This window comes from Phaethon aethereus (genome assembly GCF_964289735.1).
Source record: "Phaethon aethereus genome assembly, chromosome: 1".
Taxonomy (NCBI): Eukaryota; Metazoa; Chordata; class Aves; order Phaethontiformes; family Phaethontidae; genus Phaethon; species Phaethon aethereus.
In genome coordinates, this window is record NC_138575.1 from 139009115 (window position 1) to 139153293 (window position 144179).

The window sequence follows — 144179 nt, forward strand, 5'->3', positions numbered from 1 at the left end:
GTTCTTCCTTGAGAACTTCTAATGTCTTTATCTAGGTGGAGGCAATGAATATGAATTTAAGTAGTATTTATGATCCCCTTTACTCAACTGCAAGGAAAGAATTCATAGGACAACTTTCTGGAAAGCAAATGCAATCGTTTAAGCCATCCTAAGATCTTCCCTGAAAACTTGCAGTAGCTTAAGGGCCTCAGTGTTTCCAAGATGCACTAAATTATGTGTCAGCATGTGTGAACACATATGGCTAGAAGGAATGTGCTGAACTATTTCTGGCTATTTCTGTTGCTGTATCACCTACAATAAAGGTCAGGGAGTACCATGTCACTGGTCATGGCATGGCATTACACAAGTGAAATTCCCAGCTGGGCAAACGTGAGAGATTTCCAGCTCTACTGTGCAAACCAAGCCCTATGAAAAACGGTGGGTTTTGTTATTTACTATTTGGGTAAAATTATCTTACCGTCCATTGCAGAGTAGCATCCATCATCTAGGAAGCTCTTAGCTTGAAATGAGAGAGCAAAATTTGTGTGGTATATAGAAATTTGTCCCCTTTGGCAAGGTTTTGAGGCTGCTCCAGTCGTCATTTCCCATGCAGCCAGTATCCAGACCAAGATGTGAACCCGCATCATCAATATTTGTTGTTGTATAGTTATGATATATCCCAGAATAAATACCAATTTCTCAAATGAAGAGTGTGAATTTAGTTGAAGAGGTTTTTGGAACAGATCTTCAGCCATAAATTTGTTAGAAGGTCACTGCTGGTACCAGTAGACCTATGCTGATTCACATGTGCTAAAGATTAAACAATTCTTTCCTGTCATTCCCCTGAAGCATTTAGAGGAAATATTAAATCTTGTATCTAAAGAATGTAAAGATACAAGAGTTGCAAGGATATAAAAAATAAAGGTCAAAAAGCATTCCAAATATATACTAGTATAGATTTATGCACACATGTGTAATACTGTATCTAATACTATACATAATATTAAATCAGCTACTTATTGATTACTTTGGGACACAATTTTCTTTTCTTGCCTGTTAGCTTTTAAGGCTCAGTTATTGTTTTAGTTCTCGTGAGAAGGAATATGTGATGTTGTTCCAAAGACAGACCTTAATTCTGTGAGATGTTCTTGCCTCACTGAATAACGTACAGGATTTGTCTCTTTGAAAATATATTCTCCTACTAGCCTACGTTTCAACCAGAGAGAGATATTGTCCTGGCTTTGTATCACTGCAAACAGCATAGCAGATATGCTTTTGCTGTATTAATATTCTTTAAATGTTGCAAACAACTATTTCAACATCATGGAAACACTACATGTAACTTCTAGATAAGGCAGCTAATCATTCTTCTGTCAGTGACAATATACGAATAGGATGAACTAGTCATTTTCTTTTATGCTGAGTATTTGGTTTTGTGTATCAGGAGCTGTTGAACAGCACTGTCCCATGAATATTTATTTATTTGCACTGCTTTGGTAAAAAAACAGTGGGAAAACAAGTATTTGCTTGCTTCAGGGTGTGTGCAGCTTGCTTGCTTTAGCATCACAGAAGTTTTCATTAAACATTTCATTAAACATTTCTAAAAAAAAAAATTTCCAAGTTTTGATTATTAGTTCCTTTTACACTACTTATGCAAATTACACTACTTACATGAATATCTCACTAGCTGTCCTGCTGGCAATCGTTAACATCACGAATATTCATAATAAAAGCTGTGTTGGACTTGGGACAAACTGGGCTATGAAGCAGTCCATTGGTTTAATCACATTTGAAATGTTCATTGAATGTGATGTGAAGCGATCACATTCACTTGTTGGAGGAGAAGTTTTTCCCAAGAAAATTGTATATCCTAGAACAAGATAGAAAATGGCAAAAAGAATAGTATTTTCTTTTTTCTTTCTCCCCCCCCGCCCCGAGCTAATGGAAGAAATTGCAAGTGATTTTTTTTTATTGCCCATAGCAGATTTTATGAAAAGAACCTAAATTTAAAATTTTTATTTTATAATGCACTTAACAGAAAAATACTACCACTTTGAAAACTACAGCTGTGTATTATGATAGTAGCCTGCTTAAGCACTTGTAGTTTATTCAGGAATAGTGCGTGTGTGGACTGTAATTCTTCTTGTACTATAAACCTAACATTCGTATATGTATGCACACACATATGCATGCATACATGCGTAACACACTACCTTTCATACTTGCATGTTTGTATTCCATACAAAATTTCATGTCATATTCATATAATGGCAGTTTAATAAATTTGATTTCCTAACTGAAAAAGTTGGCAAGTGTTTTCTACAAATATACTTAATCTTCAAGAGTTTGATGTTCTATGTAGCCTGTGGTCTTGTGTCCATTTATGAATATTCCTATATATGGAGGACTAGGGCTGAGAGAGCCTTGCTGTAGTGGGCATTCAGTAGTAGCCTTAACACAACAAATTGTTAGAAAATATTATTAAGGAAAAATGCTGCTGGAACCTGCTTGGGAGTATTTTGGCCATAGTTCACCAAAATGTGACAAACTGTGATTTTGCCAGAGAGATAACACATCAAGGAATTTTGGAACATGGCACAAGTCCAGCTGTCCAGCTGTCCAGTGCTATTTGTTACTAAGATGCTTAAAATTTGCAGAATGACCTACAGCTCTGTTTCCTCCTTCAGTGTCACTGAGTTCTCTATAATTTAAAAATTCACTGAAACAGCTTTAATTCATACTGTAAGCTCCACCTTTACTAGCGTGGGAAGCAAAGCTCTGTAGGACATCCTTACCTATCACTTTTTCACTGCTGGTAGACTGTCTTGTAACCTTCCCTGAAGGTTGTAGCAGGAGCTGGAATAGAAAAGGAGCAGGAGGCAACACGTGGCATACTAAAACATTGCCTGCTAACTTTATTCTAATAGCTCGTGATTTATTCTGCGTGGGGAGAATTCTGTAGTGTTTTACTGACAAAAAGTGACCTCGGTATACTGGAATTTTTGATACATTCATTTTTTAAGTGTAGTTTTATAATTTAGGCATTTTTCCTCAGGCATTATGTTAACATTTCAGAAATACCATGTTCTGGCTTGAAGGTACTGAGTTAAGGTGAAGAATGTTCTTTGGCAATATGATGCTATAATTCCTTTGTTAATACAACAAATGTAAATAATTACCAATACTGTTTATCATCTAGTTAGCATCAATGAAAAACAGGCTGCCCAGGGAGGTGGTGGAGTCACCATCTCTGGAAGTGTTCAAAAAATGAATGGATGTGGCGCTTCAGGACATGGTTTAGGGGACATGGTGGCGCTGGATTAATGGTTGGACTTGATGATCTTGAAGGTCCTTTCCAACCTTAGTGATTCTGTGATTCTGTGATTCTGCGAAATGTAAAGACCATGTCAGATCACCACTTACCTCTCTGCTGAGTATCACCAGTTAGGCTGAAATGTCCCATCCAGATCCAACTTAAAAGAATGCTGTTAGACTTCTTGAAGTCTTATTACTATAGCATCACCAGGTCCTATGGTATTACTGCTGGATGTTTGTCTTTTTCCCAAGAGGGTTAGCAGGGTAATGGTTTTGGACATTAATTGCAATTTTCTGCTTCTTGTTTGGCTGCAGAAAGAGTGCTAACCTATATACAGGAGCCATATAGGGGTATTTGCTGTGAGAACAGCTCCACATAGCAATGTGGATCGTCTTTCCAGCAGCACGTGATTTATTCAGAATATAGAAATCTGTTGCTTCCTGTGAGGAAGTGCTTACAGTTCTGGTTCATGGAAACCTCCCCCCACCAACGCTTTTTGGTATTTTTATCCTGCTGCTTCTATATTCTGCTTTTTGTACTTCAGGCGTAGGGATCACCTATAACACTGGTACTCCCAGCAATGAGAAATCTGGAGTCAGCCTTCAGTCATCCGTTGGCTGATTTCAGGGCCACCAAATCACCAAATTTTCCTACAAATAGTAATGTTTCAGAGAGTGATGAACTGCCTATTTTAAGTCCTCCTCAGGAAATGTGTTTTTGGGCTTTGATTACTAAGGTCTCATTGAGATCAGTGGTAACAGTTTTCAGGACTTTGGTAGTATCTCTGATCCATAATTTTTCAAGTATGAAACAAATGGAAGGTATAATACAGCATTTTTGCAACATAGCATTGCACCCAGTTATGAAACAGCTTGACAGTTTTTTTTTAATCTGTTCAGCTCTACTGGTACTTAACATACCGAAATTTATCTAGTTCAGCTTTAGTTTTAATTTCTCTCAGGTCTCTTTACCTCTGAAAAATGTTGGGTGCACTTCTGTGACACTGAGGGCATTAACGACACCTGCAAAATATGTTGTGCTTGGAATAAGAGATACAGAGATGCTAATTCCACTAGGGTTACTGGAAGTCTTGCTGTGAACTACACTGAGATCGGGATTTCATTTGCTGCACTGCTTACCACATATCACGTAACTAATCATTATGTGCTGGGGAAATGTCAGTTCCAAAGTTACTTAAGTATATTTTTTATTTTTAAATAACACTTTTCTTTTGATGATCACTTTTACTTTGATCTGTTGTTAAAACGACCTCTTCTGGGTAGAAGAATAATACTTCTCATTTCAATGACATTTTGCTAATAGTATAATTTTCTGCCAGTAATTCCATCTTTTTGCAAATATGAAATTATGTACTCGAAATTCCTTCTTTCCTTTCTGTGTCTGGAGTCTGTCTGTGTGTCTTTCAATTTATGGGCCACGTTGAATATGGAATACAACCATGTACATATATAAACCATGCATATTGAGTTTCTACCTAATCTCATTTACTGTAGCTATGGATTCTCTACCATTCTCAAGAAAAAAAAAAATTGGATATGAAACTTTCAGGCAAGGGCCAGTGAGTTTGAAAGATGTTGTAGATGGATCAGCAGCACACTCTGTACTTCAGGCACCAACCTTAAAGTAAAAGCAGAATTATAGTCAATTAAAGAGTAATCACTGGGATGCCCAGAAAATGCAGCCCCTTTTCAGTGCCTCTTAAACGATTCATCATTCAGTCCCAGATGCAGTGTGTTTTGACTTATTGACAACTGAAAAAGAAAACGGGGAAATGTCACTTTTTTTGGTTTCTATCAGTGTGCTCAGCTTTGATTACCTTGGAAAATAGGCTCTCATTCCAAGACATTTACAGTCTAAGATCAGATTTTGGCACCTTTGCTCTTACTGAATAGCATTAGCCAGGGCTAAGCTGCTGTTCATTCAAGTCAGATAGATCAGAATTAGTCATCACTCGAGACAGTGATATTCATGTAGAGCCGCCAGTGATTCAAATATCTTTGCATGAGGCAGTGATGCAAATGTTTTTCTGCTGGTTTTATCTGTTTATCTGTAGATCGCTTTTATATGAGTACCATAAAAAAACCTTTGGTTAAAAAAAAAATAAAGTGCTTTAAGAAGGAAACTGAATGGATTAAACTTTTTGGCACACAAAGGAGCAGGAGAGGGGTTTTGTACAGAAAGGATAGCACGGGAGAGAGCTCCGTATCCCAAACACGGTCCTAAGGAACAAATCCGAAACCTTGGCAGGTTGTCACTGGGCTGCCGATAGACGAGCAATGATTAGTTTGCCTTCTTAAAACATTGCCTCCTGCCAACCCCAAATCCTCTGCTCCCATTTCCAGCGCAGCATTCAGCCTGCAGAAGTGGATGATGAGGTACACAGTTGTGGTGTGGAAGGGATTCAAACAATGTGAATGAGATTTTGATCTTCTGGGACTTCTGTGATACAGAGAGTGAAGAGGAGGAAAGACAAACTGTTCTTCGTTTGCAGAAGAGGCTTTCATCTTTTCTGTGCTGTGTGGCTATGGCTGAGGAGAGAGGAGGGGAGTTGTCTTCCTGCTTATATCGAATTGCCAGGCCTTTAATTTTGACCAGATGTACCACACAATTATGGCAGCTGATGGATAGTTATAAACGAATTAGTCTTTGGCAAACAGAACTTTATTTCAAGTAAGATCAGCATCACAGAAGATATAGGAAAGCAAATTTTGTGATGGGGTCAGTGCATTTTTTAAATGCTTGGATTTCTTGGCAGAATAAAAGGACGCATTAGTGCAAAGAGGCAAAGTATCCTAATTTCTAAGCATACCTCTGGAACAGACGCCTTGCTGCTCTTCCCACAGAGCAAGCGGGACTAAAGACCGATGAGCAGTCTGAACCTTGCCTCTGTTTGCTGAACTTTCCTTTTTGCTGCAGTTCATACTGGGGTTATAGGTAGCATTCCTGTTGCTGCCACCGCTCTCCCCACACTAATTGTCATGAAGTCCAAGAAGGTTCAAGCACTCTTGGTTCCCAAGGCTGCTAATGAGCCCTGAGCTCTCCTCACCCTTAATGAACCAAGGTTTGTTTGCGGGGGATTCTTGTCCACCCCTCCCTTTCCCTGGTCAGGGGAGGAGGCGGGAGTTCACACAGCCGAACAATGACTTTACAGTGTAAAGACGATGCAGCTGTGCCATCTGAAGCCGTCCTCAGTTATGGGCAACAAAGCTTAAAGAGATTGTACTGTGAAGAGGTACAGCTCTGTGAGTGTGAAGCATAGCTTTTGCTTCCGCTTCGCTGACCCGTCGGCTTGCGGCAGCGGCAGCCCCTGACGGGAGCTTAGGCAGGGAGAGCTGCGCGGGGCGACCCTTTCAAAACCGCTCTCCGTAACGCCGAGCACGGGAGAGGAAACAAAACGAGGTTTCAGTTGATCTCTGGCGGGGGTGTACTGCTGCCTTCTCCAGAAAATCCCATGCCCTCCATTTAAAAGTCATTGATTCCTAATCCACTTCAAATGATTAACGAGGCCGCTACGGCAAGTGGTAGTGTGTAAGTTTTAGCAGTAGAGAGTACTCGCACAAAAGCGCGCGCGCGCGCACACAAACCCCTAAGCAAATCACACACCGCACTATCTTAGTTCTTAGAGGATCTTACTGTACCATAGGTTAGGATCACCAGAAATTTGGGCTAAACTACTGTTTGTCATTTACTTCATCCGCCTTCCTTTAGGCATTTCTGTTATGACACTGTGTGATCCCCTAGCTATATTTATCTTACTACAAACATGTATGTGATGTATTTTGGGGCATATGTGTACAGGTACATATGCATGACAGTACAGGTATATATAAACACAGTTGCATATGTTCTTGAAATGCATGGGAAGAGTATATTAGTATATGATATATATACCATATATATTATACGTAAAATATGTATATCACATATATAATGTATATAATATGTAAAATACATATATGATATATGTATCATATGTATAAAATACATAAAAATATCACGTGCTTTCCTAGAAACATTATTCCTTGTATATATTCAAGTAGATATACACAGGCAAACACAGACATTTACTCAAAATGCTGTGTTATTGCTATAGTAGCAAGTGAAAAATCCAATCTGAGAAAATAACTCTGTTAATTGTAATAGCAATGAGAGATTTGAGGTTGTGAGTTACGATACTCCAGACTAATCCTTGCACAATGCTATACAAAAGTGAGGCTTTTAAAAAAAGTTTTACTACTTGATTAGTGAAACCAAAAGCAGCATCTGCAGAAAAAAAAATCTAATTTTGCTGTAATAGGCTGTTTGAAGGTCATCATTTTGGGTTTTAATAATGCACAGAAACATCTGCTGTTTTCCTTGATCGCATGAGAGAGAAAGGGAAAGATAAAGAAATTAAAAAGGAGCTTTTGTTTTGCATTCTTAAGTGATCAGGGAGAGGGGGAGAAATAAAAAGCAGCCCAATTTTAAATACCTTGATGTGTGCATGTGCAGGTTCAAAACTTTAGATTGCTCTCCCACCCGGCGTGGTGGGTTGACAGCCCCGGGAGCAGTGGCGAAAGTTGACAACCCCCCACGGCTGACCCCTCATGTTCTCTCTCGCCTAATCGAATTTTACGTGTGTTTCCAGATAGCTGATCAGCTTCCCTGGATTTCGCTGACGCCACAGGAAAGCTTTGCCTGAAGATGGAAACACTGGAGTCGGAACTGACCTGCCCTATCTGTCTGGAGCTGTTTGAAGATCCGCTGCTGCTGCCTTGCGCTCACAGCCTCTGCTTCAACTGCGCGCACCGCATCCTGGTCTCCCACTGCGCCACCAACGAGCCGGTGGAGTCTATCACCGCCTTCCAGTGCCCGACCTGCCGCTATGTCATCACCCTCAGCCAGCGTGGTCTAGACGGGCTCAAGCGCAACGTCACCCTGCAGAACATCATCGACAGGTTTCAGAAAGCCTCGGTCAGCGGGCCCAATTCTCCCAGCGAGACCCGCCGGGAGCGGGCGTTCGATAGCAACAGCATGTCGTCCTGCGAGAAGGTCCTCTGCCAGTTCTGCGACCAGGACCCTGCCCAGGAGGCGGTGAAAACCTGTGTTACCTGCGAGGTGTCCTACTGCGAGGAGTGCCTGAAAGCCACTCACCCCAACAAGAAGCCGTTCACCGGCCACCGGCTCATAGAGCCCATCCCGGACTCTCACATCAGGGGATTAATGTGCTTGGAGCACGAGGACGAGAAAGTTAACATGTACTGCGTGACCGACGACCAGTTAATCTGTGCCTTGTGTAAGCTAGTTGGGCGACACCGTGACCATCAGGTGGCGGCTTTAAGCGAGCGCTACGACAAGCTAAAGGTTAGTGCTACCTATCGGCCTTTCCAGCCACGCAGCGTGCGGTTGGGAAGGAAAGCGCCCTTCGGTTGCGTGCTGAATTCTTCCTTTGGGCAGGGGTTCGGAAAAGTTAGGTGCGCGGTCTCTAATCGGACGAGATACACGTACGGTTCTATATATGCATTTGCTCATCACTGTTGAAAAGGTGTCAGATTTTGCTTAAAGAAAGATTCCTCAGTTACGCTTTGATTTCTCTATAGCTATCAGAAGGAATACGCGGCATATACTACTGTTTAGGTGAATCTTCTTATCTACCTACAGCTTTATTTATGGCAGCTGACAAGGTTTACTGCTCACTGCACAGACACAGGCACTGATTGAAATGTCAGGCATTCTTCGCCTACGCTCTGCTGTTGATTATTTTTCATTTCGTTGCTTTCATTGTGAAAAGGCCTTTGCATCGTGGCTAACAGGCGATGCATTTATCCGTGCCGGCTTCAGGGATGCCAGCTGCCTGTCCAGCCAAGGAAACCGAACGCCGGCTCCGCTTTTCCCGTGCAGCCTCCCACCCGGGCTCGCAGGCGGCGCAGCCCTGGAAAGAAAACCAAAATTGTTTCTGAGTCTCCTGTGGCATCCCCACGTTTGGGTCAGCTCCCAGCACATCTCCTGCCAGGGAGCCGGGCGGCTGCGGCAGCCCCCCGGCCCCGCGCAGGACGCGCTGGGTGGACTGGCGGCGGGCAGCCCGGGCGCAGGCTGCTCCGGCAGCTCTCCCGGCTCCCGGCAGAGATGCAGCTCCCGCTGGGCAGCGAGGCCACGGCGAGCGGCCTCCCGCCCATCCGGGTGTACACTCCTCTCGTGCCGATTTTGGCGCTAGTGCAGAGCAAAGACAAGAATTAAGGACCCCACACTTCCCTCCACCCACTCCCTCCGGGCGGTCTGTGTGTGGCTGCCTGTGGCTGGGGCCGGGGGGGAGGTATTTTTTTTAAAGATGGGCTGCAATCGAGAACCCACAAGTTACGGAGGGCAAAGCTTATCTGTCAGCCTTCTCAGTTGGAATTTTGGAGGTGGAAAAAGAAGCTGAATTAATAGGTTTAACTGGAAGGGTTTTCTTAAATACCCTGAAACCTTCAGGCAACAGTATGTGGCTGCACACATGCCTGTGGTAACTTTATGTGAGTGCAGGTGAAATCTGCATACACATGCTGTGTGGGTTTTCTGCCTCTAAGCATGTGCAAACATGCCGATCATATTCTGTGATTATTTTAACATAACGAAAGACACTTCTTTACCTGGACCTCATAGCTTCCTTTCGTCTCTCGAAGACTTTTTTATTTACTAAGGAGGAGTTGTTACTCCTGCTTTCGGGTTTTTTTTTCTAAACTGGTTTGTTATTTTAATAGGTGGGAGTTTAGTCATTGACAAAATGGGACATGGATTATAAATGTGAATAGAAGGTGCCTGGATTTACAGTACTTTTCAACAGTCCAATGCTTTTATATCCTTAACAGGTGCTAGTATTTAGTAAGCTAACAGTGATTTAACAATTGTATTGTTTATCAACTTTATATGAGTAGGAATGCACTACTTACTTAACATTAAATGCCCTCAGAATTAAATATTAGAGAAGTATATTTTTGAGGATGTCAATAAATGTTAAACATTTCTTAGTGTTTGTCTACTTAGATATGGCAAGTCTTGAAAGGAGACTTTAAAATACATGCATCTTCTCCTGAGATCTTTGACTTTGTATTGTAGATAGGAAAAAAAAAAGTAGGGTATTTTTGCATGATCTCTGGCTTTTCTGTGCCAAGATGCCTAAGGAAACTCTGAATGGGTATCTCAGGCAAGCAACATTGACGTCAGAAGTTACACAATTTGGCTAACTTGGCAGAAGCCTAATAAAAGTACTTTCTGCCAGCCGCCTTGAAGAGTAATTCAAGTACTAATTTAGTGGTTAGCATAGGCCTGGGTCGAATAACTCTTTCCTTATAATGGCAGCTCCTATCATTTTTTATGATATCTGTACAATTTTTTTTTTGAGATGTGGAATGTTTGTACCCAAACTACCTAAAAGTACTTTATACAGATAATTATTAACCTACATAAAATCTGGCTCCTATCCCCTTTGGCATGAAGGCAGCCTATTTCACTTTGCTGATGCCAGCGATGCATCAGTTATGCCAGCGGTTATGACATGTTTATACTCGGAGCCCGGGAACAGTAGGCCAGGTGGTTTCCATTCAGATCCAGCATCCATTCTCTGTTCATAAGAAGGTAACCTGAAAACTATGTCTTTCCTTTCCTCACTGCCTCTTCAATCCCAGAAATTTGGGCTGTTTTATATATCAAACTCCAAGAATGAGAGTTTCAGTTCCATAGACTGGCATTTATCCCTCAGGAGCAAACGCTGTTCACACCAGCATTTGGTCACTGAGAGGCAAGAATTTCAGGTCCATTTTCACATTCAGGTGTCCTCCTTCATAAATGGCGGTATGACCTCTTGAGTCATTCATTGGTCATGCTGCTAACGTAATTCTTAGGTACGGGCTTGCAGATGGTCTTTGTTAACTTACAGATAATACACATGCACCATGGGCAAATTCAGTGTTCAAGAGGATCAGAAAATGCTCGTCTGAAAAAATGGGTTGTTGCTTGCTATATTGCTGCTGTGGATTTTTAATATACATGGGGTTTGATAGATAGGCTACCCAAATATTTAAAAAAATTCATAAAGAATGAGCATGCAGTAGCCAACAGTATAGTGGATTCATTTTAAAAAAGCGTGGATAGTTGTGTCTTTAAAGAAGAAAAGCAAAACCGCTTCAAGTGACACTTTCTTTATTGTGGTTTTCTTTTTAAATCAACACATTGTTGATGCTAACAACAGTAACTGGTGTTGCTCTGGGTGTCAAGCTATGCTAATTACTTGCATTCTCTTCCAGCAGTGTTACTAATTATATGAACAATATCTCTCCCTTCATTAAGCACAGGACAAAAGATGCCGTTACAATCTAGCTCCTTTTGTGGCAACAATGAAACCCCTTAATTAGGAGTTCTGTACACTTGTCCAACAGAGGCACCTATGCTGGAGTGTGTTACACAGTCAATGTAATAGCAATCGTGGACATCTGAAAATGAGAAAGTGTTTTCCTTTGGCAACTACGGCTCCAACCCTGAGAAGTGCTTTTCTTTCTCAACTTCTACTGGGGTAGAGAGGGTTGAAGGTACTTGTGTTCTTCCAGGAGCGGTCCTTTCTTGTTCAGTTACGCGACCACATGGTATACGTTGGCGCTTATAGTTGTTTTAGTGTTTATAGCTGTGGTGTTGGGTTTTTTTTAAGTAGCTCGTAGACAGATGCGTATTAAAAATCAAGAACCAATAAACCATGACCAAAACAGAGAACAGAAACTATCCAGAATTTATGAGGTGGTGGTCAAAACTGTGGTATAAATTAGAAAGAATTTTTAGCTACATAAACAATGAGAACTTTAAAAATAGAAGGTGCAAATTCTTATATGTAGCCCACCATATTACGTCAAAGGAAATATTTATGGCTAATGACTTTTGATATTGATGCTTTGCTTTTTGACTGGTTGCAATGGAAAAGACAATTGAAAAGTACCTTCGTGTTTTTCAGAGAAAATTCATAAAACTACCATTGTTCTAAAGATGTACTTATAATCAAGAAAGTGGTAAGAAAAATTAAAAGATAAGATTTATTTTGAACAAGAATGAATATTTTGGGGAGAAATTACAAGATATAGATGGAAAGATATTGCTCATTTAATATTCGTGAAGAGCCATGAAGAGATGTAACAAAAGAGGAAGATAGATGGTAAACCATATTTTTAAATAGTGTAAAGCCAGCATAACCCCACTGAAAGAAATGTTTTTACTCACCTTCATATTGCCTGCTAATTTGGCCATGGATGCATATATTCTTGCAACAAAGTAATTTCGGCACAATTTTTGTAATGCTTGTCAAGAAAGATCTTTTGTTGACTTGAACTGCTGTAGGTTAGCTGTGGTTCTCCATGTTTTTGTTTGAACCTTATTAGTGCTGACGTGTATTGGGCATGTTTACGAAGGCAGGGCAGTCCTCTGAATGGCGCTCAGCTATTCCAGGAACAAAAGGGAGCTGCTTGTTTGTGTGGTTTTCACCTAGGCTTAGTGGCAGAATTGATACACCTCCATCTTTCCTACACTGTTGATTCAGGATGCAAGGATTCGGTTTTCTACGGTGTGTCAATTCAACTATTCATAAATATTTTTTTGGTCGGGAGCAGCCATAAACTGTTTCCACATAGGGAGAACTGCATTCAACTTTTATAAACCTACTTTGACTGTGTTAAAGGTAGGAGACTTCGTCAAGTCCACAGCTTCTGCAAATAGAGCGTAAAAATATGTCTGCGTCCCTGCTATGTGTATTATGAATTAAAAAACTTCTCATATGCAAATGTCTTCACAGACATACTGGCAAAATATGTGTTGAAGCTTTCAAACTATTTTTATTTGGCATTATTTTGTAGTTGCAGCTTGATCATTAATTGGTATACCATAAGAAGCCAGCACTTACCTACTTACAAATCTATTCTCATACGGTGGGGTTGACAATGCGGGAACATTGGTTACTGGACTTACATATAAATATATCGTGCACATATATGTAAATATGTGTCTATATACATTTTATTAATTTTATGTGTATATTTATAGGGTATGTGTTAGTATATGAAGGCAATACTACACGTGTTTGTATGTATGCGTATGTAGACTTGTTTGTCTAGCATAGAAATACAAGAAATTTCTAGTAATGTCTAAGTTCATGAATATCTAGAATCTTCAGTTTGAATAAATACATGTGTGCCTATATTTTAAGTAGATATGTACAGTTTTATATAGAATCCTAGAATCATGATTCATGAACTTAGACATTAGTAGAAATTACATGTATTTCTATATATGTGTAGGTCAGTAAAAATATATTTGATCACATATATATAAACTATACATTAATTGTTTTACTTGGTATCCATTTTTAATATTACATGCATATATTTTTTTAGTAGCTGAATATTTTCACATCTAAACTTATAGTTTCCCTGTGTACCCTTGACTTTACTAGCTTGCTATTTAATGGAAGATATCTAGCTTAAAAAATCCAACTGATATGTAAAGACATAGTATGTCAGTGTTACAGTGATATGTGTTATTAAACATTTAGATAAGTGGCACTTCCCCTTACATTGTACTTCATAGATTCAGTGTGTAGAAAGTTACTTTCTATAGTGCCAGTTATGCAGGTTTAACGTATAGTTAAAACACTATCCAGCCTGACAAAGTGTGGAACTTGAGGACTTTCCTTATAATTAGATTATTTTTAGATTAGATGCAGCTTGATATTATTATTAGATTAGATACTGCTTGACACATATATGTGTATTAATTTTTAATGAAATTAAAATTATGAATGGTCATATCTATTAGTACAGAATATTATCTGATATTACTTAACCCAGAAATAGATTAAAAAAAGTAACTAACTGTCTGTACTTCACTATTTGCAAAGATCAAAAAATATTAACTTGTTGCATGGAAGAGGATCAATGTAGGAATGAATTATTTTACTACAAAAGTTTTCCAGCTACGCTTATTTTATTACATTACTATATAGACATTAAGGCAGACATAGAACATTCTCTCTTTAGTCTAGTGTTATCTCAAGTGGCTATGTTTCCTCCATCTGATATTTCCTTGGTGGAGTTTAGAAGGGTAATAGAAAATGTCAATACAGTAATAAGAACATTAGTCCTTTGCAGGGGGGTGGTGTGGTTGGTTTTTTGGTAAATTTTAGACTGTTTTAACATAGTTTGAAGTTCCTTGTGTTTATGACTGTGGATAATGAACTATGACTTTACAATAGTTACAAGTACTATGAGACTGGTTTTGTTTTATCTACCTAATATCCTTTAAATAATATGTCATATTTTTTTAAAACAACTTTCACAAATTTAACAATTGGCAAGTCTTTCAAAAATAGTATTTATTTCCTTCAATACTATTTATTTCCTTCATTTTTTTGTGAAAGTGATGGTGTTGAAGGCATAATCTATTCAGGAAGAACAAGAGAATTAAATAAAATTGTAAATAGTACTGCATTATTATCTTTGTTCTCATGATTCTGGTTTCCAGGGAAGCCAAACTAGGCATTAAGTAAAATCTATTTTCATTCTTTTCCATGGATCTGGTCCAAACTGTTCAGATAATGGACTTGAAGTCCATGTTCTAGCTCTGAATTTGCTTATTGTAATGACCTCTTGACTGACCCTTCATTGCTTATATGTTTTTAGATAACATGATGCTTGAAAGTTGGTGGTGGAATATAACGCACAACAGATACTTCCTCAGAAAAAGAATTTGCATTTAAACAAATGATAAAGCAATAAAAAGTAAAGCAATAAAGCAAATGAAGCAAATAAATGAGGTTAAAGGCAAATAACTAGCTGTTTTAGAACACCGGGCACAGGTTGACTCATTGTTTAGGAAAAGTAGTGTCTGCCTACCAGTGTAACAAAGATAGGGTTGGTAACAGGAAAGGTTACAAACAAGTGACCTTTCAAAAGCAGAACACTTGTGGGTTTTAGCATAACAGTACATTTTCTTACAAAAGATCAAAAGAATGACTAAGCTAATTCTTTCAGTGTTTTACCGGGGAATGATAAAACTAATTGGGAGAATATGGCTAAAAACACTTACCGTGGACAGTAGGCTACAACTCACACTCTTCGGTGGCATTGAGAGGTGTGTGGAAGGGTATGAATTTGTATGTCTATATGTTAGGTATGTGTATTCTGAACTTATTTTAAGGTAACCTTATTTTAATGCACATGTTTTTAAAAAATGTGACAGCAAATACATTTTCAAAGATGAAAGTGGTTAATAGCATGCTTTAAATAGGAAAAAACCCACCCCAAAACCTGGATGTAAATATCTCCCAAATAAGCACTACAGAACACTCAATATTCAGATTTCTCTCAAGCTTTAATTTAATATGTTAAAATTCTCCATGAAGAGAAATCCAAATTACTTTAACTCTGCCCTGTAATGACACACAATTATAGGAGCATGATTAAAGCATTTTAGTTCTTCATCTTACATTGAACAATTTTCATGACCTATTATATTTTTTTTCATATTGTCTGATCTTAGAACACAAATCCAGCAATGATCCCAGTACACTACTTTCCATTTCAGGCTTTACAAGTGTACATCAATTATTATTTTCTTTGGCCCTCTTTTCTCAGCAAAATGTACACTTCCTAGCAAAATGATAACACTTGTATGTATCCTCAGCACTGTAAAACTATACATAACAGTATGTTATGTATAACATATTGGCTCATAACAATCAAAAACAGGGCCTACTTTGGGAAGCCTGAAGAGTCCATGGAGAGGGAATCTCCTCCAGAAGGTCATGGACTGGAAAGTTGTGTTGTGTTGCTAAAGCACACTTTGGACTCAAAGCCTGATAAGTGTGATAAGATTGTGTGTTCCCTCTTTCTCCCATCTATATTTACCTCTCCCCAAATCCACCCCCTTATCTTCCCTTGGCATCCCTTGAGCCTCCACGCAAGAAGCCTTTTCCTTTGCTGGGAAGGACACTGTTGCCCCTGAGAGCGAGCACCCAGACCCAGGATGTGGGACGAGGTGATTCCTGCCCTTCACAACTTTCACGTCTCGTTTATAATGTGCTCTCGCAAATGAGACAGAGCCTACTCTGTTTTCCAGTTATCTAAAGTCAGTGGAAACTGAAGGAGGAGCAAAGAAAATGGAAAATTAGATGATTTTATCATAGTGTGACTATACTGAGTTATTCCCAGACCTTCTGTAAATTCTTTCTTAAGCAATTCTTACCCTTTTACAGTATAAATGCCTAATTGAAAATGCATTGTCTCCATCAGTAGAATACTTAAAACATGTTGGGTAGCTAATAAATAATATATTGCTGACTTTCTTGATAACGTGCCTTGACGGTGCCAGCAAGATTGCTTTTTATGATAGCCTTTTCTTTTTTAATTTCTGCAGGCTGAAGTGGAAGTATCACTTGTTTTCCAAATTTCTGCTTTGTGTGGGCTGTTGGCTCTGCCTGTGCAATATCCCAGTTTATGACTGTGGAAGGGGAGCATGTGCAGGGTTGTTTTAATGCTTCAGATAAAGGCACTCAAGGGACTGGAGCTCTGAGCTGCCTCTGTACCTTACAGGTCCCCTCGGTTAGAGCTCACCAACTTGATTTCAGCTGTCCCCCATTGCCAAGACGTGAGACTTTGTTGTAGCAGCCATTGCACCGCAAAATGTAGAAAATTCTGTGCTGCCTGCTAGGTCCTGTGTGTTTGTACACATACTTTGTCCCCTCTGAAAGAGCTCTGTGAGATTCTGAGTGCTGAAAATTGGAAAGGGAAGAAAAAGGGACAAGCACTGAGTCCACAGTCAGAAGTATAGTTCTGTGGAAATATTTCCCCATCCATCCTGAGTATGACAATATTGCACTTCCAGAACTTTTCGGCTATTTGCGTGTTTGTATTGAATGCATGTTTCAAGTTGCATCGATTTGTCTTTGAAAGCAACGGGTTTGGTGTGGGTTGTTTTTTTTGTTTTGGTTTGGTTTTTTTCCCATGCTCACATTTGCATTTTCAGAGAAATTAAAATCTCCTGCCAAAATGTAATCTGTCTACTCTTTTGAAAATTTGCAATTTCAACTTCCTTACAGTATGTTGGCCAGAATAGCATAAAGTAGTTGTATGATCCTTTAATTATATATTACAGTATAAGAGGGATCAAATTCAACACAGAGGAGAGATGTAACTGGAGTGCCCATGGCTAGGTTTTTCCTTTTGCAATTTATCTGTTCAATTAGGTATGATATTGAGAATGATCTTCTAAACTACAACAGAGCCCTTATCCATAACCTTTTAGTGGCCCATAGAACACTGGCTGTAGAAACCAAATGCTGAAAATTTGAAAAAACAAGGATAGTAGAGTAATATAGAATATGCAACTCCATATCTATATGGAAGTTGAGTATTTTTTAAGGGGGGAAAAAAGAAAAGGAAACCTCTGTGGGCATTTGTGACTTTGGAACAGACAGTATTCCACTGTACTATCATCTCTGCCAAGCATGTCTGTAAAGTACAGAAATGGTTTTACTTAATTTTACTATGGTAATTCCCAAAGACTCAATTAAAAAAAAAGTCCTGTAATATAAGATCTTGTACAAGTACAGTACATTGTACTTGTACAATTCCCAGCTTCAAGGAATATTCTTTCAACTGTGCTTAGAGGAAAACATGAAAGCAAGAATGACAGGTACGTAGAAATTTTACATGGTCACAGTAATATTCAGGCGAGCTGATGGCATCATGTAATGCGTAAGATTAAATAAGAAAAAAGTTCAAAATTAATGGAAGGTTAATTAAATTAATATTAGCTGGTTCGACTAGTCAGCAGAGGCAATAGTATTTGATTTCTTACAATTATTCTGGTTTGAAATACAATAGCCTCGCTCCCCTTGTCACTACGCTGAAAGGCCTGGATTCTTGTGCCTTTTGTTTAGGCGGAGAGGTCCCAGTGCAACTGCTGGCTCTGTATGTCCTGTCTTACGTGCCAGTCTAATAGAAAATCAATTCTGATGTCCAAAATTGATGTTAGTACACTGTTACAACAGTACTCTCTACTGACTGAAATTTTACACTCCCTAATTTGAAAAAAGAAATGAAACATGGGAGATTCCAATATATGAAAGAATCTCTATTACGTGAGATAGAGATTCTCTTCTATCTCTTGTTTCAGCTTTTATTTCTTAATGAAATTATGGTTTTGATATCACATTCTTTTTCCAAAGAGTAGTCTAAATAAAATGAGAATAAAAACCTGTTATAAGGAGAAGAGATCTTTCATGTAACATATGCAATAGCTCATATAAATGACAATAAATAGTCATAAAATGTATACTCTTTTCTTAAAAAGCTAAAAAGTACAAGGCTCACCAGTTGTGATAAATCATTATTAATACCAGGACAGGTAAAGATGGGAGCAGCAATCTGTTGTTAGGCTGAGTAAAGAGGTGAGAGAGAGAGGAGGACAGAGTTCTTGGGTCCCGAGGCTGATATCAGGGTGGGATTATTAATATACCTCTTGTTCAGGGGTAGGCCTAAAATCATAAGCCACCCCAGCATTTTTTTCTGTATTGTTTCCTGTCATTCCACCTGTAATACACACACATTTGGAAATATGGACTTTAAAAACATTAAAGTTCTATTTTTGTCTCAGAAGAAAAACACTAACCTGTCCAGCTACAAGTAAGCTGGAACACCTTTCATGGCAGATAGTACTGGAAGATTTCTTAGCACGCTCGGAGTATCAGAGCTAAAGGAAGCAATGTCTAATCAGGTCTAGGAAATCTTTTAAGATTTGAAGCAGATAAAGCAAAAAAAATTTAAAAGTACTTCCCAGATCAAAATAACCTGATTTTTCTCTTTTCTTTAAAAGTACAAACACATACGCAAACACAACTTAAGGCTTGCCATAAACAAAACATAAGACTTGCCAAAGTCTCCTGTTTTCTCTATGCAGATTTCATGCTACCTATGAATAAAAATGTCAGTTCAAGCTTGTAATATCTTTGAATGTCAGAGAAGTTTTCCTTATCTAAGTCTAGCTGAGTGATAGGTAAAATTAGTTAAAGGTAAAAAAAAAAAAAAAAAAGACATCCTCCTTCATTAACTATCAGAGAAACAAAAACATCTCGTGACAAAGTAAAAGAGAAGAACCGGAGCTGCTGTACTGGTTATACAGATCAATGTTCTTTTGGTAAGCATCCAGTGCTTTACTCCAAGACCGGCTGGCAGCTGCTGTAGGTTCCTGTGTTCCAGTAGCCTCCCCACTGAAATTCAGCTCCGTGCTTCTGGAGACGTACTGGCTGTTTTGAAATGTGAGGCTGTGCACCCGAGTTTTGTTATTTGCTATCATACAGTCAACCTTTAAAAGAGATTAAAGACAGGCAGCTGTTCACAACATATTTGTCTCATGGTAGAAGCATTAAGCAGAGTTGTGAGGCTGTAGCTAAGACAGTGTGTGCAAACTTTATCTCCAGATTGTCAGCAGCATATGGAGAATATAACTCATTCAAACTGAATTTGAGCATATCTATCTTAATAATAAGTTACTAAAGAGAGGAACACATACTGATCACTGTGTGGATGGTGCTTTATCTGAGTAGGTATTTAAATGTTTTATGTGAGGCCCAAAGACTCTAAACACATGCATACAAGAAATGCTTTGAAGGAATAATTGAGGGAACTGTTAAAATAATACAAATAATATAATAATAACCGACTTCATCGGTTCTAAAAAAATTAAAATTTGCCAAGCCAAAAATAGATGTGTCCAATGCCTTTCCCAATATATCAAACCTGGCTATATTATGTAAACTATAAAAGTGGAAAAAAATATGCGCAGATGTGCAAGAGAATGTCAGAGGTGAATGCTTGGGAGAGAGAGACCCTGTGTTTTTCCAGTAGTCATGACCTCCTGGTCACTAATGGTCTTCCTTCTTCCCCTGGGTAGATGGCTGCTGGGGCAGTGGGTCACTCCAGGATGGACCTACCAAGGCCAGGGCTCTCCCATTGCACGGGGTGTTCCTCAGCTTGGCAGGAGCGAGCTGCATTTGCGCTTCTCTAAGTGTTTGCTGTTGGAAGGCTAGTACTGAGGGTTAAATTCATCTGCACATTGAAAACGCTGCCATGTGAGGGAGCTCCTGCCTTGAGGCCCTTCTTCATCCCAAGGGGTGATAGGTGCCCACTTACCAAAAGGACCCACTCGAGATGCCTGGTGAGGTTATGCAAACTTTGGGTGAATTTATATGATGATGTCATCTTTTTCTTTCATGTGCCTTAAGTATGAGCAGGCGTTGTTCTCTCCCTTGTATTTGATTACAACTTTCAACTTAAAAAACATGCTGCAGCTCGGCGGGGAAGAAGCGTTATATTAGACATACAACAATGTTTTCACCCTCTTTTGAGCATTTCTTACCATCACTCTTGAGGGAAAAGTGACGTTTCCACTCAGATCCACCAATTAGAGCAGCAACCATGAAGCCTTTTTGTGGCTTTTACGTTGTCTTTCCCTCTGCTGAATTAGCTTTCTTTTCAGACTTGGTAGACATGTGCCCCAGCTGTCCTGAAATTCTGATACACTGAAATTCTTATGCAGGCAGGATGCTGTGAATTACTGTAGTTCTTCTTGGGTAAGAATATTATCAGACATTTTTTTACCCCTGTAATTTACTTGATTACTTCCAGCTTTGTCCATATTTATAGAAATTGAAAACCTTTGTCTGAACATAGAGTGAATTACTCTAAGTAATACCACCTCTTTAGATTAATTAGTTTAGATTCTTGTCATGTCTTTTGTTAAAAGAGGCTGGGTAAAGGAGAAAGGGAAGACTAGAAAAGTGATAAACTAATAAAACATTTTTTGAACACCTGAAACCATTTAAATGAAGCCTGAATTCTGGGTAGTTTTAAATCAGTTTGCATGTTCTCACTTGAAAGCAGTGTAATTTTTCTGCCAACCAAATTACTACTATACTTTAGGAAAAATCAAACAACCAAACAAACAGACCTAAGCAAACAAAACTGATCTGGAGTTCTGTTCTTAAATCTCTTGATGCTGAATTTCAGCACTGTTAAAGTCAGTGAAGCCTTTAGATTTTAATGTGTACAATATTAAAATAATTTTGAATAGATTAGGAGACTATTTTAGTCTAATTGTTGCCTCTGTTGTGTGCAGAGTTGAGTGTTTGCAGTATAGGGGTACAAGTAAATTGTTGGGTTACAGGTAAAGGATTGCCACAAGTTACCAATTCAGATGTGGGAGAGCTGTGTTAATGGTTGGATTTGTTGATCTTGAAAGTCTTTTTCAACTTCAATGATTCTGTGTGATTCTGTAATGACTCTGCTTATGAAATGTAAATGTCACTCCAAGGAAGAAAACAACAGAAGAGTGAAGGGGAGGACGCTTGGGTTTTACATTTTTTTTCTGACATATTCTAAGCATGGTCGGAACCCCAGTTCACCCTGAAGTTCAAGGCAGGAGTGCCTCATTGAATAACTCCTGCCTGCAGAATGGGCTCTGAATCTGCTGTCACGTGTTTTCCTTGGAGGAGCTTGTTTCCTTCCTGAGGAGGTCTGCAAGGTCAGGCAAATATCCGATCTGGGAAGCTGCCTGTCTCAGGGCTGCTCTCTCTGAGTCATTATTTCTACAGAAAAATTCACAGGGAAAGTCTGTCAGAAACCCTGGAGTGCAGCTAAGTGCTTCAGCAATGGGAAGCCATTTTAAACTGGGCATGCCAGGTAGAAAATTGTTTTGGAGCTTTGGGGTTTTGTTCTCTTACATAGAACATATGTAATTTCAGTAAGAACTTGGTAGTGTGAGCATAAGGCCTCCTGTCCAGTCTTAAAAATCTGGCCCTTTTACTACTTTTGCTTTATATTATGTTTACAGTATAGATCAAATTCTGGCCTCAGGCATACCAGCAGAATCCCACATTGCTTCAGTAAATATTATAGTTTTTTTAAAATTATTCTTCCTTACTAATTATTCATTTATTAGGTAGTTACTATTGACTATTTGGGGTTATTCTTATTAAAGTTGTTAGGACAGAGGGTATGTTAGGGGATCACTGAACTGATTTTAACAAGCCAGCTGCTGCCAAAAAATGGTTCACCCTGTTATGTCATTCTCGCTCCCTTTCCTGCACGCTACTGCTGCCCCCGCTGAAGCAGCTCCGGCACTTGTGCGACCCGTCGGTGAGCTGATTCCCTGCCTTTCCTCCCGGCAGCGAGCGGCCCCGGCGATGCGGTGGTGCGGGCGTGTGCGAGGCGTGTGGCCAGCAGGAGTAGGGAAGTGATCGTGCCCCTGTACTCGGCACTGGTGAGGCCGCACCTTGAATCCTGTGTTCAGTTTTGGGCCCCTCACTACAAGAAGGATGCTGAGGTGCTGGAGCGTGTCCAGAGAAGGGCAACGAAGCTGGTGAGGGGTCTGGAGCACAAGTCTTCTGAGGAGTGGCTGAGGGAACTGGGGCTGTTCAGTCTGGAGAAGAGGAGGCTGAGGGGAGACCTCAGTGCTCTCTACAACTACCTGAAAGGGGGTTGTGGCGAGGTGGGGGTCGGTCTCTTCTCCCAAGTAACTAGTGATAGGACGAGAGGAAATGGCCTCAAGATGCACCAGGGGAGGTTTAGACTGGATATTAGGAAAAATGTCTTTAGTGAGAGAGTGGTCAAACATTGGAAGAGGCTGCCCAGGGAGGTGGTGGAGTCACCATCACTGGAAGTGTTAAAAAAACATGTGGACGTGGCACTTCAGGATACAGTTTGTGGGCATGGTTGCACTGGATTAATGGTTGGACTTGATGATCTTAAATGCCTTTTCCAACCTTAATGCTTCTGTGACTCTGTGATTCTGAGGTGGGACCACTGAGTCTGCTCCATTTTTTCTCTCTTTATGCATCCAGCCATCCTCACTGACCACACAGGTGTACTCTAGGAAGACTGCTGCGCTAGATGTTTATAGCGGATGCACACGTCAGGTGCCTAAAAATACAATTTCCCAGCAGCCAAATCAATTTAGTCACTGGTTTCTGTGGGTCCACCATTTTCCCCCTCCTCTAGTGGTGCATCCCTACCTCCTCCTCAGGATCTGTGTCTTGCCTCTCTGATCCCACCCTGAGCTACACCAGCTTTCAAGGTCAGGAAAAAAAAAAGCTCTACATAGCAAGTGAATAATTTTCTGGATGTCTAGCAAGTTGAAATGACTCAGTGATGGGTCAGACTTACTTCGGTTCTGGCACAAAGTGAAGATGGGGAACTTACAGAGTAGGACAGGGAAGAAAGTAATTGAACGGACTTCAAATATTATCCTAAGCAAGGAGGAACAATTCCACCTATAGCCCTTAACTGTGTATGAAAAGGGGATATAGTAACTTTTCTATGTCCAGCTCTGTTAGGGGTTGTTCTCTTTATCAGCACAAATGGCTGTTAAGATGTACAGATGTGACTCTTGAACATTGAGTTAACCTTTCAGAATTTGAGCAAAGCTGAAAAAAGAAAGCTTTCTTTTTCCTTGTGCCATTAAGTAGCCAAAATGTTTTGCCAGTAAAAACACCTGTATTGATAAACAAAGCAAAATAAACTACAGAGGCACAAAAGCGGTGCTATAACTATGCCTGTACAAAGACTTTTGTCTTTGTACAAAAATTTCCTGCAGAAGTTACGCCCCTCACTTGATGTTAACACTCTGGCAAAAGCTTCTAATGTAGCCTCTAACGTAGCTTCTAATGTGAAGCTGTGGCTTTTATGGGGAATAGTTGTAGGAGAACAAATTTGATCTTTGGAGGTTTCTACCCCACTGCTGTGAATTTTTCCCTATGATTAGGCTTTGTCACCCCCTAGTATGTGCCTAGAACTTACTGTAAGTCCTCAGACAGTTAAAAAAAATTGAACAAATATTTCACAAATCTGGCTTAAAGTTTGAGCTTCGAAGCAGTCACAGAAGTAATTTGTTTTAGATTTCCTTGAGAACCCTTACTAAATTTCTAATAGGGATATAATATTTTCTGTTTTGGGAAAAGTTCATCCATGAAAAACATGGACAAAACAGAGGATTTGTTATTTATGTATTTGTTTTGATTTATACACGTGACTTTTGAAAGAGTCCTGGAATATTCTTTAAAATATAGTGGAATAGATCTGTATGGTAATACTGTTTTAACCACAAACCAGCAGGTCTTCAATAACTGAGCTGAAACAGGTGTAGATATAGCTGATTTTTAAGAACTCCTGTCAGAGCCTTCCCACTTTCTCACAGACTGCACAATCACATGGGCTTTGGAGTCATGCTCACTAAAACAGGGCTATTCTAAACTAAATAAAGAGCAAATTCCAAAACACATCAGAGCTAATTTGCCATTGTTTTCACCAGAAACCATAATGTATCCTCATCAAATGAATGCAGCTGCTATGGTGCTGTATCCAAAATAATGTAATTAAATTGCTGCTTAGGGAATTTTAGAATATAAATTTGGCAGAGACTCGTTACTGGCAATTTGACAGCAAAGCATTTATAATCTTATCCAGAGAGGTGATCCTGTGTTCTGTCGTTCTAAGAACAGAGAGGAGAAACAGAACCAGGATGACAAATGGCCAGACCGAAATCTGAAACAAGAAACCGCAAGAACTTAAGGCTAATCCAAGCCATGCTGGAAAGACTATTGGGAAGGCAAGGGGAGGAGAGGAGGAGAAACCTTAGATGGGTTACATCAGAAAAATTCTCCACTGTGCTCCATGGTGACAAGGTCAATGAGGAAAGAGGGTCCACCAAAGGGAGCATGTGGGAGCCACAGCTTTGCCACCGTCAGGGCAGGAAGAGTCACAACCCCAGAGCAGGCAAGGGTAGCCCTGGGGCATCATGCCCAGAGTTGACTTGTCCTCCCTGCCTGCTCCGCTACAAAAAGACCCACCCCCCCGATGCTGTCAGCAGGCGTGTGGACACTTGATCATAACTTAGATGACCTCCATCTGGGGGAGAGCAGTGACTTTGGGCAGCTTGTCCTCTTGCGTAATGAATTCTTCAGGAGCTGTCGGGGCCCAGGCTGGCACATGGAGATACAACACACAACTCAAACATCTATAAAAACTTCGGTGATGAATGTTTTTTATTTCTAATTTGTGTTAAAAGTGTCCCCAAATTAATTTCTAATTTCAGGAGAAAGGAATTTGCATGTGGGCCAAATCTGAGCCTTCAAATGTTGATGTTTAATAAGCCTTAGTATGCCCATTCTAACTAAACATATATGAAATATTGCAGATTAAAGCACACTTTAGTTTAACAGCTATGTTTCTGTTCCTTTATATGCTAAGCAAAGCTCCTGGGATTGTGTTTCCAATAAGAATATTCAGTATTATGGCTTCATAATTGGATATCCATGAATATTTAACATTACATGTTCCCAAAGGAGTTACCTAACACTTCAGCTCAGGAACAGATGATTGGATGAAACCAACAAAGTCCTTCACATCTCCAAATAAAGTCCTTCACATTATCTTCTCTTTTTGAAAAAGTTTTTTATTCCTTAGTGCATAGCAGTTACTGGCAAAGTTGCAGAAGCAGCAACTGCCAGCAGTGCCAGCAGAACTAATTGAAAAGGACAGGGGAGAAAGGAAAATTTCAGGCTTTTGATGAAAAGCAAAAAAAATAATTTGCTAAAGAAAAGAATGTGTAGAGATCAAATGTTGAGATTAGAGACTAACATGTTCAACAGTAAAGTTCACAGAGTACCTTTGATGTGGGAAGAACAAAAACCGAGCAAACGGTTCAGAGGTATGTGGGAATCCCTATTATGTGTGTGTGTATATATGTCTACTTAGAGCTAAATTTTATTTTGAGGTTTGATATTCTTTCTACCCTAAGGTTTAAAACAAGAAGACAAAATGAGCCTGCTGTATCCTTCTGTTGCTCAGCATTGGCCAGTAAACATTCTTTTCGATGGAAATAAAAAATAGTTACTAAAGCTAACATTTGGCCTCAAGGTAAATGTTCCAGCAACATAAATCTACTCTAGCAACAGACTGATGTCTCCTGAATTTGAACTGCCAGAAGATGAAGTGAAAAGAGAAATAGGCAGGGTGGGATTTGTAGGTCAGTCACGGATTTCATGTGATTCATTTGTTTATGTAGCTTTGCAAACCCAAAGCTCTCTGAGATTTAGAAAAACAAATATTCGTGTCTTCTCAGAGGTTTGCCAAAAGACAGAGTGCTGGCAATCTTAGCGAGAGGCTGAAATCATTTGTTGCCATGTTGTTTCAGCTCACAATAAGCTTTATAGTTATCCTGGATTTCATACATAATGCCTTCAGCATTGCTGAAGGCAATCGGGTGCCTCTATCGCATGCGATGCCCCCAAAAAATGTTGTAGCTGTTGCTCAACAACTCCACTGTGATTTTTTTAGCATTACTGGATGATGACTTTGGTTTTGGCCTGTCTGGTCAGGTTAATTGGCTGATTTAAAGTTCTGCAAAATCACTAAGAAAATGATGGCATTGTCGTGAGCTTATTGGAAGGATCAGACTGGCCTTATCCTGCAATTTAATCAATAGAGTAGGGTAACATTTTTAGTAATTGAAAATTCATCACAAATGGGGTTTTGATCCTAAAGCTGTTTCAACTTTTGAGTAGAACTGCAGAATCGGTTTGAAGTGAGAAAAGTAACCTGGAGATAAATTCTAGTCATGTCACCCCTCTTTTACCCACTGACTTGGGGATTATGGAATTTGATTTTTATCTCAACATGAGAGTCTTGGAAACTGTACCTCTCTCTGCAAAAGGACAGTGAGGAGAAAATCCGAGGGAATTTGGAGTGCGATCTCCTCTCTCTCTTCACTGCCCTTTGTGTCTCTCACTTGTGAGGGTAGAAAGCAGTTCTTCCTCTGACCCTTTCCTCAGTAAACCTCGGTACCATAGTTTGTCCTTGGTGCCATGCATGGTGTCCTTTGTGACCAGCCAGCCGGGGGTGCTGGGCTCTGCCATGCCTGGGGTCCACGGCCTGCTCTCTCAGCTGCTTTGGCCCACGGGGTCCCCTGCAGCACGTGGCCTCGACATGCTCACCCCTGCTGAAACAGCTGTAACAGCAGAGTTGGCGTTGGCTGCTTTCTTGTCCTAGAGCCTGGGTCTTCATCCTCTCTTTGAAAAAGTTGGAACTCCAGGTCAAGTTTATTCTTCTCCCAGTCCAGGGTGGGGACAGGACCAAAGAGACATAGCCTTTTGCTTTCAGTATTTCAGTTTGGCTGCTGACCCAAAAAATCAATTACCGTCACAGCCCTACGTCGTGCAGAGTAAGGTAATATTCAGTATAACAGTGGTTATGTCTGGCCTATGTGGACCCAAGACACCTGCGGAGGCTACTTTCCATGTGCTGCCTTATTTACCCCTTTATACTCCTTTACATTCTCCAAAGGAATCCTGTTTTCTGTGCAGGTTTATTTAAAATAGAGATGCAGTACATTAAGAGAATACCGCCTTTTTTTTTTTTTTTGGCACAATAGTTCTACAGGCTGCTCTTAGATGAAGTTCAGCTAATTTATATACTAACAATAGTGAGCTGATATTTCCTCTGATGCAGAGACTTGGCAGAGAGGACCAGAAGGAAGTGTTTCAATCCAATATATAAGAGAACGGCAAAAGGGAAAAAAGAGACTTCCTCTTTATTATGTGAGGAGAATAATATATTACAAATAATTTCCACCTATTAAAATGCCCTTTTGTTCTTACAGCCTGGTTTGGGATATGTGGTCAGTCCAGTTTTGATCGTTGTAATGTCTTTGCAACATCCCATCTTTGCTCCTTCATATCTATAGCTTGCCTTTGCATGTGTTGCATCTGATGCCAGCTGCTTACATTCAAAGATCATCAACCACGACACTCATCACCAAGGAGCAGTAGTCCAAGTCTGGGCTATTCTATTTGGCCCAGCTGTTACAGCTGGATTTTTGTGGTCCTCAAATCCAGTCATTTCTGGATACCTTCATCTTTAATCAACTGACCAGCTGTAATTTAGTGAGAGGACTAGTGGGCCAAGTTCTCTGAACAGGGATATTTGAAACAGCTTTCTGTAGTTTTGCAAAACCCAAGGTTAAATCCCAGGTTGAGAAGCTTCCCACAGAGTTCAAAGAAAAAGTTTTGTGCTGTGCTATCACCTTTTTTGGTGTTTGCATGGGTTATCCCTCTGATTACTAAATGGTATGTTTTTGCATTACAAATGAATGATAACTGGAGGAGAAAGAAGGAAAGATTCTACACCGTTGTTCTTCACACACCACCAGCAAGACAGCAACGTTTCATTCGTGCATCTAAGGGGAGGTTGTCTTTGCTGGAGCACGTGGCTTCTGCGTCCTGTTTCAATCTACTGGCGTTAAGGAACTGTCTAGTAGCTACGTGTAAGCGCTGTTTCAGCCTCAGAGCGCTGGGGGCCTCGTGTTCTTTGCGAACCACAGAGTGCAGAAGAGCCGAATTGCTCAAAGGCTTTTCCATGGGAGGCATGCCAGGAAGCCTGATGTGTGTCTGACGGGGAAACCCTGGGGCAGCGTGCAGTTTAACAGAAGGAACTAGGAGAGATGCTGCCAAGTCCTGTGGAACTCAACACCAGGTTTTCCAATGTGGCAGAGAAGGAAAGATTTCTGATGCCAAGGTTTTCAAAACGATCAAGAAATGGCAGTAAGTTCTGTGATGGCTTGGGAGAGGGCTGATTTCCAACCACTGATTTTTGATAGCTTTAGACCATAGTCAAGGTCAAGTGACAAATGCCAAGAGTGCTGCTCTCTTCTGCACTTTCACATTGGTTGCAGATAAAATCCAGAAGCCTGGAGGTTTGTTTAACAGCCTATGGAGTGCAGTCCTGGGAATTAAAGTTATACAAATAATAAGCGGTATGGAAAAAGCTGTGTTTCTGACTTGGTCAAATTTTTGGTTGATTTCTCTTCGTTAAAACATTCTGCTATCATAACGAACCTCTCCTTCTGAGAAACACAGCTTTTGTGTGTCAACTCTGCATCAGATCAGAAGGATGTTTCCCATTAGCCTTGTTCATTCTGCTCAAGTGGACTTCATGCGAGAGATGGGATCAGGAAACCTACTGTGGTTCCCCGATTCTGGCTAACTGAAGTTCAGCAGTATCCATTATTATGGTATAGTTTTCTTATTCTTATCCCTGGCAAGTTTGTAATAAAAAGCTTCCATACACCCAGATTTTCTCAGGTGCAAATTTTGTGCAAATTTTAAAGGCTGTAAAAGAGTGCCCAGAACTTCCAGATGGTAACTCTAATGGATCACACGCTTCTAGTTTGGCTGCTCTTCATCTGGAATCCTAAATGACTTTGGGATTTCCAGCTATAGCCACCCAGGCATGTGCATGCTGCTCTTTACCCGTGCACAGGAGTTCTGATGTTGTCAGGGCGTCCCATCCTTCCTGAACACGCACTATATTATATATTCACTTTCAACTGTGTAATAAGCCTTCAGTAGGTCCCTGGGAAGGGTCACACACTGCCCAGATGGCCTTTGCAGCCTCAGAAATTCCATATGTCATTAATACCTCAGATTTATTGAATATACAGCAGATGTTCACAGACTTTTGATCAGGAAATCTCGCCTCGCAATGTGTAACCCAAGATCCTGCCTCCCTGGATGATCCACATGGTGGTAGATATAGGTAGGAAAAAACCCACCACTGGCTATCTAACTACAAAGAGGTTTTTGCATAGTGAGAAGGGTCCATTTTACTTTTGCTGACCCAGTTAACACTGTGTGTTGATGCTTCACTAGAAAAACTGGCCCTGCTGGGGAAATATCTCTAGTGAGTAATTAAAGTTTATATAAATGCCCTGCAAGCATATTGACTATATTAGCCTTGAAGGTAGAAGAATTACTGCGCGGTGCAAGGAAATCTGTCACCAGGATGTCGTGCATTTTGTCTTTATTTCATTCTTTATTTCTCTGTTCCATTATTCTTTATTTTCTTTATTTCATTCCTGAACCAGTAGCCTACAAAGTTCTGGTGAAAATAGTTAGAAAATATGTCCTGTCTTTCTGCTATTGATTCCAATTCATGCCACACTATTTCAATAGGGATTTGAATTTCTGCAGAAATTGTCACAAACAAGTGACTTGTTAATGTATCCATTTGTTTTATTTCTGGTCACTTAAGAGACACAAAGTTAGTGTCTAAAGAGCAAAAATCAATGTCCTTTGAAGACTCTTTTTTTTCCTTCTGAAACAGTATTCTTTCCTCCTGAATTAAGATAATGGTACTCAACTACTTTGATTTTTGAAGTATATAATTACATATCTTTTGAGTATCCTAACGCATTTTTTGCTTTCAAACTGCATGTAAAAAAGGAATAATTTATCTGTCTCTGAAATTCATGTTTCCAATATGTTTTAAGACGTTTCTGAGGCAGATATTTGGTGGGCCCACTATGTATTGACTTCTGATTCTGGAGAACATCAGCATTCATGGTCTTGTTGTAGTTGTTGATCTCTGAACTTTATAACTTGTTATTTGACTGAAGGACTGCTTATTTTGATGATGTATAAATTAATTGGTTAAAATTCTTGTTTTTATGTAATTTAATAATTACAAATATAAAGGCAGATGTATTTTACTCAGTTAATTTGTAAAAAAATTGTAAAAGAGAAAAGGAGAGGAAAGAATGAAAATTAGCATAGAAAATATGTAAGAAAAGAAAAGGTAAATAAAAGCTATGTAAATGCCCCAGTCCTGTACGTGGAAATCTTGCTGGTGGTTTAAATGGGAGCAGGAACTTGCTCTTTAGAATAACTGCTTACAAGGTATGGGACTGTCGTTATGTAAAGTGATTTTGTGTATTTGCTATATTTTTTTCATATCATGGAAAACACCCAAGAGCTAAAGACCCCCAGGCTAGCATTTAATGTCTGAAACAAGTTTAGTAAACCTCTTATTTTTATTGGCAACCTGCAGTCTGTTGCAGCTCTCAATCTGCTGTCAAAAAAAGGGGTCTTTAGTGAGGTAAAACACGAGCTTTTCATGTTTGGGGACTTGGCAGAAGGTGAACACTGGAGTCTCAGTTTGGCATCTGATGTACAATAGATGATTTCACAAAGCACCTTTGCAATTTGGCAACCTTGTTTGCAAGAGACCTCAGGATTAAATGAGCCTATAGTGAATTAGTTAACATTAGAAACCTGCCTCTGTAGGTCAAATCTGAAGTTAGTTCACCAAAAATACTGCAGTTTCTTCTTTCTGTGCTGTTCTGAGCCTCAGAGTACAGCAGGAGACGTCTAGCTCAACTCAGTATCTACTTCACCTTTTAGGTATTGATGTAAAATGTATTTACAGCTCTGAAATACACCGAAGAACTCAGGGAATGTAGATGTGACACTCAATGAGAGACTTCTAAAATTTTTTTCACCTGAAAAAATGTATCTAGTATAACCAAATTAAATCTTACTGTAAATACTGTGGATTATGTTTAGGGAATTAGAACTAATATTACCCCAGTTCTTTCTACTCTGATTGCAACTTATTACAAGGTACTATCCAGCTTTTATCACCCATTTTTAGGAGTGTGCTTCACTTTCTGTACCCTATTCTTTTGAAAGCTGGTATTAGCATCGTTTCGTGATGGCAGCACCGATTCAGTTGGCACCAGCAGAAAAGGCCCTAGATGACTTTGGAGGCAGCTGCACAAGTACCGCAGGGAATCCATGGATATACCCATAAAAAATTTACTGGGATTAATTTGAGTGTTTTGTCTGCATCTTGAGTAGTGAAGTCTCAAGTGAGGTCCATGGAGTCAAACTGTGTATAAACCATTTAAAAGCACTGCAGCAAAACCCAGGTGCTCTGACTGAGTGCTTAATCGAGCAATTAAATGCCCAAGTACTATGAACTTTGCATCGTGAATTAGGTATCTGACTGCTATTTATTGATTAATTCCTCTACAAGCCCTAATGATGTCATTGTACAGTATTTTTCTCACATATCTTTTGTCTCATTCCGTGCAAAATATGCCTGGGAACATTTAAAATACTAGATTTTACTAAAGTACATTTTTTAATGTTTGGTTTAGAGAAAAAAATATACATACACGCTATTTCAGATTAGTATTTGCGCTTTGCTGTTTGATTTAAATTTTACAAGGCAGAGATCATGTCTCCTCTGGTTTTGTAAAGATCCATGGGTACTTTTACCATATATAGGTGACAGAAGGTCTAATTTTAAGATTAGCTCTTCATAAGTAAGGTTCTACAGGAGGCCATGAAACATGTGTTATTAAATCCAGGTGTGTAATTGCCTGCAGGATCAGGGTCTTACATGTGATTTTTTTAGTTCAGGCATGTTTGATGCAAATGTTGCATTAGTGCAGTTCTACTTTACTTAATTATCCTTGTCATCTGACTGAGGTATAAGGAGGTCAATTGACTTTCACAAGGTTCATGGGGTTCCTTGACTCAATTCCTCAGCAGCCAAACTGAGTGACCTCCTTATTTAACACTCATGTCTTCTGCAAATCATAGAAGACCTCTGCTTTGAGACTCTTAGAGATGGATGTTTGCTAGAAGTATTTGTTTGATAGGTTCATAATTATTTCACATATAAATTTATACTGCATGAATGCAGAAACCTTCATGATTATAGTTAACTCAAGACATCATGAAAAAATGTCTCTGCTTTCAAATAAAGTCAACTTTTCTAAATACATGCATTGGATGAATTGTGGCTTTTATCTGTTGGCCTAGGCTAGGGATAATGGGAAACTGTTTATTCTACCCTTATGGGTAACCTGCTCCTTCAGTGTGTAGGTCCCATGGGATAACTGTGACGGGACCTTTGCCTGGAACAGGTCTCAGCATTCCAATACAATACATGCTGCTTGCAAATAAAAATTATCCTGCATTTTGTGGTATCATTTGGAATGGAACTTTTAAAGCCTGCACATGTTATCTCAAAGCTTTTAAGAAGGGAGAGGCATGAACAGTAAAAAACAATATAGTGTTATCAGCCCCATGTAATGGAAATATATGGTACCTGGCGATCTGTTGCTATCTCCAGTTGTACTACTTGCAAGAGTAAGGGTCAGTCATATGAGGGCTTATGGGAGAATGTCCAGGGCTGCCATTTCAAAGCACTAAGCAGAATTGCTAAATAATAGTATTTTCCAGGAATGCCTCCAACCAGCGTTTTTTTACCACAGTACAAGAAACAACAAACTGAAAGCATCCCTTTCTTTTTGGCGTATTTTCCACCACATGACAAAGCTACATAGAAAAAAAGAACACACTCTTTTAAATGTAGGGCTGCATAAAGCAGGACAGATTCACTTGAAAATTATAAATAAATAAAAAATAGAATCTATCCTCTACATTTCTTGGTATCCTAGGTTTAAAAAAAAAAAATATTGAGTCTTAAAAATTGACTGGGCCAGGATCCATTTAAAACATTACAGCTAGCAATATTGTGTCTTGTAAGCCATCATTGCAAAGTAGGAGTATATCATGTCCCAAATGCAGGTATAGCTATGATCTCTTGATTTTTGTCTGGACTTTTTAGCCTCAATTCTTTAACTAAACTTTTGAGTTAATGTACTAGAGGAACTTAGGCAGGGTGGGAGAAAAATATTGTGGCACTTCAAAGAAAACCACAGTGTGAAGTGGAAGCAACGTGACACTGCAGAACACCACAAATGTTCTTTCATCACTTCTGTTGTGCTCTCCCTTCTTGAAGCACTTCAAAACCATATCTACTTCCACACTTTCTGTGAATGTACCTTTAGTTTAAAGCGAGAATAGAAAGCATTGTTTGTCTCACCCACCCATGGTCATTGCCAAGCCTTGAGATGGAACCTAGGTTTTTTCCTTCTGTCAATAGTCAAGTACAAGCATTGTGCTCATACTCTAACTAGTGAAAAATGCTGCTTCAAATAACTGAAAAAAATTTTCTCAATTCCTGTCTAGGTTTCAGATTTGGATTATGTATTTTATTCCAAGTGTTTCAATGTTTATTTCAAACAAGGAAACTGACCAAACGTTTTATTTTAATTATACAGATAGAAGTGTCTTAAAAGTCTGACAAAGCATTTTGTCCTGGTGGAACAAATAGAGCAACCTGAAACTTCACAATGAATGCTGCAGTGAAACTTCCAATAGAAAATCTCAGTATAGGGTAGAGGCAGATCAGATCAGGTTTATCTTTGACCAAGAGCCAAAAGTATCAGGAAAATAATGATAGTAATTTTGGATTCTTTTATTTTCATAGGGAACATGAGATAAGCATTGGAAACAGTTGTTATTTATGTCAACAGGGGAATTCATTATTAAATTACTTTTCTCTGTTTAAAACAAAGCTAAGACTGAATGAAATAAAATTGTATACTCTCTTCCCATCTTTACTCTTAATATTTAATAAATTATCTTATCTTCTATCGTCTGCTGTCTAATATTCTATTCTATTCTTCAGTCTGCAGAAAAGAAACTTTAAATTAAATATAGTCTAGTGCCTGGGCACAGAGCCACTTTTAATGCTGTAATTCACTACAACAGTTTTTGATCTTTTAAGGACAAGTAACTGAATCTCCTGTCACTTATACACATTATTAGGTCACAAAGATTCAATTTCCATTGTGGTGTAAACTTTCAAATAGACTCATTCGTAGTTGTTTTTTTTCCCTTAATTAAGACATTCCAATCTGTGTTGCAAAGAAAAGAGTTAGTCCAAAGGAAGACCCTACCTATCTTTACAGAACTGTTATTACAGAGACCTATAGATAGCAGGGTGATAGGATTATGTATGGGATTGGGAGCAGGGACAATTAGGAATTTGGGAATGACCTTTCTATTGCTGTTTTTTGTAAATGCTGATATATATAGTTGTTTTTTTTTTTTCTCCAGGAATGATCCATTTTTAATAAAAATTCTGTGGAGAGAGCCAGAAATTGTTTGAGGGAAAGAGAAAAGGAGAACCATCTCAGAATAATCTTTGTATTCTTCAGGAATGATTAGGGAGAACTCTCTGTTGGAAGTTCATAACTATTTCTATAAGTGAACATATATCTAAGAGGGGACTTTGAGAAAGAGGATGATAGGAACTGCATGCTCCAGTCACAGGTAGGCTGCGAATTGACATTTAAGCCAACTTGTTCAAATCAATACAGGATACTGAAGTTCAAGTATATGTTCAGTGTAAGATATCTACAATATTTAACTATTTATAAACATTGAAATCACAGCAGGAACACAGACCTCACACACTAGTGTACTCGTACATGATGAGAAAATTGCTCTACAGTTCAGGAAAGAAAACATAGCTTTTTTTATGTGTCGCTATGTTGAGAGAGTCATCTTGGGGCCAAAACGAAATGTAGAGGCTTAAAGCCTACTTCTTTGCTTATCTCATGAAGTTTCTGACCATCATTATTACAAAGCTCTACAGTCTTCATTTTTTGCTAGAATATGTTCAGCCAGCTGTGGTTTTCCTCATACATGTTTCCCTCCCTGTGCTCCCACACTTTCTTTTGTTCCTTAAACCACATGGACTTCCTTTCTCAATAGCTGCAACTGTTTCCTTGTCCCCATCTGTCTACTGCTCTCTTTAAAACTTTCCCTCAGAGTATATGCATTAATTTTCAAGATCTTTAAAGATATTTGTGGGGCTTGACATATTTCTCTGAGGGTCATATCTCAGCATCCTGTACACTCAGGCAGTACTTCTTATCAGCATGTTTGATTTTAGTTTATTGCAGTTGAGATCAGTCAGGAACAAGCTCTGAAGGGAAAGGAGCTGGGGAGAAACAAACGTGGCTTGAAACAAAAATAAAAATTGCTGGTATGTGGAGAAAATCAGCTAGTCACATGGGTTGAATAACACACATTCACAGAAGTTATTTAATTTTGTCAATATATTTTGATCACTGACAAACATGTGCATGCATACGTGTGTGTGTCCATATATACACACATACGCAGGTATATATTTTTATATATGTATGTGTGTGTCTGTATGTATGCATTTGTCTAAAAGAATGGTTTCAGACAGGCTGAAGTTTCTCATGTCGTCAGCCTTTCATTTTCTGATACAGCTGCTCACATGCTCATGTTCTTGCTTGCCCTTATGCTGAATATTCCCCATACAGGCTCCTACACTTGCCTCCAGCTTCGCTTCACTCCTCCTCGTTGTCCAAGCTACTACTGCCAAAGCTGCACGTCCCAGCTATTGCTTGCACCGTCTTACTTTGCCATCACTTCAGTATCCTCCTGTTTTGATGTCCTGAGTTGCAACTTCCCATGGTTCCTTTGAACAACCTCTATAGTGGAACTTCTGCTGCATCTCCTACATCTTCCCTGTTCTCCTCATTGCCTCAGTGCTGCCATTTCCCAAACACACATCCATTTTTCACATTTAGTCCCCTTACCTAGAACAAAGCTCAGTGATTCAAGCAAGGCAAGGTCACTTCAGGCTCCATGATGACACTTCCAAAGCAGTGAAATCTGTATCTTTGCTTGTTCAGAATGTCATATGTCAAGGCATTAAAAAATAATGTTAATAAAAGGTGATATTAATTTTTCATTTTTAAAAAATGCTAATAACTTTGCTTGTAATGTTTAACTACTTCTGTGTGGGGACTAAATTTTTGTCTTACATTTTTACAGTATAGCAGAGTAGAGTTCTGATATCTGACAGGACTCTGCAGCAGGAGACAGAAAAAAGAACACAGTATGTCACTTCAATTGCTTATAAATTGATTTCTTTTTTGCGGGTATTTCAAAACTACTGACTGATTCACTTTTAACCTTGGATCCACTATATAACAGTATAGTAAGTATTAAAAACTGCAGGGAAAAATTTTAAATAATAGTTTTATGATTTTTTAAATTATAAATATTTGGGATAGTTGTCTAATAATAAATTATTGTTTTTAAAGCATACTCTGTAATAATTATATAGAAAGTTGGTAAATTAGTTTAATTTTGACTAACTATCACTCATCAGTAACCAATTAGTCATTTGTGGCTTATGGATGATTATCATTATGTAAGTTTTAGCCTAAATTCTCTAACATTTAAACAAGGCAATCTTTGAGTAAGTGTCCCTGGAGGGAATATTTCAGTGCTCTGCTCTGCCTTTAATTACTATAAATTTCTTTTAACTTCAAAACTATTCACTAGTGACATTTTATTTACAGATAAATGTCTCATGCACTAAAGAAGGAAAGGGTTTCTAACAGGCTCAAAATTCAATGTTTTGTCCTTTCCTCTCTGTTGATAATTAGTATATTAACTGATTGTCTGAATATTGATTTATGTCATGTGCTTATTTTTTTGTAATTTGAAGGCTCACATCGGTCTTTGCATGTGGCGTAGAAGTGGAGTAGTTCAGATGGAATCCTAGTGCTGAGTAACTGTCTGCATAATTACAAAGGAGCTTAAGGGTGAGCACATACTTATGCAGCCTGATGAATTCCAGCCTAAGTCCTCTGAACCATTCCAGGAGTGGAGAAAAACGCTCCTTACATCCCCCCTCAGCAGATGTAGAAATGGGGCACTATCACTGCAAATGGCAAATTCTACCTACTTAGATATGCTGGATTAGCTGAGTGCTTGACATTATTCTTTGGAAGGAATTAGCTATAGAACAGCTTTTCAGGATAGACCAGTTCTTGGGAACCTTCTTAAAAAGTGCCAAGAGGAAGTGTGCCAGCCTATAGATCTAACTGCATTATTTTGATAATTTAGACACTTTTCCCAAATTTGACAGGCAAGTATATTTGTGTATATTGCAAACATGAATACATAATAATACAACAAATGAACTAAAAATGCAAAACTGTATTCACTGTAATGCTTGGCTATAAACTTTTCCAGGCCGTGGACTATGCTTTTATTTGTACTGCTACAGCTAGTGATAATGCAGTAGTATATTGCACTATTACAATATAGCATAACATGTAATAATGTATAGTATATAGTATCATATGTATTTTGGTATCATATGTATTTTAGTATCATACGTAGTTTTAGTATCCTGTCATATACATGATGATATATAGTGGCACCCTGCAGTATTGCTGGTGATACAGCCGGTATTATTGTAGCACTTTCCAGCTGAGGTTGATACTATGCTTTCTCTTTTGAGAGTGGTGGATGGTCACAAATTTAGCCAAGAATTTATTCTTTACTTTTACCTCTCCTGTGGCCAGAGGTTAGCTCCTTTCCTGGTGTGCATAACCCAGCCCCAGCCCAGGTAGGAGACTCTGAAAAGGTGGCAAGTATATTACAAAGTAGGTTGCATGGGCAACAGGATTAACAAAGCTACAAGTAGAGCGGCCTGTGCCTCGATAACCCCTCCAAATAAGCCCAGTTTCCTCACGTGCTCCGTGGATTCAGTTTTTCCTCCTTGCAATACTTTCTTGAAAACCCACGAGTGTCCTCAGTACCTCTTCCCTTCCTTAGGCTACCACCTGGGCAAGCAGCAGTGCAGCATGAGCGATACTTCCAGGGTAGGTGTATACTCCAGCTCACACCGTTGTCTTCCTCATCAGTGGGGTCATTAACTGAGCCCTCACTCCACTACTCAGCAGTCAATTTTAATGAACTTTGTAGGACTTCAACATATCCAAGACTTCTGTGTCTGTTTTTTTGAAGCTAGCCATTCAGTTTGTAAGCTACCGTAGATGTGGCAGACAGCTGCATGGAGGTTATAACAGGCAGTCAGGTCGAAGTCAGAGAAAGTGATGAATTTAAATGAAACTGTGTTGGAAATAAAACAATTTCTATCCTTAATATATTATCTCTCCCTGGAATGTTAAAAAGCTATTTTTTCACCCCCTGCTCTTCCGTTCTTCACCAGCACAACTCTACACAGTTAGTTGGACCGAGTTGCAGGGAGTGGCTGTTGTATTTTTCTGTACCTATGAGTGAACCCTGAGTGCTTTTAGAGATACCTGTTCTGCGGTTACTCATCATTCTACAGTTGTAATTTGTTCATCTAGAAAGATAAGCAAACTATAACAGCATGCAAATAAAATATTTCTGACTAGCTGAAATCTGACTGACCCTTTGTTTGTAGAGCTAGCAGTAAGATGCTTCTTTCTTTGGCAAAGCATATAGATGCTACAATGGGAGATGTAAATCAAGCTTATGCAAGATTTGCAAGAGTTATTCGAGAGTTAGGGTGCCCAAAAGGTAAAGCTTCATGGGAGCCGAATTTTTCTATGTTAAAAACCATGCCTTGTGAATGTGTCCTTCAAATCCAAGGCATCTGGATTAAGAATTCAGTAACATTTCTAAGTAAAAGTAGCTTAATTTTCAGAGGGGCTGTAAAACTTTCAACAGTCATAAGCCTGAAGAAAACAGTGCAGGCTCTAGAAACTTCCGAGGAAAATGTCACTTACAGAAGTTTTGTGAGCAGTTTCAGCTAATATGAGGCATCATCAATAGGAGGGATGGTCCTGCTTCACCACTTTCTTCAAGATAACTTTTTGTCCACTGCCTCACTGGTGCTGGCTGTTAGAACCATACATCCTTTGGGAAGGATTTGTTTTCAGCAAGATTAGTATTTCGATGCACGTGACCATATGCTCCCACGTGCTGTAGGGCTTATGAAAGGGTAAGAGCAGGAATGCCCCTTTCAGCAATGCACGTTCTTAAGTTATTGAAATAACTTTTGAAAATAAGCCACTAGATATAAAAAAAAAAAAAAGTAAGGCAAATAAAACTAAGAGTTTTTGTCTGACTATGTGAGGGAGTCTTTTCTGGAGCTTCAGAACCAGTCTCCGAGTCACATACCACACTATGCGAATGAATTTGCTATCTAATTCTTCTCTTTAAAATTGCATCTACCAGAGATAAAAGATACAAGGATGCCATAAACTCTGTCTGTGTCAATTAATCTTTTCTCACCAAGGAACTAACCCTACCCTGGAGTCCAGAGCTTGCTGAGAATTCAGGAGCTGTGACAGTATCTCTCTGTAGTGCCACGATAGGCCAGGTAAGAAAACCTGCATTCACAATTCAGTTTCCTGAACACAAGCATATGCACATCCAGTAATGAGTATGTTTTCAGTGGTCATGTGAAAGAAATGATGTCGGGTAATGGAAATAAATGAGGGCATTGGTTTTTGTACTTTAAAGTCGAGCAAGTCTTTTGGCCACATACGTAAATTTAAAATCGATCTTAGAAGGCAAGTAAGACACGTTCATAGCAGAGATCATCATGCCAGTTCAAAATAAGTAAATAGACATCATTAAATTATCACATTTTATGAGTAAGTAATTTAATTTGCAATTTGCAGCTGGAGTTGACTGGCTGTTTTGGAAGTTGAATAACGTTTGATCAAGGAGGCATGATCACACCCCTCAGCTTATGCTTTTCGGAGAACCGGCACCAGTTAGACAGTTACTGAGTTCCTTCCCTTTCCCTTCTATCATCGCATGCAGTATCAGGTGCTGACTTTACATTATTCTTTAGGAAATTCTTCCCTCCTTTTAATATCACAACATCACTGAAAAGTAGTGATCTATATAACTATATTTTGCAGTACTGAGAGGGACTTACTGAGTCAGGATTACTTTTCAGTGAAGCGAGGAGGTGCTGGCGTTGGTGTGAAGACCACCTGGCAATTTCTGACCCTCCAGCACCTTGCTCTGCCCGCTCTGTCACAGCTCGTCACTCCTCGCTGAGAGTGGCAACTGTCTGTGAAGCAGTGCTGCAAACCGGATCTCTTACACTGGTTTAAAGTATATTCTCATTCCCACCTCCTTTCTTTCAGAGGTTTATTTTTAAGCCAGGCCCCGTGCAGCCGCACAGAGGGGTGCCCGCAGGGGTAGGGCAGTGGGGAGCGCAGGTCCGTACTTCTTAAACTGGCCACGTCGTCACAGCCAGTAAGTGACAACACCACGCTAGAGAGTACAGGACTCTTCAAGTTCAGCGGTCTCGTCGCGCTTGTGTCTAACCGGTCCCAATCGGTTGGCTGTCCCACGCTGAGAATTAACTTGTGCAGGCTGCCAGAACCTCTGTAGCGGCTGCTCCCACCCCTCGAAAACCAGCAAGTGGCAGTACATGGAGGGTGGCTGCGGAAGGCCCCTGGGAACTGCCCTGAGGCCAGTTTTGCATTGCCTCATCAAAGAGTTAGGCCAGTATTACTTTTTTTTTCTTTTATAGATGAAGGAACTGAAATACCCAGTGATGTGAAGTGGCAAAGGCCAGAGAATAAACATCACTCCTGGGAACAGAAGTCAAGAAAAAACGTATGTGAAAAACTTGCTCTGTGGGTTTTTTTTTTCCTACGAGCCTGTGCTCTAAATAATGCGGCTCTCATGACAATATTTTTCTTTCTTCTTTGCTGGACGTGACCAGTCAGGAATGCTTTTTCCTTAATACAAATAAGAAAGTAGCATAGTAAACCTGTTACTTTTAAAAGCATGCTTACTGTGCACTGGACCTATATGCCATTTCCAGAATCTCTTAAAGAAATGGTCAATCTTGTTTTGCTTAAGTATTTTTTTCGCAAGAGAACTGGGATTTGCTAGGCTATTTCTGTGTAGGTTAAGTCAGACATATTAATTTTATTTTCAAAAGTAGTTTTTCTTCCAGGCAGTGACTTATTCCTTGAACAAATAGCAATATCTAGCAGTGTAAGAGAAATGGCTAGCACTGAATAAAAGTACTGGGGGAGAAATTTCACCTTTGGCATATGGCAAGTGTTGGAGGAATACTAAAATATCTCTAAACCAGCTAGCAGAGTCAGGCTGGGGCTTTCCTGAGTGGTCTTAACTTGTGTCTGGATGTAAGGAATACAGACAGGTTTGGTTATGGCAGTATTAGTCCCTAACAATGTCTTTTTCCATTGTGTAATATTTTCACCGGGTTTGGCCTCAGTGCAAGGTACAGGGAGACAGGCTTTGGATATAGAAACACAGGTGACTGAAGAGAATGAGGTTTTACCTGATATTTTCAAAAATTCAGAATGGGCCTTGCATTTAGGAGTTTAAATCCCTTTGAAATTAATGTGTTAGATAAGAACAACGTTTTTCAGATCTGTATTCTAGACGCCTGCTTCTCTAGGCATTTATGAATATCGCACAAAGAACATATTAGCAATTGCAGCCAACATACCTTTGAAAAACATAAGTCAACACATTGAGCCTGCTAGAACACTTCTTTACCTGGTTGCAATCCAAACCAGGGCCCCAGAACTGAATGTACACGCAGGTCGGAAATCAGTGCAGTTCAGTGCTGTACACACTGAAGACCTCAACCCTGCTGTAGACGCGTTGCAGGGCCAGCTGGGCTGTAATGGCATCCTTGACTGAGTTGTACCTGGTAATAAAGATTGAACTGAATCTCAGTGAGCCCCAAACATTCATAATTAACATTTTAGCATGCTTTTGAAGCACTTTGATAGGCAAGACTTTCACTTCTTTTTTGGCGAGACAAAGTGTTGCCAGGTGGCTGGACACAAGTTTTGAATGCCGGTGGTTGTAGGACCGTACGGCATACGGGGGTGCAAGGGCAGGGTGGCTCATTCAGGGCCGTGCAGGCAATAGGGCTAATCTGGGGACAAATCCCTGCAATGTAGCATGTGGCTTAGTTGTCAGGGCAGAGCAAGGTCTCTCCCACTGTGACCCCAGGTGCCTGAGAGCCCTGATCCCAAGAGATTGCTACAGCCTAGCTCACCTTAAACAGGTTTGATGTGTATCCACTGAGTAGCACACTAAAAAATGCCTCCTGTACTTTTCTGATCTCTTTTCCCATTCTTATGACAAAATTATGCCACCGCTTTGCTAAACCCTACACTTCAGATCTGTCATTATATTTGTACTTGACGGTTCTATATTAGCCTTAAAACTCAGTGCTCTTCATGTTTTTGACATAAGCTTTTAAATGTCTCCTGTAGAACCTTAGGCTTGTAAGTCAGATTAAGTAGCACAGCCTCAAAAATATGATATCTGTGGGAGACTTTTCATGATAGATATAATAAGGTACCTTACCTGTTTTTCAAAGTAAATATCGGCAGCACAGTTAGCAGGAACACATTCTCAGGTGACATCAATAACTTTGTCAGAGTCAGAATTTACATCAATCAGGGATCTTCTCCTTAAAAGCAGATGCTTAAAATTCTAGACACTTTCCAGAGCAACAAATTGCTGCAGGTCAAAACTGTCACACATTTTGTGAGAAAACATATTTTGTGAAGTAATTGTAATATGGGAAATGAAACCACTTTAATTTCTTCTGTGATTGGCAATGTCAAAAAAAGAAAAAAAAAAAAGAACTACAAACTCCACAGAGTCTTCTATTTGGAGAACTTTTATTAATAAGAACATTTAAGCACTCAACCCTACTAAAGCTGATGACAAGTTGCATTGTATTATACATTATACTTGGTAGCATGTAGATCACCCTGCTAACTTGCAGAGAGTGAAGAGCTGATCCTTACAGTGAAATATCCTTAACAAAAATGGAAACCAATCAATCATATTAACATTGCAGCCTTTTATTAATTAAAAAATGGATTAAGAGAAAAAGTGCTTTATTTCATTTTTCTTTTCCAAAAAAGATGGGATGAAATCCTACCTAAATCAAATCAATGGCAGAATTCATAGAAACAGTAATAACAGGTTGGTAATTTAGAATAGTGTAAAGGATTCTTTGATATTTCCCTTTTCCAGTGTCTACAAAAGAGCAGCATTTCCAGAGACAACCATTGGACTGTTTATGTGTTTTACTTCTCACTTTCTGCATGTAAGCAGAATTCTCAAGGTTGCAAAAAAGAATTAAACAATTAAAAACCGAATGATGCCTCTATTGGTCTCATTCATGTAATTCTGTTGTAATACATGATTGCATTTTTGCTGGCAGATGTAATTATTTTGCTAAATGGGAAAGTATAGCTGAATATCATAGTTATCATTTGAGAATTAGAAGAATACTATCTGAAGCTGACTTTTTCCTCTCAGTTTGAGTCTGCACAAAGGCCATTATTAAGCATGCAAAATTATCCACCTAGAGGGAGACTAATTTCTAATTCCCATCTTCTTTACATAGACCCAGTCTTCCCCTTTCCTGACACCTAGCCTCAACCTCCTTGCCTGCTCAGATCCTTTTCCAGTTGTATATGTTCAGCATCCATGCCCCAAGAGTACCATCTCCCTGGCTCTACATCTGTATTTGCTCTGATTTGGTTGCCAGACTGCTTGGATCTCTATGGTTGTTCATCTGTTTTTGGTAAGCTTCCTTCCCACAGACTGGGAGTTCTGCTCAGGGCTCTACCCTCCCTGGTCTCTTGCCCCAGTGGCTCTGCCCTTCAAGTCTTTATTTTCCCATTCCCACTTGTTTCCCCACCACAGTAATTTCCATATGCAGATTCTCATCTAGCTCATGCTGATCTAATGGAAAGTGTCCCTGCCCATGGCAGGGGGGTTGAACTAGATGACCTTTAATGGTCCCTTCCAGCCCAAATTATTCTATGATTCTATGACCTTCCCTTGCTCTACTTCTTCCTCCCCTCACCTTATCTTTCAACCATCTCTGCCTCTTTTTCATTCCTGGCATTGACATTTCCAGTATCTACCATGTTATTTCACCCTCTCACTTCCAGTCTCTTTTGTCTTCCAGTTCACCCGACTCCCCGTCTCAGCATCCTTTTCCAAAGACACTCTTTGCTCTCTCTGCTTTTCCAGCTACCCATCCCCATTTCTTCCCAGCACCTCCTTCTAATCTAGCCTAATCAGGAGCAATTTTTATCCATTGCTAGTCTACCAGATCCCATTGGATCTTTGTTGAACTCTAATCAAACTATGGCACTTGCTTAATTTCAATTTTCAATTGAAGTTCTCTACATTAATTCGTGGGTCCTCATGGGAGGGGAACCAAGGGTACAAGAGAGACAAACTCTCTGCTTTTAGATCTGGAAATTGACCCAGCCTTGGGTCATCAGGTGGGAGAAGTCATTACAAGGATATTATAATTTCGTTTTAGTAGCCCTTGGCTGTACCGTGATGGTACATGTACCTTCTGGTCAGCTGGGAGTCTGTAGCTCAGCTAACTTTGACAATCTTCAGAGCTTTTAGTTGCAAAACTGTGATGCACTTTTTTTTCAGATCTTGCCTAAATTTGGAAGGACTGGCAGCAAAAGGCAAAAAGGCATATACCTGGCACAGAAACCTCTCCTGCCAAATTTAAGTCCATCTTTCAAAGCACTGAAGCAGCAGAACAAGACTTTTTATCATTGATGGCAGCATATTTCCCCTAGCCTGCTTTCTGAAATTAACTGGTGGTTTTATCTCGCATTTTCATAAAAATAAAAATTAAATAAAATCAAACCAAGGAAACACTGTAACTGGACAATTTAATCTGGAATAACTAAACTTTGACATTTCTGTATGTGAAATCAGGATCTAATAATGGGAAATATCAAATGTGCATAATCATATGTGAAACTACAATCCCTGCTGATAAAAGTAACAGCTTTAAAAAGTCTGAAATATGTTCTAAATATTTGAGGATAAATTATGAACTAAGCTACATCTCTGAAATAATCTGATTCTTACATCCAACTAATGGCTGAATTTAGCTATTTGTGTATAGCAAAACTTCTACTTTTTAAAACTTACTACAGGCATACAATATAAATTCTCACCTTTCTGAGGCCAGATGTGACCACATTAATTGCAGACTCTGACCTCATGCAAGAGATACTGCAACATTTTGCATACTAATTCTTTTATTTCACCTAAAACTCAGAGTTGAACAAGAAAATAGCCGTTAGTGACCTAAATCCAGCTATCAATATGCATGTATTCAGGGGGAGCTTTTTCCTGGGTTGTATTCAAGAGAAGAGGTTGACCCTAATGGCCGCAATGACATGACGGTATCTTAATGGGAACACACCACTAGCAAAACATTCCAATTAACAGGGGAGGTACTGAGCTGAAATAAATGGTTTTAAGTGATGATCAGCCTGGTGTGAAATTATAAACTCCATTGTTAGTATCAAAATGACTAATTACAGCTTTGATGCAGAATAGCACTCAAATTTTTAAATCCGTGGGACTAAAGTGAAAATGCTTTCAGCCTTTTGCAAGACCTGCTGGGAAAAATGAAGTGTGGGCAATATTTAACTTGCATTTTTTATTTAATTGGTGCATTATTTCAATACAAAGTATTATATAGCATTTCTTTCCTCTTTCTCCAGTCTGTTTTTAATTGAGCTTCCAGAGGATGTCCTAATTAGGAGACCCATACTGTATACCCTCAAAAGAATTAAGGATTTCACTTCAACTAAGTGGCATTTTTGACTGTGGCAAAAAAAATGTAATTTAATGGGAGAGAGAAAAACAGGGCAGCCGGGCTATTCAGGAAAAACTGAGAAACAGGCACAAGTTTTATATAAGGATTTGTAATTCACTTAGGTGGTGCTCTTTTCTTTACACTTTTCTAACACTGTATAGTACTAAATTCTCTTAATTTAACTTGTGCTTCTGTGTCAGACAATCCACACACATTTTAAGGCTTTTTCTTCCTTCTACCCTACAACTTTCATGTTGAGCAAGCAAATGTTAAAAGCAGTTAAAAGCAGGCTTGAATCTGTTCTCTCCATTGATGGGTTTTAAAATTAAAACTCTTTGAAACTTTCATACCCATGAGAGCAGCCAGGAGCACTAAACCATAACTGTCTGGTGCCGCATGTTGGCAGACGAAGTCTTGAAAAAAGGGTGGCAATTTTTCCACCCTTGCTTACAGTGCCCAACCAATGCTGGATGGAGGATAATAAATCAGATTTTTCTTTTTAGTAGAGTATATGAAATAGTAAAGGCTGAAGAAGTTTTATTTATCACCTCTCACAACAGCCTGAAAACTGAAAACATCCCTTAATAAATCACAGTTTCTTTCTTTGTGGCAGATTCCAGGTGAAGTAGAAAAGGTGTGATGTTTCTGTAATTGTATACTACCCAGAATGTTCACGGAAACTTGATATCCTGCAGAAGATAAGAATTCAAAGAATAGATTCAATGAAGCTAAGGAAACAAGCTATGTAGACGTTTTATTCACTCATGGTTTACAACATACTTTAAATAGTGTAATCAAACGTACAAAAAAAGTTGGCACATATGTGCTATAATGATGAGCATATTAGGCATATCTGATAAAGCTCACAAGCTTATCGAAATCCTAAAAGCTGATTTTCCTGAAATCTGTCTCCTTGAATATCTGAAACAAAATCTTAAATTCATAGATATTTATTAGTTCCTTGTATTTTTATAAAAAGCACATTAGCTTACTTCATATTTGGATATGATATTTCTTGTAGCTCTGGAGGAACATAAAATAGCGTATAAGAAAGCTTCTAAATAAATATACTTCATTAAGTTCTTCATATAAATATTATTCAAGGCTCAACTATCTATCTTAAAAGATCTTCAGATTTTCACAATTTTAGTAAAATTTATGATTTATGAAAATAAGCATCTTAATTACAGATTTACAGAATAATTTCATTTGGAAAAGACCTCTGGAGGTTATCTAGTCCAGCCCCCTACACAATGAGGGCAGGTTGCTTAAGGACTTACTATTTTGAATATCTTTGAGGATGGAACACCATAGCCTCTTTGGACAACCTCTTCCAGCATTTGAACATCTTCAGGGAGAACAACAGCTACCTTCGACGTGGTAAGACATGGTCAACTTGTTGTCCATCAGGACCTGTGGGACCTTTTCTGTAAGCATCAGGGTGAATATCTGTTTTACCAAATACAGTCTTTCCTTAAAGAAAATCTTTACGGTGATTTCCTTTTCTTTCATTCACATTTGACTTTAGTGTTAGCTGTTCAGCCCTGAGCCTCAAAAGCGTTTTTGATGTACATATTTCATTTGTACCTAAGACATCTCTGAAGGTGCCGGTAGAGAACTCTGCAAAATGAAACAAACCAGTCTTCTATTTACTTTGAAAAGCACCCAGCAGCCAATGTCATACCGCAGTGCACGTTGAGTAGTGGGAATTTACAGCCTTAAATATCAGGACAAATCCAGCAGGAACTACTGAAATCTCCTTTTTCAGACATAAAGTTTCAAAATCATATTCAACAGCAAGACAATAATTTTTCATAAAATGTTTCTGAGGTGCTAGTTTTGTAAGTCTTAACTGGGAATGTTTATCCAGTAAGTTTTCCGTTCAATCATGTGTCAATGGACTGTGATAAAGGCAATGTAGCTCTGTTATGTCAAACCTAGGCAATCATTGAGTCATTGCTTTTGTTGTCATCGGCAATCATGTACATGTTGTTTGGGCAGTAGTTTGATATCAAATATACAGATACTACTATGACTACAAAATAACAATTAATCAGTATCTTGAGCACCCAGGTTACTTGTTGGTACAAGCATATGTTACCAGCACATGGTATCTGTGATGGGAGGGACCTTCTTCTTAACCTAACTGGCTTCTGATGAATCTCATTCAAAGCCCACTGACTCAGTAGAAAAACTAGTATAGCCTTCAATGGAATTGGATTAAAGGCATTTGATCTTAAGGAAATTGAATAATCTGTAAAATAAGGATGATAATGTTTCTCTCTTGTAAAAGTAATTGAAATTCATAGAGAGAAAGTACAAAGTATGCACTATTACTGTTTTATCTCTACTAAGAAAACTGGTTTTATCAATTTTTATTTAGTTACTTAAATGAGTAATTTAAGGCATTTTAAGGCCTCACATATTTGGTCTTTCATTTGTTTCTCTCAATTGAAACAAGGTGGTTACTATGGAAACAAACATATTGCACTATTTGAGTTGCTGTTAGCTTTGGGAACAAATACATTATTACAAAAACAAAAAAACCCTGAGATATTGAACTACAAAGTAGAATAAAACCCTTATTAATTAACAAATCCTGGGTAAACGCTAGTTTTGTACTGTGTGTGGAATAGAAACTACTCTGGCAGAAACAAATGAAAAAAATGAAAGTTAAGGGAGCTGTCATTTCAATCTTGAATAATACTATCTAGGATATGCAATATTCCAGATGTAATTCCCATATCCTGCATGAACAATTACAACAAAGTGAAAGGCTTATTGATGCCAATGTGCTTTTCCTGCCACAGGGTAACTGCAAGTGTATACACTTCTAGAAACAATGGAGCAATTGGGAAAACAGAGCCTCTCTTGGCACCAGTTTTGCAGGCAATATGTGGCATAGTCCTCCTGGCACCCCCTCAGCTATTTGCACAGTCATTTTCCTGGCCATCTCACAGACTTGCATGTTCACGCACGGAGCAAACAGGCGCGCGTGCAGAGAAAGCAGGAATCAAAGCCCCCCAGTCTGGGAGAGCCTGACGTCCTGAGGGTTGGCACGTGCTGCCAGGCTTTGCTTTCCAAACTCCTGGTGATACGGAAAAGAGTGGACCAGGCCAGCAGGAAGTGGATAGATATCAATTCTCCTCTCCCATACATAACTCACTTTTGACTGTTAGTGACCCTATAATGTCCAAAATCAGCAAAGAACTGCATAACTGAAATCAGCTCAAATGGGGCAAATCCGCTCAAAATACAGGCATGAAGCCCAGTGAGCTAGGATAAGAGCCCAGGATAACCTGCAAGTTGATTTCACTATAGCATTTGCTAAAACACACCCATACGTGTGTGCACACACGTGCATGTAAAGCCACACTTGAAAGAATGCTTCAATTATAGATACAGCTCTTTGACTAATACACCTACTTAATAAATCATCAATCACAGAACAGCCCAGGTTGGAAGGCACCTCAAAAGACGATCTGGTCCAAACTTTCATGGGAAAGGGAGCCTTGATGAGGTTATCTAGACTGTCTGTCCAACTGCATCTTGAAATTTCCAATGATGAGGACTCTACCATGTCCCTGGGGAGGTTGTTACAGTGAATGATTGTAAAATTGCACTGTAAAAATATTCTTACACCAAGATGAAACATCTCCCAGTGCAACTTGCATTCATAGCCCCTTGTCTTCTTCCTGTGGCACCTTGTGAAGAGAGAGCCTGTCCCCTCTTCGTAGCTGCTCTTTAAGCACAGGAATACTGTGATGAGGTCCTCCCTGAGCCTTCTCTTCTCCAGGGAGTAAAAACCTAACTCCTTCAGTCAAAGCTAACTCCTTCAGTCAAGGAAAAGAAGAAAGGAAATTAAAGAGCTGTATTTTCATAGGGTGTTTTAAAAACTGAGTGTACCACATCAGGCTCAGCCTTCAATCAGTGTCGTATGACTTCAAAATGCTATTGTTACTCATGCACAGAAACACCAGAGGACATTCTGCATTCTCCTTCTACACTGTCTGCACATTGCATAACTTATTTTTTCCATGTTACAGAGCATATATGAGTACCTATGTAAATGCATGCTTGTTTTTGTCTCTCTTATACAGCTAAAGGGAAGGTGTTTCTCACAAAGTCAGTAGACCTGACTCTCAGAAACAATGGATGTTAAAAATACAAACCTGAACAAAAGTACAAACCTTAAAAATACATGAAGTCATGTACTGGGTGAATCATGTCCAAGTCTTTTCTCCAAAGAAAACTTTGTCTGAGATCAAAATCAAAATTAGTTACTTAAAGGCCCCCAATAAATACTTCCATAGGCTTTACAGTTTCTATATCGTCCCAAAGTGCCATGAAAAATGTACTTGTATAATCAGCATTGGCTCATGTTTTCAGTGGAAAAAGTTTGCCAGCCTTGATAACAGGGAAAACTTCAAAGGCTGTGATAAATCAAATGAATAATTTGTCCGGAGGAAGTCTGTATAAATTGGTCATGCTATCTAAATGTGTCAGATGAAATGTTAAGATCTCCCTCTCTTTCTCCAGGAATAATTGGATTTGCACATCTCTCTAAATTGCTAGTCTTTTCACCAAAATGTAGGCATGTGTATTTTTCACTGCCTGAATTCCTGTCACGATAAATGATTACAGAAAAGTGGCCAAAGCTATATGGGAGGGTTCAGGCAGGCTGATTCTACATTTTCCTAGTGTTAGCCCACCTGATGTGAAGATGATCAGTAGGCCATGTAAGACTAGCTCAGTTCTGCATCCCTAATTTAGATATGCTGGAGTGGCTAAGATGAAAGAGTCTAAGATTCTTTGTAAATCATTCAAAGGTAAGTTAGAAGGTTTCATTTCTCACACATGAGTTCCTCTAGAGGACCATCATTTCTTCATGTGGTATTCTGGAAGAAGAAGAGGCAACAGGAAAATAGCACTTTAAAATTATCTTGATTTTCCTTAACTTTCTAAGGTTTTAAAGAAGGCTTGGGTTATACCTATTACTTGCTGTTCTTATAGAAAAGGCACTGTGGATTCAGATATTTTATCCTCTGTTATTCATAAGTATTTTGTTCTTAGTTGGACATTTATGAAATTCTAGGAATACTATGAAATTCTAGAAATTCTTATGAAATTCTAGGTACTTAAAAATTACTTTGGTTTTCTATGCATTAAATGCTCACTTTTCTGATGCCCGATTTATCAAATTTACTAATGCAAATTTGTATGTTTAATGTTAAGGCCAAAGACAAAGTATCTTGTCCTTATTTTATCACTAAAATGTTAAGTCTCTTCCTGTTAGAACATGAGGATCTCTTATTATTTGTTCCAGTTCTCCTATGAAGAGAACACAGATCATTCTGCCTTTTAGGTGCAAATCTGAAATGGCAAGAAAACAGAGAAAGTTCCAACTCAGAAGCTGCAGTACAAAATAATGTGTTAGAAATTGAAACAGTGATAGATAAGCCTGTGCCTGCGCAGAGTCAATTTGAAATCTTACGGGTGCATATATTTGGGCTTATATTTACACTTTTTTTGTAAAAACATCCTTTGATTTCCTATGATGTGATCTAGCACCTTGTCAAACTACAGCAGAATTTTTATTTTTTAATGGTATGTTTTAAACGTCTTGAGAGACCAGAGTTCTGTGGTTCTACTAGGGACATATTGTCACAATCCACTGATTCTTACCAACCGAAGTTTTACCTCACATATGCTTTCAAACTGTTCATAAACTGAAGCAAAAAATGGAAAATAATATCTGGAATATAATGATGGGTCCTCAAGTACTGACAAAGTAGAACTGGCTTGAGTTACATTTATGGTTTGGCATGCTACAAGAGATTTATTATCATAGGAACGTAGTAAAAACAAACTACAAAAGTACTTACAAACATGTTTTCTTGAGCTAAAATTCACTACTTTGGAGTATCCTCATGCAATTGTTCATATTAGTATGAACAATTCATTATTTCATAATAATTGATTAGTTCATATTAGTAAAATGAAGTACATCTGTGATTATCTGCAATGCTGAAATACGTGAAATACGCAAGTCTGCTGTGGCCTCCACATGGGACGTTTGCTTTTGGTTTGTTGGTTTTTCTAACCATTCCATATACATTGTCAAGGACTGTTAAATTATAATCTGTCATTGAATTATTAGCCCCTCAAATGGTAGTTGAGTTAACATTGAATTGATTATTGTATTTTAATCTGTGTGAACATGGTCTCCAATAGCGACTGAAAAATAATATCTTAGCAGAGGAAGGCAAGTAATTATTTCTTTGGGTGCTCCCCTGCTTGTAGCATGTGTCCCTGTCCTGGTTTCAGCTGGGATAGTGTTAATTTTCTTCACAGAAGCTCATGTGAGTCTATGTTTTAGATTTGGGATGAGAAAATATTGATAATGTGCTGATGTTTTTAGTTGTTGCTGAGCAGTCAAGGACTGTTGAGCTTCCCGTGCTCTGGCCTGCCAGCGAGCAGGCTGGGGGTGCCCGGGGAGCTGGGAGGGGGCACAGCCAGGACAGCTGGCCCAGGCTGGCCAAAGGGATAGTCCATACCATACAATGCCATGCTCGGTATATAAACTGGGGGAGTTGGCCGGGGAGGGGCCACAGCTCAGGAACTAACTGGGCATCAGTCAGCGGGTGGTGAGCAACTGTGCTGTGCATCACTTGTTTTGTATATTCTTTTATAATTATTATTATAATTATTATTATTATTTTTTTTATTTTCCTTGTCCTGTTAAACTGTCTTTATCTCAGCCCATGAGTTTTACCCTTTTCCTTTCCTGATTCTCTTCCCCATCCCGCTGAGGGGTGCGAGGGTGGTTGTTTTGGCTGGGTTAAACCACAACAGTCCTTCTTGGCACCCAACATGGGCACCATGGGTTGAGATAATGACAAAACTGACTGAGGTTGTTAGAACAAATTTGTTATAAAAATTCATTATATTAGTTTGATAGTCACTGGTCATGGTGTTTATTCATTTGCTCTCAAAGTTCTTGTGCTTGTTCTCAGAGATGTGTTCTGTGACTCCTTATTTGCTGTATGTATTTCCCGTTGTGCTGTTTATCATCTCTGGGAACTGGGTCAAGCTTATCGTTGTGCTGTACTTTGTAACAGTGGCTTATGACATGATAAAATGGCTAGTCGTGACAGTAATCTGGTATCTGTACTCAGCATGACCATCATCTCTGTACTTCGGGAGCTATCTCTTAGAAAATATTAATAATTACACTTTTTACCTTTTCTCCTGGGAGAGCCAATCTATGGCAGAGACACCTTCCTTCACCTTCCCCTTCTCCTCCATGCTAGTTACAACAGCTCTTGAGAATTTCGAATATCCTTGGCATCTTCAAACCAGCATGCTCCTATTACTAGTTCTCCTGAATGTGTTTCAGGTCTTGTTCGAAGTTAAACAATTATTTAAAAATACCATCCCCACAACCTCATGCTCACCCCCTGAGCATTTTCTTGAGCATCCAAGTTACTTCCAGACCTTCCACGCAGAAACTCTTGGCATCATACACTGCCAGCAAAGCAAGAGCCAGCAACTGGGTTCAGCTCCGGTTCATAAAATCTAGCAGGAGGTGAGGGGTGCATTGTAGCAGCAGCTGAGCAGTTCACAGCATGACCAAAGAAAAAGGGGCAAAATATGTACATGTTTTGGGGGTAAGAGTGATGAGGGAGGTCAGGATGTCTGGGAATGGAGCTGGATCCACTGCTGAGGTAAAGGGAAGAAAAGCTTTTAGTGTTGTACATTGAATGAGAGAGGATGATACTTCTGCCTGCTGACTATTTCCTTGGTATGCTTTTCTTTCATTTATCGGTTACAAACACAAGGCAAAAATGAAGTGGTATTTTAGTTGTGGTTGTTCCTCCAGTGCATCCGTACTTCAATTATACTCAGATACGAACCTGGTTTTCCAACCAAAAGCTTCTGTTTTTTTGTTGTTGGGTTTTTTTTGGTCTTTTTTGGGTTGGTTTTTTTTGTTGTTGGTTGGTGAATTTGAAATTTGGACTTGATGCCTGATGAAGTAGTGGCAATGAGGGTTAGGCAGGTCAGAACAGAAACTTCACCTGAGTATGACAGAAATAGGAAAAAAAATCTGATTCTAAATCATGATCTATACCTTGCAATTTATACTCATTGTTTAGTTTGAACTCATCTCACCACCATCGCATTGTTTTAACAAGTCCCTAACTATGTAATTGTGCTAAGATTATTTAACATTATTATCAGGTTTTATCCATACCAACTTGTAAAGTCAAAGATTTAAATATAGTAACAACTCTGTAGCTGAAATCTGAGTCAAGGATTATTATTTTCCTAACTCCTAAATTCAAGACCTGGTGCTTGATCAAAAGCTTTGTACCGATAAATTATAATATCAGGTTAAAAAGTATTTTAGATGAATGTTTAAGCCTTCTTTTCAAAAAAGTACTTAATCCTGTGTCTAAACTTTAAAACCGTGAGTAACTCAAGTTCACTATGCCAAACTTCTTTCGGGGCATTTACTCAAGATAGTAGAGGGTTTTAGTTTACTGAATAGGAAATAGAGCAAATGAAGAGAAGAAAACACAGAGAGATTTACAATTCTGTCTAGACCAAGCTCTAACTGTGGGCAGCAAGGCAATGAGCATGTGCCAGAATGAACATTAAACTGGATGGATGCCAACTTTTTTATTGCGAGTAACCTCTTGCAGCTGGAGCCTATTCACTGGAAGGAAAAGGCAGAGCCACCAATGACTTCAGTGTTGCAAAACCAAAGCACTCCAGAGTGAAAGAATTAGCTCATGGTGTACTTCTTGGCAAAATCCTAGAGAGTTTATAAACACCCCCCTTCCCCCCAAAAAAACGTAAAACATAATTGTAAGTGGTGCTTTGTTTAGTATGAATGACCCCAGGTCAGAGTTGGGTCTTTCTGGTTGACTGGTTGGTTGACACTTGCCTCGTGCATCATGCGGTTGGTCAGCGTTTTGATCAGCGTTTTCCAAAAGAGGTGCTGTGCTCACGCGGGCTTACCGATGGTGCCTATATGGCTCCTAATATGCCACCAGAGGAACAGCTGGGAATATATTGTGTTCACAGATGCACCTGTTTCCTCTCTACAGAGGAACTGTGCAGAAAGTCTCTCCCTTTTCTTGCATAAATTCCTGGTGGTGGTCTGTTTAGCCCAACTGCTAGTTGCTGCACCAGTAGCAGACGAAGCCAGTGTGTGTCCTGGGTGACCCTGTCCCTCCAGCTGGGCCAGGAGATGGACTCTCAGCTTCATTCTCTGGATGGATAATTAATATCCTGCCCAAGGACGGCAATCTATAGATGTCCTTCAAAGTGCTGTTTCCTGTACTGAGAAACTCAAATGCAGCTACCTCAAATGGCAGCAGAAAGGGCTGAAATAGATTTGTAACATCTCTGCCGGTCTGCTACCTAACACAGACTAAATCACCATGTTGACCTTCTCTAGTCCTCACCTATTTAGCCATCCTTTCTAACCTGCCAGTTTTGCATAATACTGATTTGCTCTTTATGCATACCTGGTCAGATAAGATGGAATTTTTCAATCGCAAACTGCAGTAATATGTACTGACTGATTAAAAACATATTTTTTTCCATAACACAACTTCTTAAATAAAATAAAATCTTTCAGAAATGTTGAGGCAGACATCTTTAGAAGCCAAGACTTGAACAATGTTGCATAAGTTGTGGTTCTTTAGATGAGCTTTTTGTTTTCTCTTCTTATAAATGTCTGTCATTAGTTATGTGCAAAACCTCAGTTTTCGGAATTACTACTCCCCAGATCTTTCTTGGATTAGGTTAGGCATCTCAGGAGGAGGAGCTCTTGTTGAACTCCTGGTTTCAAGTACATTCCATGTCCTGGGAAGTTGGAAGTGGATGCAGCCAGGATGTTGCAACACAGCTGTGCAACAGTTCAAGTTCTCCCCTTCATTGCACTGGATTTGCCCATGGGGAAAAGAATGAGCTTGTGAACCCTCTCGCTCTCCTCAATAAGTCTTTAATGACATGCTTTAAATGCAGGGTGCCTGGTACTTGTTGGGTTCTTTTAACACTTCAGCTTCCAGTTTGACTACAGCATTAACACCCTCCCCCCCCCCCCAAATCAAATATATTTGGGCTTCAAATATAGCTATAGTTTTGCAAACCTTGATTAACTCACATATCATCCCAAGACTGGTTTTGGTTTTTAATTTAGTCAAATGCTTTATCTAGTCTTTCTTGATCCTTGATTCTTGATCATTATTCTGGTCCTTATTTGATTAATGATTCATTAGAAATAGGGATGAGCCAACCCTCCAGATCCCAGCCAAGCCAACATTTGGATATCTTATAATAGTTCAATTGAAATGGGAATGTCTAAAAAAATTGCTTGTCCTAGATAGTCAATTTTGTCACTGTGTAAACTGTGGCAAAGTTTTTATAGCATGTTTGAATGCCCTCAGAAAAATACTTTCTCAGTTTACAAGAAAATTGCGTTTTCTTTCAGTTTTTGGTATGTCCATTTCACATTATACTATTGAATATAACTAAGCAGTATCAATTCCATTGGTCTGTGTTCTTGGTAGTCATGGTCCCTATTACGGGCAGAACAGTTTTTAAGTGTATATATATAGTTTCTTTCCCAAACATACTACTACACATCAAAGGAAAACTTTTGCTATAGTGTACTATATATGGCTCTCATCTTGTCCTTTTTCCTCAGAAGCCCCAGCTGTGAAATGTCTGTTATGCTCTGAGGAATGGAGGAGAAGCAGTGAGGGCAGACTGAAGAGCATGGCAGCAAAGCAACTCACAACGTTGATTAGTGTAGTTGAATCAAACGGCGGAGCTGTGGCTGCAAGTGGCAAGCACCCACGGTATATTTGAGGGCATGGCTTTGCAGAGAAGTGAGGGTGCAGTTGTAGGTTTTCCCCAGAATATTGTCCTATCAGTTAATAAAGATTTTATGCGGTCAAATCTGAATCAAGAATCCTTTAATTTTCACAATGTCTCCTTTTAAATAAGGGTTAATAAAAAAATAAGCAACATTCCTATGAAATATGGAAATAGACCTAACTTAGTTAATATCACTTAAGCCATAGTGGCTTCAAATGCAGCTATTTTTATTGTACTTTTTACAAAAATAATCCCGGACAATTAATTAACAGTGCAGTATCTCATGGGTCTTTCCTTGTTATATACTGTGATCACTTGAGGTAAAAGTCTTGGTTCCCGGGAGTGTATAAACATTGTAGCTGTTATTTCTTTTCAGAAAGAAATGCGGACGGCACTTGTCAGGCTCTGCACGCTTGAGACTTGAGGTCAATCATTCCTATTAACTGCAAATGTTACCATCGCCTGGCTGGAGAAATGCAGGGTCGAGCATATGTATCCCACGGAAGAGTAGTCATCTGTTTCAGGACAAGTACATAGAGTAAAAATTAGCTTAAGTTTTTCCATGTGCACCTGGCATGTCCATTTAAATAAAGAACACCAAAGGAAACATTAAACTCGCATACACCCAAAACCTGGCTCAAAACCATGCTTGGTATTCTGGCACTTCTGGAATTGATTGGCAACTTTTTTAATAGGTTAGACACAAGTCCTGGAGGCAACAGGCCTAGTTCATAGAGTATGTCACCGCGACAAGGTGGAAACGTAACTGGAACACATGCAAGCATAACTTCTTTTGAGTTAGGAGGAGAAGCAGTTGCCGTGGAGGTGTGGTTGCATGGACTTTGTTAGTGATAGGGTGTATATTTATGATCTTCAGCCAGCCTGCGTGGACTTCAGCCTACAGACTGATCTGCCACGTCAACACCGCTCTGGTTGCCCTGCCAGCTTGAGTAAGTTAGGATACGATCACACTTCTGCTTTGTGGTGTTTTATTCCTCATCTCTGTTTTACTGCAGTGTAACTGTGCGGCTTTGGGTTACACGCTTTAACAACCAAATCTGAAAATATATAACCTCTCTTTCATTTTGACCATGCCTCACCCTGGTGACTTCTACACCAGGTGAGTTGCACAGGAAATGCAAACTGCTGTCACTGGTTGCTGCTGAAGGGCTTTGATCATGATGGTTTTGGTATAAACCCCGAGCAAGGCTATTGTTACAAAGTACTGTCCCGCAGTGTGTGTCTTAGGACGTGCTGCAGCTTCAGTGGATCAGTTCTCAAAACCCTCCAGTAAGCAGTGAGTGGAAAATACAAATGCATAGTTATATTTAACAATGGCGGGAAAAAGAATATTTTTAAGGAGAAAAAGACAGTGGCTTTACTTCAAATGGAATTTAAAATCTCATTGTAGCTGATAGCTATATGTTTTATCTTGTGGCCCTTTGAGTAGACATTTTTTATGGACCAGGAAAATGCCTCTGAGAAGAAGATCTCTGGGATGTTGTTGTTTTCTCTGCTGTGTTGTAAGGCAGGAGCACACAAGTCAGCATTTTTCTTCTTAAGAAGCTTACAATAATTTATTTTGACAGCATTTTCAACCCATATAGTAGCTTAGAACTATCTGTTTGTGCTACCTTCCTATTTTAGACAAGCGATGCTTTGCGTGAGACTGTTAATTTGGCGAAGGGCATGGGTTCACATTTGGTTTTCATAGACCGATAGATTTAAAAGCCAGAAGAGACCATCTAGTCTGACCTCCCACTTCAATCAGGGCTCAAGCCTCGTGCAATCGTTACTGCAACAAGATCATGACTTCAGCGTGAGCTAGACAGCAGCTTAAAGAAGGCATCCAGTCCTGTGTTGCCTTCCTCTAATTTTTAGCATTAATTTTTCCAACTTCAGACCCTAGTCCCTGGATCATATCATTTTATAGGCATGCAGAGTCAAAATGAAACATCATCCTCAACTGTCCTTTTCAATTACATGTCTGTGATTCCATCTACTTGGAGTTATCCCAAGATTATAGGAATATTTATGTTGTATAGTTGTCAGACCATGCTGAATGGAAAGTAAGCATTCTTTTCACTTTATACTGGATATTGTAAAAACAGTTGCAAAGCACACATGGAATGTCAAGTTCTTGGGCTAGGTCTGCATTGGTAAGTCAGGAAGCATTCAGCCTGGCTTTTGGTTTATGTGAGCAGTTTGCATTCACTGAGTTGACATGCATGAAGCCCGTTCACAGAGCAAATGCATGCCAACTATTGTCCTTTTAAAAACCAACCCCTGCGTTTCTAAGATCAGTTTTTAACAGACAGGTAATGACAAAAATTGGCAAGTGACCAAAAAAGATAAGGAAAGGCAGGTGGAAGTGTTTAAGAAATTACGATTTATCTAGAACACTTCCAAAAATACAGTTGCAATTTTGTTCACCTAAGAGAACAGCAGTAGAAGATTAGGTGGGAGGAAGTAAGGTATTTTGAATAAGCTTATTCTGCCACTCATTTTCACATGTACTCATCATACTGCGGGAGCACACTTTCTCCAGACTTAAAACCTGGCTACAATTCACTATTGCAGGAATTTTGGTCTACAGCACTGGATCAATTTTTCAAGATAGCCAGTGCTTCAAATTTGGCGTTGAAGTTTTACACAACCAGCGAAGTTTCAGATGTGGATGTGAAATGAGTTTGTGATACTTTGGAAAGTCTGAGCAAGTTAAAGTACTTCTGAAATTTAAAGTCTTTCAGGCCCTTTCTGGCTACCCCTATACAGAGTAAAGAAAGAATGCGAGGCTTGAAGTCCGTTTCTGGTACGTACTGTCATGTGGTAACCAAAGCGGTGCTACGGTCCGTACAGCAATGGAATAGGGGAAAGAACTAGAGGAAGATACTGCCAAGAGAAAATCCAGATAAACATACAGCAAGAATTGATCGAGTTTTATGACCTTTAAAACTTTCAAATCAGGCCAGTTTTAAGAGCTGCCATTCAGTATTTGCCCTGGTGAAGCTTTAAAGATTGACATTAATTTCAGAAAGCAGCTGCCAGGTTTTTGCTATTTATTAAGGCATTAATATAAACTGATGTTCTTCAACAGAAATTTATCAAAATTCTTATACTTCTTGACTTAAAAAGACCCCAATCTCTTGCATACCTAACTGCAAGGAAACTAAATTCCAGACTTTCCAGCCGGATAATGACACAGTTCAAGGAGCTACGGCACAGGAACGCCTTAACTCTAATTTTTGTGAGGCAGCTCACTTGATTAGTAATTATCCTCCATTTTGACAACTGGGAAATGCAGAGGACATCAAGAGACCTATGTGAAACCATAATAATGTATATAGATTTATGTTTATATTTACCTGATAGCGAGCTTTTTCTAAAATTTTGTTCTTTATCCAGGATTTGAAAATACCCTGGATATAATAATCTGTATATAATTTATAGGTAAATAAATTTCTGTTTCAGAGAAAAATACTTACTCTTCATGTATTAATGGCCTCAGCTGAAGACACTTTCAGGTTATTTAAAATCACTGCGGTGTTCCATAACAGCTTTAAGAACATTTTTTCTTCATAGTATGTGTAGGTCCTGACAGCATTTATCATGTCCAGTAGTACATTTGAAATTAGGCAATCTCAATCCACAATATACATTTTTCATTTTAAATCTTTTGGTATAAAATATTAGAACATGCACAAATTAATATAAGGTCAATAAGGAGGCACATAAATATCATTTCAAGAGTATTTACACATTTGGTCCGCCTTAACAAACTGTTTTTTAAAGACAAAGGTTATCTGATACTGTAACTATATATGGTATTTTGACTTTGCATCTGAGTCGCAGCTCTACAAAGGCACATCTAACAGCACAGCAAACATGCCTTTGCAATTAAATGATTGTTCACAGTAGAGCTTAGGGAAATAAAAGATACGGCTCAAACCGTTCAGTAAAGAATGCCCGTTCTTGTTACTCTTTGTTTTAATGGGCTATAAAATAAATGCAGTGTAGAAGGTATTTTTACAGCCAGAGCTTGTGATACACGATACGCATGGCTGTGCTGGGAAGAAAATGCCGAAATTACGTACTTTCAAACACCCATCACGCTTCTCGGAAGGGTTATACGCGTAAAGCCATCAAAACCCTGTGCTGTCTTTAAGGGAACAGGACTGACTGCTACTCTGGCATTTACGGCATCAGCCCGGGTAAATGCCGACGTACGTACGGTTCAGCAATGAAATACCGCCAGCTTCACGCGTTCGTAGCCGTATGCAACAAGGAGTAAGGAGACGGTGCGGCTGCCGAAAGGGAGGGCAAGGAGCAAAGCGTTTTAAACCAGCGTGAAATAGGCAGGGAGTAACAGCACCGGGAATCACATACGCATGCGAAATGCGTGCCGGGAGGTGGTGAGGGCGGGGGGAGTGGGTGAGGGAAGTCAGGTGAGGTAATGGTAGCTGAAGGGACTTGAGAGACTGGACAGATACATCAGGGGGAAAAGTAGTAGTGTGAAGAAAAGAATGCCGTCGATAAAAGACGAGGATGGAATTAATGAGACCTCTGCAAGAGACAGTGCAGCCCTTGTTGGGAGGGAAGCACGGGGCCCAGTTCTGGTCCTCTTGTCTGGTACTTCCTAGGTACTGGGGACCGCTCGGAGGACGAAGTGCAATTAAAAGGCAGGGACTGCCAGCCTGGCAGGAATACCAAGCAAGAGACTAGTCTCAGGCACTTAAATAGGTGAATAGCTATGAGGAACAACTTGTCATACCAGCAGTCCCCAGGATTTTCAAAATTAAATGTAAGCCCGTGAAGTTACTGAAATTAATGAGTGTTTACAATCAGGGCTCCTTTTAATGGCTTGCTTCTTTTTTTCCTTCCTCTTTGTGTACTCAAGTTATATTTGCGGGGTTTTGTTATCTCTGTGGAAACTTTGTATTTTATGGGAGGAAAAAAAAAAAAAAAAAAGACATTTTCATGCCCATGTGCTTCCAGGAGATGGAATTTCACGTAAAACAGCAGCTATCATGGAATGCACAGTCCAAAGCGAGGAGCTGGTAGCTGCAAGTTCCACGGTTCACGGCAGGGTCCTGGTCCCAGGGCAGCCAGACCGGGGAGCGAGTGGGTCACAGCCACGCAGACCTCCTTGGATATCCTTCCTGTGGGAGAAGGGAGGCTGAAACATTTGTTTCATAGATCTCAGTCCACCTCACCTGCAGTTGCACACCGGCCAGGATGCGGCCTCCGACCTGGAAGCTGGAAAGCACGCCGAGCTCCCACTGTTGCAGATAGTTATTGCAGCCATAACCAGTTGATAAACACAGGCACAAGCCACAAGCTCTCTCTTAAGAACAATTAGTGAGGGCACGGTCTGTGAGTAGATATTTCATTCTTATGTGTACAAAGGATGTTTTTCTTTAGAATTATTTGTTCAAAGTGTAATTCTACTGAACTAGGGAATTAAATCAATTAGATCAACGCCCTCAGCACTGCGGATGCCAAGAAGAAAGTGCTGACCCGTCGACTGGGTCCTTACAAGTACATGCCCAGAGAGACCTCAGTTAGCAGCAGGCTTTTAAATTCAGATGTTAGACTGAGAGCAGGAAATAAGGAATCAAAAAGTGTTCTCAGCCAAAATAAACCACTTTTGGTGAAATGTTTTTAGCCCCCCTCCTGTTCTCCTTACTCCTCCCCATCCCCTGACCAAAACTAATTGCTTAATCTGGTTTTTAGTAGGTCCTTATAAATCTGTTTTCTAGAACTTGCTCTTATCAAGAACTTTTCTGCTTTTTTGTCTTGCAATACTTGATGCATAAACAAAACGTCTAACGGTGCACACCAAAATGAAAGTCTTATGTTCATAACCTGTCTAATCACAAAATTCAGATCCTGAAAATATATCCATTTTTCAACTGTTCACTTAAACATTAAATTCATCAAAATGCTAATATGTTCTTTCTTTCTGACAGCAAAATTTGGAGAGTAACCTCACCAACCTTATTAAGAGGAATACTGAACTGGAAACACTTTTGGCGAAACTCATTCAGACCTGTCAACATGTAGAAGTGAGTACTGTCCTTCATTTGAAATACTTGTAAGCTTAATTACATTCACTTCATTCAGGAACAAAAGCTTAAACAAAAGAAAAGAAAAAAAAGAAACAAAAAGCAAATGCAGAACTAAATTAAAATTGTGGTAAACTGATTTGGAGCTTTTGAACTGATAAATGGTATTCTGAATACAGATGACCTCCTTTGCATTACTTTCATCCCCTTTTAAGTTATGATATGTTTGCATGGCCCCTACCACTGCTATACTTGAGCACATCACTCACTATATGTAACATGCTTATGTCTTTGCATCCTTTGTGAGGTAGAATAATATTTACAGGTGGAAAACTAAGGCAAAGAAATAGTAACGCCCACATCCACAATAATAATTAGGTTTCTATTGGCTGCCAATTGTGTTTTTCCGTCAGAATTAAGTATCTAAATACATATGTGAACTCAAAAGTCATACATGAAATATATTTCTCTTCAGAAGAAGAAAGATGCTTACAGGCGTTTGAGTTGCCTTAGTTGCATATTACTCTTTGAGTATCACAGAAAATTTTGAGCAGGGAGGTACCTGAATCCATATTTCCCCAAAATCTGAGGGATTTTTTAGATGGCCTCATGAGGGCTTCTGCTCTACATGCAAATTAAAAAAATCAGACCAATTCAGCCGTGGGAGCTAAGACAGGAAGAGACCAGAGTCCAAAGTGGACTCTTTTTTAGCAAAACTTTTCTTTTTACTTTTTGCCACTCCCTAAGACTTTTTCAGTTCCTTATAGTACATTCAGGTCAACAAAGAAAAAATGACTATGAACAAAAAGCTTTCATATCATAAAAGACTTGCAAAAGACAACATGAGTTAATGCTCTCTGACAGTAAATATTACACAAATATCCCCATGGCATCAAAACTTTATCAGCAGTGCTTTCCCTGTTGTCAGTCTCAGCCATGAGTCCCAGCTGACACATCAGATGGTAGAAAACGTTTTCGCCCCTCCTCCGGGTAAATTGCGGCTGTGAAACACTCGGAGACTAGGAAAGGCTCAGCATCGTGAGGTGCACATGCTTGTTGGCAGATATACTGGATTGATTGAGAGACACCAAGTTCATCAATTGCAGTGTTATCAGTGTTTGTAAGTTAGAAACTCAGTTTGAGACGACATGGGGAAGTTAATGGGGGAGGAATCAGGGGAGCTGGCACAACATAAATCCTGCTGATTTAGAGCGCAACAAGCTTCAGTCCTCAATCACAGAGAACAGGTATTTTCAGTTGAACAGCTGATTACTAGTCCGATTAGCAGCTAAAATTTATTTTCCCTGTGAAAAATGGTTGGGGTTTGGTTTGCATTAAAGTGCTGTCTATTGACGGGCTTCTGCATAGGAGCCTTTCCCTTCTGACTGCATTGCAATCCCTGCAGCAGCCTCGTTTATTCAGCGAAGGGCACGCTGTATGTTCCTAGCAGGCAGGCAACATTAAATAATAACAGTGTGCAGAAAAGGTATTCCACTTGGAGTGTGGTCCTGTACACATGTGAAAGGAAGCCAGGTTTCTTCACCTTTGTTAGCCGGGGAATAGCCCTGGGGAATTTGAGTGAGGAAGGTGGCCTTATCCCAGAGCTTCTGAAACACAGATATGATTTAGGAGAAAGTTAGCTGTGACATACGCTGCCGTAACGCAGCCGTCTGCTGGCTCTGCAGAAAGGCACTCTCTTTTTAGAGAAGCCTCTTTTTCTTCCGTATAAAGTCCCATGGAAGTTCTCCATAGGGCTTCTTGTTTTCTGTCTTTTTCAGACTAAAGTTCAGCCAACCTAATTAAGCCCAAGAGCAACTTTCATTTGTGAATAGATTCAAAGTGACATCTTGAAAATTCGGCATCTGCTTAAGTGCCTTGTTGACTGTGGCAATGGCACACGCTGCAGGAAAAAGGAAAGAAAGAAAAAAAACCCGAACAAAACAAAAGCGAAACCAAAAAAACCACCCCAAAACAAAACATAAAACCCCCAAACTGTTCTTCCAAAGGGATCATCTCATCCGTTTTTCCGTTGGCTCCACCTCTGTGGAGCCTCGCTGACTGCACGGGGCTCAGCAAAACCACGACGGCCTGTCCACACACCAGGCTTGAGGTGAGCGGTTCGAGCCCGTTAGGTCGGCAGCAGTAACGTCGGGCAGAACGACCGCAGGAGGCAATGAGAGACAGACCCAAGGCACGTTTTCTTCCTCTCTGTGTGAAACTCGGAGCAAAACCCTTGAAGCAGATGGGCCCAGGACAGCATAAGGCCTCTTCTTCATCAGTGGCCTATGTCCAACATGGGCTAGATCTGGAAAATTTAAAATCATCCCTCCATCTCCTTGGATTGATGATGATGATGATGATGCAAATGAAAAATTCTGCATATGTTACCGATTCTAAGGTTTAATATTACAAAAAATCCAACTTGTTCAACTGGTAACAGATGCGCTACTGTCCCTGGAGTCCTGTTTTAGAAAATTTCTCTGTAGACATAAAGCAATAGCAGCAAAGTTGTTAATGAATTCCTACCACGTTTTATTCAACAAATTAGTCTAATTAGCATTTAAATTAGCTAAATATTAAGAAATGAGCTTCAAACAAAACCCTGGACCTAGGCCACACTGGAAATTGGGCAAGTGGGGATGTGGAAGTAAACTTTAAAGCTATCTCTGTTTCTCAGAAATCTGTGACAACTTCAGATACGATGTGAATATCTCCAACAATAGAGCAGCTGAGGCTTAGATAGGTTTTTGAAAAGTCGGTATGCTCTCTTTGTACTTCTTCACAACAGAAATTCACCCCAAGCCAGAAACCCGAAGGAAGCAAACAGTATATTGGTTGTAACATTAATGTTACAAATTCAAAATTACAAAATATTGAGAAAAGAAAAGCTGAAGTTTCCAATGACTGTATTACTGTTGCCGTATGAACTCACTCAAAGGTTAAAACAGGTAGTCAATTTTATAGGAAATGTTCTCTTTCTCATTTTTTGATACAATATATTACAGATTATGATGTATAATATATTGTATACAATTTGTAAGCACATAAAAATATAGGTGGTGCACCGTGAAAACTGCTGTTACATACCTAGATCTTCCTTAACTAATTTTAAATCACTTTAATAATGTTATTTTAATGCTGATTTAAATTTTGGGGTGTTTAAAACCAGTTGGAAAGAAAGGAAAGAAAAGAAACTTTGGGTTTCACACATAATTTGAATTTTGAAAGATAAGGAAGGAAGGGAAATTATTATTCCTTTTGTTAAAGTAACCAAGCTTTTATTGAGGTGTATATAAACTTCAAAAAAAGTTAGGCTGAAACCAGGACAGCTAATTAACATTTATTCGTAGAAATTAACATTTTTAAAGCCCTTGTCCTGTTGGAAACCGAAAAATTCAGTATTACATGAAAAACGAAAAATGAATGTCTCTTTTTTGGGCTTTTGATATGGATCAGAAGCTGATGTTTCCGAAAGTGAACAACAAACAGGTTCTGTGTCTTTTGAATAAATGAACCCTCAGCAGCCAAACCAAGCGCTGTCACAGAGCCACTGGTTCTCCAACCAAGCGAGCGGTTCGTGGCTTCCCAGCACCCAGCTTCGCTGCAGATGAATCGTCTCCCCGCACGTCCTTCCCATCAGGCGACGGTGACTTCATCGACAGCAAAGGGCAAATCCCAGTCTCTCTGTGTTTTAAAGCTAATGTTTATTCCCTTATGAAAGAGAGTTGTTTTCACTTTTCGCTCGCATGAGCAGGCCTGGGCTGGTCGGGGATGTTCGCTCTCGGGAAGCTGGACGCCTTCCAGCCACTGGGGAGGGAGGATCTGGGGCTGCCTTTCATCACAGCAACGGAGGCATAAATCTTGCCTATTTTTAGACGGGATTTATCAATTTGTGTCACGATTTATCTTGATGGGGAATCTGATCTTGAGAGACTCGAGAAGTCCACTTCCAGCCTTGCATTCCCGTGGGTGGTTCTGGGCATATCAGCAGGAAAACTTTTGTGAATAAATCAAGCCAAACTTGTATTCTTTGCTGCTTTAAGTACAGCAGAGATATTATTAAGCATGTTATAGTATCTGAATTACTGACTTCGTGCCTCATATGAAAGTATAATCTGTGCTAATAAGTTTATGGTAATGCTTAATTTTAAAAATCCCATTTTCTCAATAGGAACCTGAAAAGTGACAACTTCAGACCCTGAAGTGTGAAGTCACTTTCACACCCTGAAAAGTGAAACCTTCAGACTGTGATGCTCTTTTCTGTCTGAAATCTGTTTTGTTAGGAGCACCCTGGCACACCGGTTTTACTCATCTTCCAGACACATCCCTAACATGTTTTTTGTTTTACACTCATTTTTCCATCTTTCTGCTCTCTCGTTCTCTGTAATCTCATCTCTCATTTCTTGGTTTTGCAGAAACCCCGAAGGCTGTTAATCAGGAAAAATTTGTTTTCCTTCCTTGGAGATGGTGGCAGGTCTACAACCTCATGCCTTTGGCCAGGCTGCATTCCGCAGAGCATCCCTCGCTCGGGGCCGCTCGCTGGGCTGGCCCCGGTGATCCGGCTCTGCTCCTCGCTCCGCTTAGGGAAGGCGGCTGTGGCTGCCTCCCCAGGGACACCGCGCTTGGCCGCGTCAAATGAGAAACTGATTCGTAGGGTAAAATATCATTTTCTCCACAAACTGAGAAAATGGTATAGAAGTGGCTACTAATCTGAAATGTGTGTATTTGTAGTCCTAGTTCACAGCGTTCACGCATCTCATATAGTATCTGTAGAAAACTTTTTCACAAGCATTAACAACCATCCTGGAGAATTTTATCTTTAAATTCTGTGGATATTCACCCAACAAGAGAGCCCTCTCGGGTGGCGGCTAAATCAGCGGGTGGCTCTTAAAAGTCCATAGAAACATCTGTGCGTGTCAGGAAAGCAGCTACTCAGTTCTGGAGCTATTGTAAAGGGAAGATCCTTGAGGGAAAAGGAGGCAATGTAAATATTTATGCTTTGGCATAAGTTACCAGTCCAGGTACAAGACCTCTGTCTCAGCTGAGGGAGAAGAGGCTCCAGCTGGATCCAGTCCCGCTGGGTGAAACGAGGCTGCAGTCATTCGCTTGCAAACAAACGTGCCAGGCAAACCGCTCAGGTGAGTGTCTGAAGATTTCTGTGGGAGACTTGGACACATCTCCCGAAAGCATTGTTTTAAAAATGGGTCTGACAGGCCTAGGATACGGCAGGGAAGGATTTAATGCTGTCGGCGCTTAGGTTGTCCCCTCGCTTTTAGCGTCACAGGTTTCTCTGGCTGACAAAGTGCGAATTTGCTTCTTGGCCGTAGTTTCCGGGGCACGTTGCTTCTGTGGATGTGTGAGGCTTCTGCGAATGTCTTTTAGATCGTGACGTTAATTGGCATAAGGCATAAATTTGAGCATGAGCCTCTTTGGCCAGTTACTTTTTTCTAAGCAATTTGAGTTTTGTTCCTGGACTTTTTTTCAAATCCCTTCTAGGAAATAGATGATTAAACGTCTGTTCTATAGTCAATACCATGAAGCTTCTCTCATTTGTCAGGCAGAAACATAATCTGAACTCAGCTGGAGGAAAAATTGGAGCAATTATCTAGCGGGGGAGGGGAAAGGAAATAGGTTTTGCTTGTAGACAGTTTTGTAACATCTGTATCTCAGGCTTTCTGTTTGTTTTGTTTTGTTTTCAAATCACCAGACGTCATAGGAAGCAAATTCTGGACACCACTGCAAAATCATTTTTGGTTGTATAAGGAAGGGAAGGCATTTTCCTCCAACTGTGTAACCCTCAAACTGCCGCGTGCTTTGCTCTCTGTTTGTAGTGGAAATGCCCGGTTTCTAGCTCACTTCTAAAGCTCTGCTGCAGGCTAAATCTCGGCATAAAGTTCCCAGTCAAAAATTGTTTTTATGTGTGTCAAAGGGTGTTTTTTATAGCCGTGTTATATAATCATCTGAAAAAAAAGTAGTGTATTGAAAGATCACTTATTCCACTGGCACAGATACCGAACACTCACACATATCAGATGCATTTTAAATCAGTGTGACAACAGTAGTGCAAAAGTGATGAAGAGAAGATGGTAACACCTGAAAAATCCTGCTGTTGCCTTTTTGTGTCTGCCTGATCAAAAAGAAATGAGCCAGATGTGAAAATTATAAGTAGTGAAAATTTAAAACTCTGGTCAGACTTCAACTGCAAGACAGCTTCTTCAGATTTTGCAGCAAAATGCCTTAATCAGTTTTATATAAGATACCTGTAGTATTTCTGTTATTTGAGGGACAGCAAATTCAAAACTCAGCTGTCAGAGTGATTCCCCCAGGACAGTCAAACAATAAAGAGGCTTTGTTGGTGACAATAAAAAACAGTGGGTACTCTGTTTCCACTAAGCTTCATGGCACTCGCTTCTTCTTGAGATTTGGGACCATTTCAATCAAAGCCCAAGTAAACTGAGAAGTTCCCATAAGGAAAATTCAGGTGGAAAGCCTGTATGTAAATCCTGGTGTCTGAACTGCAGCAAATGGCCTTTGTAGTCAAACAAAGCTGACCACAAGTAGTTTGGAATTGGGAATCTACTTCAGTGGGGTTTTTTAGATAGTAGGAAAGGGGAAATGAGTTAAATAAGTGTTTACTATCACTGTGGAATATGTGGGGCAGATAACTTGAAACATAGGTCCATTAATATCTGCTTTTTCCTCTGCTCCAGTATCTTCTGGTTTCGCTAAGATACTTGTTCAGCAGCTAAATTTATTTGCTATATATAAGTGCTAGAAGTAACTGACATTTTTTTGATTTGTGAAATAGGCGGGAAAACAGGACTTGAAGTTATTACTCTCAGTAAGCAACTAACTAGCAAACTTCATGATGTGCAGAAAACCCTAAGGGAGTTTGCCGCATTAGTTTCCTAAGACAAGTTTCTAATGAGAGAGGGTACAAGAGTACTTTCTCTATTAACATTGTTCAGATGAAATATGTGGTAATATCTACTTTTGATTTCGAATTACTTTAGTTCTACATTTAATTCCACTCTCATGAAACTTGATTTCATTTAGCGAAAATCTCAGGTGAGCTTTAGTCAGAGTCTTAATTTTACATAGCATTAGACAAACGAGAAACTTCAGGAATAAACACGACATGCTGCGTATATGGCAATACGGATACCTCAGAATAAATATTCATTCAAGGAAGTTGCATGCCCAGTAAGCCCTAGCCTAGTAGTCAAATATTTCTTGCCTAAAGAATTATTTTATTGCTTTCACAAATTACCAATTCAATGTATGATTGGTCCCTATATATATATATATAAATATATATATATATATAACTGCAGCACTTATGCATACACTTTATGTACAGATTAGGCACGTGCTAGAATATGTTATTGCACCTACAACTGTTTTTGGAACTTCTGAAACCTCTTGGAGTCATATTTATGGTGGGGGTCACACAGATTGTATATAAAGTAATAGCAGTGCTTGCCATTGCCTGTTAAGGCGGCCAGTTCCCATTCGTTCCATCTCTCCCTCTGTCTTACATCCGTACACATGTATGTGTTCACAGTCATCTCAGGCTGATACTCCTGCAAAACTTTGTCCTTAGACCAGAAAATGGGGTTTAATTCACTGTTAGTCACTGGTTAACTAATGCAGCAGGTAATAGTTTGTGCCTGCCATCAGAGAACATAACTTATCAGTCAAAATGTTGTTACTTTTTGGAACCTTCTGTCATTGAGACATTTACCTTTATGGGAACAAAATACTCCTGAGTTCCTCCTTTTTATGCCTAACTTAAATAGCTGAACAGCAATTAAAGCAGCAAGAAGACCAAAGGCATTGGTCCTCTAGGGAGTGTTTTAAACACTAGGCTAAAGACCCCAGACGCTGGATGAGAGTGTTAAGTACTGAACTGTTGGTTACAAGGGCACTGGCTTCTTCTTCATCAAAGGACAGGTAGTATTTTGAATTTCAGGGATTATTTAATTGTTTTTGTTTCCCTACCCTCGATGAAACACACCGAGTAGAATATTTTGTTCAACATGAAACAAAGGCTTAAAGTCATCAGGAAGAAAAAACCCCAACAATAAATAAGTCAATATAGTTAAATTCAAAAAATATTTTTATTATTTAGATTCAAAGAAAGGACTAACATAAAGGACAAAAATAATGATTGAAAGTAAATTATTAATATGGCCTTTTTACTGCATCTTGAAAAAAAATATCCCTCTTAGGGGTTAGTTTCACAGTTTAATCTGATCTCAGGGCCTAGCGCTGCCCAAAGTCTCCCCACTTCTGCTTCAGCCCTCCCCACCGGGTTCCTCTACCTGATTCCCATGTGTTTGTGCGACATCTGCGTCAGCCAGGTGAGCTCAGCCCAGCCATTTCCCTGGGTGGCCACGCCGGCTTTTGCAGGTGGAAGGAAAATTTTCTTTTTTGGCAGTATGATCCCAAAGCAGTTTAACCCCGTTGTGAAACTGTGGTTTGTCTCTCAATAAATGTCTTTTCTCCGGTATGCTTTCTTATCCTGAGAAATTTCAGCTGTAGTTCCAACATGATGTTGCATTTGTGTTCATTGAAGCAAGCCTAGTCGATAGGCTGTACAGCGGTCACCGTGAGTGTATCTGGAGCAGCTCTTTATGAGAACTTTCCAGATGATCTGAGTTTAAGATTTTTTTCTGTTTTTTAATGGAAACCTTGTAAAAACAATTTGTTTGTTTTCCATGAAACTTCTGGTTTGGCTTTGTTTTGTTTTGGGCTTAGATTGTAAATGTCACTAGAGGACTGCTAGGTTTCTTGCTGGTTAGTTTCTCAACAGTGTGCTTCAAAGCACAGTGGGGCCAAAAAATTTAAAATAGTACTTTAATAAGTAACAGGAGTATTTCAAACTTCTAAAAAAGTTTACTTTTAGTCAAGATTGGGACAGATACATAGTCTTATCAGCCTGACCCAAAGCAGTTTAGCTATCCTGGCCTAATTGATTCTTCATTCACAAAATTCCTAGGTAGCCAGAGTAAGTTGCTGTATTTTTGCACTGACCTTTGTTTAACCTGCTCTGAGACTGTCTCTAAACACAGGTCTCCTGGTTAGAGATAGATGTGGAATGCAAACAAAAATAAAGCCTCTGGCACACTTGAAATGGGAGATGACCATTCCTTTTTCTCTTGTGCCAGTTCAGAATAGAGGATTTGTAGATGATCCATTCAGATGGCAAGCTGATTAATATCACATATTTCCGAAGCCACAGTTTGTCACAATGGATAAAATCAGTTTTATGCTTAGACTAGATAAAGTCTGAAAGAGTTTGCTTTTGCTCTACAGCAGACTAAATTGAATAACCCGTGATATCAAACAGGGATATGAAATGAAAGAAGTTTGAATCCATGACTCTCATTCAGCCTAGCCATCCATAAAAAGAAAGGGAAGAAATGTTTTCATAAGTGCGCATGTACCATTACCCTTTGTATTTCCGTTAAATGTAATACATGAAACATGGATGATGTTAAAATATTACTTTAATGTATTGTGACTTTATGAAGAAAAGTTATTTATTTTACAACATGGAGTAATTAAAAAATAAATGGGCCTCTCTCTTTAGATGAGTAAAATCCTTTAATTCATCTGGAGACTCTAACACAAGCAAATGTGTTCCACGTCTACATGACAATGAAGAAAGTTTTCCTAAACAGATACGGGCCATTCCATGTCATCATTTTAGATTTTGTTTTTTCCTCATTTCTGGGTTTGGTGTAAGAAGGAATTCAGGCTCAAAATCTAGAGTGAAATATGTGGCAGAGATGTTACAGTTGTTAAGTGGAATCATTGCAATTTGCTTTTCTGAGGTTTTTGCCTATTTGTTGAGTATGTAGTAATTCTATAACCATCAACCCAAACTCATAAAGAAAACTGATACCTCTTCTTTACCTGTATGCCCACAACTGCAAAGAAATTGTTTTTTGAGGCATTGAGACAATTTTTAAATAATAAAGCTGAAACTCAAATTCATACCTCACTTTGCAAAGATCAGAGTCCTTCTACAACCTACTTTCTTCCATTTTGCATAACCAGTGGAGGACAAGTGAATAAAAATCACTCTGGTTTTGATGGCTTTATCCCAGACAGTGTAGCCTTAAAAAAGCAGGCCACCCCTAGCTCAGGGTTTCTTATTTTGCTTGTCATTTAGAGATTATTTGCCGAAAAGACACATGCATTTCCACTTGCAGGCAAAATTGCCTCACCCATAAGGAATCTCAGAGGGAGAGTTTTGCTCCTGCAAGGAAAATTCTGCTGAGACACTAAAAAATCCTTTGATTGCAGTATCGTAGTGGGGAAAGTTTTTGTGGGTATGAATCTGACACTCTGTTTGCCTTTGAATTAACCATAGAAGCTCCCCTGTAACCTCGCACCTCTCGGCACGTTATAACTGTGTGATTTCCCAAACATCTGCTGGGGACTTTGAAACCACTGCATTCGTTTTCTTACGACCTAAGCTGCAATTTAACTCAGCTCTCTGAAGATGAAAGCCAAGGAAGACTCTGCAGAGAGCAGAACATTTTCCAAAGCAGATCTCAGCTTGTGGAGATGGCAACAGCTGGCCTGCTCTCCCCTTCGGGTCAGGAGGGCTTGTTGTTTCCAGCTCCCTGTCAGACATCTGAGGAAACCCCATTTTTCTTTTTTTTTCTACGCCCAGTCCCTGAGGCAAAGGCCAGCAGTCCCTACCCATCTGTCTGGAAAACCTGGAAAGAACCTTGAAATATTTTTTTTTTAGTAGACTGTCTGAGGTCTTTGGATATTACAGAAATAGAATTAAATTCCCCGCAAAAGCAGCAGGACTAGAATCAGAACTTGCTTGCTTGCGTGCTTGTTTGTAGTAGAAAATGTCATAATTTTTGCTAAATTGCAACAAGGCCTCCTAGTCAGTTTTAAAACAGTTTTGAGGCATGGAAGAGAAGTTTATGAAAATTATACCAGTGAAACACAAAGCTTTAGGTTTGAAGTAGTTCGGGACATGGAATTTTAAGGAATTTGTTGATGCCAAAACTAAGTCTATTGACATCAGTGAAATTTTCTGGAGAAAGGTGTCCCCAAGTCCAGTATAAATTGGTATTTCAGATTATGGAGTCAACATTCATCTGGGGTGGAGGAAGCCCAGATTTCAGTCTGCTCTCCGCATGATTCAGAGCCTCCCACAACCAAAGGGAGCGATGCAGTCTCTAGACTTTTCTAATGCAGCGCTCAGTCTCTTTTAATGAACTCCTTGGAAAGCGGGCTTGTTTTTAATGTGGAAAAATGTAAAACGTAAAACCTCAAATATTTTCACCAGACAGAACTCACATTCTTTGGCCAGCCCCAGCTGGAAGTTATTGTCAAGGTTGCTGTTCATCAAAGGGCTCAAGCAGAAGGCAGAGCCTTATTCTGGTGTTTCTGTAGCACCTGTGGAGTGGAGGCCTGCTCCATGCCTGTGGCTCTTTGGGGCTCTTTGGTCTGACATATGACTCCTCAGAAACATACAAGTAAATAATATTCAATGCTAATCTCACAAATAGTCCCTTTAGGGCCACAGCTAATATGGTGCACTTAAAGTCAGGCATGTGCTCAATTATAAAGTTATTACTGAATCAGAGGCCTTGTAGGCTGAAAATTTGATTAAGGAGATTTCAACTTGAGAAAAGCCCCCAGATTAAATGTTGGGGTCTTTTTTATACAAAGCTCAGACATATCAAATTGTTTTGGAATGTTCTTTTCACTGTTAATAAGCTTGTGCAAGCTATAAAGTTGGAAATGTCTTCAAATGAAGTTTATAAAAGAGTATACTTTTCAGATTTCAAAGCAAAAGAAAAGTCTGCAGTCAGTGTGTTAAGAAATCAAAATTTTTTTTCTAAGCATTTTGTTTTTCTTAGTCTAGAGCTTTTTAAGTTAAGATTTAATTAATGCTTTATTTTTCAAACCAACCAAAGCATTAAATGAAACAATCTTGGCTTAACCTTCCTGTAACTCTGTGTTTCGTGACAGTTACCCCAAAGATTAATTAGATCTGCTTGACAAAATGAATTTGTGATGCAAGTGGTGATAGAAGTAACACTTTGAGTGGAAGCTACTCAAAAATCCTGTGAAGTGTTACCGTAATTAAGTGCCAAAGTCAGCTCTGGCGTGAGCAGACCTCAGTGTCAACACAGAAGGAATTGTACCCATGTGCAGTGGATGTGATCGTTGCCCCTGACTGAGCCCGTTGGGATTCCCTGCTCTTTGGTGGAATTTCAGTCCACTGGTGAAACTGGAGTTGGGGCTGGGGAAACTGGTGCACTGGACGACTTCTTGAAAACAACTCTGCAGAAGTTCATGCCTAGATATTAGGCTATTATTTAGACTAGATATTAGGAAAAATTTCTTTATGGAGAGAGTGGTCAGGCAGTGGAACAGGCTTGCCTAGGGAGGTGGTGGAGTGACCATTACTGGAAGCATTCAAAAAACATGTAGATGTGGCACTTTGGGACATGGTTTAGTGGCCATGGTGGTGTTGGGTTGATGGTTGGACTTGATGATCTTAAAGGTCTCTTCCAACCTTAATGATTCTGTGATTCTGTGAAAATATGGTGCGTGAGAGTACAGGAGGGTGTGATGTAGCTGGGAGGGTGGAATGACGAGAAGAAGGGGAACAGGAGGGACAGTGTTGATTGACTAGTTCTTCTAGGTTTCCTGAGCAGTCAGTGGAGAGGCACTGGTGCTGCCAGAGTCTTCGGGTGAGCAGCTCCGTGGTCTGTCTCTCATGGACCATTGTGGGAAGCCAGCCAGAGCAAAGAGCTGACTCAAGGAGATTAATAGACACCTAAAACCACTGTGGAAGTACTTTCTACATCTTCACTTACTGCATGCAGATCTCCCCAGCACTTTCAGTAACATCTGACCCCTTCCAGGAACAAATATATTTTCTCTTTATAATCCTGATATCTTAATTAATAATTCAACCTGTAAAATATGCAATCAAACTTTACTTTTATGAAGGTTTGAGAAGAATAATCCAAAACATTAATGAAAGCAGGCCTTTGTAAACAAGTCCCCTCTTTGCTTGGGGGACACAATGTATTTCACATAAGAAGTTTATTTGTAAAATTGGCCTCGGTCCAAATTTAGATATATAAGCATTTGTTTAATCTTAATGAGCTCCATAGTGTGCTTACAGGTAAATGCATGTTTAAACACATTCTTGGAAGAACAAAAAGAAGGCTGAGGCAGATCAAGTGGCTCATTGGCCTGAAAAATAAACCAAGGGGAGAAATATAGTCATTTCTCACCTGGAACTGTTCCCCATTGTTCACCACTAGCTCTTACTCTCCCAATGGAAAAAGTAATGTGGCTCTAGGTACAGTTGGCCAGGACTGAAGGCTGCTTTATCCTTTTAGCAAAGTGTGTATGGAAACATGGCTCTGAAATCACTCCTTTAATTTTTTCTTTATTCTAGATACTATTAGAATTTTTTGCCTTTTTTTCTGTCTCTTTACCCATACGTGTTAGCTATACATACTGCTGCTGGTGGGGAAGTAGGTTTTTCTTGTCATACAGGATGTTGACCTTTCACTGAAAAACACAGTCTTCCCCAGAAAAAAAACATTTTCAAATGAGAACAAAAACTTTTCTAGTTTAGGTTTTCTTATTTTTTGAAAAGGTCAACATTTTCCATAGGAAGTCAATATTCTTTGTGAGGTTTTTTGCATTAAAAACTGTTTCACTGGCTCATATTTATGCTGCAGAAAACCACATGAGCACAGCTATTATTTTCTATTTGATTCATTGGTGAGGCAAAGTGATAATAATAAAGACAGTCAATACACATGACTTGGTAATGTAGCTTGGATCTTTGGTAATTTGAATCTTTCAGGTACCACTATATGGATGCTGAAAATAATAAGTAATATATTCAAGTGTTAAATTCAGCAAATCAAACATTAGGAATCGTTATGAAAGTGATCAAGACAAAGTAGAGAACATATTGTGCCACTGTGTGACTCTATATATAATTTGTTTGCATCTTAAGCACTTAGTACAGTTCTGTTCCCCATATCAAAAAGGGAGATGATAAATCTGGCAGAGTTTCAAAGAAAAAAAAGGATGATTGAAGGTATGGTACATTTTTCATACTATACCATATACCATACTCAGGAAAAACTGAGTCACTTACTTAAGACTCTTCAATGTAGAAAAGCAGTCCTGCTAGAGGACAAAAAATATCCATCTATAAAAGCACAAACAGCACGGAGATTGTGGGTAGGTATCAGTAGTTCACGGTCCTTTCCAGTAGAAGAACTTGGGATCATTAAATGCGGCTGGAAAGAGACGGGTTCAAATCCCTCTAAAGGAGGCAGTTGTTCACTTGGCTGTGAGTTAAGCTGTGGTGCTCCATGCTGTAGGATGGTGGGGATACTTAAAGTTTGCAGGGGATGAAGGAGAAACTACGTAAATCCAGAGGAGATAACTCTTCTGAGTGTTAGTAATGATGCAGAAATTGTGTCTGCTTCAAGAAGACTCTGAGCTGCAAATGGTTGCAGGACCAGAAAATATTAATGGGAATCATCATACACTTTGGGACTTATTCCTAAGATGCTTTACTAGCAGATGCTGGCACTAGCAGCAGTGAGAGACATTGCACTATGCGGAGTGCCTGATCCAGTGCCTCTGCCCTTACGTGCGTTAGTATTCGCTGCAGTCCTATATACAGCTTGAAACTGTGATGTGTGTTAAACACCTCCTGAAGAGCCTTCACTTCTCACTGATGTCCTCTATAACTGACATCACTCAGTACTCACAGGACCAGGCTTTTCCCACTTGAGTTAGAAATACATGATGAGTATCTATTTGCAAGTCCTACTTCCTACAAACAAGACATCCAGACTTGTTTCAGTATTTCACAAAATTCAAGACAAGGAAAACAAAACAACACATAGTTTATACAGAGAAAGGAACAAAAAATGCCAAACCCAACATTATAGAAATTACAATCTCTAAATTAGAAAAAGGAAAAGGAAAATGTCAAAGAAAGGTTTTACTATTCATAATTGTTTGCTTTGTAGGTAAATGCATCCCGCCAAGAAACCAAGCTAATGGAAGAATGTGACCAGCTCATTGAAATAATCCAGCAAAGACGACAAATAATTGGAACCAAAATCAAGGAAGGAAAGGTAAAAGCTTTTCTTCTTTAGATCACAAGTAGGTCAACACTGCTTCCTCATGCTATGGCTTTTTCACCTCAGGTGCTATTAATACAAATTTATAAAAGTCCTTATGTAGTCCTGTAGTCCTGGGCTACTGCTACTTTCATGTGAAGACAAATGAAATATATTGATTAGTATGATAGACCTTAACGGTTCGTCTGGCATTTCTCTCACTACATGTGATTATGATTTTTAAGGATAAACACAGAAATAATGTCACCATCAGTAAATGATAATAAAATGATGACTAATTAATGATTCCTTCACTCTGTTATATGTCTGACTGTTTCCTCCAAAGTTTTCATTTTCACAGTGTCACAACGTTTGGTATTGTGGCTGGCAATTATCTACATTAATATTTTAGCCTGGATACTTTAATTATTTACTAAAATAGTATCACATAAAGAATTTGTTTCAATCAATGTCATTCTTGAGAATAAGAAGTCTAACTTATTTACAAAAACAAAATTCAAAAACATGCAGGAAATTAAATGAAGTGTGCATTTCTAACTACTGAGGTACAATCATTATTAGTGGCAAATACATTGAGCAGAAAAAATCTGTGATATTCAAGTTTCAACGCAGTTTGCTAGCTGCCTGTTAACTGAGAAGCACATTAGCATTGAATTAACATTCTTATTTTCTAGGTACATGGTGTTTACTCTTTAACTGTTGAACTAACTAAGTCAAGTATAAACTCTTCTTGTGTGGGAAAAGCTCAGGAAAGGAATAAAGTCAAGAGCAGGTTAAATGGTTCACGCGGCTGTCAAGATATTCCAATTAACTTGAAATAAAAATCCTGTAGGCAAGGGCTGACTTAAACATGCTTGAAACTGCAGGTCCTGCACATTGTGTGACAGAACTTGAATTTCCTCATCTTATTAACAAAATATAATTCCCTTCAAAATGAAAAAGATGCCCTTCTGCATTATTGTTTCAACTCTGTTTCTCTATGTAATGAGACCAGCTGTGCTTCCAATGAAGTAAAAAACTTTCCATTCATTTGGATTTGTGCTATATACATGAGTTGCTTTTAAAAAATCTATTGCTTGCAAAGATGTATTCTAATGTCCATTAGGGCATGGAAGATTTATAATACAATTGACTCCAAATTTATTTGAATACAGTTGATATCAGACTCTATCCCCATTCTTTGTTCTACTTTGTCCAAACAGAAGTGATACCAATGGAGGTCCAGTAAAGATCTGGAATGTTTTGCCCCAAATGTTGCATATGTTGAAAGATTTTAGGGGTTCAAGAGACCCATGTGAAAAGCCACAGGAAATTCTGCCCAACGTATCTTCTTTTAAGAGGGCCTGTGGCTAAGAGTCTTTCTGGAAGGTAGGGCACTGCAAATTTGTCTGTGGGACTCTAGTTATGGCTCCAGAGCTGGAAACACCTCGGTATCAAGCTCTAGCTATGACTGCGACAACGTGGTGCAGCTCCACTCTTCATCTCGCCTATCACCTGAAACCTATAAAATCCCACGGAGCATGTAACGGGGGAAAAATAATTAAGTATCAAATAGTTAAGATCATTTTAGTGCAGACATCATTCCTGCCATTGGAATGGGGGGAGTGGGTGAGACAAGACTCTTCCTTTTAAAGATTATCATCCGTTGTCTTCTGGAAGAAGATATAAAAAAGAACCAAGGAAACAAAAAACCTAGTTCAGATGTAGACCTCACAAATCATGACATGCCTTCTGACTGCTAAAAGCTCACAAGGTAACATTTATTTCAGTTTATTGTTTGTTTTGTTAATTAATAAGTGAATAAAGGAGTGACCTACTTAATACTGCAATGTACCTTTCCCTGTTTAGGCTGGTGTAGACCAAATTGTAATTTCAAATTTCTGGCTGCAAATGCGCAGCCAGAGAAAACATTATGGTGTTAGTTCATCCTAGAAGCTGATCAGATCATTAGCATTCTCAAAATCTGAGATTGCATTATCAAAATGCTGAGATTGGGAATGTTATCTTGATTATAAATTTGGATATTTCTGCCAATCCACTTGGTTGTTAATTTCCTCATTTTGCATGTAACTGGGTCGTAATGCCTTTCTAAACTCCAGAATTATTTAATTTCCTTCCTATTTCTTACTCCTATTCAAACTATGATCCTGATGTGATAACAATGGGAAGGACTCCCAGACCTTTCAGGAACTAGAAGTTTTGTTAGCCAACATTGTCTTTAAATGGAGGATTGACTGTGCCCCTCCCTAACCTTTCAGCTAATGATTACAGTCACATCTACTGTGTTTATCTCCAGCACATATGTTTGCAGTAATAATAATCAACTCTCCAGCACTACTGTGCTTTTGTCTAGTTAAAAATATCCAACGAGAAAACACCCTGTTTGTCTGAAAGCACATAAAGAAAAGGGCAGGCATATATTGTTAGTAGAATTGAACAGCCTTTTTCTGTCAAGTTTAATTTTCAGATTACTTTTTATGAAACTCACCTCAATAATATGAAAGAAGTAGTTAATCTATAAGCTGCCTTTAACACAGACCTCATCACTTCAGGGGAACTGTTATCTAAATAGCCCTTAGTTATCATGTAAGCAGAAAGTACCAGGAAATGACGTTTCTTCTGTTGGAAAAAAGGCCAGGTGTGCTTGTTTTGGCTCTCCCCTGTTGTTTTCCATGTGGAAAATACTGAGGCAGAAAGGCTGTGCCTGTCCCCTTATTAAAAATGTTACATGGCTAGATGGGGCTCACCATCAAGCCGGTGTGAAAGAAGCTCTTGTCAATGAAACCATTCATCTTAACTCCCCCTTTGCATTCCAGCTTTGCCTCGGAAGTGCAAATGTGATCATGATTTGTGACCTTCGAGATGTGACTGCTTTCTTATGTTTCCACTCAAGGTGGTGAGGCTGAGAAAACTGGCTCAGCAGATTGCGAACTGCAAACAGTGCATTGAGCGCTCAACGTCCCTCATCTCTCAGGCTGAACAGTCGCTGAAGGAGAACGATCATGCTCGCTTCCTGCAATCTGCCAAAAATATCACTGAAAGGTAAAGACGACGTTCCTCTTGCAAAACCTCAGTGTAAGGCAAATGGGTTGTCATAGTTGCTATATTCATAGAATCGTTAAAGTTGTCTTGTCCCACCACAGATGTGGTCAAAGAGGGAGGGGGTTAACTGACACATTCCCTCAAAACACTACTTTGTGCTGTACCAGCGTGGGAATGGCCTTACTGTAATGCTAAAACAACATCCCTTTGAAAAGAGGAGCAGTTGGAAAAGGATGCAAAATAAGTTAAGATAGTAATAGCATGCAGAAATGAAGGAGGTAGCACAGATGCCAAGCAGATATCTGGTGTTAACACACTAAAAAAACGTATTTCTGGAGGCTGAAATTCCTACTCCATGAAAAACTCTGAGATTGAGAAAGAAATCAGGCAGTGAGTACATTCATTAGAAGAAATTTGGAATTATTTTAATGGGTTCATATTCTTCACAAAACAGCAAGCATCAAGGTAGCGATATGTGTAACTTTGGGAACCTGTCACGTGCATCTCTGAGGTAGCCCACTCAAAGAGTTGGAGATTCAAGAGCTTGGGTGTCTGGAGGTTATAGCAGCTGCTGTGTTGGGTCCCTGGGTGCAGGGAATTTCTACTACTTCTAGGATCCTAGCTCCTTTCCAGCATGCCAAGGATCCAAAGACAAGGGAGCAAGTCTTTCCAGGAAACTGTGCTATCAGAAAATTAGGTCTGGTTTTCACTGCAACACGGAATGCTGAAACATTCCCACTGAATTTTAGCAGTATTTTCCGATCAAGAAATGATCTGTTGGAATTATCAGCTGTTTAGCCATCAGTCAGGGAAACAAAAAAAAGGAGAATATATATGGACAATGAAGAAGAAAACTATTAAAAAGTATGCTCATTTATTCAGCTATTTTTTTTTCTCTGGGTTCACATTATATCCTCACGTTGTCCAGCCAGTTTGCACCTAACCTAAAGCTTGAAATTCCCTGCTCTTGTTCTGTTTTTTTAAGTCTATCACTTACTCTGGAGGGCTGAATGCAGATTCTCTGAACATGAGGCTTCACCAAAGCTATTTAATCAGTTTATAAATAAGCCAGCAACGCTGGTTGCTCATTACAAGTTCGGAGAATTGACAATCTGTTGAGAAAGGCAAGGCAAGGGATTACGTTTGATCTCTCAGACTCAGGTTTGTATTCTGTCACCACGATACATTGTGACACTTCTTTTTCCCAGCTGAAGCTGATAGTAAAACTACACATAAGTATGATGAGCAAAAAGCTGAAGGTGGGGGGGTCTGGCCTTTTTTCAATATTTGGTGGAACAAGCAGTAGGGCATAAACCTGTGGAGACACACAGCTTTTTAACTGACTACCGGAGGATATCCAGAGAAGCTCCATTTTCACCTGGTAAACACGAACAGTTGCATCATAAATACAGTCACAGGGGAGACACTCAGAGAGCAGAAACGAGACCAGCGGACATATGTGCCCAATCAAATCTAATTCTTGGCTATCACAGATTGCTGTCTGTAATGAGATGGCTGTGAATGCCCTGAAAATCAGAGAATCATTTAAAGCAGTAAATGAAACTGAGGGGAAAAACCCACCAAGTGCTTGCAGACAAATTGCAAGTGGAAAAGGAGACTAAATCTGATTAATAAATTATTCCCCACAAGTAACTCTCTTAGTTCTCATGTGGTAAGCAATATTTTGTTTGCTTCTAGACTGCTCATTTAACAGTCTCACCAGGGCCCTGAGCTCCAGCAGCTAAAACAGTCTCCTGAAATTACGCTCATTGCATTTCTTCATGCACATATTTCAAAGTAATTGCGGTATAATATTCTCAGTTGTAAGCACAACAGGTAACTATGTGTAGCAAAGACATTACACACACTACAGTGATTTAGGTCTTGCAGTGTTTACGGCAGGTGAAATGCATCTATCCTAGAAAAAACCCATTTCAACCAAGCACGGTGTCAGACAGAGCAGGCAGAAATACAAGAGGAAATTCAATCCTCTGAACCTGATATGGTGACAGTGTGTCTGAAACCGTGAGCTGTTGAGCTCACCAAAAACTGACTTCAAACACTTAATCACAGCGCACTCTTTGCATAGCCCCAGACAACAGTCCAAAAGCCTGGTGAGATGGTCTTCTTCACAATAAATTTGTTCTTTATGGAGGTATTCAAAGCAGCTCTTAATCTTAGATACCTGCTTCCTGGTTTATTAGCAAGGCCTATGTTAATTTTGTAGAGTTGTGTATCAACCTGAGTTTGCCCTAACACAGGCTCTACAAGAAATGCATGTCTTTTTTTCCTACTAAATGTGCAAACATCTTATTGTAACTGCAGATGAACTACTGGGGGGTGGGAGGGGTGGGGGAGCCAAAAAAGAAGTGAAAGAGCTCAGGGAATTTTTCCCTCTCAGTACATGGGGCAAAAGGCACTTCAGTTATCCTCTCTAAAAAAAAAACCCATCTGTACCAGGATCTACTTTAAACTAAGTCCTACAACTACAGCTGCAAGAGAAACAGTGCTGAAAACTGTATAAAAAGAATTATTGACCAGGAAACCTCCTCAGCTCAGTTTCTGAACACCATGCTGAAGACAATGAGATGCGCAGCTCAGTTTTTGACTTTCCTAACTGTATTTTCCTAAAATACTACACAAGAAATATATGAAAACATAGTTCTTGGCAAGCATTTGGCCTGGAGCCGTTTAAGTCCTGCCTACAGAGACATACTCTAATTTGGGAAACTGTTAACTGAAACAATCAAAATATTTTGAGCTGACATGTGTCACGAATGACAGATAATTGACATACCTTGTATGCATGGCTCGGTGTTTACCTCCAAACTGAAACAATTAACAAATTTCTGTTGTATAACATGAGGTTTAATAATCTCTTTGCTTAAATGGCCCGAACTTCCTCTAAACATATCCAGTATCCAGCTCTCCAGTAACATGTATTTTGAGATACCAGGCTGAAGGATCTGAAAACTCCATCCTGATGGCAGTTTTCTTCTGAAAGCTCATCTCTTTATATTAGTACGGCTGGACAAACAAAAAGTGGATGTAGCTCCTGAAATGAGGTAGGCTGGGAAACTTCAGTTTTGGAGGAAATGTAAGCATGCACACATGCTTTACAGGGAAAAGACTTTCAAAATAAACTGTGCTGACATCTATTTGTTTTATCTTCCCCCTGTGCTTTTTGTAGTTAACAGCAGTGTGCTGCGCTGAAGAGCTGAGGAGGTGTGGGGATCTGCACCAAGCCCTTGGGACAGCAGTGCCAAGGAAAGCCTGGAGCAAGAAGCTGCTTGGGAAAACAAGGGTTGGGAGAGATGCAGCATCTGTCAGGATTGCTTAAAACACTGATAAAAATGTTTCTGTTGCTACTTTGGTTCAGCGGGTGACTGGAAAGAACAATTCAAAGTATATTGTTGCCAATATTTCGTTAAAAATTTATATGATGCTGCATGTCAGGCAAAACCTAAGTAATAAGGAAATTTTACTGGGGACTTCACTCCCAAAAATAAAAGTGGTAGGAGAAGCTCCTGACTTAAACCATATAGATAAAATATGTGTAATAGTTTTTGTCAAGCTTTTTGAGAAGTGATAACAATCATGATGATCAAGTTCTACCTTGATGTGAAAGTTATTGTGTCTTAGGTGCTAAAAGACTCTTTTCTTTCCATTATAGGGTTTCCATGGCAACCGCATCCTCCCAGGTTCTAATTCCTGAAATTAATCTCAACGATACTTTTGATACTTTCGCACTTGATTTTACCAGGGAGAAGAAATTATTGGAATGCCTTGATTACCTTACAGGTAACTTTTTTTCTCAAGGTGCTGCTATTGTATCTTCCTCATAAAACAATAGTTACAGGATTTTCTTCATTTCTCCCTGTGGTCAGTTAACCTTGGCTGGTGCCCACCCAGCCACTCTTTCACTCCACCTCCTCAGCAAGACTGGAAGAGAAAATAAGAATAAAAGCTCATGGGTTGAGATAAGGACAGGGAGATCACTCAGCAGTTACTGCTACAGGCCAAACAGACTCTACTTGGGGAAGATTAATGTTATTTATTGTTAATTAATTGTAAGACTTGGATAGTGAGAAATAAAAACAAAACAAAAAACAGTTTCTCCCCATCATTCTGGGCTCAACTTCACTCCCAACTCTTCTACCTTCTCTCCCTGAGCAGCACAGGGGGACAGGGAATGGGGGTTGTGGTCAGTTCATGATATGTTGTCTCTGCCGTTCCTCCCTCCTCATGCTCTTCCCCTGCTCCACTGTGGGTCCTTCCCACAGACTGCAGTTCTCCAAGAACTGCTTCAACATGTGTCTTTTCCATGGGGAACAGTCCTTCGGGAAGGGACTGCTCCAGCATGGGTCCCCCATGGGCCATGGTTCCAGCCAGAAAACCTGCTTCTGCATGGGCTCCTCTCCACTGCTGCAGCTTCCTTCAGGGCACATCCACCTGCTCTACAGGCTGCAGGTGGATATCTGCTCCACTGTGGTCCTCCATGGGCTGCAGGGGCACAGCTGGCCTCACCATGGTCTTCTCCACAGGCTGCAGGGGAATCTCTGCTCTGGCACCTGGAGCACCTCCTGCCCCTCCTTCTGCTCTGACCTTGGTGTCTGCAGGGCTGTTCCTCTGACATTTTCTTACTCTTCCTCCCAGCTGCTGCGCAGCATATTTTACCCTTTCTTAAACATGCTCTCACAGAGGCGCTACCAGCGTCGCTGATGGTTTCAGCTTTGGGCAGCAGTGGGTCTGTCTTGGAGGTGGCTGTGTCTGACATGGGGTCAGGTCCTGGTCTCTTCTCACAGAAGTCACCCCTGTAGCCCCCCTGCTACCAAAACCTTGTCACATAACCCCAATACGCTCTTCCTCCAAATCCCATATATATTACTCCCAAGAGCCCCGGAATGCCCCAGGAAGCATTAGGTGCTACAGAGCACAAGTGGGGTGCATCTCCTACCTCCTCTCCTTGCATTCCACCCCAGCAGGGTGCGGGCAAGTGGGAGTGAGAAATGGTTAAAAGCCACCGCAGCAGAGTGAAGTGAAGGAACAGCTGGAGCTCAGCCTGGAGCAGCCAGAGGAGGGAGAGCAGGGACCAAATCCTGTTTCCCAAGGGGCGGATGCTCCACGCGTTACCCTCTCCCTTGGGGCTGCCTCCTCCCCCCAGCAGATCCCAGTCTGGCAGGTTTCCCATGAGCAAGCAGAAGCTGTTCAAACAATCGACATCAAGGGCTCGGCAGCGAAAGATGAAATTTCTCACGCCCGTGACACTGCCTGTTTCCCCATGGCAGGACAGCAGGAGCTCGCTGTGTCTGGGGCTACAGACCACGCAGCGTGCTCTGCGCCGGGGTGTGGGACGGGCTCGCTGCCGAGCAGAGCCCCAGCTCGCCTCGCTGAGAGCTTTGGCCTGAAGAAGCCCACAGGATTAGACCCTCACTGAAGGCCTGAGTAATGTGCGTTCTCAGAGTATATAATGACTCACAAAGAGAAACAAATTACTGTAATTTAGGGTGTTTTGATTTCAATGCCAGAATTAGAACAATTCATTCCAGTTCAATTGAAAACAGAAGAGACACAGGGTAGGTTTTCATTTTGCAGGGTCTTTAAGCGTCTGCTCTGTTAACAGCAAGAATTTGCAATGAAAGTCACTGTTAGAAAAGCACTTAAAAACGCTTCCCGGGCCCATTCTTTTAGCCTGGTTTGCAGGAGAGATACCCTTGTTATTTCAGAATATTGTGAGAACACAGAGTCTCCTCATTGCCAACCACCGGACATTTTCCATGCAGAGGGCTGGCATCTGGCTTTTCTGGAGGGGAATAAGCAAACAGGTTAATACTGGGAAGAGCAAGGCTGTCTGCCTGCACAGGGCAGCACCACCCTTGCCTTATAGAGCTGTGGGGTTCTTGCCATAACTGAAGGAGAGATTTTATCTGCAAGAAATTTCTGTATCACCGTATAACTGGTGAATACAATCAGTGTTTAACATACACTGAAGAAAATCTTACACAATAATAATGTGGTGAGGGTCGTTTGAACTTTTTATGCAACACTGGTGAAATGTTATGGTGACTGGCTTTCCCCTCACCCCCAGTCTCCCCAATGTCTGCTGGAATTTTTGCCACCATGTTGAGTATTCACCCCAAAATTATAAAAAGACAAGGAAATAACAGGAAGGATTAAGAAAAAGCTAGATTCTTTTGCCCTAACCTAGGAATCTATCTGTAGAATAATCAGCCTCAGCTTCCTTTATAGTCAAAGAGGAGGAATAACCACCTCATTTTAAGGCACGTATATCAGGTCAGTTGACTCCATTCTGCAGGTTTCTATTTCTCCCAGTTTTCTCCAAACAGAGGCTAGGGATACTCATTCAAATATAGATAATTGTGTTTTAGATCTTTGAAGTTATACAATGTGAATTCTATCTAGCAGTTGGTTCCTGCACCTCCCAGGTCTTCTTCCCTTTGTACATCGTATGTCAGTATTACCAGCCTAATTGCTGTACACTGAAGAAAATCAAGATTGTATCTGTAACAAAATGAAGGGTGGTCTTGCTACAAAGATCCTTACCATGGTCCATCATGCTGGCTGTGTCATTTACACAGCTCCTTCTCTTCCTTCTTCCTACCTCATCCACAGTCTTGAAAAATTGCTTACAATGCAGTCTAAAGGAACTCCCAAATATATCAAGCAGTCTAGCTGTTTTTTCCTAATCTACCATTGTTATCCTTGCTCTTGATGCCCAGTGAAGAACATTTTTAGCTGGCTCTGTCTTTGTACTGGTTTTCTGCACATTAATAAATAGCATATGGCTGCAATGCCAAAATCCAAAACACATGTCCAAATTATCTAAGCATAAAATACAACCTATGCAGACAGTGAAAATACGTTTATGTATATATATGTATATATGTAATCTATATGTGAAGTCCCAAGAGCCAAATGCACTTGATTATTCTCTATTGTTGTTCAGAAACTATAGAGGAAGATTTATTTTATTTTACCCCTTTCAGATTGATGAATGGAACCTTCATAGACCTTAAACTGAAAACTGTGTTACAGAGTGAATTGGGCTTTACTTTTATCATGTTTCACAGTTAAGTAAAATGAAGACCATTTGTAAGTCCTAGTGGCACATCTGTGTTGTGAATCAAGTGAAGAAGCTTGTATTATGTCTATCCTCTGTACTGCTTCTGAACAAAATGTCAAAGCCTGAATTCCAGCTTCATTCTCTCTGCTGTCAGTTGCCTTCGAAGCAATTGACCTTAGTTGTATTCTGGAGATTTTCTTCTCCTTTGGTTCTTCCCAGTGTACTATTTGCCAGATATTCTTCATCCTCCATCTCCCCAACCCGTTTTCTATGTGGCACACTGAAGTTTGCATCTTTCTTTCTTCCTATGCTATTTCTTTCCCAAATATATATTTAACTAGATAGTGCTTATCATTTGCACAGCTATCTGTCCAAAGCTTCTGCTATCCAAATGAAAATCTCTGATATCTCTCTGAAAGTTGCCAGCCAGACATTGAGATGTCAAGCTCAGTATCGTAAAACAATACCCTTAATCTTCCTCTGACTGTTCTATCCTTTTTATATATAGCCTTGATGTCTTTTGAAAGCTTTCTTATCTTGCCAGTTCTCAAGCTCTTCATCTGGAACTCATCTTTTTCTAAACATGTATCTAGCTAGATCCAGCCAATGCATATGACTTGTAAACTTATTCTGTGTCTTAATACTTTGAAATCAGTTGCAAGAACATCTATTCTTTAACCTTGAAATTTGCTCTGCTTCAGAAATCCCACCTGAAACAATGATACATTTTCTTCATCCATCACGTCAGCTATGACTGTACTAAGAAATATGCATTATCTAGCATATGCCAGCTTTTTTTTTCCCACAGAAACAACCTGTCTTTCCGTCTAACTCTTTCAGTATTAAAAAATCAAAACTGACCTTCAGCTAGCACAGTGTCATGTTTTGGGTGTAATCTCTTCTTATTCAGTTTTTTTTTTTTTTAACAGTTCTGGTCTACCCAAAGACGATGTCTACATGGTTGTATGACTGAGCCCTTGATGCCAGCTCATGCATGACATGTTTGTAACACATCAAATTTGTATCTACATCTGGTGTAACTGTGCCTCTCAAGTTCCTGCATGCTGGTTCAGTCCAGTGTCATGATACACCATGGAGCCCAGTAATGACCAGTCAAAAGAGGTTCAGAGCAGCTTCCTCAACTCCCTCATGTTCATACCAACAATATGAGTATTTCTAGCACCATTAAGTCAAGAAGATGGCTTAGATCTTTGTTTTTTACTCAATATAAAAAAAAGTAAGGAACACTTACAAATTCAGTCACCCCATGTCAGCAAGGAGGTGGACACCAAGGAAACGAAAGCCAACCATATCCTGGGCTGCAAAAAAACTAGCATGGCCAGCAGGTCGAGGGAGGGGATTCTGCCTCTCTACTCCACTCTAGTGGGACCCCACCTGGAGTCCTGCATCCAGCTCTGGAGCCCGCAGCACAGGAAAGACATAGACCTGTTGTAGCAGGTCCAGAGGAGGGCCACCGAAATGATCAGAGGGCTGGAACACCTCTCCTGTGAAGACAGGCTGAGAGAATTGGGATGGAGACAGACTTTTTAGCAGGGCCTGTAGCGATAGGACAAGGGGTAATGGTTTTTAACTAAAAGAGGGTAGATTTCAACTAGATCTAAGGAAGAAATTTTTGACAATGAGGGAGGTGAACCGCTGGCAGAGGTTGCCCAGAGAGGTGGTAGATGCCCCATCCCTGGAAACATTCCAGGTGAGGTTGGATGGGGCTCTGAGCAACCTGATCTAGTTGAAGATGTCCCTGCTCATTGCAGGAGGGTTGGACTAGATGACCTTTAAATGTCCCTTCCAACCCACCTATTCTATGATTCTATGATAAGTTCAGGTGTTTTTTGTCAATCTCTGTGACCTTGTGCTGAGAGGATTTATAAATAATCTTGATGGTTGTCCAGGAGACACTGCACTCATGCTGGGATTCACCAGTGAGAGGTGGCAGTTTCCCTCAAGATATATGAACCATATGAGTGCTTTCAGTCTGCTTCAGAACAAAAGCCACGCAGATGACATTGAACGGAAGGTGGGTTAGACTAACCTGGTTGAAATGGAGTACGTACACTCCCAAGTTCAGTTACTTCTGGGAGCAAGTTTAAGAAGCTGCCATTCTAATGTCAGTTATTGCCTTTCAGGCACTTCAGATGTGGTTCTTGACTATTTAAGTGTGCCTGCTCAGTTTTGAGTTGAAGTCACACAAATTAACTAAAACAGCCTTCAGCAATGATTTTCACTCTTGTCAGAGAGTGTTGATTCATGGATGCAGATGGATGAAAGTCAATGCGACTGAAGCAGTTACCACTCCCAGATGTCTGCCCTGGTCCTCTGTGGAGATTGCCACTCCATGACCAAGGAGAGCTACAGATGTTAGGAAGCAATTCTTCAAACCACGGCAGCTTTCATTGTGCCTTGCTAAGTCTTCTGGCACTGGTTCCAGGTTCCCTCACTGCTCAAGGCTATAAATTTGGGGTTTTCAAGAGCTGCTTCAGATTTTTTTCACCTCTCCCTGACATTGGGTAGTAGTTTGCAGACAGGAGGCTGCCAATAGCTGAGGTTATTAACAGCATCAGCTGTCAAACATCTGTTCTCACCCTGAAACAGACTGGAAGGGCTCATGGGCAATCACTGCTTCTCCTCTGGGAAACAGGACCAGAGGGTGGATATGAGGCTTTGTGTCGTCCACTGCTGTGTTGGAAGCATGCTGGACGTCCCCTTCCTGAGCAGTGGTGGAGCACACCTGCATCAAGGACACATGGGGGAAGGTGCTGATGCAGCCTTGAGATCACTCTGGAGTCTCCGTAGAGCTTTCCCTATGGCACCTGAGCTCTAGTAAATGTGATAAGCAAACCACACGCTATCAAATGTCATAATGAAGATAACTGATTAAGGTCAATCTCTTTAATTGCATTATGGACTTACTTACACTCTCCAAAGGAAATGCTGTGGAATTATGAATTTGGCAGTCAGATTTCTACATTATTTTGAAAGTTATAACAAACTATTTGCAAGTAGACTTCCCTGTCTGTCTGCAGGAGAGGCAGATAAATGTTATTTTATTCTGAGTGGTTTATGAAATAAGTGCTTCTGAAGAGCTGAGCTTCATGCAGTATAGTCTCAGGTGGGTGTGGGTTAATCATAAGAGCAAGATAAAAGATGTCCTGCTTAAGTCAAATCTCTTTCTTCTGTCATTCTTATTACACGAAGGCCTGTAAATCTCTAGCCATAAGGCCGGCCAGGTGTGCATATGGAAAGAGAACTTAGGCTGTCATTTTTAACGGAGTTGAAGACACTTAGGTGCTATTGAAATGCAGTTTACTGTTCATTAAACCCTCAGTAATTGTTGTTTTCCATAAATTAATATTTATTATCTGTGTTGTAGTAATAACAGGTGCATTTCTCAAGCAAAAAGGTTTTGCTCTGTTAGGTGCAGGAGATGACTGAAGAAGACTTTAGTTGAATACTAGCACACAAAAAAATGGATCCACTTGTATATTTGTAATTAAGATTTTTTTCAATTTTTTTTTGCCTTTGAAGGACAGGTAAAATATGAAAATTAAAAATAAAAATCAGCTCCAGTAGATTGTTCTGTTGAATACATTTCTGAAACATAGCTGATAGGACCAATGCAGTACTGCATAGCTTTTACAACAGTTAGTTGGTCTCAGTTAGTACACGACCTCTAAACTGCAGCACTAATCTTTCCAGAAGTTTGCGGCGGTTTTTTCTCTTCCTTTTACTTATATTCCCCTCCTGGATGACTGTTCTTATTTTAGTTAATTTCTCTCTCTCTCTTTATTAATACCCGTCTGTCTCAAGGGTTCCTCGGCTGAATAAAAAAAAAAAGGCATTGGTAAGCTTCCATGCTACAATATTTAGAGCATCACAAATCACGGTCATATCATGAAACACATTTGAGCGTTTCCTTATGCCCCTTGGTTGAAAAAGGCTGCTTGGAGATACGTCTGCACTTTAATCCTTGGGAACATACATCAGTAAACCAGGGACATGAACTATAAAAATTCTTAATGGAAAGTAAAATGTTATAAAATTGATGTTTCATAAAAATAAGTTGTTGCAAAAGTAAATGTGGAATTCCTTCAGAGGGACTTTTTTTGAGGCAGTTATCTGTGTCTAACAGAAGTTAAAGAGCTGATAGCAAAGATACTATTGAGAGTTGCCTTCCTTTTCCTTTAATCCATGCGTACTGTGGTTGTTTCAGCTTGAGTGCCCTCCTTCCTAACCCTGTGACAGCTGGAAGGAGCACTATTAAGCACAAGGATTTTTTTTTTGTATGATGGTGGCATGTAGGGGAGATGATTACGAACGAGGCTCCCACTGAGACAAGCATGCAGGAAGGCCCACCAGTCTTTCAAAGAAAGACTCATTTGTTTCTTATTTAGGTGCTTGGCTTTGTAGAGAATGCAAACAAGGAAAATTTAGACCTAAGGAGTTTGCTTCAAGTTTCACTTTTTTAAATAGGTCTTTAAAATAAACCCATGTGTTAATATGGGAGAAGAATATATAGCTTGCTACACAGATATCTTGTTTGTTGATGAAAAAAAAAAAAACCCAACCAGAGGGGCAACTTTTTATTAAAGTGTTTGGGTAGTTTTCTAGAATTATTTAATTATCAATGACATTGAAGTTTAGGTTGTATTAGTCATATAGTCACGAAGTTATGATAAGAACTCTTTACATAAGGCTGAGAAAAAGTGAGTTGTATAGCCAACAGCATTTGTATGCATCTGTATTAGAAAGGATAGCTAGGAAATAAATAAAAATTAACTTGGAGACATCAAGCATGAAAGCATGAGTGTTTGGAGGCTTCTGAAAAATCGTATTTTTTTTAAATACCACTTTGCCAATCTCTGGTAAGATACGCCTGGCAAACACTGCTTTCAAGTCAACAGTGAAGAGTGTTGACTCTCCCTATTGATATACGCTTCAATGAAACTTTGATTATTTTAGTGTGATGGTCAGAAACAAGCCTAGAAAAAATAACTTGTTGATTGTACCACAAACACACCACCTGTGCTAGGGCATCTGAAACTAAAGCTATTTTAAAACAAAATATTTTCAAAATCTGGACTTCTTATGTGGTTATATTGATAGAAAGAATTGCTTTGCAACAATTTATTGATAAGCTAAGTTACTACTGGAATTGGTGAAAATATGTTGAAAAGTCTGTTGGATGGTATAGCTGCAAACTCATACATCATTTGCCTTAATCTCAGGTGAGAAAGGAAATATTTTACTGGTTGTGTCAGTAAGTCTCCTGTGTTGTATCTCACAGCTCCCAACCCACCCACCATTCGAGAAGAGCTCTGTACAGCTTCTTATGATACCATCACTGTCCACTGGACATCGGATGATGAGTTCAGTGTGGTCTCTTATGAGCTGCAGTACACCATCTTCACTGGACAAGCTAATGTTGTTAGTAAGTATAAACCTTCTCTTTTCTAGGTCTGTTTCCGTATGCTATCTCTGTAAACCAAGTGCCTTTAAATATAAATGTACTCACATGCCAAGAACAAAAGGAAAAAATATTTTCTAGGAATAGTTAAGGCCAAAATTTTAAATGCAAAACAATAACAATTTTGGAGGCTTTTAAAATTCAGAATTCATTCAGTTAAAAATTCTTGTGTGTTTTCTGTGAATCCCATGTAGTGAGAACTTTTGAAGCCAACACATATTCCAAAAGGCACAAGTACTGTTCATCTTAACAGGACTCACAGAATCATGGAATTATAGAATAGTTGGGTTGGAAGAGACATTTAAAGGCCATCTAGTCCAACCCCCCTGCAGTGAGCAGGATCATCATATTCAACTAGATCAGAACCCCGTCCAACCTGACCTGCAATGTTGCCAGGGATGGGGCATCTACCACCTCTCTGGGCAACCTGGGCCAGGGTTTCACCAGCCTCATTGTGAAACATTTCTTCCTCCTGTCCAATCTAAATCCCCCCTCTTTTAGTTAAAAACCATTACCCCTTGTCCTATCACTACAGGCCCTGCTAAAAAGTCTGTCCCCATCTTTCCTATAAGCCCCCTTTAAATACTGGAAGGCTGCAATTAGGTCTCCCTGGAGCCTTCTCTTCTCCAGGCTGAACAACCCCAACTCTCTCAGCCTGTCCTCATAGGAGAGGTGTTCCAGCCCTCTGATCATTTTGGTGGCCCTCCTCTGGACCCGCTCCAACAGGTCCATGTCTTTCCTGTGCTGAGGCCTCCAGACCTGGACTCAGGACTCCAGGTGGGGTCTCAGCAGAGCAGAGTAGAGGGGCAGAATCCCCTCCCTCGACCTGCTGGCCACGCTGCTTTGGATGCAGCCCAGGATACAGTTGGCCTTCTGGGCTGCGAGCACACATTGCCGGTTCATGTCCCGCTTTTCATCCACCACCAGTACCCCCAAGTCCTTCTCGGCAGGGCTGCTCTCAATCCCTTCATCCCCCAGCCTGTATTGATACCTGGGGTTGCCCCAACCCAGGTGCAGGACCCTGCCCTTGGCCTTGTTGAACTCCATGATGTTCACACAGGCCCATTTCTCAGCTGTCTCTTGCATCTGGGTGCAGATGTAGCCACAGGGACGAAGACATTATTTCCGTTGTCTGGGCTAGTCAGGCACTTGGGAGCCTGTGTTGAAGTGGTCGTTAGTTAGAACTGCAGCCCCATTATCATTAGATACCCTTGACAACTGGCCCTTTGTCAGAAATACAGCTTAAGTCCTTCCCTCTGATTTTTACTGTCTTCAGGGCTACAAAGCATAGGTCTCAGTATACTGAAGGCTAGGGCAGCAAACATCAGTGGAAGAACTATTAATATAGTAATTTTGTTTGACTTATAATGACGTCAACTATCATTGCTTTATATTTTGTATTGTAGCACATTTTTTATTAAATACTCCCTCTGTTTTGAATCTGTGACTTTCCTGAATGAACAAGCTTACTGATTATTCCTCAGATTGTTTTTTTTGTTAAATAACTATTCCTCTGAGAAAACGATATTGTCTAACCTGTGGCCAGGAAGTCAACACTTCTGGCTTCGGTGCATAGCAATCATTGACTATGAATTCAGAGAGGTCATTTAACTTCTTCCTGTTCCCCGTATGTTTAATGAGAATACCACTAGGGAACATGTACTTGCTTTATGAAACTGAAGGATTCTTAAATCAATCAAAAGATGGAGTTTGTTCAGTCAACATGTATTTAAATCGGAACTCATTGCCACAGAGGGTTGTTGATTAAAAGTCTGAGTTCAAAAGATGACTGGACAGATCATGCAAGAAAAATCCACTGAGAACAATATAGTGCATAGACTTCCTCCTGGCTCAGGAAGTCCCTGAGCTGTAAGCTTCTGGAGTATGGGAGAGTGTGGTGAGCAATGATTGCTGTGCGCTTTCCCTGTGCCTTAACACCTCCCAATGCTCTTGCTTTTGTGCACCATCAGACACCCTGGGTATGCACTGAGCAAGGTACGCTTAGCTCTGACCCAGTGCAGAAGTGATGTTGTTCTTACAAAAAATGGAAAACCAGTATGGTCTATACCAAGTCTCAGTACCGAGCCAAATTCTTGCACTGACTCATCTTGGTGTGAGCACCTCTTTTTCTCCATCACAAAAGTGGAGTTAGTCCTCCAAGTCTTCTGAAAGGATATCTGAGGCTTCATGCGCTGGCATTTTAAAACCATTTTTAAGTAGCATACTGTGAGTATATCACGGTATTCAGGATTGACTGAAAAATCAAGTGGGCTATTGAAAATTTGATTAGTGTTTTGCTGAAGCCTCCATTTAGTATTTCACTAAACAGCCTCATTTTGGACAATACACTGTAAAATTTAAGACTGCTGAAAAGACCAAGTAACCTTCAACACATGCTCCTACATCTGAGCAAGCTGGACACCAAAAAGGTCTAATAGTATTTTGGAACAAATTGGAACATGGTAGGTAAGGGAAGACAGGCTTCCCTAATTAATCACTACAACGTAGACAAGTCTTAATGATAACACAGTATGATGCTTGTTTTCTGACCCATTTTCATCCATGGCTTTGTGCTAGAAGGCTTTATGCAAGTCAGTTATTGGTACCATGTGTGAACACAGCCGCAGAAAGGTGTGCCATTTCCACACCTTTGTGTTGTGGGGTTTTACTCTTTGCTTACTAGTGAATAAATAACAAGGTATTTCATTTTTAGGCAGTATTGCAGTTTTCCCACGTGAAGGCAAAAGCTTTGATCTGCAAAACATGTATCAATTAGTCTGCTTTCAGAGATGCAATATGATAATTTTTGGGTATAGCATGAAGCGATCAGTGTGAACTCTGAGCTTTCATTTTACCACTTAGCAAAAATGGTGTCATTAAAAGTTTGGAGAGGAAACAAATCAACATTATAAAAAACATTGTTTACAAAATGTTCTGAAGACCTTAAGTGACAGTAGAAAGAAATGAAAGAACTGGCGCTTTTTCCTTTCCTTTTTTTTTTTTTTAATACATTAGCTTTTACACAAATATCCTGGCTGCTAGTTTCAATTTAATTGAAAGCTGTAGTGTTAACCCAAATTAAAATACATTCATATATAAGTATATGTGGAGGGGGTTTCTAAATGTTGTAAATCTTTCATTTAATCTTGTTATTATTTAATGTAGACTTGAACACCTCCAATGGAGATGTTCCTGCCAAATCTAACTGCTACAGATCTGCCCAGGTTTCTAACACATGGAACTCTCTCAGTTCATTACCACTTCCACTGATATGGGAGATTTGCCCACTAACATCCTGATTTTACTCAGAACACTGCTTGGACACTGCGCGTCCAAAGAAGGGCAACGAAGCTGGTGAGGGATCTGGAGCACAAGTCTTATGAGGAGCGGCTGAAGGAACTGGAGTTGTTTAGTCTGGAGAAGGGGAGGCTGAGAGGAGACCTTATCGCTCTCTACAACTACCTGAAAGGGGGTTGTGGTGAGGTGGGTGTTGGTGTCTTCTCCCAAGTAACTAGTCATAGAATGAGAGGAAATGGCCTCAAGTTGTGCCAGGGGAGGTTTAGATTGGATATTAGGAAAAATTTCTTCACCGAGAGGGTGGTCAAGCATTGGCACAGGCTGCCCAGGGAGGTGGTGGAGTCACCATCTCTGGAAGTGTTCAAAAAACGTGTGGATGTGGTGCTTCAGGACATGGTTTAGGGGACACGGTGGCGCTGGATTAATGGTTGGACTTGATGATCTTGAAGGTCCTTTCCGACCTTAGTGATTCTGTGATTCTGTGACATTTCTTCGCTTTGTCGCATTATATTCTTTGTCCTGCAGAAGGGCCAAATATTGCAACTTCTATAGATGAATTTCCAAGATTGTCCCTAGAATATTGGGTGTACCTTAATAGCATCGTATAACAGAGAGAGCTATTTTCACTGCAAGTGGCGCTGCACTGCAGCCTTCATGTTTTGATGATCTGAAGCTAGGTGATCTTTTTTTTTTAAAATCCTCTTTTAATGGAATAGATTTTGGATTAGCACAAATTTCTTTCCATTTATGGCATTTACATGCTGTTGCATGCAATTATTTTTTTAATTTATTTCTCTCTCATATCCCAAAAAGTTTCCATTGGTATTGTGTGTTGCCTGTAGCAGATAATGTAAACAGGTACATCGATCGTCTTCAGTCCTGTGTTTTGGTACCTAGGAATTAGTCACGAGGGAGTAGCCAGAGTGCTGCATTAAACCAACAAGCCTTTTTCCCCTGAGACAACAGGAATCACTTTGCATACGTACCCACCTACCGTGCTAATGGATGTTGTTACTGTGGAATCCACTTCTTAAAACCACATAGACAGACTGACTGCACTTTCCACTCCTCAGTACATTTCCCCCACCAGAGGCATATATCATTCAGAGATTGCTAAGAATTCAGTAACAAAAACAAGCAATGCTATGTTTTTCTAGTATATTTTCTATCCAACATAATCAGCTATATTCTTTTTTATTAACTGAAAAATCGGAGAGCTAACATTTGATGGAAAAAGTCCAAACAGAGTATTTAATTTTGAATCCTATTTCATACAGGAAAGATTATTTCCAAATGTGGTCAAACTGCTTGGCTCTTAAATGCTAGCAGCCCTGTTCTGTGCATAAGAGCAATACAGAACTTTAAATTAAGCAGGGTTTTACTAAACCGTTGTTCTCAGAGTTACACCATTCACACATTTGCATTTCTGAGAGGCAGCCTGCAATCTGAATATTGTAAAGGCTCTTAAAATGACTTTGTCACTAGCTAGTTAACATGCATTATAATTTCATTATCCCATTTCAATAAATTTTCAAGTATTTATTGCGTATGCAGTTTTTTTGACATCACGGAATTGCTTTATTGCACTTCAGGAAGGCTGAAACTTAAAACCCCGCTTTTTACTTGCTGCAATACAGGGTGTCTTCATGAAAAACACATCTCTCTCTTCAAGGCAAAAATCAGTAAATCTCTTTTTCCTAGTAAACGGAATTTAGGTTAGTTTCATTGGCTAAATACTAAAAATCACTGTATTAAGGATACAGTGTACTGTCAGAACTTTTCCAGTGTTACACAGTTACTCTTCCAGTAAGATAGGGTAAAATTTTGTTGGAGGTTCTAAGACAATAAGCTGCCCAAGCTTCCACGAAAAACAGTAAGTTTATGATTCACCAGTTAATTTTTGAATTCTAGCTTTTTTCTGTTTCTGTAAGTTTTAATTTATTAAAAACAGATTCCTCACAATCTTCAGATTGCTACTGAGGATTTTAGTGAATATGTTTTAATGCCACAAAAGCAAGTTTGGGATAAAGCCATGAAGACTTCTGCCTCTTGAAGGGTATAAAAAGAGTGTACTTCTTAAAGAAAATGCAATGTGTTTTGCAGAAATCCTGCATATATTATTTTCTTTCAAGTGGGAATGCAGAGTCGGGGTGGGGAGCTATCTGTTCCCTTCACCTACTGTATTTGTTCTACCAATTTGAACTGTAATAATTTATTTAAATAAAGCATTTAAAAATAATTAAAATCCTAAAAAGATTAAATAACTTTCCCATGACTTTTATATTCCTCTTCCACTTTTCAAGAAGGTATATTGAATTAAAATCTATCAGTGTAAATTTTGGGGGGATTTGCACCCTGGGATTTTTTCCATTTGTTTTTTTAAAGTGCGTGAACAGCCAACACCAGGGAAATAACTTTAAAAATTATTACCTCCAGACTCTGAGAAACTTGTTTTGAAAATCCACACGTCCTGTACGGACATCACTGTGCTCACTGCACCATTCCAGGATGTAATTTAAATTCTCTAAATTTTTGTAGGCTACAGTTTTAAAATACATTGTTTTACCACCTGCATAGCCCTGTAAAAAGCCCTGGGTTTTTGAAACAAGAAACCTGAATGTGGCCTGGATTAGGAGTGGGTACAATAGACGACCCTTAGCTCCTGCTGCTGCACCAGTGAGCAGAAGATGTGTGCTTTTCCACTTAACCTGCCGCCACTGGCAGGGAACTGAGAGAGCAAATGTCACCCGCAGATGCCTGCATTACCAAGCTGCTTGCTCATTTCCCTGAACTTTCTTAATCATCTTTTTTGGTATTCAGAGAAGAAAAGCTGTCCTGACAGAAGACAAATTCTTTTGATGTAGTGACAAAATATTCTTTCATACCTAAATGTTTAACTTGGCTGCCACTAGTTACTCTTCTCCATTCTGAAGGATTTTGGACTTCTAGATTGACACCATCAAAATTTCATTCCCAAGATTTCATAGAATCACATAATCATAGAACAGTTTGGGTTGGAAGGGACCTTTAAAGGGCATCTAGTCCAACCTCCCTGCAATGAGCAGGGACATCTTCAACTAGAGCAGGTTGCTCAGAGCCTCGTCCAACTTGACCTGGAATATTTCCAGGGATGGGGCATCTACCACCTCTCCGGGCAACATGTTTCTAGAATTAATGTTCTGTTTAAAGCCTGTTACCAAATAGCTGACAGTCAGGAAGCACATGGACACACCACTGAGCCCCCTTCATACAGAGGCCAGAACCGAGCTTCTTGAGACAGCAGGTTTGTTGAGCAAAGCGATCAAGTCAGCCACTGCACATCCAACATTTATTGTACACCGGTAGCCTGGGATGCCTAAGACTGGAAGGACAAAGAAGAGAAACCCAAGGTGCCTTGTGTCATCAAAGAGGATAGACCTTTTCCCTAGAACATGAGTCAAGTTGAACGGAGGGTTCCCAACCCTCTCTGTACATAGAGTTTAGGGTAGGTAAGGTCCTAACACATGAACTCTGCTCTTTGTTCAAGGCCAGGTGGGATGAATCTACACCTGCGTGTGAGCATTTTGCCATTAACACTAGCAGAAACTGCCAAGTTGTAACAGTACTTAAAATTATCATGGCTCTGTCTTCTATACACTGAAATCTAAATTAACCATTAATTGAATTATTTAATAATATAATAATTTACCCTGTGCAAGTATTTACAGACTAGTGAGTATTGGGTATGTATAAATCCCATACATAGGAGGAAAGGACAGAGTGGAGAGGAGACCCATAGCAACGTAACTGTACCTTTACAGTCCTTCATATACCTATTTAGATCCAAGTTTTATACTTCCATAAGGAGTGATCAGCCTGTGGAGGGTAGCGTAAAAAGTGTAATGCAAGCCTGAAAAACGTGCCCTTTAGAGAGTTGTAGTGACTAACACAAATCTAATTTTGAGATGATTTAGCAAAAATCTGGGCAATTCAGTGTCTGCGTAAGGGTTTTTTTATATATGGCCTATGTATACCATAGACCTTTGCTTTCAAAGTGCAGTTGTGGAAGGAGAAAACACTTCCAGGACCACTGTCTGGATTCATCCCACTTACCACCCTATGTTGTTTGATACCCCATCGAAGGCATCTGAGCTAAAGGTTCCTTGGTCATCCTGGATTCACTCTAAATCCAGTGCTTCGTTTTATTTTGTTTTAGCTTAACACTTATTTTGCAATAGCACCTATGAGTTGGGTAACTGATGGTCTCAATGCAAAATCAGTGTGGCGGTTCAGCTACAGAACAATTGTGCATTTACCTGTGGCAAACTTTTATTGGGAAAAGATGAGGATTCCTATGAGCATTCAGTGGAATATTCTATGCCAGGAAACTGCTGCTTTTATTTCCTTTCTTCCTCTTAGGGAACCTGTTCACACACAGATTTAAAAAGTGAAGTATGGTTCATGAAACAAGATGTGAACTGATGTTGCTATAAGCAGTTTACTACAGGTGCTAGGCACAAGTGAGGTTTTCACTGGGTTCTCTTTTTTCAGGAGGTAGACAGATGACTGCTCTATATCATCGAGTTTTTCAATAGTCTTGAGAAAACAGTGCTGCAAGATTGCTTTTCTTTGCTGCTTCTGCACATGTAGCAAACTGTTTGAATCCTTTGTAGCTGATGTTTAGGGAGGCTACATGTGGTCAGGATGCTCACTGGTGGGAGCATAAGGAACATGGTGGAATTCTGGTTTTCCCACTTTACGCCAGAAAACTGCAACAGAGAGATGTTCTCATTCTGGTAAATCATGATCCAAAGGGGACAAGCCATGTGTGAGTTCAGCTATAGGCTTAGACTTCAAGCCTTCAAATCAGGGTGGAAGGGGGGTTCATCTCTCCTCATTTCAAATACCTGAAGTTAGAGATCTCGCCTACACTAGTCACCTAGGATTCCACTCTGGCCAAGAAAAGAGAGGTACTTGTGGTAGGATATTCACACCTGGAGAAGTGAAAGAAACTACTCACTCATTTCTGCCTCTCCTCAGAGTTCAGAAAAATACGTTAGGTACTGCAGCTCTTCGTTAGATGACGAAGTGACATGAGTCCCACCTGAAACTGTGCCTCAGTTACCCATTTGCACAGCAGGATGAATAGCTGCCTGCCTCTCAAGGATGCTATGCAATATGTGAACTTTGAGATAAGAGCTACATAATTCTTACATTGAAATTTGGGGTATGAGCTCTGTTTCTAATGATCTTTTGTTACGAAAAGCACATCCCAAATTGGGAAGGAATCTCCCGTGGTTATGAATTGTCTATGAATCTATAAACCTGTATCACAGGTCTTTTTCTTTCAAGTTTTGTGTCCAGTAGCCGTTTAATTTATATTTTACATAAAGGTTTTGTATGGCCTGATACACAGAGCTGAAATTACTACTGTCTTCTGAAAGATTCTCTTCACTGATACTTAACTGGTTTCCTAGTAAAACATGAGTTAAAAGCTGAAAGTTGTTTTGTAATAATACAGTAATTTTCATAACATCATCTATGCCCAGTAAAAGCAGAGACCAAGAAGTCTCTCAGGTTTCTAATCTAGTCAAGCATTTTTCTTTTAAGTTTTCCTGCCTTCCATATGCACACGCATACATACACTTGCCTCTGCATATATCTTTTTCTAGATGTATAGCTATATAAAAGCTATATGTGAATATATATAAACTTCATGAATGTTAAATTTGTTGTTTATGTAAATATTTATAATAAGAAAGCTATCAGACTGGGGATCCATTAAATCAGGAGCTGTTTGAAATGTACAGTAAGTAATATGGGTAATTGACTGCCATAGTAGTTATATCACAGTAGGAAAAATTTATGTAGATGAATACGTTCATGTTAATGGAGTATTTTTGTGGTTTGCAAATGATATTGCTCCTTCCTTATTTTACGTACTTCCTATGTATTATACTTCTGCGGTAAGCATCAACTGTACCCAAAAAATTTTGTAACTGGAAAAAAAGAAAAGCCAGCTTGTCCCCAGTTGATATCTAACCATGAGGACATAAATCAAAAAGTTGCGTCCATTGAATTTACTGGCTTAGATTACATCCTGGCAAAGTCTGGAGTGTAAGAGCCAAAGCTTGCTGTGGAGCCCACACAAGGCCCTGTGGGGCCTCCCATGATTTGCTTCAGGTCCTGAAGAATGCACACCTGGGGACTGTCAGCAAAGGTGCCTGCCCAGCCCTCCTAGCTTTACTGCTTACGTTGGTTTTCTGAGGCTTAGAGTGAGTTCATTAATCCAAACAGTAGATTGATGGGATCTCCATAATCCTCTAGCTCTTAAGCAATAAAGAATTCCCTGTGCTGGGATATGAAAAATCTCAGACTGCTCATGCCTCCTCTGAGTAATTTCTCAAATGTCCATTTTTTATGATTGACTTCACAAGGCAAGAACTTAAAAGGTACCTTGGATGAAGGCTGATGAAATGAGTTAGTGGCAGTAAGTAGCGACTCAGTAAATGTGGCAACACTTTAAAAGGTACAGAAGCAAAATTCGTATCGGTTGTTGGGTGCTCGGGAGTGCCCTAAGTGTTCCTCTCTTACAAAGTGTTCAGTATGTCATGACTGACGTGCTCCATTTGACATTGCAGGTTTATGCAACTCAGCCGACAGCTGGATGATTGTTCCCAATATCAAACAAAACCACTACACAGTGCACGGCTTACAGAGTGGCACTAAGTACATCTTTATTGTTAAGGCCATTAATCAGGCGGGCAGCAGAAGCAGCGAGCCTGGCAAGCTCAAGACAAACAGTGAGTAACGTGAGAACCGGCATGCACGCATTCTTCTCCTTTCTTGCCTTCCTATTTTCTTCTTTGGAAGAAACAAGAGTACAGAGAAGCTTAACTCGTTTAAAGTGCTTCCCACAATGAAAGCCACCTATTTAACTCACTTCGAGATTGCCAGAGTCTTCAGTAGTGCAGAAATTACTTTTTTTTTTTGAGAGGAGCATCTGTAATTTAGTCACTGGAAATACCATTTAGGAGCAGAGCCATCACATGTGAAAAGATTGAAATTACTCTCTTGTGGTTTTGTTTTAATGTCCTCTCTATTCTTTTTCCTCTACAAAGCAAACACTTTTCTTATGTTTGCAATGAAACATTTTATTTTTGTCTAGTGTTCATAAGATAATTGCTAGTTTAATTTTATCCTCCAAAATGATCTGTTTCTTAGGACACTGGAAAACTTTCTTAGCTCCATCCCCCCCAGTTTTTTATGGAATTCAACAAGGTGGTAAAGTAGTCAGAGATCCCACTTCAAAAAAACAATGGTTACACAAATTATTAGCAGATGTAGTATAGCAATTTTAGGACTGCTTTTCAGCCTTTTTCTTCTTGTGTCCCAGCCAATCTTTCAGTCATGTAGTCATGACGGGCAGCTCTGAGCACTGGAAAGGGAACACTGGGATTTGTGCACCCTCTGAAACCTGCTTATTGTAGGGGAAGGTGCTCAAAGAGGGGCGGTACTGAGCGTTGCAAGAAGGAGGCTGCCGGCAATGGCATGTACTCATTCCTGATTTTCTCCTTTCTGCTATTAGCCTGGCTTGCACTTCTGTGTAAAAGCTCCTCATACAAACCCCACATCTGCTACTAAGAATCTGCCTATTGTTAAACCTGGTAACCTACAAGCAAACGCGTAACCAGAGGATCCAGCTGGAAATGGCAATCTTCTATCCTTTTGCCTCTTCGCGACCCAGTCTGGCACAAAAGCTATCTCTTGGGTGACAGTTGAGAAATATGTGACCAGATCCAATTCAGTACCGAGGAAGACACCCTTCAGACACTGCTTCAGCAACACAAAGGCTACTAACCAGTTAGAGAGGCAGGCCGTAGGTATTTTTCGGCCACCGAGCAGTAAGAAAAAGTGGGTAAAATGTGCCTTCAGATACTTCCTCATGGGTTTATTTTATACTTGGTCATAATACATAACTAAATATGCATTGCAAAAGCAGATAACTCTGAACAATTTATGTCTTATTTGAAGCGCGTGTGTCAGTGCCTCACACAGACCTCATGAGAGCTCTCACTTCTATTTTCTGTGCATGTCATCAAATATTCCACTTACGGTTTTTTCCCCTTGATATGAAAGACAGTAAGAAGGGAAAAGGGCTTTGCTGGACCACTCGTGGAGTCATACTTTCCTAGTTGTCTCCTGGCGGAGGTAAATGATTGTTCTGCTTTTTGACACAATGAGCAAGCCTGTCAGAATTGTGGTGGGCTTTATACATCTACAGGGTTCAGTTTACCAAAAAGTTTCCTGTTATTGTCTACAAACCTTGTGCTACAGCCGAAGAGACTTGCCAAGAGCAACATCCTCAGTAATGTTTTTACACCATATTATCTGGACCATGTTACAGTTCACTTCCTTCTTTTTAACGCACAGTATCGAGCACCATATGGGCATCCTTCCAAAGCGAACCTGAATTGTTGACTGTGCTTGTTATAAATAAAGCTGTGAGTGAACGAACAGGCAAGGCTAGTTCTTCCTTCTATTTTCAAACTCATATTTTGGGATTTGAAATCACACTTTTTGTAGTAACGATGAAGATGTTATTATGGAGCTTTATCCCTAGAGAATCAATAGAACACAACTACTTCTAAATCTAATATGCTGTGAAAAAAGCAACCCTCAGACCTTTATTAGCATGTATATTGGTTTCAATTACATGCAAGAATTAGAGTATTCAGGTTACCTCTAGGTCAGAGATAATGGGCATGATGATTATGCAGGGCTCTTTTCAGGGATTATCGACACGGGGAAGTTAGTGCACAATGAGATTGACAGTAAACTGACAATGCAAACTAGCTATTGCAGGGAGCAGAATAGGTTAGTCTATCTCAAGAACACTTCAGAGGAGGAGATTAATATGGTTATGTAATCTTGTGGGCTTCTTAGAGGCTTGCTAATCCACTCTCCTTTTCAAAATCAAAGCCAAACCTTTCTTCTGCCATCCTTGTCTGTGCTTCTCTAGGTCAGCCCTTTAAACTGGACCCCAAATCTGCTCACAGAAAATTGAAAGTGTCTCATGATAACTTGACAGTGGAACGTGATGAAACATCCTCCAAAAAGAGTCACACACCAGAGCGATTCACGAGCCAAGGGAGCTACGGAGTAGCTGGCAACGTGTTCATTGACAGCGGGCGGCATTACTGGGAAGTGGTTATAAGCGGGAGTACGTGGTATGTATATAAAAATACATGTGCTTCACACCAAAGGTCTGTGTAGGTCCCAGCACAGTTTCTCTGACAGAGATCAGTAGCAAAGGCTTGGGGAATGGTACAAGAGCAGGACAAACATATACTTTCACATTGTTTGTCAAGCTATTTTCCCTATCTCCAGCACTTTCAGACTCTGGAACTAAGTCTACCACCTTTATATTTAGCAGCCCTGACAGGAATTTTCCTCCATGATTCGGAATGGTTGGGTTTTGAACACACATAAAATACATATTATGATTTTATTAAATTGAAGAGGTCAGAAATTTTCATCTTGTTCATACAACAGAGCAAACTTTGTAAGTGGGATAATTTTTTTATTAAACGTGAAATATCGTAGCGTCTTTCGGTAAGAAAAAAAAACACCCAACAACAGAATATGAGGACAATTTGATGATCCAGTTTCATAGGGATGGAAGTCATATTATCTTCTGGGGAGGGGGTGGGGAGCAGCAGTGCTGTGGGTCTGTGCCCCAGGGTATGAAGCAGAGGGCAGGAAATGGAGGAGTGCATTCCTCCGCTCCTGAATGATCCTCTGTGTCATACAGGGATGGATTTCGGGGGCTCTTTAGTCAGTGGAAGAGATGTCATCCTTTGGGATTCAAAGGCAACAATCATGATGGAAGTTAATGGACTGGAAAAATCAGTAAGGTCTTCAGGTGTGCCCACTGTCTCAAACAAGAAAAATGTTTTTTGCCTGTGCCAATGCTAAGGAATAGTAATAGAGTAACTTATGGCGCATTAATCTCTGTTGGTTGAAAGCCCAACAACTACTGCAGTGTCTCTAGAACGTGAGGAACTTTTACATTTCTGTTATATATGAGAAATCAGGTATTTTGCCCTTGGTGTCCATTAACAAGAACATTTTCGCAATCCTTTTACCCTGCACATCTTGCCATAAATTATGGTTTGCAGAGCAAATGTCTTCACCTACAATTGCTTCACTTGGCCCAAAACCCAGTCTCAAAAATGCTCATTTGAATTTAAAAACCACACCAACATCTGGCAAAACATATTTGGGAATGGCAAAAATGTTTTTTTTAATGTGTCCTTTGATGCTTACTCTTACATTCCTTCTTCTGGGCCATATATTAAAGGGGCAAGGAGAGATCAGATTAGCTGACAGATAGCAATGTATTTTAAAATCAATGAATTCCTCTGTATTCATCTGTTTGGAAGTGGAAATCTGAGGCCCACTGATTTAAGCTCTGAGTTGCTGAGTACTCGACAATTTTCCTTTTGAATACCAGAGGCGAGTGCTCAAAAAAATTGCCATAGCAGCCAAACTACAAACAGTGTGAAGGACAGTAAAGTTTCCCCGACCACTCAGACCCAAAAGAGAAATGGGGAAAAACATTAATTAATCTTGGGCAGATATTGCAGTGAAATGTCACTTAATTAGAACTTAACCAGCAGCAGTAAGTGGCTGGGGCATTCTGGTGAGTCCTCTGGGCTAAAATTTGACTTCACTGAGAGACAAACATGGCAGGAAACATTTGTTTCCTTGAGTTGTTTTTTGTTTTGCAGGTATGCCATTGGTATTTCCTACAAGTCAGCCCCGAAGCATGAGTGGATTGGGAAGAATTCTGCCTCCTGGGTGCTTTGCCGCTGCAATAACACGTGGGTTGTGCGGCACAATAGCAAAGAAATCCCCATCGAGCCTGCGCCTCACCTCCGGCGGGTTGGGATTTTGCTGGACTATGACAACGGTTCCCTTGCTTTTTATGATGCTTTGAACTCCCTACACCTCTACACTTTTGACATTACATTTGGGCAGCCAGTGTGCCCCACGTTCACTGTGTGGAATAAGTGTTTGACCATTATAACTGGCTTGCCTATCCCTGACCATCTAGACTCCTCTGAGCAGCTCGCCTGACTGCTAAAAGCCAAAAGGTAGGACGACGTGTCTTCCCAGGGTGGCCAAGCAGCTGCCCACAGGAGCTTGCCCGGAGCTGGTGGACCACACAGCATCCCGGCTGTCACTGCTGAATCCGGCCAGAACTGGAAAGGGGAAAATATCTCTTTACCATGTACTTTGTACGGAAGGACAAGAAGTGGCTTTAATAATATCTTAGAACTTTCTTTTGCAGTTGGTTTTGGTTGGTCGGTTTTGTATTTAGTCTCTTACAGGAAGATTTATAAATTATTTATACAAAAAAAAAAAGAGAGAGGGAGAGAAAGGAAAGCCTGGTTTGGACACCTGGAAAATGACTTACTTGTTTTGCACATTGATGGTCCTATTAACTAAAATTTCATCAGCCTTTACATCATTTTATTTTACAGTGGATAAAAGCAGGAAATTGGAAGGATGAAAACTGCGCAGTGGACAAGTTAGTATACTGCAGGTTTTATTCACACCAATATTAGTGCTCTCAGTACCAGTCTTATTGAGCGTGAGATCTCCTAAGTTCTACTTTGCACATGGGAGTGTGCAGATCAAAAAGAACAAAAATAAACAGTGAGGAAGTGGAGCTAGCCAACACAGCAAAAGAAGAAATTTTAATTTGCTTCTGTTCACAGGGCAGTGCTCTCTCTTTTCATAAAAAAACATGTGGAATGTCTCCTAGAAATGTTAGTGGATAAATCAGCTGGTGATTTATTTTATTGATGGCAACATTCCCACCTACCAGTGCTTCACCTTCGTCTTTGGGAAACATTGTAGAACCACTGAGGATGTGAAAGACTGATACCATCTTTGAAAATCAGCAACACTGGAGGAGAGCAGCCAATCCAAGGTCTGACTGTAGACTAATTTGATAAAGCACAGCATCACTTAAGGATTGATTGTAATGGAAGGTGTCATGATTCTGATGGTAGATATGTGAATGTTTATTGCTGATTTTACAAAGTTCAACGTAGCAAGCCCAGCCAACAGCTCGGAAGTGAGACATGCGCCACTTTACCATTGATTTTAAATTAAATACAAATGTTTCATTGTCATACACTATGTCGTCTCTATAACAAAGCAAGGAAATCTGTCTGACGTGCTGTATGGAGAAACACTGCAGCTGGAGTTTGCTCATAGTTATCATTGTCCTGGGTTGTTTGAGAAAGCACAGTTCTCTCTCTTTGTGAATGAGGAGTAAATAACAAGTTTTCAGCAGCAGTAGGAATCTGCACGGGCAAGGCCCTACATTCATCCTGGTGTTGGTGGATGAACTTCAGTGAAGGCAGCAGAGGTTGTACCTGCTTTATCTCAACGCTGAATCAGGTGCATTTTTTTCCTCTTTCCTTCTACAGAATAGAAGCCCTTTGTAATTACTACAATGCTTATGTATAAATGATCATTTGGGGAAATGCTTGAGGCATATGACAACTTTAAAAGAATGGTTTTCCTACAGTATTTTGTTGCTACTATGCAAGTGGTGAAAATCTGCCTCTGTAGAAGAGGACAAATTGAGTATCAGCTTTAAGAAAAGATATGCTCAGTAATTTATAACCATGCTTTAGGTGTCTTTTGAAAAGGATGCCTTAATGCACTTTGTTCACTAATGGGTCCAAAGTAAAATGGTCCCAAGCTCAGCTTCAGATTTTTTAAATACCAAGTACCAAGCTGTACTACAGTTTGCCTTATGATGATGTCAAAAATGTATGAGCAAGATGAGGAATACACGCATGCCTATTGGCATAAATGCCTATCCATGTTCCTTTGATTGCCCTTTACATGCCCTGCTAACTGCTGGATTAAATGGAGAAAAGTCTGACAGTACGTTGCTGGTACCATGGCTTTCAGCTGGGGCAGCATCCCATGGTTCACAGGTAGGAGCCACTGAACTTTCCAGACTTGACATAAACAAGGGAAAATCTGTACATAAATTGAACTGCAGTGTTTTTCATAGTGTCTTTAACAATAAAGAAATGTATATTCTCAAAAATGAAAAGTAAATAAATCCCCAAACATTACATTTTTTAATTGAGCACAGTATTACAATATTACAGTGTGATGTACCTTGCCCACATGATCTGGCCTGGGATGTTTGCAAGGTAGCTGAGATGGCATGAAAATTATTATAATGAGTTTACAGGAGATGACTGATGGAAAGCAGTGATAAAAAGATATAGGAGGAAAGGAGTTTTAATGCAGGATTATTGCCAAGTTTCTGCCTAAAATGAAAGGGTTTATTACCAATGTACATTTAGCAAGGCTGTGTATCTTCTTTTTTGCCAGAAATATTAAATCTAGAAGCTGATCTCAGTAGTGGACAAACTGAAAACACCGTTCACTGTTTGGCCATACAATGTTAGCAGAGATTGAGCTGGATGGAAGTAATACCATCGATCTGGAAAGATCCCCAGTGATCTCACATATTTTCGCTGTAAAGATAGACCACAAGTCTAAAGACAGATCACGATTTTTGCCCATGGAAAAAGAATGGCCTGTTATCTACAGGCCGTGCTGTATCATTTTTATTTTAACACAGAATATTTCTTTTGGATCTAAGCCACATTTCTCCAGTGGACTATTAATTCAGTCAATATTCTTGGTGCATGTATGTTTGTGTATATATGTATACATATGTATGGGTATACACACATCAGTATATGCACAAATATAGTGTGTAATTTGTGTACATGCATACATATATATATACACACACAGACTGACAATAATTAGTCAGGTGTTCCTTTTTTGCTTGTTTCTTGCACAATTTCATATTCTGTATGACTATGAGGAAACAAGTTTGCTATGAATGGTATTCTTCTGGACATTTTTAACAGACAAAATCTGTTTATTTTACAATACTTGAATCAATGCCTGATTAATCAATAAAAACATCCATTCGAAAATGTAGCTTCTGTGGTCTGTGGCATTTTGCATGGTCCATAGTAATCAACTGAAATCTGAGGGAACAGAAATCCTCATGTAAAAATAAAACATGGTACTTTAATGTAGCATGCAGTCTTAGATGAGGATTTTTCCCTGATTTTTGAAAGTTTTGTGACTAGGAATGAGGTAGCATTGAATAATGCCATGTTTAACAAAGGCAGATTTTTGAGGAGTAGTCTGCTGAGATGCAAGCAATGAATGTAGTAGATAAAGCCTGTGTTGGATAATGATTGTTTCAAAGGTGTATTTAAAAGCCAAGCTGTGATTCAGCAGAGTTAGAGCAAACCATAGCACAACCTCTTTAGAAGACAGTAGCTTTGGCTCCAAGTAGTCAAAGGTCTTGTCTAGCTTGAGGTATTGGAATGGTGGGGGACTTTTTTCTCTCTGAGGCTAGGTAAGATTTTCCATGTGTTAGGCTCCTATGTGCTAATGCACATCTAGCAGAAAAAAATCATTCAGGAATGGGCTGTATGTCATAAATTATTTAGTAGAGTATCTCCAGCCCACTGCAGTTTTCCATTATTGGCTTTCAGAGAGCAATGAGAGAGCTGAAGTTGCTGCATTTTCTGCTATGACTTTTTTTTTTTTTTTTTTTTTTGTGTTATCCCATGTCTCAATTGCTCGGAAAAGAAACCCCCACTGAGCAGTGGGTCCCAAAAGCATTAAGTATAAAAATCTCTCAGGTGTGGGTACACTACGAAAAGCTGGAAATCTGCAAGAACAGGTGAAAACACATGCATGTTCTTCATTATACTAGCAACAGCAGATCACTGAACAGCAGCGTGCATTGTTTCTTCTAATCTGGTGACTTAATTGCAAAGGCTGTATTCTTGCCATGTTAGAAAATGCAACAGGACACTATTGACAACACAAATTAAAGTGTCAGCTATTTAACCATTACATTGTGAGATGGTCAACATTTATAGCACTCTGAAGAACTATTGGCTGTGGGGGATTTCATTAAACAATTAATTGACATCGAACACAGTATAAGTATTTCTTTCTTAATTATTCTGATAAGGCAGATGCCTAGCAGTTGCCAGATTCTGCTTTTAGTTACAACAGCACAAATTCCAATAAGCCCATGCACCAAAACAAAGTGAGAACTGCTAGTGGCTCTTATCTGTGTCACCCGAAACTGAGGCTATTCGTTTTAATGGGAAACACTGTCTTCATTTCTGGTTTACGGTTGAAGAAGTGTTGGACCCACATGGAAGGTACACACTGGGCCATATCGATCGGTAAGTGGCCAGGGCACGCCTGGCCTGAAGCCATTGGTGGGGCAGCTTTGGGAAGCCTCTGCTAAACAGGAAACATGCACAGGTTACTTATGGGGTGATGTACTGGCACTTTTCTTGTAACACCATCCCTAACGTCTTTTCACATACTGATCTTTCTAGTAGTGGAAGTGTGTATTAAGATACAGGAATGTAAAATGCAGTACTTTCTTGTGTTATTGGGTTGGCTGCCTATTTAGAAATTAGCATAGTGTTCTGAACGTCAGCCTTAATTTTTTTCTCTCCACATGGAGGAAAGCCTTGGTCACTCCCAAGTGCTGATGGTAGGTGTTCTAGATTATGCTGAGCTAGTTGTTTTTATTGTGCTTTCTGAAGTGGAGGAAACTCTCTTTACGTTTTAACCTTTCATTTCCATATTAAAAAATTAAGACACTAAAGAGCAATGATGTTAACAATGTTTCAGTGTGGATGAGACTCTTGGTTTGGACTGTGAGGCTTAAGGCATCTGTGTACGTAAATCTGTGTGCCAGGGTAGGCTGATTTGCATTCATGCGGGAGATCAACAGTACAGGTGCGGGTGGTTTCCTCCAAGGTAGGCTTTCGCATTAACTCCACTCTCGGACTATAATATTCTGTTTCTTTAAAATTTTTTTAACTGGTTTTCTGAGTCAAGTGCAGACCATATTAGTAAGATTGTAATATAATCTTTCATTGTGTTACTTACTTTAGCAAGCCCTACCATGTCACATGCCTCCGGCAGGTCGCTGCACACATCAGCTACAACCATAACCTTTGCAACATCACCTCCAATGCGTGGACTGACGTTTAAGCCACGACCAAGTACATAACTTTACCAAATGGGATTCATCTTGCTTGGAGCAAAGAACTCTAGCACAAATGGTGACACCAGTTCAAGGTGAGAGGCTCACATATTTCACAAAGATGATATAGGAAAGATATGGACTGGAATACCATCAGCGTTGAGGCAGTTCTTGTTTAGAAGCATGACAACGTAGTAGGAAGGCATGAAGTATTTACTACAATGTGATCAACAGTGTCATTATTACTGCTGCCTGAGAGAGGGACGATGATAGCAAAAAAGGGAGTTGCGGAGCAGTGCGGAGAGGGATCATTCAGTGATGGGACGGCAGGAAAGCTGCCACCACTACTTGCCCTGGTGCCGCGCTGCAGCTCTGCAAAACCAGTCTGCACTTACTCTTCCTTTTGCTACAGCTCAGCCCCAATCCACATTCCCAAATGACAGGGGGAAAAATATTGCAGTTGTATTTTTGAAATGCTAACCTGAATAAAAGCAGCAGGGCAGGGATGACAGCCCAGGGCCTTGATTCTCCTTTATTCACCCAGATTTTTACATCTGTTGACTTCAAAGGAGGTAGTCCTGATTTACATAGAAGTAGGTACAAGCCCATGAATCTTCAGTTTCCAAAGGGTCAAACCCAAGTGAAGCAGGAGCCCCTGTGCGAACAGCTCAGCATTCCTATTAAATCACGTCTTTGGAGAAAGCGCATTAGCTGCTAGCAAAACTGCAGTTTCTCACGAGCTGTTTCCCAAGGCCAGCACAGGTGTGTTTTAAAACGTATGGTTCTTTTAAAATGTACGGTTCAGTAACATTTTTCTTGGGTGAATTGTTCAGGCAATGCTTTGCTGTTTCCTCCAAGCAGGGTGGGAACAATTCTCCTAGCAGGTGCTGTGTTACTTTTATAAAAATCATGAGAACGGCAGATACATAAGTTATGATATAATGCTGCAACATAACACTATTGTTCTTGGACTTCCATTTAAAAATGGTTAATAACTAAGGAAGTTTAGAAGTCTACCTCTAACTGTTTGTCCTAATTTGTACAATTATTTGAATGTATGGAGATGTTTCCTCTCAAGGAACATCATTTCTTTTTAATACACACAGACACATAGTAATTAGGAGTATTCCTGAAAAACCATTAATTCATAGAAGAGCTTATAATCGCCCCTTTGAAAGACAGCAAATGGTGGCTTTGTGTTTTGCATAACGTTAGTCATTGAACAGGGAAAAAAAGCTATAGCTGTTTAGATAACCGAAACATTTAGAAAATGACAGCCAACTGCTGCACAAGAGGATGGGAAAGTTTTCATTAGCAAATTTTTTTTCTCCCTCATTTTTATTTTACATGTGAAACAAACTGTTCCACTTGAAAATGTTTCTCTCTTATCCATTCATTTCTTCACCTTTCTTTTCTGCTTTCAGTATCATTTTCAGATTTTAAATATTGGAGTAGCAAGAAATGTGTTTTCAAAAGTTGACTTTTTTTAAATTTCCTTGGAAATTACCTTTTCCAGGAGGCTCACAGAAAACAAAATGAGAATGCAATATGGCAGCTTGAAAGTCAAGAATATTTGTGAAGTAGAAGTTAAAGAAGGAATGCAGATAAGCCTGTCACTCTTCTACAAGTACTGAATTATTTGGTTTCATTGTTCTGAGCTTAACAGTATTGGTCTCTAAATAAAACACTGTTATGAAACCTGATTAAAGAGCACAAGTAGAGGAATAGTAGATTATTTTAGGATAACCCTGGAACAAGTTCTCTTTAATAGCAATATATATATATACAACCTCATTAATGTCAGCTTGTTTTTTGTTGGTTTGGGGGCTTTTTTAAATTTTTAAATATTGTGTGTCCTCTCCCAGCCTAGAAGTACGTCTTTTTTGGGAAGCATAGGGTATAATTCCTTATGGAATGGGAAAAAGTCCTCCCTGTGGCAGGTGTGAAGATGGTGCTAGCACAGTGAGAACATCTTCCACTGGCAGGGGGCAATTTGATCTATATTTCTGTCATCTTGTCTGTGTGAGTAGTAGTGATGGCCAAACTGAGGACGAAGTAGGTTCATCTAGATTTGTGGGTGTGGGAAGAGGTGGAAGACCTCTCTGGTGAATCACGACTAGTTATCACCACCAGTCATAGACCAAACCCAGAATGAGAAATGAGCAAATGGAGATTTGTTCTTTATTACAATCAGTAAATATCCTTTTAATTTCTTCAAGAGACTGTGACCCCTCTCTCAATTTGTCCATCAGTTTACATCCACATGCTCATTCAACATCTGGCAAAGTTGTACATGAAAATGTTTGGGGTTTTTTTTGTTAGGTTTTTCACAAACTACTTTGAAAACAAACATTGCTGATATAATGTTAGTAGCTTATGGCAGAGGGTAGAGGTGAGGAACAACATAGAACCTAGAGGAAAAATACAGGTGCAAACTGAGTTCAGAACAGCACAAAACTGCTCATAAGCATAGTTTCCATCAATCCTAATTGAAATTATTCATGTAGGTGAAGAGAGATAAACACAACTGAATTCAACCTTGGCATGTGCATGAATAATTGTCAGTACAGAGTAGCACAGGTGCTGAAACAATTGAAAACCAAGACTCTTTGTAAAATTAATAGTTTATATTGTTTCACTTCTAACAGTTGGGTCATAGCATTCCTACATTGCATATATTAGACAAACAGGAATCATTGTTAAGAAAGTGCCCTGAGTTACGCTGTAAATTCTTACAAATGCAAGACCAGTTGGGGAAAGTAAGATAAATCTTTGAATGATATACACAAAAAGAACAGGAAAAAAAAGTCATTTATTCACAACCAATAATTCAAACGACTGTACCCAAACCATCCTTTCTTATTAGAATCCTGATGCTGCCTTCCAGCATCCCTCCATGGAGAGAATGGAACAGGAACACTTTGTCTTTCTGTTCTTGTGAATCAGTGCTCCATATTAGTGTTACTTGGAAATCTCTCAGGATGAATAGATTTAGTAGGAACAAGTACAGATTTCTCACCAGTCTTGAAGCCTGAATAAGCCATTAGCCAGTTTCAAGGCTGAATTATCATCAAATTATGAATGTTTTAATTTATTTTTAACTATGCAGGAAGAAACATGTAGCATTAAAAAAAAAGTGACCAATTTTATGTAGATGTGGGAATAGATATCATTCTGTCCAGCTACAAAGCTGCTATTTGGTACAGGTACAGGAAAATACTTTCATGGATTTGGTATAAAGCACCTGCACTTGCACACAGGTGCTGTAGCATGCACACAGATGTGCTGTAGCCCTAGGTCCTGACAACCTTTTATGTGTCTGTAGAACTCAAAAGCTATGCAAATCGTGCTGAGGGGTAGGTTGATGTGTGTGGGTACAACTTTCCCTAAAAGTGCTCCTACTGGCCCCATTTTTCCTGCTTCCCCAAAAGTAGAAGGAGAAGCAAGCCAGCTCCCAAAGGTCTTCAGCTCTAGTCCTTCCCTGACCTTTCTCATAGCAAGAAGAGAGGTCACAGGCTGGCCCTTGTCTCAGGCCCTTGTTCTGTTGTGTGGCAACAGAATTATGCTATGAATCTTCAAGCAGGCTCCTCTGGCTAAGGAACTTGACCCCACAGAAAGAGAGGTTAAACTAGCTCCACTAGCAAGGTTCAGACATTTCTCCAGTAGCTTCCCCAGCTTCTGCTATAGTCAGAAAATGCAAGGGAAATCTGCTCCAGGACAAGAATGTGAAGATGACACATCTTCTAAACGCACATCCAAAAGGCTCAAAGAGAAAATTTTAAGTGGCATTCATCCTCATAGGAAGGTCTACATAAGAAGGCTGGGATACATTTTTCCACATTTCCATTAAGGCATGGAAAGCTGCCTTCCTTACGCCTCAGGTTTTGTAGTGCTTGTGGGTAGGCAGGCCTCTTAATTTTGAAGAGTGGAAAATCATTGCCCCATGCTTTTCTCCTCACTCTTCTAAAAATTTGACAAACAGGAAGAAACAATTGTCAAATTCCACTGCATGAAGGTTCATACCACTGGTCTTCATTGTCAAAACACAGACAATGCAGAAAGAGGCAACCAAATCTGTGTGTGCAAAATTATTATTTGTTACAACTGACATATCTGAAATACTTTTAATCGGATATTATGAAAATAACAGAAACAAAATGGAAGTTGCATCAGGACTGGAACTCTGATAATGAAAGATAGAAATAGAAGTTGAAGACAGAAATAAAATAACTGGGGAATGCACCTAGAAGGGTAAAACCAGAACGGTGCAATGCATCCAATAGAAGCTCATCTGGAAGAATGTGAAATTCTGGTCTATTATAGTCAAGAGAGGTGGTAGTCAGTAGTATAGGATCAGAGAAAGGATCATTAGAAGGAAAAACCAAGGGACATCCTAGGTTAAAAGGGGAGATATATTTGTGGTTTATTTAGTCTAGCAATTGATGGCTGAATGCAGACAAGGTTTTTGTGTCTGTAAACATATGATTAGGGGTAGCACCAGGAAAGGAGACTAACAGTTTTAAGTAAAAGGCAATATTGGTACAAGAATAAACACAGTCAACCTGTTTATGGACAGTTAGGTTTATAGAAATCAAGGAGGTTACTTCACAGAACAGCAAGAGGAAAAAGGGAATCTTGCTGTTTCTGAAATGAAGCTTTGTGGGTGAGATTAATCACACTTCAATTTAAATGACCAAATAGTAGTTGACGAGGCCTAAGCATTTTCTAGGCATCTTCTATAATGAATAGGAAGCAAATAGTATCTCCAAATATTCATCCCAGATGATATTCTAGCAACCTAACTTGGAACAGGAAGAATCCCACTCTGTGACTGATCTTTCACCATCAGTCATATGAGGAGTCACAGGCAGCTAGCGTGTACTTGATATCTGCCTTTTAGATAGCTAAAGGCAGATCAAGTGACTATCACTCTACATATTTAGCAAATGAGATATTGACATTTTTATGGTGGTGATTATAGAGTAAATCCATTTCTTTGGATATAATACAGAAATTTATAGACAGTATCTGACTTAAAATCCTTGCTGTGCTGAACTAAGCAGGCAGTTTTTCACTGGCCTCAGTGAAGCCCAGATTTTGCCTCTTAAATACGAACAAGATGAAATATTGTAAGTCAAAGTCATATTAAATGTAGACAGTTCCCCTAACCAAAGACCGTTCTAGCCACTGAGCCCTTTTCAAAGCAAGTTATTTATAATAACGTTTCAGTAAAATGGCCATCCAGGCAAATTCAGCGAATGAGAATGCATCTATTTGACCACAGAACAACCCCCCTTGGAGATTATATGTGCTTGTATGCGTTCTATTGCATAGATCGCGTGCACAAGTATTTTAGACTACAAACTGGGTTGCTTATCCAATGCTGCAAAATGCTGTGTATTAACAGTTAGCATTGTTCTAGAATTATTCTTACAGTTTGTTTTAATAGATGTCACGATCAGATCTCCTGTAGCATTTCCTGAATTCAACATGTAAATACAAGATTGTATCAAAGCTAGAATAGCTAGATACCAGTTGACATGGCTGCATCATTCATTCCTCACAACAGTAAGCATATATCGGTATGAGAGGCCGAGTACAGGTATTAAACTTACAGTGCCTGTGCGAAATGGGGTTTGTTTATGCAATCAAGATCTCCTCAACATAATTCTCTTCTAATGGAAAAGTAGTCAACAATGATAAGTTAAAAGGAATGCGTAAGAGATAGCTGAGAACTGCTGGCTCTTTAACATTTAAGTTGGATGCTGAGGTCAAAAGGTCATTAAATTTTGCTATGTAATTTATTTGCATCTTCTGCAAAGGAAATAGGGCTGGGTCTCTGAAGGATAACTGAGAGTCCTTCTGATACTCATGGCAGATTGTTTTGGATGGCTACCGTCCAGAAAATCTTAATGGGGAGAGAAAAATATTATGTGAATGGATGTAAATATCCCTTTTTCCAGGGTTTTATCTTAGACTCACCTCTCTACACTGTATAGGTTACTTTCAGAGGTTTCTTTTTATCTGTTTCTAAGCAGCATGAGTATTTATCTAATGATGCTGTGGTGAGGTATGATTCACCCTTCAGGTTAATAGAGAGCACAGTTGAAAAAACCCTTCACATGCAAAGTATTGTTAAGTGCGTGTTCTTTGTGAAAAGGAAGGAAATGACTCAGGCAGGAGAAATGTTATAGTAACGATTGTTGATGCTCTTCAGGCTGATAGAAAAACAATTGCTCAAATAAAAGGTGAGAGTTTCTGCAGGAAGCACTTTCTGATGGGAAAAGGATTAGCACTCCAGGATAACTGAGGAAAACTGACAGAGAATCACCCAAACTAGGCAAATATTTTGGAAAAGGCTTGGCAAAGAGGCATTTAATGGGGTTCAAGTTACAGTGAGAAGTGGAATACAGACGGGACTGAGATAGTCTGGTGTGCTTTGGAGGGACCAGTCTGAGGATTTCTATTTGCAGAGAGTATGGGAATAGCTTATGAAGCCACATTGACACATCCTGTTTAGGGGTCTCGGACTCAGAAGCAGCAGCAGAAAATAAAGGAACAGAAATAAAAGTCAAGAAAGAAGGAGCTGGGAACATTTTCTTTCCCTTTTCCACTCATTAAAAAGAAAAAGAAATTTGAAATATCCAACAGCAAGAAACAACACAGCATGAAAAACTTTTGTAAAATTACGGTCTTTCTCCTTACCTTTGTGATTTGTAACATCAATGATTATTGACATGCAGACAGCTTTTAAACTGTAACTTATTTTCACTGGTTGTGGCAGCTTGCTTCATTAGTTAATTTTCATTATTTGAACAAAATGTTCCTTCATTTCCACTGCCTAAAACCGTCAGCCTGTGATCCCGATTCATGTGTTATCAGGGCCTTACGTCCTTAGGTATTTCCCAATCCATACAAGTGTGGAATTAATCCTATCTCCTTATAAACCCTGGGCCCTTCCAATAGCACGATGGGAACGTGGAGCCACTTTTTCCAGCTCTAGCTGACCCTACCAAGGCTTCTGGTAAATGATGTAACTAGGCAGGTACTGTGTCCTTATGAGGCCTCTAGGTGTGGGAGCTTGGTGGGTTGATGTGGCAGAAGTAGGGCTGATTTTACACAGAAGGAGGCATTGATTGAGTGGTTAAAAGCAACAGTGGTTGGTTTTATGCCAAATTGCTGAAATGGAATGTGTCTGAAGGGTGGTGAGGACGTTTGATGTTGGATGATGAGGAAATTTTGCCAAGGCATTGGTGAGGTCTCACAATCAAGGATGTTAATGACATGTAACTACAGTCACTGTAATCCAAAAGGAATTTGACAAAATCTTTGTAAGGTTATTGTGCTCCGAATGGTGTTAAAATATGGAATTTATGTAAAAGTAAATGAACTGATGTCTAGTTATTGGAATAAGATACTGCAGTTGTATTGTGAGATATATAAATGAATGTGTAATCTAGATGATTTGGGTTATAAAAGAAGGTGTTTTTGCCATATGTCGGTGATTTTCTTTTACCAGGCTAAGGAAATTGTGGATATGAAAAGAAATAACAGTTTATTAGCAAGTTTTGGATTGTATGAATGTGTCTTGAATTTTGTAATAAAGAATGTTAACTCTACCTCTTAATTTCTGCTAAAGTAAAACTGTGACTTTCAGTAATGATTTCAGTTTGGGCAGCTTAACAAAAGTTAGGAATGGTAGTTAAAATTTAGCTAATCCCAATTTAAAATAATGGTCAACAGACTAGTAATTCGTTTATGAATCACTGCCTCGCTAAGGAATTCCCACTGAAGGGCAATCACAGGGCATATGCAGCTGGAGGCAGCTTTCCAGAAATTTATCCCAGTGATAGCCTTGAGGAAAACAGTGAAAGCTTGTAGTGAGGAAAAGCATCAGGTCAACACATGGGTGGATTTGCCTAGCTTTTTATGACCAAGGATAGCAGCCTTCATGGCAAGGGGAAAGGAAGGGCTCCCAGCCTCACACCCTCACATTAGATCAAGGTGATTCCCTGAAACCAAGCCACTCTTCCCTGCTCACACAAGCTTTCTCCTCCACATAATTTCATAGGAATTGAAAGAGTTCTGAAGCAAAATTATTTCGTGGTGTAGAACTATTGAAGTCAAGGGTAATAAGAGCAAAGCCAAATTTGGAGAGGTGCACAGGTAAGGGAGAGAACGAAGAGGAGCTTTACAGGGATTAGTGACCTGTGAACAAGATGAGTAAAATGAAGTTCAGAGGATTTTTTCTCTCGCTCTGAATCAACATACTTTTGGGATTACCTCTGAGTCACAAATTCCAGACAGCAGTATAAAAAAAATGTTCAATTTAAATTTTGGCTGAAAGACAGCTTTCCATTACATTCCCGCAGCCTTGCCTCAGAGATATCCTATCTAAACTTGCTCAGAACGGCTCATCGAGCTCATGCTAGAAGAGTTACGCTTATCTAGTCACTTTTTATTACCAAAAAATTTAAAAAATATAAAATACATGAGCAAACTACAAGATTTAGAAACTCTACTCTTTTCTCCTGGCAGAGGCATGACATGGTATGTCGTTAATCATTCCTTGAATTAGCATGCTTTATAATAATTCTAGTCAAGGGAAACTCTTGGTAAATTCAGTATGCCTGCAACTATTGCAGTTCTGTGATAGTGTCCCATCAGCTCTCCCAAGCAGAGCCAGGCCAGACCCAAGTGCTGGGAATGCTGAATATAGCATCCTTGCCCTTCTCAGAGTATGTGTTGAACGCCATTATGGTGTTGTGGCATACCAACACCGATAAAGAGGTTTAACTGCATGTATTGGGCCTGGTGAGATGGAGTTAATTTTCCCATAGCAGCCCTCATAGGGCTCTGCTTTGTACCAGCAACTAGAACAGTGCCAGCAACACACGGGTGTTTTGGCTACTGCTGGGCAGTGGTCCCACAGCATCAAGGCCACCTCTGCAACATTCCCCCCTTACCAGCAGGCTGAGGGTGGGCAAGATCTTGGGAGGGGACACAGCCAGGACAGCTTACCCAAACTGGCCAAAGGGATATTCCATACTATAAGACGTCATCTCAGCCATAAAAGCTCAGAGAAAGGAGGAAGAGTGGGGGGTGTTTGTTTTCCTATGATTGTCGTCTGGAGCAACCACTACACCTATCGTAGTCCTTCTTCCCAGGAAGTGGCTGAACATCACCTGTTGATGGGAAGCAGAGATTAAATCTTTTGTTTTATTTTGCTTCCATGCACAGCCTTTGCTTTCTGCTTATTAAACTGCCTTTATCTTGACCCACGTGTTTGGTTACTTTTTTTCTTTCCATCCTAATTTCTCCCCCCTGTCCTGCTGAGGAGGGGAGTGATTAAGCAGCTTGGTGGCACCTGGCATCAAGCCAAGGTCAACCCATCACACTGGATCACACATGTGATGAGCTTAACTGAAGCTAATTCTGACACAAAGAGCCATAAACATCCAAATACGGCAGTTAGGCAACTTTCCGCTTGCTGTGCTTGAAGGCTGGTACCACATCCTCTATGGTTGTTTTTTGTCTCTTGTTTTAGGTTTAAAGTCCCTAGTTGATTCAGTCTATCCCCATAAATCATGTTTTTTGAGATTTGTCATCATTTGTATTGCTTCTTTGTGGATCCTACATTGCTTTTACTGCAAAGGCAGTGCTCAAAACGGGATACAAAATTCAGTGCAAGACTTTAGAAGCTGTTTGGAGCAGAAGGATGAAACCAATAATCTCTCAAGTCTTGAAACCCCATTACACTGCTTGTCTTTCTTATGACACCATGGCGATGTTGAATAACATACCCGTCACAGTCACTGCAATCCCTGTAGAGTCTTCAGGAGAGCTACCTCCAGCCTGTCTTCACCTTGTCAGGAGCAGTGTATCTGTTTTTAATCCCACCTTGTCAGGATCATGTTTGTTTTCAGTCCTGTGCTGCAATGAATTTACAGTCTGGCTTTTTGTCAGCTGCAAATGTAAGAAATATATCCTCTGTTCCACCTCTTTGGGGTATCTGGGAGCTAACCAAGAAGTGTTCAGCCTGAGACAGACCCTCCCTTCCTCTGAGGAATACCCATTAGTGCCACTATTGTGACAATGAACATAATGGTAGCTATTCTCTGAGCAGAGTTTTTCTAATGACTCTTATACTTAATTGTGGTAGTTTCAGTCTGATAACATTTCCCTTATTAGTTTCTAAGATTGTCACAGGAGACAGTGCCAGAAGCTTCACTGACTACTAACTACATGACAAGTACCACCTCTTGTCTCTTCCCAGATCGGTTACACTACTGTAGAAAGAAATGAGATTTATCATATATATCTGTTCTTGACAAATGCATGTTAACTTCTACTCACTTCGAAGATGTTTTCTAGGTGCTTACCAATTTCTTTTACATGAACAGTCACATAAAGAGCTCACAATAATGACTGTAATTCTAAAAAAAAAGTGGTTATTTTTCCAAAAATTACTAAATGTTTTCTCCAGCTTTATATGCAGTATAAAACAAACAAACAAAAAAATTCAGAGCAGATGAAAGAGGAAACAGATATTCGATGAGATGTTTGATTCAAAACTAAGACACCTAAATGCCAACATATAAGTGACTAATGCCTAAGCATAGGCATCTAGTGCCATTTGAGAAACCCCGACGGATGGGAGATGTGCCACGGGGTCTACAGGAGATGTGGCTTCTCCAGAGCAGCAGGCAAGGTCCTCTAGACACATAAAATGGCCCATAGTTAACAACTGGGTCATTCCTTGGTTGACCTAAATTAATTGACCTTAATTTTCTCATTTTAATCTCTAATGGGATCTCTTCTCATTCAGTTTTATGTTACCGCTGAACTTTGATCCTCTGGTTTTGGTAGGCCCTCTTGGGCATATCATTTTGAGGGTCAGGCTAAAAGGAAAAAAACTTTTTGCGTGTGTGTTTCCTGCCCTTTTAGAATACAGTTATTTTTATGTATAATGGGAAAGAGGAGAATAATCTTTTTCCTTTGCTATATCCTCCTCATAGTGGAGTTATCAGTAGTTCTATTTAACTGTCTTTGCGCCAGTAATTACAGAAGTCAGAAACCATTCCCAGCACTGCTACTTGCATTTGAATTACTGATGTTCTCTCAAGTTTTGAAAAAAGTCAGGAAGCAAAGAAAGGGAAGTCACATCCTGGTCTGAGTTTAGAGAAGTTTTTAGTGGATACAACAAAACACTAGCCTAATCTAGGAAGAAAAGAGAACATATGAAAAAAAATCTCATACCGTTGGGAATCAGGATAGCACCGTGATGCAAATGGGGAATCTCAGAGTCAGAAAAGGATATGCATAAGGAAAAAGAAAGAGGCAGCTGAAGTTATTCTTGCTTGCACAGAAGAAGCTAACAGGCGCCCTTTATCATACTGAAAGAAGTATACAGCAGAAGGCACGGATTCCTCCATCTCTGTCGTGTGATTTATTGATTTAAGGCCAGATCTCTCTGCTCCCAGAAGGACGCTTACTGCCAAGGCTGGAGGTGCACAGAGGTTTGGTGCTGCTTCCATGCTTCTGTCCTCCGCACGTGTTGCAGAGGGGAAGATGGATTTGCGTTCGCGGGGGGACCAGATGCCCTGCCTGAGAAAAGCAAAGTGTCTTTTCTGCACCCCTAATGGAGGCCACATATGTGCTCAGGATGCAGCTGCCAGATCGCTGTCTGTGGCCATCCCGTCTGCTTCCAGCCTGCTTACGCCCCAGGGACAGACCCATCTTCTGCAGCAGCCCCCTCGGCTCCGCGGCAGCGCTCTGAGGGCTCCCACGGTTCGGGGCTTGTCTCCCACGTGCCATACACGTGTGAGGATCAAAATTAGTGATGGCAGCGTGTCGCCTTCAGCATTAGCAGGGAGACCATCTGGGTGGCAAGGACCCATTACACGCCTAATTACGTTCTCTTTGAGGCGTGTCCGCTTTGGCAAATGCCCAGATTTTAGGCTGGCCATATTCAAGCCAGTTGTGGTCTGGAAGCTCTAGAGCTGTGTTAACATGGAACTTTCTCAAGTGAACGTATAATTTTAGGAGGCAAAGTGGAAGTGAATTGCTTTGTTGCAACATAACTCCCATGCTAGCGGGGACATGTACTTTCCAGCTTACAGATGGCATTCCCAGAGTGTGGGTCTTCTCTATCCTGATGTGCATCCATGCTTTGACCAATTAACATCTCGTCCATCAACGTGAGTGAAATTCAAGCTAAGTCTTCATAAAATGGATTTCAAACAAAAACACTTTTTAAGTGTCCTGGCAACAAGACTTAAGAACTTTTTTTCCAAATATGCTTCTTTTGAAAAAGCCACAAATTTGTAGTCTCACATTTTTTCCAGGCTTATATCAGTGAATTTAATCCAGCTTCCCATCTGTTTTGGAGATGTCTTTTTTGTGCTTTAAAAAAAAAGTAGAATAGAAAAAGAAAAAATACATTTTAAAAGTTCAAAAATTATTCAATGTTTGTTTCACGATCATTTTTAATTTAATATTAAAAATTGAAAAGGCATGTAAAAACTGTGATTCCTGATCAAAGAACAGCTATAACATAACAAACAATCTTAAATGTGTTCCAGTTACTAAGAATCTCATTATTTTCCTTGTGAAGCTGTTTAAATTACAGAAGGCGCCTCCTCTTTTTTTCAGCGTCTCCAGGCCAGGTGCTGCCAGGTTAGCACTTCATAGAATCATAGGATTGTAGAATCTTTGGGCTGGAAGAGACATTTAAAGGCCATCTAGTCCAACCCCCCTGCAAGGAACAGGGACATCTTCAACTAGATCAGGTTGCTCAGAGCCCCGTCCAACCTGACCCACAATGTTGCCAGGGATGGGGCATCTACCACCTCTCTGGGCAACCTGGGCCAGGGTTTCACCACCCTCATTGTCAAAAATTCCTTCCTTATGTCCAATCTAAATCTCCCCTCTTTCGGTTTAAAACCATTACCCCTTGTCCTATCACATCAGGCCCTGCTAAAAAGTCTGTCCCCATCTTTCATATAAGCCCCCTTTAAATACTGGAAGGCTGCAATAAGGTGTCCCCGGAGCCTTCTCTTCTCCAGGCTGAACAACCCCACCTCTCTCAGCCTGTCCTCACAGGAGAGGTGTTCCATTCCTTGGATCATTTTGGTGGCCCTCCTCTGGATCCACTCCAACAGGTCCATGTCTTTCCTGTGCTGAGGGCTCCAGAGCTGGACGCAGGACTCCAGGTGGGGTCTCAGCAGAGCAGAGTAGAGGGGCAGAATCCCCTCCCTCGACCTGCTGGCCACGCTGCTTTGGATGCAGCCCAGGATATAGTTGGCCTTCTGGGCTGTGAGCGCACATTGCCAGCTCGTGTCCAGCTTTTCATCCAGTAACCCAGTACCCTCACGTCCTTCTCTGCGGCTCTCAATCCCTTCGTCCCCCAGACTGTACTGATACCTGTGGTTGCCCCGACCCAGGTGCAGGACCCTGCACCCTTCACCCTTCAGTTCAAGTGCTCAGTAGCCAGCCTCAGCTTCAGCTTCCAGGGGAAAAGTCAGAATAGGATGAATTATGTCTAGGAGGAGGAGAAAATGCTTGCAAGACCTTGATGAGGTCTTAAGCAATTCAAGGAACATGTAGTCTATTTGCAAATGAGGACACAGATTCAGTAAATAAATGTGTATATATTCACACTATATATTACCTACCTTTAATATTCTGCCTAAATAGATGAAAGTTTCATGCAGACAGGTATCTAGATAGCTGGATTGCTGGTTTTAAGCCCGGAGGGGAATACTGGCTGCTTCTCTGTTTTCTGTGGAGGGTGGCCTTGGAGGCCAGCCCCTGGGCTGGGGACTCACCCCTCGCACACGAGCCCGCTGTGTGCGCGGCAAGAGGGAGCAGGAGTGTGCGCGCTGGAAGACGCCAGGCGTGCGTGCGAGCGTGCCGGGGCAGCCTGCGGGCTGGCTCGGGGGACAGGGAGGGATCTGCTAGCCAGGAGCAGGCAGGGCATGCCATGGGATCCCGGCCATGGATCCGGCTCCTTCGGGGCGTATCGGCATAGCGGTAACAGGAGACAGATCGAGTAGGTGTCTTTCAGCCTGTGCAAAGGCTTGAGGAAGGACTCTACGCAGCTGGTGAGCGCTCAGCGTGTATTTGTTGGCCAGCAAGTACTGATGTGCTCACCACTCACTGGCGAGGCTCTGCTGGCCCTGCGGCCACCAGCCAGGCAGGGAGGTGCCACCCTTCCTTGCGTGGCTGAACCTTGCTGAGCTGTCATCATCTGCCTCTCTGCTTCCCACCACCACCCAGTGTGACAGCCTTCACATCACTAGCTCCCTCTCAAGCCCTGGGACATTACAGACTCGCTCCTGTCTTTGTTTTCACTTTTCTTTGCTCGTGTGGCTTTAGCTTAGGCCAGGGCTCAGGGACCCACGGCAGCGCTTCTGCAGGAGCAGCACGGAGCCGGGCTCGCGGCGGCACCTCACAGAGCCGTCCCGGCGTTATGTCGCCCTTGGCTTTAAAACTCAGTTTCGTTCAGTGATTTACACCAGCATTTTCCAGTGTGAGTGTGTCTCCTGGATGTGCCCTCAGAGTGGTTTTAAAGATTTCAATAGATGTAGAGTTTTTATGTTGAAGTCGTTGCAGTGATTAATGTAAGAGAATTGTGGTTTTAAAAAAGAAATCCTACCTTAATTCCACTTTTAATTAATAAAGTTTCAGCTGCACATGAAAACACACAATTCAAGATGTAAAAAAAATCAAAAATCCCTTTTTGAGAAATAGGTATACCTGAGACAATGGAGGTGGAAAAATTCTTAGAAGAATAATGTTTTTAGAACTTGGCATTACACATATGATTGCCTGAAAAAAAAAAAAAAAAGAAGCTTTTGTGGGAAAATTATCTTTTTCCCCTCCTGTTTAAATCATCAGATAATTCAATAAAGAGCAGAGCACCTCTCTCTGCTTGTCATGTTCTCATCTTTAATCTCAGCTATAAAAAGCTAGTCCATTGTTAAGACTTAAAAACCTCTACTGTGAAAGGGAAATCTAATAACCTTTGCTGTATATACACCAGGTGTTTTTCCCTAACAAGCACTGTTGATAGAGTGATGTTTAATCTTTGATGGTAATATCTAGGATGTATTGAATTGCAATAAAAACACTTTCCAGACACAGTATCTTCCAAGATTATAAAATCTATGGACAAACCATATGATTTTGTACAATGGCATCAAATCCTGGCTAGTAGCGCCAGGGAAATTGGGTAATGTTGTAAGTTTGATCTCTTACGTGGGAAAAATCCAGAGTGTTTAATAGCTTTATTAAGTGGTAAGACTTTGTTCCTGCATACCAGGGCAGCAATAAATTCTTACGTTACTACTGTTATAAAACTCAGTAACAGAAACCTGAAGCTGTGTTGTATGACTCTCCCTTAGGAAGGGTCAGTGATTCACTTCTCTCAGTGCTGCTCAATGATGGTAGGAAGCACCAGGTTTACACAAAAAATTAGGAAGAATTGTGATCCAAACTCAGTACTACACAATTGCAATTTAATGTACCACTATTGAAAAATTCATTTGATTATCATGGTCAAAGTGGATTCTCACTGAAAGCAGAATTTAGGAGGCAAAAAATGTTACCAAAATACACTGAGAATTCTGCATGAGCTCAAAATGAAAGGGAAGAGTGGGAGGAAGAAAAGGCTAGAGGCAGAGAGTAATTTGCACCCATTCCCATATGACAGCCTTGATCAGGCATCTAAATTGTTCATCATTTTAAAAATCCTGTTTCAATCTCGCATCATTTTTAATCCCTATCCTGCAAGATAGATCACGGCCTTAAATGTCTGTGGTTTAGTCTTATGCCCTGAAAAAAGCAGGAAAATCACCACCCTTCTCAACATGAAACCCCTAAGTAACAGAACCCCAGCCAAAAAAAAAAAAAGTCTCATGTCTCTTAGGGCCTTTGCCTAGGATATCTTTGTGTTTCTGTAAGACCCAGCTCATTGTTACCACTGACAAGTAAAATCCACGGTTCAAACCAGCCATGGCCACAAGCTGGAACTCAGGGGAAAGTTAAGATAAAGGGTTAATGTGGCTCCATCAGCTTAGCACAAGGCAAAAGTCTATGTCTGTGTTCCAGAGCTTGAAACGTGCCTCATTTCCACCTCTAGGCAAGAGTAAAGTATGTTACAGAATTCATGGAAAGGTATTGATCATGTTGTAGCCAGGGTAGTTTTAAAATGAACTGGGATTAATCTTGCCTACCAATTAAATGCTAATCATTTAGCCTAAACTAGCACTTAGCTTCCTGCTATAGCCAAGGGAGAAGGACAGACACCTCTAAAGAGTGATTATTCCACCCTCTACGGAATACCCAGGGTGGGATGAATTGCCTTTCATAAATCTCTGGAAGTCTCCACAGAATACAGGAGGAGTCTAGATGATTAGCTAAATTCACAACTTTATTTTGAGTCAGCTTAAACTAGCTGAGATTAATTTCACTGCTGATGATTAAAATGAGGCAATTTTCACTGCTATCTTCAATTGCCCAGACAATTGTCAAATGCATTCACTTCTATGCAATTTTACAAATAGAGGAAAACATGGAAATGGAGTATGATATTTCAGCTAGTTCATTTTTTTCTTCCAAGTAGCATTACTTATGGCTGGTGTGGATAGTCTGAGTCAGTAGCTGTTCCTCCAGATCCTGATTCCTCCTAGAGAGAAAAGCAATCTTATGATGTTGCTGGCTACACCAGAGCATCACCAGCCTTCTGTGGGCTGGACACCACATAACATCCCATCACAATCCCACATATTATCTTTATATTTTGAAAAGATGAAAAAAAAGAACATTTGAGCTAGAAAGACCATTGCCTACCATGAGTCACTGACTTTTGTTAAGGAGGAAAAATTAAAACCATCATCAGGCCAGTCACTCCAGGTGTGGTGACTCTGTAACTCATGCTCTGCAGTTCTGGAGCTGCAGAGAGCCAAACAATAGGAGCTTTAGGATGTAATTGCTATTCATTGTCCTATGTCATTTTATAGGACCTTGAGGACCAGTTCAGCCCAATTACAAAGCATGATTGCAGATGTCACATGCTTTTCATTCTCGGTCTCTCAGCAATTTTCCCAGGCTGGAGATGGGGAAATTGGTGATGTGGCTTTTCTAACTTCCTTATTCTTTTTGAAACTATGGCTGTTTTCAGGGAGCTTGACAAGCTAGCTTTTTTGAAGGTGTTGATAATTTCCATTAACAGCAGACAGCAGTTTTTCCACTGGCTTTCACCAGCCAGGGAGAGTACAAATCTGCTTTGTAGGAGGCAGCTCACATAATCCTAGGGGCTTCTCGAGTTTCATTGTGTTTGATGGAGTTTCATTATGCTGGGGTAGTGAGGTGGTTAATACCTACCAGACCAACCGAAAGTTTTCTGCCCCTGTGAGTTCCTGTCGCATTTAGTTTATTTCTTCTGCAAAGTAAGATGGGAGTTCTCTGCAACAGGCTGGCCTCAGGTTTAATTCAAAGACATTCAGTCTAGCCTTTACTGATCACTGGTCACACTATGCTTAAGAAGAAATTAAAATACAGATAAGAGGTACAGGCAGATAAAGATATATATAGAGAGACAGACAGACACATTCACACAAAGAAAGGCAGTCTTTACATAGATGTGTCATGCATAGCGCTTCCTACAGTCCACAATTCCTCATCTTCTACACGGTCTAACCCTAGTCACCACACTGTTCGCCAAAAATCAGGTTTTCTGAAGGGAAAAAATGTTTAGCTAGCCCCTTAACTAAGCAGCCAGCCACTGAATGAGCATAGAAAGGCATTGCTGCTCCCAGCAAAAGCTGTGGTCACATTCAGTAAAGAAAGCAGAACCAAGGATCTGACATCTCCCTGTTTTGTGGTGGGTGATATAGCAAGGCAATACCAAGAGTGAGTGGCAAGACCTCTGTGGGCCTGCTTGGGGTCTTGCAGCCGGTGTGTGAGGTTAAAGAGCTGGAGAGAGGCTGAAGAGTTGGGCTGGGAATCCGTGTTCCCCAGGGCCGTGCAAAGCTGACTGCGAGACAGGCACTGCTGGGAGGGAGGAAAGCTTTTCTAGCAGGATAAGCCCTGTGCCTGCTCTTGTGGGCAGCTTGGACCAGGAGTATTAACCCTGAAACAGAAAAGGACTGCTCTCTGCTCAGCTTCCCTGGGAGTCCCACAGAAAATAAATCCAGCCTCAGCATGAATGACCAGGCTCTGGATCAATCATTTTTATACTTGCACCTAAAAGCAAACAAAAAACAAATTAAGCTGGTACGTTGCCGGGGAATCAGCACAAATGGCACGACCGCTAAAGAACACACCAGGATTTTGCTATATGCAAATGGTTGCCTTTGTGTGATTTTAGGAGACAATTATCCTTCTAGATAATTTTAACTGACTACCATTTATCTTTATTACTGTATCAGCTGTAATTACAGAGCAAATTATTGACATAATGAGGAATTAAAACTACCCATTTAGCTCCAAAGCTTTGTTAAGATTTCCTTCATGTTTTATACCATTTTGCTATTTTGCAAGGACATTCTCAGCAAGTTCGAGACCTTGATTGAAATGACTGTGAAACAACTGTGCATTCTTCCTGTGAGACATGCCACAGGGCACAAGGGAGTAAAAAAACCTGCCTTGTGCTTAGAACCAAGAGATTTCCCTCTACAGGGTATCCAGTCTAAATCTAGCTACTGTCAGCAATGGCTACCCTTCATGGTTACTCCATGGCTCGTCGCAGCTTCAGTTGGGATTTCAAATAACTATGTTGTAAATTTGTCATCATTTTCCTTTCTAATTCTGAGCTACTTTTTGTCTGACAACATGCCTAAGTACATTGTGGACCTTTTTTCAGTATCAGATGAAAGGCAGACAGGACTAATTCTCTTGTTAGTTCCCAATCTACTCACAGGTCTCTTCCTCCTCAAAATGGGTCCCCATGGCCACCTTTGCCCTCCGCAGAGATTTTTTCTTCATCTTTCTGCTGTCTTTTTTCCCATAATCTCTAACTATAACCTTTTCCATGAAGTTTTGAAGTCTTCCTTTTTTTTCCTTCACCAAGTGGTCATATAGTATTTCTTTTACCATGGTGCTCCTTATGCCAGAACCTCCCACATACAACCACTGTCTTGGCATCATGCAAAGAGCTGGGCAGGCATCAGTGTTCAATTTGTTTCTGGATAGTCCCTTCCACAGCAGGAAGAGGGGGGTCACAGAGGAGTTTCAACATCATGGTCAAAAAGATACAGATGTTACATCAGAGCTGGAGAGGATCCAGATAAAAATCAGAAATTTAGCATGTTCCTAGCTTTAAAAGCAGGTTGATACAATGGGAAGAAGGGGAGTAACAAGAAATATAATAGCACTTGCAACATAGGAGAAGAACATAAAAGGAATTGAGCAGGGATCATAACTGAAAACACTGTAAAAGAGGTGGAATTGCAAATAAATAGTAAAAGGGATACAGGGAGGAAAGAAAACCATGATCTCTGCTTCCCTATCCTTGGTACTGCAGTAAGCATTCAGGACTCCAAGTACCTGTGTTTTTTAGAAAACCCTTATGTATGCAAGTGCTGGAAAACAGATGCTTTGATGGTTCCTGTGTTCCTTCTGGTAATTGTCAAAGACTGTAGTAACACACTGGCTAGTGAACTTAGCTGAAATATTAAAAGTCCCCTGCTTCAGGCAAGCCATTCATTCCTGACCCAAAAATGGATACTTTCTTAGCTAGTGGAAAAATCCCTGCCAAGTGAGATTGGATTGCTTGGTATTCTTTAAAAATTGCATGAGACCTTTTTTTCCCCCCTCACTTTTGTATGGGTTATTAACTGGACTCTCACTGACTAAATAAGAATGGTTTCATGAAAATATTTAATATGCAAAAATATACCTTTTAATATCACTCTCAATTTTAGCAAAAAAAGGTCTGCTGCATTAGTGCATCAGTGAAACATATTTTGTCTGAAAACCACATGCAATTTGTAGATATCTGTTGTTGTCTGATCCTTCATTATAGCTAACACATATTTTTTTTTATTATTGAGCACAGAGACACCAAACAAAGCTTGAGTTCCGTTGTCTTAGGCGGTGTACAAGTTCAGGATAAGACATGAGCTAATAAAATGTCTGAAGAAATATGCGTGTGTGTTTGCATTAGTTGTAAGCATATCAGTCTTTCTCTTTGTCTGAGATTTATGCATGGGTACTTCCATATGTGCATAAAAAAATGACACATATCAGCACTCACATGTATGATAAGTGCAAAATTAATATCATGCGGCATAAGGCTTTCTTACAAACATTTTTTGAATGGCCACATTTCTAAAAAGTTAACATTTTTTTACTCAAATAGGCATACCACAGAGTAGTAGAGTTTGAAAGGGACCTCTGGAGATCATCTCATCCAACCATTCTGCTCAGAGCAGAGTCAGATGGAGCAGGTTGCCCAAGACCATGTCCAGTCTGGTTTTGAATCTCTCCACAGACATACCTTTCACAGCCTTCCTGGGCAAACTGTGCCAGTGTCTGATCAGCCTCAGAGGAAGAAAGTTTTTTCTTACGTTTAAACAGAATTTCCTGTGTTTCAGTTTGTGCCCACTGCCTCTTGTCCTGTCACTAGGCACCACCAAGAAGAGTGTGTCTCCTTTAATACCCCCACCGGGTATTTATATACATGGACAAGATTCCCCTGAGCTTTCTCATCTCCAGCTCTCTCAGTCTCAACTCATATGGAAGATGCTCCAGTTTCTTAATCACATTTGTGGCCCTTCACTGGACTCAATCCAGTATCTCCATGTCTCGCTTGTACTGAGGAGACCAGAACTGGACTCAGCGCTTCAGAGGTGTCTCACCAGGGCTGAGTATAGATGAAGGATCACCTCCCTTGACCTGACGGTGATACTTTGCCTAAAGCAGCCCAGGATGGTGTTGGCCTTTTTTGCCACATTGGTTCATGGTCAGCTTGACATCCGCCAGACCACCCAGGTCCTCTTCTACCAAGCTGTTTCCAACCATTTGGCCCCCAAGTGTCGGGTGTTATTCCTCCCCAGGAATAACAAATGCAGGACTTTGCATTTGTCTTTGCTGAACTTCATGCGGTAGCTCTCTGCCCATTTCTCCAGCCTGTGAAGGTCACTCTGGATGACAGCACACCCATCTAGGGTATCAGACACTTGTCCCAGTTCTGTAGCAAACACCTGCAAACTTGCTGAGCATGCACTCTGTCCCAACATCCAGGCCATTAATGAGGATACTAAATAGTACTGGTAATTGTACTGATCCCCTGCGACCAGCCTTCAGCTGGGCTTTGTGCCACTGGTTATAACTACATGAGTCTGGCAATCCAGCCAGTTTTTAATCCACCTCACCGTTCATTTATCTAGTTCGTGTGTTTTTTGCTGTCCTCTTGGAACTTCCTTATCTGCATGCATACGCTTGAGCTGGGCTTCCTTGGCCCTGATTTGTTGATTAAGAAGTGTCTCTTGAGCACACAACCCTGCATCTTTTGCTTAGAACACAGTCTATCATTTCCTCTCTTGACTGTGGGTCATCTCTTCCACTCCTCATTGCTCCTACTTTAAAGGTCTTCTCCTCATGTTGGCTGGTCTGTTGGCAAAAATGTTTTTGCTCTCTTTGGTCATCTGGATCCTATCCCTTCTAGACAGTCCCCATCAAGACAAGATGTACAACTGGGCATTGAGCTGCAGGATCTGTCTACTCCTCCTGAAGCCCTTCTTTCTCATTGACAGAAACGAGGAGAAAATCATGTGCATGTGGACCCCCAAGCCTTTCATCTTGCCATGAGAGCCATGTTGCCATGGCTGACACTTTCCAGATGTCCCCTGGCCTTATTGCTGGTGCCAACGCAGAAGAATAGGGTGGCACTAAGGGGCAGACACCTACAGCTGTTCCTTCAAGCCCCTGCCAAACAGCAATCTCCCCGCAAAGTAGGTCAGTTTGGCAGACGGAGGCCTCCATGCCCCCAGGTGGGAGTCTCCCACTGCTGCCACTAGCTGCTTCTTCCAGGTGCTGCCATGGGGCTCAGGCTCAGCGGCTGCGGTGCTGGGCTGGAGAGAGTTCCCAGACCCTTGGCTGCTACCAGGGCACTGAACCCATTTGGTAGGCGCAGACCTGCAGGCAGAGAAGCAGTCATTCCCCTGATGCCTGAAGTCATGACCTTCTAGCCTTTGCCATTGTGTCTCCATTTCCTAAACTGATAGGCAGAGACCCTGCCTGCCCCTTAGGCTCCTCTTGTAGCCACAGAGAAGCTTGAGTCTCTCTCTTTTTCATCATTGCTGAAGCCACAGAGCCTGCTGACCTCCTCTCCCAGCTCCTTTCTCTGTTGACATAGAGCATCCCCCCGCACCCATGGGCTGCAGGTGAGGAGCCCCACTGCCCTGTCCCACTGAGGGAGGCACCGGGCACCCCTCCGTGCCCCGCACCTGCACCCTCCTGGGGGAGCTTGATCTGGGTCAAGGCCTCTGCTGTTCTGGGGGGAGTTGCTCCAGCGGGTGCTGGAGACCGCGTCTTGTGGCATGTCACCACCATTGCCAAGCACACGTACAGGTTTTCTGTTACCTTCTAATGCAGCCTTCTGCACCGGCTGCTGCACCAAGGGCTGCCCCTCTTGGCTGCCTTTGCTAGCGGCACATGCTCTTCATAGTTTGCTCAGTCTCCATCCAGGTCATCTGATAAATCCCTCTCTCTAAAAAGTTTTTATAGCACGCCATCACGTATTTTATGCAAGCTTACAAGAGAAATGGACTCGAGCTAACCTGTTGAAGTTAGAAGCTCATAGTCTTGTCTTTGCTCTTCTGTCTATACATAATGTATACAGGACAGGTTAATAATGTAGTTATATTGAAGATATTTTTGCATATAAATAAATGATTACATAAACGAAAGCGTATGCATACACATGCACACATGTGTGGCTGTGCATGTGAGAAAGCACCTAAAATAAGACAAGCATTCAGCACAGGACCCAGGGCGTTGTGAGAGGTTTTGCCACAATGCCTGAAAGCCCAGAAGCTAAATTTACCAGGCTCATTTAGGGGCTTGAAGAGCTCTAGACCCTGTATGGGGGCACATTAGGCTTTCAGACTGGGGTTTGCCACTGCCAGTCCCGTGGTGCCAAAGGCAGAGATGCCTGCCTGGCCCTCCTAGCATCGGTGTCTGCATTTGCATAGGGAGCTACCTCTGCAGTAGGTGTTCTGAGAAAAGGGGATTTAGTGCCTGAAATAATTTCCTTCATTTGGACAACTAGAGCGGTGGTTATGTGGTTTCTACAACAAACAGAGGGCTTTGGAATTACAGGTGCCCTCCAGTGCCGGGGGGACAAGCCGGCCAGCTTGGCACATCAGGAGAGCACTGGATCCTGGAGAGCAGGGGAGCCCACGCCGCCTTTCCTATTGAAATTGGGCTGGCATGCAGCCAGGAAAGCCAAATTGTGGGACTTGTTTGTAGGATTTGGATGAAAAAAAGAGAATAAACCAAGAGAATTTCCACACACACACACACGAGTGGAAAATAAGTATTTTTTCAATCAAAATATTTCATGATGGTAAATAACTTCCAGTGCAATGAGAGCTACCATTTTCACAGATAGAGCAGAACAAGATCTTAAAGAGTAAAAAAATGCAACTAGAGATGACTTGTTCTACCATTAAGGGCACTAGGCTTTTGCAAGTGAGACTAGGCTAGAATTTTGCCAGGACCGGTAGTTTCTTGTTTCTTGTTATGTGGTGTAATGGTGTACAAGTAGTCTAAGGATGAAACAGTAAGTGTTATCTATCCAGTCACCAGCGAAATATTCCTGAAAACATTCTAGGAATTTCAGGTTACATTAAAACTCTGTGAACAGTTTTTTTATTTTAAGACTTTTCCTGTAAGACCCCTTACTGCTTTACTAATACATGAAAAATCTTATATATGTGTTTTCAGAGTTGTTTGTGGGGGGAAAAAAACCTAATTAGCAAGCGTGCAAAGGAAACAGATGCACAGTCACACCAATGTGCTACAAAAATCTTACCTATGAATTTTGCCTGCAAAAAATATACACAGCAAGTCAAACACAGTATTGGCAATTTTCCATCCTGTTTTCCAAAACAGAATGGGTATTAATTGCTGAATAGTATATCCAAGGACTCTTTGTGCTGATTCTCTTTTCTATTTTGGGATTCTTAGATTTCCAGAGATGTCTGTATCCTCTCAGAGAGACTGAAATTGTGTTTCTGATGCAAATTTCTGCATCGTTAAAAGTCATTGGCAGGAAATGGTATCTCTGAGAGATACCGCTGAACTGAAGTTCAAGTCCAGTCCAATTAGTTATTTCCTTGTCTGTGAATGACTGTTCCCTATACACCCCATTTTAAATTGTATAGGTCAACCTAGCTTTCAAATTACCTCAGAGCCTTTAAAAAATCTTAGGCACAGAGCTGAACAGTGCAGTCATAGAAATATATCTCAACAGAAGAAAAAGTTTATTGACCTTTTGAATATTCAGGAATGCAATACAACAATGTGTGACTTGAATTATGTGAATCTTTAAATATAATTAAACATACATTAAGCCTTCCTATTGGGAGTCTACATCAGAGTTCAAACCAGAACTAACATGTCAATATATTTATTGTCTGCCAGTAACATAATGTATGCTTTTGTCAGGTAAGGGGACTAACAGCTAGGGAATTAGTTGTTAGAATGGGGAAAGATTATTTATTCATGCTGTGATGGGCCTAATCTGAGTTTGAACTGTCAAGGAAGGAAACCGTGTTTAAGATTCTCATTTTTATTATTTCAGTGAGTCATTCTGGATTCACACCAGACTCCAGCTTTTCATGTTCTAAGCCTGATATGAAGCTCCCATTACGATTGGAACAAAGCCTTCATCATCTCCTATGGTTCGTTAAAACTTGCTCTTATTTTTATGGTCTTTCCTTCCACATATCCTTTAGCAATATATCATCTCAAACTGACGATTTGTTTAGCATATAACCAGGTGGATTTGTGTTTTTAGGCCAGTTGTTGTGGGGAAACAAGGATCTTGAGTGACATTCTGTGGATTTTGTTCAGATTTGGGTCTTATCCTATAACCACCCTTTCTATGCCATGTGCTGATCAAACTTTTTGCAGTCATAAGCTCTGTGTCAGTGAACCTCAGGGCTCTGTCCTGAGCCTTTCAGATCTTGCATTAAATTTAAAACTCCTTGAAGCATTGATTGTGTCGTATGGCTTTCATTATCATAAACACTCTGATGATATTCAGATTCGTGGTTCACGTTAACCTTTCCTACTGAGGTCAGTAACAGTATCTCTAAGAGTCTAGCAGCTGTCTCCCTATGGATGTCTCATAATTTTTTGACATTAAACACAGGCATTTGGAGGCTCTGTTAATTGGGTCTGACAGTTTCTATTCTTCTTTTGGTTTGTGTTGCGTGGAATCTGCTCAGTACCTTTAGCTGGGAACATGGGCCTTATTCGTGACAATAATTTGTCATTTATCGCTCTTATTTTTTTCTTCAACAAAAAACATGTCGTTACTTAAGATCTCATAAATTTGCCTGTACTTAATCATTACATCAATAAAAATATCTGTCTGTATGCCTGTGGTTTTGTGTTTAGAGTTTGCCTTTATTCAAAAACATATTTTTCACGTCAACATACGCATACTCTTCTGCTCATTGCATCTCTCCTTATACTGGCGGCACCCCTCCTTATACTGGATCTGCCAAGGCCAGTAGGTAGTGTGTGCTTAGTGACAATGTATATTGTCACTCTATGCTATAGTGACAATGAGCCTGGGCACGCTGTCCCTCTAGCACACAGGGTACTTGTCTTCTGGGCTGGAGCATGCTTGGCCAGCTTGGAGCATAGGCAAAGGAGCCACTTGGAGACAAAAGTTTTTTAATTTAACTAAATTGCCTCTGTGGGCATGAAAGAAGAACATATGGTCTGCTCTCTGCTTCTCAGCAGGGGTTTTTGCTCTCAAGCAGGGTATTAAATAAAACAGTGCAGTCATTCTCTGATGGTCCTTGAAGTGATTAGAGGAATACTGTTGTGTCCGACTGGCAGCTTCTCTCCTGAGTGACAGCAATGGAGCAAGTAAGAAGTTTCTGTTCAAACAGATTAGTAAAGGGAATATGCATCTGATTTTCCTGTATCAAAGGTTAAAAAAGAAAGTATTAGGTTTTTTTATTTGGTGGTCATTGAGAAGTGACAGAGATGGTTTTCATTTTCTCTTTGTGCTCAGTTTTAAATAGATGCTGGTTGGCCTGCCAGAGTTTAAATGTTAAATTGTCCTCATCTGGGCAAAGACCAGCTTGTACTTTTTTTCATTTTAAAACCAGGAGCAACAGAAATGTAGCCTTCAGCCTGTAATGAAAAAAAAATCAGCAAATTACAAAGGCTTTCAAGGCTTCAAGATCTGGAGATGTGTTCAATATCTGGATATTGAAAGGTACCCAAGGATAATGGTGAACATCAGGTAAACAGTATGTGAATATTTTGGTATTGCATGACTTGGGTGTCCTTTACAGTGGTGACACCCGAGACATAGGAAGGAAATTTGTCTCATGGTAACAGACACAGTAAGTTCTTTAGAGTCAGCTCTCTGAGAAGAGAGAGCTCAGGTCTCTACTCAGCATTGTCCCTCTCCAAGCAGCTTCCCAACAGGGAATAACGGAAAACATGAAGTCCGGATACGTTCTAAGAGCAACGTGCTTACACAGGCAGAAATGCTAGCCCCGAGCTGAGCACGTCACAGAGCGGTGTCTGGTGAATTACGTCAGAAATGCAGGACAAAAATCAGTGCTTGAACCATTCTCCAAAAGCTTAGCTTGTGTCAGCTCCACGTGCCTCGGAGCTGCCACAGCGCACCGCCGGGCTCTCCGCTGCCTGCCGGCATCAGCAGCTTCCAGAGGGGTGACCTGCTGCCTCTGCGGTTCGCGGAGGGCGGGCGGTGGCAGCAGCGCGGCTCTGCAGGAGGCAGGGCTGCCGCTGGGAGACACCCGGGGAGACACCCCCGGCCAGGTCCGGCTGTGCAGATCAGCCCCTTCCCGCCGGGAGAGCGGACACCTCTGCGTGCTCCGCTCTGCCGCCGGGCACCCCCGCCTGAAGCAGGTCATTGCTTTCTCCGATGAACTCGGGGGTAATTGCAGCGCTGGGGTTTTCCCCTTTACATCCATCCACGTTCCTGACAACCGGGGAACGAGGGTCCTCTGCTTGATTTGAAACTGGGATTTGAACCTCGATGTGTCACCAGAGCGCCCCAGCTCCTGTGTTATTCAGAGGCAAATGTCTCCCATTACAACTAGGCATTTGTTATAAGCAGTCATTCCATGAAGCAGCAGGATAAAAGTGTCTTGCCCACCAGGCAGCGATAAGTCTTACTTTCTATGCCTTCCTCCGCTCAGTGAACAGGAAATAATTCTGACGTTTAGAATTAAAAAAACCAAACCAAACCAAAACATAAAACCAGCATAAGCATCTACTTTATTGCAGTAAGAAACCTTTCACCTTTTATGCATTTATTCTTATGCAATTGGCAATCAAAAGGAGCTAAGACAGTATTTCCTAATCAGCAAAATACTTTGTGGGTGAGGATGGAAGAGAAAATTTGGGGAAAAACCATGATGCGTATTTCTCTTCTATTGTAATATGGTCTTATTTAGTTGAAAATAAGTTTGGTTTCTCTACTGTGGGGATGGCAAATGGCACCATGAATCTTCATCTGAAAAAGATTGTTTCAGCATGACCTGCAATGGAATGGAAGTCATTACAAGATGAAGGAATGGAATCAGACATATTTTTAACAGTATTATGCACAGGGAAAATAATTTTTAAAAAGCTCAATACTTTCTGGGGGAGCAGGAGAAAGATTTGGGAGGATTGTGTGAGAAGTTTCATTGACAGGTAGTGATAATGGGTTTATTTTCTAATTTCATAACATTCCTTAAAACATTATTAGCTGCAATCTGGAGAAAAATAAAAGAACAGAGAAAAATTTCCAACACTGACCGAAATTAGTAACCACAGAAAAAACTTTCTCTGAATTTAAATGTCTCTATCTCATGCAGCTAGATCATTTGCAGACATTTTCAATGGCTTGTATAGTTACATTTTTTTCCTACTTTTTGGACAAAATTTCCCTTGTGTCCCAGAAATCTTAAAAGAAGTTATGTATGTTGGGCAAGTAGAAAGTTCATATCAAGACATAATAAACACAGACACAGTGAATGAGTCTGTGAATACAGATTTTGAGGCAAAGAAGTACCAATAACTCTTCCCATTTATTTGCTTATCTTCTGCATATTTCATTGATGAAGCTGTTACCAGCACCTCAGTGCTGGACACATCCATTAGCTCGAATGCTAGGAGGAATTTCCCTGCTTAGACTCTGTTTACAAATAATTTCTAGGATAGTTTCCTTTGTCAGAATATTTAAGCCTCTTTCACTGAATATTTTTTGCATTTCTTCCTTTCTAAGGTCATTCCCTGTTGGGAATACCCAATAAGAGGACTAGAAATAAAAGTGTCTCCAAACTCTCCATGGAACAGAGTTGTTTGAAGAAGTTTGTTGAGCAAGTTCTTAAAATACAGTTTTAAAATTTCCTAATCCCAGTCCCATTTCTCATTATGGCCAATAAAGCTTTTAAGAAGCTAAGAAAAACACTTGTGTATAAGTAAAAGCATGTAAAAGTATAGACCAAAATATGCTATTCCATTCTTCTGTGAAAGAGCTGTCTCTGTCAAACATGAGCTTATAGATCCTTTACTTTCCATATTAGCTATGTACAGCTACCCTATCCACTCCAAACAGCTGCTGGTTCTGACAACAACCTGATAGAGAAAATAAAAACATGTATTCCTCTTGCCATGGCCGTATGCTAATAAATATGTTCTTATGGGGTTGTAAGGGGTATGCCAGCATAAGATCCTTGTAACGTACTGATGAAGGCAGGATAGTATTCTTCACTGCGTTTTTACTACATGCATTATATGGCAACGCATTGCTGGCAGATCATCACAATAAACTTAGAAAGCAAACTGAAAGGAATTCTGGTAGTGTGAATATTGATGCAATCTAAAATGTCATTGCCACCATTTATATTACACCAACTTTTTGCTAAAGAGAACAATGTATGGCCCAGGCTGTGGTTCGTATCTCAAACTTTTCACATTTCTTGGCTTCTGATAATATTTTCCTTGGACTTTTTTTTCCTCCAGCAAAGTTTTATAGAGTAATTTTTGCCACTTTGCTAAAGCTAAATTCCACTTTACTAAAGCTAAATTAGAAAAAGAAATCTGAAGTATATGGTCTAAAATGTTACACATATAAAAAATGTCAAGTTAGAAAAATAATAAGCTACCCCTGAAGAGAATTTATTTCTATAAAAATAGGCACATAAGAACATTTAATTTCAATTTAAACCAGAGGTAGTTAGGACTAGTTTGGCCGTTCTCATAAGTCTGACAAATCTTACATATGGGAACTATAAATTTGGTAAAGAAATGAAGGGCGAACTGAGACATAATTTGTTTTGTTTGACTTGACCATAAAAATGAGACCTACATTTTCCCCACCTTGACTTTTATAAATTTTTTTAAAAGTTGTTACTCAAAGCTACTTTTCTTTGCTCATGTAAAATACCTTGTGTTGGATATATTCCTTTAGCATCTTTGGTCTAGGCAGGGGCAGATCTTAAAAACACCCAGAATTCCAAAATAATATAACGTGCAACTGAAGGGAAAAAAAAGAAGCATGTTTTGTGTGCATTCCAGAACCATTCAGAAAATGTTTCTGTCAGAACCACAGATGATTTAAGGCCAATATCAGTAAAGACCTAAAGCATATATAAAAGTTTTGTAAGGGGTTGCATCTACATTAGATGCTTGGCTTTCAGGCAAAGTAGAGCGAGGACCTAGAATCAATTCTCAGTGCGTGGCTCAAGCAAGATGCTCCAGAGGAGCTTTCCAGAGAGACCCATGCACCAAGTGAAGAGGTGCTCCAACTTGTCACTCGGAAAGTTGAATATTCTCCTGCAGTCTAACAGAAACAGGAATTTATTTCACTTACACAACGGGTCGTCGTGAAGTGGCTCGCTCTGACGAAGTGTCCATGCAAGCAGCACCCCGGAGGTCACACCCCCGCTGAGCCTTGCGGCGGCGGTGCCGGCACAGCACCCTGCCCTGCAAAGCTCCGAGGCAGGAGCGGGTGTCTTTCCCGCACTGCCTGTGGATTAGACACACTCACATCTGCACAGACTTAGTTTGCTGTGTACAGACGCTTATGATGTCCAGGTACCCAACTAGAACAGTTCAACCCTTCTTGAACTCTGCACTGCCTTGTCCGCTGTACGTCTTTTGATGTGTTAGAATATGTTTAATCAATGCTTGCAAACACCAGTCTTGTGCCATGTTCACATGT

The 144179-nt window shown here is 40.3% G+C and overlaps 1 protein-coding gene across 2 annotated transcripts; it reads left to right on the forward strand.

Moving 5' to 3' along the window:
* Positions 1-7999: 7999 nt before the first annotated feature.
* MID1 (midline 1) lies at positions 8000-108729 on the forward strand (the record flags this gene model as incomplete). 2 transcript variants are annotated; one of them, XM_082001855.1, is made up of 10 exons in its annotated part: positions 8000-8659; positions 40183-40266; positions 63432-63527; positions 78590-78697; positions 81597-81745; positions 85419-85546; positions 94132-94275; positions 104229-104390; positions 106610-106817; positions 108381-108729. In XM_082001855.1, 10 exons carry the CDS (start codon positions 8000-8002, stop codon positions 108727-108729), a joined length of 2088 nt encoding a protein of 695 aa, XP_081857981.1. The 2 variants fall into 2 exon arrangements, with proteins under 2 accessions (XP_081857981.1, XP_081857982.1); XM_082001856.1 differs by lacking the exon at positions 40183-40266.
* Between the last annotated feature and the right edge of the window lie 35450 nt (positions 108730-144179).